The sequence below is a fragment of the Megalobrama amblycephala genome, linkage group LG8 (genome assembly GCF_018812025.1).
Source record: "Megalobrama amblycephala isolate DHTTF-2021 linkage group LG8, ASM1881202v1, whole genome shotgun sequence".
NCBI lineage: Eukaryota > Metazoa > Chordata > Actinopteri > Cypriniformes > Xenocyprididae > Megalobrama > Megalobrama amblycephala.
Genome location: NC_063051.1, coordinates 33,911,622 through 34,023,390, shown reverse-complemented (window position 1 = coordinate 34,023,390; position 111,769 = coordinate 33,911,622). Strand labels below are relative to the sequence as shown.

Genomic DNA, 111,769 nt, shown 5'->3' with positions numbered 1-111,769 from the left:
ATTCATCACAATGAGTAAAACCAAAGAATATAGTTCTGATGTGCAGCAAAAGATTGCTGAGCTTCCCAATGTAGAAAGTAGCTGTAAGAAAATAGCTAAAGCATTGAAAATCCCCATTTCCACTATCAGGGCAATAATTAAGAAGTTTCAATTAACTAAAGATGTTACAATTCTGCCTGGAAGAGGACGTGTGTCTAAATCGTCCTAATGCGCGGTGAGGAGGAGAGTTTGAGTGGACAAAGACTCTCCAAGGATCACAGCTGGAGAATTGCAGAGATTAGTTGAGTCTTGAGTCTCAGAAAGCGATAAAAAAAAAATATCAAACAGAACCTACATCCCCACAAGTTGTTCAGGAGGTTTTCAAGAAAAATCCTCTGCTCTCATCCAGAAACAATCTCCAGCATATTCAGTTGTCTTCTATGGTCAGATGAAACTAAAAAAAGAGCTTTTTGGCAGCAAACCCACCAGATGGGTTTGGTGCACACATGGATAAAAAGTACCCCATGCCCACGGTTAAATATACTGCTGGATCTTTAATGTTGTGGGCCTATTTTTGTGCTGGAGGTCCTGGACATCTTGTTCAGATACATGGCATCATGGATTCTACCAAATATCAATAGATAAAAAATCAAAACCTGACCGCTTCTGCTAGAAATCCTATAATGAGCCATGGTTGGATCTTCCATCAGGACAATGATCCAAAACAAACATCAAAACCAACACAAAAATGTGTCACTGAGCACAAAATGAAGCTTCTGCCATGGTCTTCCCAGTTCCCTGACCTGAACCCTAAAGAAAATGAGTGGAGTGAACTGAAGAGAAGAAGCACCAACATGGAGCTGGAATCTGAAGGTTCTGGAGAGATTCTGCATGAAGGAATGGTCTCTGATCTCTTGTCAGGTGTTCTCCAAACTCATCAGGCATTATAGAAGAAGAGTGAGAGCTGTTATCTTGGCAAAAGCAGGTTGCAAAAACTATTGAATAAAAGGGTGCCAATAATTGTGGCCAACATGTTTTGGATATAAACATTTATTTCATAATGTGACATTCCCCCCATTTTCAATTCTTTTTCTTCAATGAAAGGCTAGATTTTTGCTAAGTTTATGAATTAAAGCTCAAAAGGATAAACAATGCAGATTTATTCTTACAGTCATCTTTGATCATATTTACCAAGGGTGCCAATAATTCTGAGCACCACTGTATATATTGCCATTATTATGTAATCAAAATGAAAATTATTATTGCTGGTCTTCAATGATAATGTCAAGTTACTTTAATGTATTTGGACCAAAAAATTATAAGGATTTATGCTGATATCATCCAAAACCACACTTTGCCAGGGGTGTTTCCAAACTTTTGTAGGGCAGTGTAAAATAAGAAAATAATAAACTCACTAAAGCAAGCGTTTATACAACTAAAATTTTGGCTCAAATCATCCCTAGGAAAAAACCTATACCAAAATCTATTTAAAATACATTTATTTCATACTAAGTATACTTCAAAACCATTAACATATTTATTGACATATCACTTAAGACTTGCTGATATAAAATTATAATTAATCTTTATTTGGAGTATCTCTTTATTGCACAATGCACATGTCTTAATATTATGACTAAAAAGTGTTTTAATGTCATATTAATAAGAATAGTGTGATAACATCAGTCTTTAAATGCAAGATATTTAAAGTGTACTTGAAGTATACTTGCAATAGTTCCACTTTAGCACAATCAAATATACTTCAGTATATCTTTAGTTGGATCTCAGCACTGCTTCTGCACAATTAAAGTACAAAATTAGTTGTTTAGTATACTAAACAAATAATTGCAGAGTATTTTTATTAAGCACATAAACATGTAAAAAATATTTGTAGTATACTTAGCACAAAATATTAGTATATATTTTTTTCTAAAATAAACCCCTTGTGACAACTATAGCCCTGATCAGGTCATGTACCGTGTTATTGTAAAAGGTATAATGTGAAAACAGTGCAGTGTGATGAGAATCAAAAAACAAGTCAGAGTGTGTCATTCACTCCACTCTTATAATCAAGAGGATTACATCCCATGTACGTGTGTGTGTACGTGATACAGGATGTATTCAGTGTGGGATCATCATCTGTGTGCGAGTGGGTCAGCGGTAGAGAGAGAGAGAGGTGTTCTGTATCTTATGCAGTGGGTGAGGAATGATTAAATCTTAATCACCGAATGTGTGTGATAGTGAGAATGTGGCACTGATTGTGTTGTGTGTGATTATGTGTTATGAATCAATAGCTGAAAGACTAAAGGAGTTTTGTGACAGAATGACGTTTGAAAGAATATGAAAGGAGATAAATTCACTCATAGTCACATCCTGACTATCCAATCCCTCTCTTCTAATTTCCTCTCTCACATTCCTACACACTCTCTCTCCCCAGCTGACTCATTTGCTTGTGAGGGATTAAGCAGGATAGAGAGGGATTACGCTTCTTTTTTCCAAGAGGACTTTTCTGTGCTCTGTTATGGAATACTATCCATGTTATTCCTTCTGTTCATACCATCATTTCTGAGTAAGTTAAAACTGACCATCATCATGCAAACTAAACCCTCTTCAGTGTGCTCGTCAGTGTGTTAAATATTAAACTGGGATCTAAACTGAGAAGACGAACTGAACGTGAGGGAAAAGGGAGGTGAGTAAACAGGATTTGCTTCTAAGTCTCTCTGTCTGGATGTGGGTTTGTGGTTCTTGCCTTCTGGGCTTATCTATGAGGAAGCTCCCTGCGGGACAAATGTAGTAGGCTGTTTATTCACTGTAATCATTAAACCCTTCCTTGTGTGTATTCTTGGGATGTTCCATTTGGATTCAGCAATGCTGTGTGTAAATGTTATACATATCCTGCAGTCAAGAATCAGATTTGGCTATGCAAATGAACTCAAATACAGAAACACTGAGTTAAAACTACTTTTAAAAGGACAGTAACTTTCAGAAAGAAGAATATTTGAAAATACAGTTTTATGTCACACCCATTTAAGTCATAAAGTCTGAAATTAGGTGCACCTATATTGTTCTAAAGATCTGCAAACTAATATCCAGTGTCTTTACCTGCAGTGTTCATAACAAATCCTGTTAAGAAATATATGTCGCACTTCCATGTGTTCTTTGGGTTATTGTTTATGTAGCAGATGTGTTTTTATCCAAAGCCACTTAGGACCAGGACAGGTCCTTTGGAGTAACCTGTACTTAAGTATTTTGCTCAAGGTCAAAACTGTAACAAGGGCATTTATGGACCTCCTCCATTCTTGGATTTCTGGATTTCCATTTTGGAACCTATAGGACCTTTGGGTTATCGGCCCTTATGCAAATGTGTCATATACCGTTGACACTTTTATCCAGAGTAACATATAGTACACTAATGACAAGGACAGTCCCAATGGACCAAACTAGGATTAACTGCCTTGCACAAGAGCACAATGATGATCCATATTGAGTTTGAACCTACAAACTTTTGGATACCAGCCCTGATCTTTAAGCCACACCACCCTAAACAACCACCATTATTTCTCTGTAAAGGTTTTAAGTGCATAACTAACTCATTATGTGTCAGATATTAACCACTGAAGTAAGGTAAACCTGTAAACATGAATTTTATTTACTACAAAAAGTTATATACTGCATTTCTCAAAAGCAGTTTAAGTAGATCATAGAGACCATCGGTGCCAATGGTTCTATGGTATACTTAAGTTTACGTGTTTTTGTGAAACATGAAAGTTCTATTGAATTTACAATTCACTTGGATGTAACTGATCAGCAGTTGAACTTGAGTTCATGTGCTTTTTCTTGCAGTTGTATATGAGGAGGGTCAGTGCATCGTTCTGTTATTCCCTGAATCCCAAAACACTCCTGGATTGACAATGAGACCAGACGTGGAGACTGATCAACGGTCAGCTCCACTGGAGATGGGAGACAAAGGTAATAAGCTGCAATACAAGTAACTACTTAAATTTGTAAGCTGCCAACTTCAATTTTAGTTTTATCTAGCTGATTAGCAACATGCTAATATTATCCCTACTATAGCTGCTAAAGAAGCCATCCAGCATCATATGTAACTGGCATGTTTCCAACAAGCTTTAAGTTCTGGAGGTGTTTGCTTTGTATGTTCCAGGTCTGACACAGATCTTAGCATATGTGATTGCTGAGGTGAGGGGTTCTGTCAATAAAGATATAAATGGAGCTGAATTATTGCACAGTCTCCTCAACGCCCCCTGGTTGCAGTCCCTACTAAAGGTAGAGTCCATCCTATACACTTACAGAATTATAGTTATAGTTCAGGGTTCATCATCTATTTTTTTTCTTTGAAGGTGTATGAATGTCTACAGAGGCACATAAAGGGTCCAGCTAGGCCATATCTCTCCTATTCTTCTGGACTCTCACTACAGGTCAGCTCTACTTTCACTGTCCTTAATTTTCACCATTGTTTGGTCTGCTCATACCATGTGCTGTGTTTATACTTTCTTGATGGAGTTAAAATATTCAAAACATGACCTCTAAAGCTTTATCTCTTAGTGTGGCTCAGGATTTGCAAACATTGCAGATTGTACCAGTCGGAGTCCTGATCTTGTGGTCTTGGTCTTAAGATCTCTTGACTCCAGTCTGTGACTTTGGGGTTAGGTTTTAGCCTGAATCTTGGGCTTATGAGGCCTAGTGTTGGTCTGGGCCTTTGGGGTCTGGTATTGGTTTGGATCTAGGTCTTAGAGCAGGGGTGGCAATTCTGGCCCTCAAAGTCCACTGTCCATCTAATCTAACCAAAGTAATTAGAATTACTTGAAAATTAGAGGCAGGAGTGTTTGATTATGATTGGAGCTAAACTCTACAGGACAATGAATCTCAAGTGTCAGAGTTGCCATCCCTGTCTTATGACGCTTTTCCACTTCGTGGTACTACTCGGCTCGGTACGGCACGGCTCAGCTCACTTTATTTTCGGTTTGCTTTTCCACTGCAGTTTAGTTATAGACTGATCGTTATAGTTGCACCGCCTCTACTGCCGTAGATCCGTTCCTTGTCTACCAACGAGTCTGCACCTCGTCTACTGACCACAATACAGCCATTTCTTTTTTCAAGTTGTGTCCGAGGGTCGTTTAAAGCAAGTTGTTTTGCGAACAAATGATACTGTGGTGGCTGTTATTTAAATCTAGCGGGTTTGGTGTTTCGTGTTTCAAATCCAATGGCGCTCGTAGTGACAATTCTCTCTGACCAATCAGTGATCTACAGTGTTTACACATCACATTTAGTATTGGTACGGCTCGCTTGGAACTTCAACCACTATTTAAGCGAGTCATACCGTTCCGTACTGAGCCATCCTATGCAGTGGAAAAGCAGCATTAGAGGGTCTGTTAGAGGTTTTGGTTTTAAGGAGTCTGGTCTTGACTCCAACTTTTGTACTAATACATTTTGATTTCCTAATAAGTCATTACTCTTGTTTTGGCACTCTAGGTTCTGTCTGACTTGCTTGCAGTCCCAAACCCCTCAAATGAAGCTCGAGAACTGTATGCCCTCCTCAGTAAGCCCCACTTTCAGGTGAGCATTCTTTCTAAAGACACAATTATGTTTTTTAAACAATAAGCGGTTTAGACGGGCAAAGTCATTAGTGTTTTGGCCATCACTCTCTACTTATCAGAACCTTTTTGAAGTCCCAGGCCAGACATTTTCATAATGTTTTAGACCAGACTTTACGGACCGATAGATGTTGGTAGACATTGTTGTTATGTCTCTTTTAATTAGAAGTTTTTAAAGATGGACACTTTCAGTATTCAATTAGTTGTGTGGAATGTTTTGTCAATCTTAAAAATAATAGAAACCACATTTTTTGTTTTTTTTCAGGCTCTCCTCTCAGCTCATGACACAGTAAGTCTGAGGGACTATGAGCCAGATCTACCAGCACTGCCTAAAGACCTGCCTGAAGATGAGGAAGTCATGAGGATTGTTTGCTTAGTCAAAAACAATCAGCCTCTGGTGAGCATGACCAGAAAAAGGAGTGGCAGGCAAATCTAAGACTTGCTTTTACTGACCTGTCCTGTGATTTATTTTGGCTCTTTCAATGTACAATGCTGGAGCCTTTCTTTCAGATAAGCATGGCAAAAAGGTACAGCGATAAAGACTGCTAATGGTTTAAAAATGTCTTTCTTATGTTTCTTATATATTAGATTGTTCGTTACTTTATTTATTTTTAAATCTCACTAATAGCTGATCTTGTAAAGTTTTCTGTTTGGTAACTATGAGCTGTGTGTTGTCATGGATAGACCAGAACTGGAAGAAGGTTTCAAAGCCACTGGGAAACTTTAAGGCAAGCAACCCACTGTGGATTCTTCTCAGCTGGGGGACAGCTGGATGGAGGCTTAGATGCCAAGTTGGAAGGTCCCCGGGTGGGTGGTTCCATATCCACTGAGACTGTGTCCCCAAGTGTTGTTGCTCCCACCGCCGCACATCTCTGCAACACTTTTGGCAGTTGCCGACAGAGCAATGCATTATGGAAACAGAGCCTCAGCTGCTCCACCCCTTGTGTCTGTAGCTCAGTTGTGATTGGTAAGGACCAAAACTGTGGATTTGGAGATTCCCCTTACTACTTTCACCAAGATTTGCAACTTGTATGCTGAAAGCATTATCTAATTAGTGTTCTTTGTTTTCTTGCCTTCATCCATTTCACCATTCATTTCTCATTCTTTCTCTGAAGACAACTTGATTGAGGATTTAGACAGTGGGGAGGAGAGTGATGTTGGTAATTCTGTGCCACATACATTCTCCCAACCTTCCCCATGGATTTCCTCATCATCTTGCTGCTATCATCCTCCTCCAGAACCTTCGAGAACAACCCCTCATGCCCAAACTGCTCCCCCAAGCCCAATGCACTGTCATCGGGTAAGGGAGACCATCACATGCTCCCATACAAGGCTGGAAAAGGAGGAAGGTCTGGCTGAATTGCAGAGTACGTTGCAGCAGGCCACCAGCTGCATGGAGCGCAGTTCTGAAAACGTCCACCTGCTTGGTGAGAGGATGGCCGCTGCTACTGAACGCATATCTGAGAGTGTGCAGGAGAATTCTCAAGCTTTGACAATACTAACGCATGTAATAGAGAAGCTCCAGGAACTAGTATCCACAAGCAACACAACTTCAGTATCTCCACATTGCACTGAGACTACAAGAACAGTGGTTAATCGGATAGGTAGCAGATCGCTCAGTGTTCCCACCAGTCCAGCTATTGCCTCTTCCTCTCGCTTTTCTCATTGTCCTTCCTGCTCCTCCTCCTCCTCCTCTTACTCATCTGCTATCTCTCTGCTGGAGCAGCCAGTGCTATCAAAGCAGAGATCCTTTAATCCCAAAACAAAGCCATCGCTATCTTCTCAAAGGAGACAAGATGATGTAAAGCACTGGATGACCAATGGGTCCTTGACGTCCAGCCCTGCTCAAAACCACAAAGTGAACAGCAGCACATTTGGATGTTTCTTTAACCAGAAGAAGAAGAAAAACAAGAAAAAAGAATAAGGCTACCTTCACTTTTCCACGTTATGAACATCCTTTCAGATTCTGGCTGTCTCAAGCATGCAGGTCTTTCAAATATTTAATATGTGTGTATTCATCTAATATGTCATCACTCACGACCAGGCCTTGATGTTGCCATTTTCACATTAGTGCTTGGAAGTGATGCATTGGTTTGTTTTGTTTTTTTATTGGTCATTCTCATTGGGTTAACATCTTCATCATCTCCATGACTTTATCCCTTCTCATATCATAATTTCTCTTCTTAATTATTTGATTATTCTTTTGACTGTTTCTTCATTCCCTTCATGTAGCATTACAGTTCAGTTTGTCATTGAATAATGTTCCTGACATGCCACTCCCATCAGATGTAGCAATGATGTTTGATGAATGCATGTTTTGTGCTTCATACAAATTGAATGAAGCCTTGTAGAAATTTGCAGATTGATATCTGCTTTCATCTAACATATAGGGAGCAACAATCAGGAGAGATGACGTGACAGGGGAAATATACATTGCTCGGGTTATACATGGAGGACTGGCTGACCGCAGTGGTGAGGGTTCCCTGACTGTACTGTTTATTTCTGAATCTCTCTCCTCTAGTTGTGTCTCTGATGTGCCATACTCACATACTGTATACACTCGATATTTATATTACATGTCTCACAGAGTCTCCATTTTTGTTTATGTGCTTCCTGTTGAAGGTCTTTTGCATGCTGGAGATAGGCTCGTGGAGGTAAATGGTCAACCTGTGTTTGGACTGGAACCTGAACAGATCATACAAATTCTGGTTAGTACACACTATCACTCTTATGAGTATATGTTATAAGTTTTGTCCCCTCTTGCAGTTTAGCTAGTATAACTGATTCTGTCACAGCTCATAGCAGCTGGCCTTCTTGACACTCATCCTTTTAAACCTCAATCCCCTCCGGGTCACGGCACCAATGTGACCAGTCCTGCTCGGCCTACATCGAGCAGGGCTCAAACGGCAACAGTTGGCATGGGAGGCAAGCAGGCTAATAAGTGTCAGTTGCTAGTGTGTCTCTTGAGGCCAGGAGAGTGAGGTTCACCTGCACACCTCTTGCCAGCTGGCATCTGTTACACTGTCTTCACCAGCAAGACCAGCTTGACTAGCTTTACCAGCTTTTTCATTGAACTATTCAAGTCTACTGGCTAGACCAGCACAAAACCACTTTGGACCAGCAAGACATGTCCATTATATACAGTGGGTACGGAAAGTATTCAGACCCCCTTAAATTTTTCACTCTTTGTTATATTGCAGGCATTTGCTAAAATCATTTAAGTTAATTTTTTTCCTCATTAATGTACACACAGCACCCCATATTGACAGAAAAACACAGAATTGTTGAAATTTTTGCAGATTTATTAAAAAAGAAAAATTTAAATATCACATGGTTCTAAGTATTCAGACCCTTTGCTCAGTATTTAGTAGAAGCACCCTTTTGACCTAATACAGCCATGAGTCTTTTTGGGAAAGATGCAACAAGTTTTTCACACCTGGATTTGGGGATCCTCTGCCATTCCTCCTTGTAGATCCTCTCCAGTTCTGTCAGGTTGGAAGGTAAACGTTGGTGGACAGCCATTTTTAGGTCTCTCCAGAGATGCTCAATTGGGTTTAAGTCAGGGCTCTGGCTGGGCCTTTCAAGAACAGTCACGGAGTTGTTGTGAAGCCACTCCTTCGTTATTTTAGCTGTGTGCTTAGGGTCATTGTCTTGTTGGAAGGTAAACCTTCGGCCCAGTCTGAGGTCCTGAGCACTCTGGAGAAGGTTTTTGTCCAGGATATCCCTGTATTTGGTCGCATTCATCTTTCCCTCGATTGCAACCAGTCGTCCTGTCCCTGCGGCTGAAAAACACCCCCACAGCATGATGCTGCCACCACCATGCTTCACTGTTGGGACTGTATTGGACAGGTGATGAGCAGTGCCTGGTTTTCTCCACACATACCGCTTAGAATTGAGGCCAAAAAGTTCTATCTTGGTCTCATCAGACCAGAGAATCTTATTTCTCACCATCTTGGAGTCCTTCAGGTGTTTTTTAACAAACTCCATGCAGGCTTTCATGTGTCTTGCACTGAGGAGAGGCTTCCGTCGGGCCACTCTGCCATAATGCCCCGACTGGTGGAGGGCTGCAGTGATGGTTGACTTTCTACAACTTTCTCCCATCTCCCGACTGCATCTCTGGAGCTCAGCCACAGTGATCTTTGGGTTCTTCTTTACCTCTCTCACCAAGGCTCTTCTCCCCCGATAGGTCAGTTTGGCCGGACGGTCAGCTCTAGGAAGGGTTCTGGTCGTCCCAAACGTCTTCCATTTAAGGATTATGGAGGCCACTGTGCTCTTAGGAACCTTAAGTGCAGCAGAAATTTTTTTGTAACCTTGGCCAGATCTGTGCCTTGCCACAATTCTGTTTCTGAGCTCTTCAGGCAGTTCCTTTGACCTCATGATTCTCATTTGCTCTGACATGCACTGTGAGCTGTAAGGTCTTATATAGATAGGGTGCTGTGTGTACATTAATGAGGAAAAAAAATTAACTTAAATGATTTTAGCAAATGGCTGCAATATAACAAAGAGTGAAAAATTTAAGGGGGTCTGAATACTTTCTGTACCCACTGTATATCCATAATTTTATAAGACTTTGCCTTGGTTGCTAAAGTAGAATAAATTACTCTACTTATCTCAAACCAGTGATCTACTTTACCAAAACACAAAGCTATTCTCATTTAATTTAAAGGGAAATAAAAGAATACTATGCTAAATCAATATTCTTGAATATTTTGTGTCTTCATTTCCTGCCACAGGCTCACTCCCATGGAACCATAATGTTTAAGGTGGTTCCCATCACTGACAGGCCAGTCAACAACCAAACCATGGTGAGCAAATAAACTTCAACTTGATTAGTCTATAGCAGAAATAGAATGGAATACCTGATGAGCTAATCATTATTTAAAGGTGCCCAAGAACGTTCTTTCACAAGATGTAATATAAGTCTAAGGTGTCTCCTGAATGTGTCTGTGAAGTTTCAGCTCAAAATACCCCATAGATTTTTTTAAATTAATTTTTTTAACTGCCTATTTTGGGGCATCATTAACAATGCACTGATTTACACTCGGCGCTGCCCCCTTAAATCGCGTGCTCCCTGCCACACCAGCTGTCGACTATATTACAGCGCATTTACAAAGTTCACACAGCTAATATAACCCTCAAATGGATCTTTACAAGATGTTCGTCATGCATGCTGCATGCATGCTTCGAATTATGTGAGTAAAGTATTTATTTGGATGTTAAAGTTTTATTCTGAGTGAATTTGAGGCTGTCCTCCGTGGCTAACGGCTAATGCTACGCTGTTGGAGAGATTTATAAAGAATGAAGTTGTGTTTATGAATTATACAGACTGCAAGTGTTTAAAAAATGAAAATAGCGACGGCTCTTGTCTCCGTGAATACAGTAAGAAACGATGGTAACTTTAACCACATTTAACAGTACATTAGCAACATGTTAACGAAACTTTTAGAAAGACAATTTAGAAATATCAGTAAAAATATGATATCATGGATCATGTCAGTTATTATCACTTCATCTGCCATTTTTCGCTGTTGTTCTTGCTTACCTAGTCTGATGATTCGGTTGTGTGCAGCTCCAGACGTTAACTGGCTGCCCTTGTCTAATGCCTTTTATAATGTTGGGAACATCATGGGCTGGCATTATGCAAATATTGGGGCGTACACCCCGACTGTTACGTAACAGTCGGTGTTATGTTGAGATTCGCCTGTTCTTCGGAGGTCTTTTAAACAAATGAGATTTATATAAGAAGGAGGAAACAATGGGGTTTGAGACTCACTGTATGTCTTTTCCATGTACTGAACTCTTGTTATTTAACTATGCCAAGGTAAATTCAATTTTTGAATCAAGGGCACCTTTAAAAAAAAAAAAAATCAAGCATCCAGTTGCTTGGAATCGTTATATAGATCTGTGTCTATATATGTGCTTGACATTTGCTCTCTTTTCACAAGCTGTATGTGCGAGCCATGGTGGACTACAATCCCCAGTTGGACCCTTCCATTCCCTGCGCAGATGCCGGCATGGTGTTCAGGAAGGGAGATATATTAGAGATAGTGGATCAGTCAGACACCCTTTGGTGGCAGGCTGTAAAACTACCTAGCATCTCTGCCTGCGCTGGCCTCATTCCTTCCACAAGCTTGCTGAAAAGGTCAGTTCTAAATAGTCGGGGTTAAAGGTCTGCGACAGAATAATTACAGTTCTGCATAGGCTATGATGTGATGAGATTTGGCAGCTGACTTGAATGTGATTTGAGATTATGCTGATAATCACTGCTGTCCCCAATTTTAAAACCAAAATGTGATTGTGTGTGTGTGTGTGTGTGTGTGTGTGTGTGTGGGTGTGTTTGTAGGAAGCAGAAAGAGTTTTGGTGGTCTCAGCCTTATCAACCTCACACTTGTGTCAAAACCTGTGAGTAAACTGTATAAATGCTGTTATTCTTTAATATGTGCATTTATTCAGTATGTGTTTAATTCAACTGTTATGTATTGGTTATATTTTGTTTCCATGCTAACCTGCAGTGAGTACAGTGGATGAAGGTGAGCATTTAGTCAAGAGTCTAGCAATACACAACCCTGTTCTTGAATTTGACTTTGTTTCAGAACTCATATTAACAGGTTACAGTATTCACACTTCCCACCTGAATATATAGTGGACATACAAGTTTAGAAGAAGTGTGGGTGCAGAAAATATGGTGAAAATGCACTATTTCTATTATAATTATTATAATAATTTCTAACATTATATACAGCTGTACTGCTTAATATTTACCTCATGGTTTCCACAAAAATATTAAGCAGCACAACTGTATATAATGTTAGATATTATTATCAGTTCTACTTTTTTTTGCAGAATTCTATGATATATAGAAAGTTTAAAAAACAAAATTTATTTGAAATTTTGAGGTTTTATTTCCATTCCGTATAGATTAATTACTCTTGGATGTAAATGTGGTCTTCCTCATGTGAATTAGAAAACTATTTTATGTCCATTTTTAATGGAAAATGTAGTATCCTGAAAAAAATCACTGTTTTCTGTATAGGGTCGCAGTTCAGTTGTGTATTAGAAACTGAAAACAGACTAGTTACACTATTGCTTTGCTCACACACTGCAGTGTGAAACAGACCTTAGACTCATCGCTGATCTTTCTTTTTGCCTCTTTTCCCCCCCAGAGGATGACCTGATTGCCATAGATGAAAAATGTGTTGAAGCAGGTCAGTTTTCTTGTTTGATTTTAATGAGTATTAAAATCTTATCTATATAATGCTTGTTATACTCACACCTGTGTGTTTGTGTTCCCTGTGCGCAGATGAGGAGGCGTTTGAATCTGGTAGGTAAGTCCTGAACATTTCAGGAGAAAAATGTACTGAATTCAGGTTTAGGGTCGATGTTTAACAGTACTGACCCCCAACCTAAACTATTTCTATGACTATAGCAATATTATGTTAATGGTGTTATGGTGTTAAAGATGAAGTGTGCCACAAAATGTTATTGAGTGCATCTTTAAATACTATAAAATGTTGCCTTTTGATAACTTGTGTTGCTGTTTCCTTCATGATGATTCATAAGAAGAGCTAAAAGATGGTGAGTGTGCATATATCACTATAGAAATCATAAAGTTTAATATTAATTGACATTGCTTGTGCTGATTTTATTTTTTTAAGTCACTGAATTTGTTAAAATATGCATAAACTGTGTCTTGTGATGTGTTTCAGAGGAGAGCGAATTCAACACGAACATTGAGGGGATTTATCTGAGTGAGTGTCTCTCAGATATTACAAGATTTACTGGTTTATATTTGCTACAGCAGATTAGATGGTTCACAGCATCACAAACACTGATCAGATGAAGGCAATTTTGGTTGATTTATCTACGAGTTGGTTGTAGATACTAATGATTTAAAGGCACGATATGTACGATTTTTAAATTAATATATCCAAAAACCACTAGAACAGTTTATATATTTTGTTGACTTGTATACTTAAATTATCCCAGATGTTTCCAAGAATGTTTAAATCCAGAGAAATAAGCTATTTTATCCAGGACATGGACTATGTCCATGTGTCGCCTATCAATGACATCATACCTGCGTTACCCTCGGTTTTGTTTTATTTTGTAGAAACCACGGACACACTAAAGATGCTTTAATATATAATGTTTTATTAGACAAGGGAACAACTGTTTATAGAAAGAAAACTAATCATTGTTATATAGCTCAACACATGTAGTCTTAGCTAACAGTAATACAACATTCTCTCCATCATAGAATGTGTTTTAAAATTAATGGCATGCCATTTAACAACACAAGCATCCAGCATTTATTAAAATGATATTGTAATATCGATCTAGCTTACTGCAGTGTGCAACAAGTGTCTCATATCAGCTGCCAAGTGAATGCACAGAGTAACGTTATAACATCATTTTCAGCACTCAGATGTGTCTAATATGATAAACAGCGCTGCGTTACCCCCTCATACGCTTGACCGGAAGAAGCGGAAGCGGTGACTGTGTCATAATAAAAGTTCTGCTGCTCTCGAGCCGTGTGTCGCGCTCGTCTCTCATTACCAACCGCTCCAGCAGCCTTGTTCAGCTCTCACAGCACTCTGTCCTGCTCTGCTTCATACTACAGTAACGTTAATAATCTCATCCACGAACATGATTTCTGCCCCACTGAATTCTTTTCCACCGGCTGTGAGGTAAAGATGACATCTCCCATGATTCCGCGCACAATCTCGGCGTCATCAAGCTACGCCTTTGTTTTGAATAGGCGACCTCTAGTGGCGAAAAACTACATATTGTACAGATTGTTTTTCATATTGACCATTTAGGTGGTTGGGGATGACAAAACTCATTTTGGAGTGTTATTTTAATTATTTGTTGTAAAATCACTCTTAGATTACATGCATTGATTATATTAGTTTAGTAAAAAAAAAAAAACACATACCATATATTCATTAATTGTTCCTAATTTTGTAGTATCATATGACTGTTTGCATTTTTAATGTGCTATTATACTTTGTACATCTTATCTTGTCAGCTGGTTTTCGACGAAGTCTGCGTCTCTGTCGTCGTCGGCGAGGTCAGGCTTTTGGGACGTCCCAGTCCTGCACCATGCGCTGCCCCACAAGCTGTTACAGTTCTCTGGCCAACCCTTATGAGGAGGTGGTGCGGTACCAGCACCATCCGGGGCACACACACCGCCTCATAGCACTGCTGGGTGAGTGGGCTAAAATCAGCCAGCAAAATACACATATATGTACTACAGGTCAAAATTTTAAAATAAGGGTTTTTTTTGTTTTTTTTTTATGTTTTTGAAAGAAGTCTCTTGTGGTCACCAAGGCTGCATTTATTTGATCAAAAATACAGTAAAAACAGTAATACTGTGAAACTTTCTTCTTATTATAATGTTGAAGACATTATTTTTGTGGAAACCATGATACACTACCATTCAAAAATTTACGGTAAGTTAGATTACCTTTTATTCAGCAAGGATGCATTAAAAAATGTATCACGGTTTCCACATAATTTATATATATATTTAAATAGAAAACAGTTATGTTAAATTGTAATAATATTTCACAATATTACTGTTTTGTTGATCAAATAAATGCAGCTTTGGTGAGCATTACAGACTTCTTTCAGAAACATTAAAAAATCTTAACGACCCCAAATTTTTGACCGTTAGAATAGTGTTGATCTTGTACTAGCTCCATTCCTGCTCACACATTATAATGTATGATATGCCATCAGGTCCGTCTGGTGTCGGGGTGAATGAATTACGCAGGAGGCTAATTGAGATCAATCCAAAGGTCTACCAAGGAGCTGTTCCTCGTGAGTTTCATACTCCAAATTTTACTTTAATGTGAAACAACTGTACTGATATTGAAGATATGTAACTTTTATTTCCACTCAGATACCACACGGCCACCCAAATGCCATGAGGAATCTGGCAGAGAATATCACTTTATCAGCCGAGAGCAGTTTGACACCATGGTCTGCAATCACAGGTGCTCTAAATATACTAGTCTGTGCATGAACAGATAATGTTTCCTGATGTACTTTTTTTGGGGGGGGATTTTATAATCTAAAAAAATGTTTTTCTTAATGCTAAATAGGTCAGTGATAATTTTTTCCTCTTTGTTTCTCAGATTTATTGAGTTTGGGGAGTTGAGAGGTCATCTCTATGGCACTAGTGTGGATGCGATTAAAGATGTTTTGGCAAGTGGGAAGATCTGTGTGATTGACATTGAGCCACATGTGAGTTTCTCCTGGCAATATATATTTATCTGTTGTTGTTATTAGTTGCATTAATGTGTATTGATAATATTTAATGTTAGGAATGTGAACAAACCCTTAAAGTTGGCATGAACTGGGATTTGTGATAGTGTTGTCTTCCTTATTGTGATGTATATCCGAGTGAAACGGCTTCTTGAACAAGAAAAAATGTAGGGCGGGACTTAATTTTGTCCATTGGGAATTGATTGGAGGGTTGCAGTTTGCTATTACTGTGATGTCATGTGAGTGACAGGTTGTCCCGCCCTCGCACCAGTAAACGCGTCATCAGAGAAGAGATGTCGCTGCAAGTGGGAGGGGAAGTTGTTTTGATTTATTAAAGATTAAAAGTGCACATAAATTAAAAAAATTATGATCTGCATGGATAAATCATTTTTAATAAATACTGCAAAATTCCATTAAAAAAAACAACAACAAAACAAAACAAAATAAGAATTGTCCATTTTGATTTCATGGTGACTAACCCTAAATATTAAACATAGATTTGTTTACTAATATTTTTCAATTATCTGTTATTTTTATATTTTCAGTTTTCATTTTAATGTTAAATTTTTAGTAATTACGTTGTACTTGACATTTTTATATATGTTTTTTTATTTCAGCGTTAGTTCATTACTGGTTAGTAATATTAGTGTTTCAACTTAAACTTATTTCAGTTAGTTGCCTAGGCAACATTTTTCATCTAATATTTATGTTTTATTTTATTTCAGCTTTATTTCAAGTTACAAAAATGCTTTAATAGTTTTAGTTTTAGTTTATTTAATGATAATAAGTGTGATATAATCTTTCTAAACAATAAGATTTATGATTTTCACCTAGTAGATGATAAACCAGGTAAAGAAAATATAACAGCTGATAACGGAATACTTCCCAGTTGTAACATTGAAACAAGAATTTTCTGTAATGCTGCTTTGAATTAATAAATATTGTGAAAAGCGCTATACAAATGAACTTGAATTGAACTGAATTGAATCTGGAGACCAGAGTATCACACTGCTGGTGGATTCTTTTGAAATAGGCCAGCAACCACCCAGAACACACTAACAGGCCTGGCATCATGACAAGTTTTGCATGGGCAAACCACTCACAATCCTCCAAAGAACAATTCATAAAATTAATGAAGCAATAATTGTTGTCTATTCTGAATTATAACTTGTTCTGACGATTGACTTTGCTTGCTGTGTTCTTGACCTTCAGGCATTAGAGTCAGTGAGGACGGCAGAGCTGAGGGCGTATGTCATCTTTATAAAGCCTCCAACTGTTGAGCAGATGAAACGCACACGGATGAACTTTCATATCATCACAAATTACTACATCAGCCGACCCTTTAAGGTGAGCTTGCATCTTTACCTGTGTTCACTTTTCAGTTTATGTTTACTGTCTTTAAAGTATCGCCATTGTTCTCTATATTTTCTCTCTCTTGAGACAGGATGAAGATTTTCAGGAGATCGAGGATGCTGGACGCAAGATGGAACAGCATTACTGTCAGTTCTTCGATCATGTGATTGTAAACGACGGTCTGCAGGCCGCATGTGTGCAGCTGCTGACTGCAGTGAGAAGAGCTCAGGATGAACCACAGTGGGTACCGACCGCATGGATCAGATCAACGAACCAGTCTTAATATGAAGAGACGTCACGCGAAGAGCTCAGGGATACTGTAGGAGTGCAGATGGGCATGGATGTGCAAATAAACTTCCTTTTTCACCTTTTATGGTGGGAATAATGTGTTTTGTCTGTGAAAATGTTAGTCTTGATATAAAATAAAATGTTCACATTTTTTCAGGTGTCATTTTGTTTGCACTTGTGAAAAAAAATTATAAAACCTAAACCTTTATTAATGTCAATGTCACTTTATTTATATAGCACAATTAAAACAACACTTGTTGACCAATGTGCTTTGCTTTACATCATTTGTAAAATAACACATCACACCACAATAAGACATGTCAAACAGTCAGTGAATGGTTAAAAGCCATGAAAAACAAGTTTTAAAGGGATAGTTCACCCAGAAATGAAAATGATCCTATGATTTACTCACCCTCAAGCCATCCTAGGTGTATAGGTGTACTATCTTCTTTCAGACGAACACAATCAGAGATATATTTAAAAATATCCTGGCTCTACCAAGCTTTATAATGGTAGTGAATGGAGGGCGTGTTTTGAAGCCCAAAAAAATGCATCCATCCATCATAAATATAATCCATACAGCTCCGGGGGGTTAATAAAGACCTTCTGAAGTGAAGCAATGGGTTTTTGTAAGAAAAATATCCATATTTAAAAGTATAATAACTAGCTTCCACCAAATTATCATGGGATAATTTTCATTTTTGGGTGAACTAACCCATTTAAGCTGTGATTTAAAGTGGAACTCAGTAAGATTTGCGAAGCTCCCGCTACAGGTTCCTTCAGTGAATCACACTGTCGTAAATACTCCAAGCACAGCTCTGGACTACAATGACTAACGCTCACCAACGCAGTAGTTTTGCAAATACAGAACAAGAAATCTCGATGGAGGTGGATAATTTTCGAAATTGTCTTATAAAGTCATAATATATACATTGTTTTTGAATTACCGTAAAGCATTTTGTCACTCTCGCTTGAACATGAACATGAGGCGAGATTGTGTCGGGTCGGCGCAGCTCAACTTGCAAGTGCTGTTTTCTGGCATAGACAGAGGGGGTTAGTGCTCGCCTCAAACACACCACTACAAGTCAATTAACCATCGTAAGGACGTAGAAAACTATTTATGAAGGTAAAAAAAGTTACTTAGTTCTGCTTTAAATTCATATAAAGTAGTGGCAGCCCTAATATAATTAGGCACAGCTACAGCTTCCCAAAAGAAATATTAAGTATTATTAATATTAAATATTTTTTGAGAACTCTTAATCCACTTCAAACTGTACTTGACTTTGAAGATTTCCAGGTCTGGAGTGACGAGGAGAAATGAGAAGAACTGAACTAACATCACTTGAGTTGACATGCGTTAATGGGACACTGGCATTTTCATCAGAAATTTGAAAACTTGAAAATCGATAGTTGATCGTTTATTCATCGTTATGTTGTTCTAAACTTTTATGCATTTCTTTCTTCTGCGGAACACAAGATATTTTGAAGAACGTTGGGAACCAAACATCATTGGAGGCCATTGACGTCCATTGTATGGACCAAAAAAACTGAATCATTTATAAAAAATATATTCTGTATTTATGTACAGCTGAAGAAAGAAAGTCATACAGTTTTGGAATGACATGAGGGTGAGAAAATGATCACAGAATTTTTATTTTTGGGTCAACTATCCCTTTAAGGCTTTCCATAAAAATCTATCCACAAGGACTGTTGGTTTCATACCACTGATATATTAAAGCTGCTGTCCGCGTTTTTTGGCCCTCTAGCGGTTAATTAACAGAACTGCACGCGTCTTGCGGAGGAACATTCTAGCCGGAGCTACTTTTCTCGGTGTATGTCTCATAGACTGTAAAAAAAGGTATGTCTATGGCGTGTCACGCAGTTACTGTGATACTCTGCGGTGAGTCCTACCAGTCTACTGAAATAGTCCGAATATAAACACTTATTATAAGTGTACCATAAGTGTACCATAATGATTCAGGATAAGAAAAAAACACGGTTTGGAAAATGGATTCATGTTGTATATTCTCATTATATAATTTTTGTAAATCTTTAACACAAAAAAGTTGCGGACTGCAGCTTTAAATTAACATTTTGTAAATTCATATTTACTTAATTGAACGTTTTACTCATTTCAGTTTGCTCAAATTCTGTATTTTGGATTTTACAACAAACATTTTATGACTTTTTATTTATTTTAAACATAACACATTAAAATAATTGATCATATTTCTATTTCGAGAAAAACATTAAAAGTGTTTCTATTGTTAAATTGCAGTGTGATTTTGGCAGCGAGTAACAGCATCTGCCCCATAGACTGTAAAAAAAAAAACATCTGCCCTTATATACATATAATTACGGTCTGAATTGTCGCGCGCCTCTAGTACAGATAGTACGTCAGGGAAATGAGACACGCCCACTCGTCTCCAACATCAACAATAGTCAACGTGCAAAACAAAATCAGATCACAAACGACATGAAAATTCAAAGATAATTTTTACTCATTAATTAAATCGATAAAGCTTATATTATTCAACTCCTAAGAATGGATACGGAAGCAAAGGTTTGTTACTTGCTTGAATGAGAATCCTCGTGTTCTGTACTGTAGTTTGTTGGCAAGTAGTTGCTCACAGACGTGGATTAAATATATTAATGTAATTACATAGGTTCCCAGCACAAGGAGAAGAGATCTCCCTCCAATTCCTCAAGGACAGAGGGTAGGTCTGGGATATTCATTACATTTCCTATATCTTTATGTTTCTTTGAGCTGTATTCATCATACTTACCATTCCAATTGATTTGACTGAATACAAGCTTCACACTGACGAGCAGAACAGTTGTAAAGGTAAACTTTCTGACCCCCGGTTTCACAGACGAGGCTTAAGCTAGTCCTAGACTAAAATGCACGTTTGAGCTGTTTTAACTGAAAGGAATTTCAACTGACATATCTTAAAATATGTCATTGCCATTGTTTTGTCTCAAGATGCACACCAGTAATGTTTTTTTCTAGTGCATGTTTATAATAGATACTTAAATACCCTAATTGAGCTCAGGTCTAATCCTAGTTTAGTCTAAGCCCTGTCTGTGAAACCCAGCCTGAGAGTTACAGGCTTTTGCTCCCCCTGTAGGTTTGTAAATGTAGAGAACTAGGCTTTCGGAGCTTATCCACTACAATTTGTTAAAGGTGCCCTAGATTCAAAAATTGAATTTACCTCGGCATAGTTGAATAACAAGAGTTCAGTACATGGAAATGACATACAGTGAGTCTCAAACTCCATTGTTTCCTCCTTCTTATATAAATCTCATTTGTTTAAAAGACCTCAGAAGAACAGGCGAATCTCAACATAACACTGACTGTTACGTAACAGTCGGGATCATTAATATGTACGCCCCCAATATTTGCATATGCCAGCCCATGTTCCCAACATTATGAAAGGCATTAGACAAGGGCAGCCAGTATAAACGTCTGGATGTGCACAGCTGAATCATCAGACTAGGTAAGCAAGCAAGTACAATAGTGAAAAATGGCAGATGGAGCAATAATAACTGACATGATCCATGATATCATGATATTTTTAGTGATATTTGTAAATTGTCTTTCTAAATGTTTCGTTAGCATGTTGCTAATGTACTGTTAAATGTGGTTAAAGTTACCATCGTTTCTTACTGTATTCACGGAGACAAGAGCCGTCGCTATTTTCATTTTTAAAACACAATTCATAAACACAACTTCATTCTTTATAAATCTCTCCAAAAGTGTAGCATTAGCCGTTAGCCACGGAGCACTATCAAACTCATTCAGAATCAAATGTAAACATCCAATTAAATACTCTACTTACGTGATTAGACATGTTGCATGACAAACACTTTGTAAAGATCCATTTTGAGGGTTATATTAGCAGTGTGAACTTTGTTTATAGCTGTTTAAGGCAAGCACGAGCTCCGTGGGCGGAGAGCACGAGATTTAAAGGGGCCGCGCTGCATAAATCGGCACGTTTATAATGATGCCCCAAAATAGGCAGATAAAAAAAAACTATGGGGTATTTTGAGCTGAAACTTCACAGACACATTCAGGGGACACCTAAGACTTATATTACATCTTTTGAAAACATGTTCTTGGGCACCTTTAAACTTCTGTTAAATTATGCTACACAGTCTGGAATAAAGTAATACCAAATAAATGAATTAATAAATCAAATCAGTACTGAGGTAATTTAGATAGGCTAGGCTACATTAGATCTGAGGAGATAAATCTTCTTTTGCTTTATTAGCATGGTAAAATGTGAATCTCACAAAAATGCCTGTATCATATTTGACCCCTAAAACCAAAAGAAAATTGATTTTTGGTCATTTAGGGGTCATACTCACTCCTCTCAGTCAAAAGTGGCCAAACACCTCAATATAACTTTTCAGTAAATTATTTCACATTTTGTATTTTGAGGGAATTTTATGGTACTAAGTAAGATTTATAATTTATTTATAATATAATAATTATGATAAATTTGTTTCCCTAATTGTTTACAATTAATTAATCAATTTTTATTCAAATATTTTTTTTTATTATGATTATTTTACATTTATATACGTTTTTTTTCTGCATTGTGGCTAATTTGTAGATTGTACCTCCAAAAAAGTCTCTGTATTTTCATATTTCTATGGCAGTCATTTTTGACTGCAAGGAATACAAATGTGACTATTTTTTTTAGCCATTTAACCTTTTCGAATCATCTCTACAATTTTTTGTGTGTATGTTAACTTGGTGAGTGTTACAAAAGTCACCAAGTGTTCCGATGAGGTAAAAAATAAAAAAAATAAAAATTATATATATTTTTTTTTGGTTAAAAAGTGACCAAAGAGCACCAGATGGTTAAGATTACTGTTCTGTATTTTAATATATTTTAAAATGTAATTTATTCCTGTGATGACAAAGCTGAATTTACTGAATTAGCTGAATTTTAATCAGCATCAGTACTCCAGTCTTCAGTGTCACATGATCCTTCAGAAATCATACTAATATGCTTATTTGCTGCTCAAGAAACATCACTTATTATTATCAGTGTTGATAATGAAGTAAGAAACGTAAATGTTTTAGTTAACTACTGTGTGTTTATGTCAGAAGGTTGAGTAACACTGTTTGATCCTTCCTTACATAATCCCGCTGCTTGGCAGATGCTCTTCTCAGATTTAGACTCGCAATAATCCTTTTTTGTAAGTGCGCCGAGATGTGTGTTTGTACATGCGCAAATGTCCACATTTCTTCTGTTCACCCTGTACTCTTGAGTGGAATGGCGAAAAAGACGATGGTAAGCTTGATTAGACACGATACACAAATGTAGAGCCCTCAACAGGTTCAGCGTATGATGCTTGAGTTTGACCGGAAGTGCTTTTTTGCTAATCTAATATTACCTTTTAACATTATAGCGGGGACCACGAGCACTGCCATCTATGCCAAGGTAAGATCACCTAGCAGATTAGATGTTTACATTGAAATTTATAAAGGAAAATCACATGCTGAGTGTCTTATTTTCTTCCTCTTTCTTCATTATGCCTTCAAACATAGTCAAGACACAGCAGGTGAGTGTTTCTCTTTGAAACTTCTTTCACATTTGAGATCTCTTGGCAATAAGTGCCATTCTTCCTATGTATTTGTGTAGGTGATAGTGTTTAAAGGTTTATGATATGTCTGTTTGATTTGTCTATAAGTTTCTAGTTATGTGTTCGTATATGTATTCAGTTAAGTGATGTTTATTAGTCAATTAACATTATAATCAGTATATAATGAAGCTCTTCTGTTGTCCTACACAGAGGAGATGCCTGCTCCAAAGAGTAGGAAAAAGAAGGCCAAGAGAGATGTGGAGAGTGTGGATGAACCTGACGGTGAGTTTAGGTGATATAAACTACACATATGATTGAGGACAGTGGGGCTTGTTATCAGTGGTGGATCCAGAGCCTGACATCTGATTGGCCACCCCAAAATTTAATTTGCTACTTCCATTTCACCTCCTGTTGAAAGAAGCACTTATTTTAAGGTGCGGCAGCGCGTCACATTGCTAATGTATTAACGTTGAATATTACGAGAATATTAATGTTAGTTGCAAAACAGACGATTAAGAATAAAGGGGGTCGCACAGGCGCAGAGCTTTTCAAAATCCTGTCGTGTCACAGAGCACCACTCACATAGTTTTCCATTAAATTATATAATTTGTCTCAAATTGTTGTTAATATATCTACATAGGGTTGCAAAATTCCGGGAATTTTCAAAGCTGGAAACTTTCCATGGGAATTAACGGGAATATATGGGAATTAACGGGAATTAATGGGAATAAACAGGGAATTTGCAAAATTACAGGTTAGCCTATGACAGGGTACTTAAATGTAGTTGAAAAGAACATCTTGCAGCATAATTTTGGTTAAAACAACCATATTTAATGCAATTTTAGTTGAATTTTTACCCTGACATTCACACAGCACACTACTTACTGCAGGGCTATTGAGGCCACACCCCCTGCATGCACTGCATTCTCCCAGTCCATAACATGCACATTTGATCGAAAATACAGAAAAAAGCAGTAATATTGTGAAACAAAACTACAATTTTTAAAATAATGGCTTTCTATTTTGCTATACATAAAAATGTATTATATAATTTATTTCTGTGATGCAAGGCTGAATTTTCAGCATCATTTCTCCAGTCTTCAGTGTCACATGATCCTTCAGAAATCATTCTAATATGCTAATTTGATACTCCATTATCAATGTTGGAAACAGTTGTGCATAAAAATTTAAAGAACAGAATTTATTCAAAATAGAAATCTTTTTAACAATATACACTACCACTCAAAATTTGGTGTCAGTAATTTTTTTTTCTTTGTTTTTTTCAAAGAAATTAATACTTTTATTCAGCAAGGATGTGTGTAATTGTTAAATAAAAGTGATATTAAAGTGATATTGTTAGAAAAGATTTCTATTTTGAATAAATTCTATTCTTTTTAACTTTTTATTAATAAGTGAATCCTGAAAATAGTATTACAGGTTCCAAAAAATATTCAGCAGCACAACTGTTTCCAACAATGATAATAACTGAGTATCAAATCAGCATATTAGAATGATTTCTGAAGGATCACGTGACACTGAAATAAATAACACATAACATTTGTTGCAACAAAAATATATTTATTTTACATATTTGCTAAATTAGAATTAATTGAATGCGAAAAATAAATAACTGTTATTTTATGGTATGACCAAAGAAAATGTTTATATTTGTTTTTATATGATACTTTTTTATGTAAATATTATACATTTATATAAATTTCCCAAAATCTCCAATTAATTCCCATAAATTCCTGTTAAGTTTCCAAATTGGAATATTTCCAAAATTCCCCAGGTTAAGTTCCTGTGGAAAGTTTCCGGAAATTTACCGGAAACTTTCCGGGCCTTTGCAACCCTATATCTACATAATGACTTCACCCTAGGCTGGAAGAGTGTGTATAGACATTTTTCAATATTTTTCTGTCAGTGTATTTAATAAAGTCTGTGCTCGGAGAGATATAATATTGTCCTTTCTTTTTCCATTAGCGCAGTTTTTACAGTAAAACACATCTATGCCATTTTTTTCATTCTTGAAGTGAACTTTTGGCCTGTATGGTGATTAGAATCACCGTTTTGCACTGCCGCCTTGAACTTGAGAACACGACTCGTCTGGTGTGAGGCATATGACGCTTCATCCATAGCGCACACACAGAGAGCGTGCAAATATACTTCTCGCTCTTAAACGGACAAATACACATAAAATTATGGCAAAATAACAGTCTTGGTAGGTATAATAATAAACACAGTTGGGTATGTCTTAACTGAATGTAAACATCTGAGAAAGAAATCGGATGTGTGTCAATATATTGATAGCCTACCTGCTAGCATCTGTGTCATTAATGTTAATGTTAAAGAACAAAAAAAAAAAAAAAATCACTGTCACTCACATTAGATTACAGCAATAGCAAACCACAACCATCCAATCAATTCCTGATGGACAAAATGAATTTCCACCCTATATTTTTCTTGTTCAAGAAGCCGTTACACTCGGATATACAGTATGTCACAATAGGGAAGAAAAGTCTTTCGCAACTTCAGTTTCATGCCGACTTTAAACTATTGGATCAAAAGTGGATTAAAGTATGGTGTTGCCATACTTGTCCAGTCTAACCTGCTGTCGACACTAAATGACTTGCCTGAGGTAAATGTAATGCTACGTGGATATTATTCTCAAGCTGTTTTAATGATGTCCTTCCGCTGTTGAAACACTGGTTGAGAGATTACACGTAAACATATCTATGTGTAGATCATCTGTTCTTCTGCGCTTTTTCCTTTTGTAGCGGTTAGCAAACAGCGTTGCATTACCGCACACACCCCCTTCTGGATTGGAGTGTGAATCTTCTGTGACTGACTGTATTCGTCATCTGACTGTATGCACCGAACCGTGACATCTGTACCATGACGGTTCGGGATGAACACATGTACCGTTACACCCCTAGCTGCTGCACATTGCAAACCAGCCAAACTTGACTACTTGGTATCACCTGTAGAAGCATTGTGAGCATTTGTGATGAGTTTGTTTCACCCTTGAACTTTGTAGATGGTGGAATGGAAATGGGAGGACTTACCAGTCGCAGACAATCCGAATGTCAGGAACCTTTGACCCCGGAGCCTCTGGACAATCCACCACAAAGGAGGAAAAAGAAGAAGAAAGCACAAGCCATTGGTAAAAACACTGTTCATTTGGATGCCCTGTTCAATTCAACTGATCTGATTCCTGTAGAGGTGTGATTTTATTAAAGGGTTAGTTCACCAAAAAATGAAAATTCTGTCATTATTAACTCACCTTCATGCATCTTCCGAACACAAATGCCACTTTGAATCCACAGAAAGTTAGAAAAATACATTTTTTTTGTGAATATATTTCACATATTTTGTGAATAAACACATAATTATGTTTTTTTGCACACAAAGCATTTGCGTCGCTTCATAAAATTGAAGTTAAACCACTGGAGTCACATAGATCACTTTATTAATGTCTTTACTACCTTTTTGGGGCTTGAAAGTGGTAGTTGCATAGCTGTCAATGGAGGGACAGAAAGCTCTCAGATTTTATTAAAAAGATCTTCATTCGTGTTCTGAAGATGAACGAAAGTCTTATGGGTTTGGAATGACATGAGGGTGAGTAATTAATGACAGAATTTTTATTTTGGGGTGAACTAACCCTTTAACATAGACATCCATACAATAATGCTGATTTGTTCTGACTGATCAGATGTGGAGGGAGATCAGGCAGACCTGGTGTCAAATGGAGATATGATGGATCAGAACACTGATGAAGAGGTGACACGCAGACCAAAAAAGAGGAAGTTAGTCATTTTCTTATCTTAAACCATTTGATTATTGAAAATTAAGAAGGTTCTTAATATGTTATATTTATTTTGCCATTGAATTAACACTTATATTTCTTCAGAGTAAAACCTAAAGTAACAGAAACACAGTCCAACAATGAACTGGACGTAGAGGATGATGATATCATCACAGACCCCCAGGCGCCTGTTCCCCAGCATTCCTTGTTCTCCGCTCCCCAAGGTCCGAGCCAGCCTGTGGGGAAGGTGTTTGTGGAAAGAAGCCGTAAGTTTCAAGCAAGATTGTGTATATGGTGCAGGTTTATGAATTCGCAAGTTGCAACTTTTCACATCTAAACTTGCAAGTTGAAATTGTTTGCATCCAAGTTGCTTTTTACATCATGAAATGAAGGTTAAAGGGTTAGTTCACCCAAAAATGAAAATTCTGTCATTAATGACTCACCCTCATGTCGTTCCAAACCCGTAAGACCTTCGTTCTTCTTCGGAACACAGTTTAAGATATTTTAGATTTAGTCCGAGAGCTTTCTGTCCCTCCATTGAAAATGTATGTACGGTAGAGTGTCCATGTTAAGAAAGGTAATAAAAACATCATTAAAGTAGTCCATGTGACATCAGTGGGTCAGTTAGAAGTTGTTGAAGCATCGAAAATACATTTTGGTCCAAAAATAACAAAAACTACGACTTTATTCAGCATTGTCTTCTCTTCCGGGTCTGTGTATATCCGCTTTCAATCCACAGTGACGCTGCTTCTTCTTCTTCTACGGCGACTGGCATCCAGCTTATTGGTGCATTACCGCCCCCTTCTGCTCCGGACAGTGACGCTGATGCGCCCGAGCTTCGTTTACAGTCTGAGGGAGACACACACTGTATTCAAGCTATTCTACATTTTTTGTATTTTGGTATTGCTATATTTTTTAAAATGGTGCCTAGGTGTGTATGTCGTGGATGTCCTAATCGCGTCACTGTCTGGAGCAGAAGGGGGAGGTAACGCATCAATAAGCTGGATGCCAACCGCCGTAAAACAGGAAAGAAGAAGAAGAAGCAGCGTCACTGTGGATTGAAAGCGGATATACACAGACCCGGAAGAGAAGACAATGCTGAATAAAGTCGTAGTTTTTGTTATTTTTGGACCAAAATGTGTTTTCGATACTTCAAAAACTTCTAACTGACCCACTGATGTCACCAGGACTACTTTGATGATGTTTTTATTACCTTTCTGGACATGGACAGTCTACCGTAGATACATTTTCAATGGAGGGACAGAAAGCTCTCGGAATATCTTAAACTGTGTTCTAAAATATCTAAAATATCTTAAACTGTGTTCCGAAGATGAACGGAGGTCTTACGGGTTTGGAACGACATGAGGATGAGTCATTAATGACATATTTTTCATTTTTGGGTGAACTAACCCATTAAGTGTAAGCAGTGACCATGTTTCTTTGGTGGCAGGTCGTTTTCAAGCAGCTGAGCGAGTGGACCAGTGGAAGGCCAGTGGCCCGACGGAGCAGAGCTTTATGGACATCCGTTCAATGTGGACCACTAGAGATGTCTCCATAAGAGTACACAGTGGCTTCAGGTGTCCTTTCCACATTTAGTTTTAAATGACGTTATTTTTTCAATCCGTTCAGATCTGTACAACTGATTTTGACTCCAACTTAAAATGTTTAGGTCATTCTATGCCTAAGGTGCCTTTTTGACTAAAAATAGTCAAGTCACCTTTACTTATCTTTATTTTATTCTTCATGCTGTTGACTGTTCTTACTACACAGAGTGATTGGCCTGTTTTCTCATGGCTTCCTGGCTGGTTATGCTGTGTGGAATATCATTGTGGTCTATGTGTTGGCTGGGGAACAGTTGAGCTCTCTTTCCAACCTCCTGCAGCAGTATCATACCCTGGCCTATCCCGCACAGTCCCTCCTCTACCTGCTGCTGGCTCTCAGCACCGTCTCTGCCTTCGACAGGTGAATCACCAAACCTAAATGCCCATTCACTTGGACCAACACAAACAAAAGTACAGCCAACACTGTAGTCACAAGTAGCTGTCAGAGCCCTTGAGATTAAATTAGTGTTTGTTCTCTCTCCTCATAGGTTGAATCTGGCCAAAGCCACTGCTGCCATGCGGAGTTTGCTAACCCTGAGTCCTGTGGCACTTGCTTCCCTCTGTAAGTTTATCACATTTCCTTCTGTGTTTCTCTTTATGTACTTGGTCAGGGTAGTGCCATATTTATTTTTTGACAGGAATGAAAATGAGGGTGTGAGGGATAGAATACAGATTGTTCAGCTGTCAAAATGTCTTTATGAAAAAACTTTTTGAAAGTTACATCCCTCACAGCTTTGTTTTTATCTGTGGTAAATTCAATATGGCACCTACCCTAACTAAGGTCTCTAGCCATACACGTAAACAGCAATGTTTTATTGTATACTTTTTCTTTTTTCAGTGTACTTTTGTGCGCTCATTTTATTGTTAAGCCAGCAGATGACAAGTGATCGCATCAATCTCTATAATCAGTACTCCAGCGATAATGTCACACTTTGGTAAGACCCCTCAAATTAGAGCATGCTGGGTAAATACTCTACAGTAATAAAAGTGGAGTGGTTGTTGTGTCTCCTCTCAGGCAGCCGGGCTCAGAGCACAGCTTCCTTCATCCCTGGATCATAGTGAATCTGGTCGTCACTTTGCTGGTCGGGCTGGCCTGGGTTCTCATGTCAACAAGTCCAGATATCGACCGCACAGAAGGTAAATGCTACAGGATGTTGAAGTTCAGAGAGCAGTCTTCTGCTTACCTGTGGCTATGTTTGGAAAATGAATACAGGTGTACTGCAAAAATGCAGTATGCATGTAAAACAGAGCACTAACATTTATATGCTACTGTCATCACGTAACCATATTAAGTTATGCATTTAATTCAGCGACACTTATTTCAGAATAACAAAAAAGTTCCATTCAAAACATTTGGGATCAGATTTTTTTTAAAGAAATTACTTTTATTCAGCAAAGATGCATTAAATTATCAAATGTAACAGTAAATACATTTTATAATGTTACAAAAGATCTTTTATTTCAAATATATGCTGCTTTTTTGACATTTCTATTCATTAAATCCTGAAAAATGGCCTCACAACCAGGGCTTAGATTAAGCCAGGATTAGTCCTTAGTTTAATTAGGACATTTAAGTAGCTTTTATAAACGTGCCTTAGAAAACATTACTGGTGTGCGTCTTGAGACAAAACAATGGCACTGACACAATTTAAGATATGTCAGTGCAAGTTGCTTTCAGCTAAAACAGCTCAAACATGCATTTTAGTCTGGGACTAGACTTAAACCTTGTCTGTGTAACCGGGGGTAAGTCTATTAAGTCCATTCAATCTTAAGTAGGGAAAAAAGTATCATGGCTTAGTATCAAGTAGCACAATGTTTTTGAACATTCATACTAATAATAAATGTTTCTTGGGTACCAAATCAGCATATTAGAATGATTTCTGAAGGATCATGTGACACTGAAGACTGGAGTAATGATGCTGAAAATTCAGCTTTACCATCACAGGAATAAATTACATTTAATAATAAAATAAAAGACATTCATTTTAATAAATATATATATATATATATATATATATATATATTTTTTTTTTAATTTCTATATATATTTTTTTATTTATTTTTTAAACTGTATCTTCAAATAAATGCAGCATTGGTGAGTATAAAAAATATCTTTTATGCACACCAATGCTGCATTTATTTGAAGATACAGTAAAAACAGTATTTCCATAGTAAAAACACTATTATTAAAATGTAAAATGAATGCATTCTATTATTTTAAAATGTTATTTATTCCTGTGATTGGCTGCAAAGCTGATTTTTCTGCAGACATTACTCTGAGAGTTTGTTTAATGACACCATTTTCAACTAAAAACTGAAAACTTATGCGTTTTGGCCATTCATTTACACGACAACAGCATTTTAGGGGCCTGAAGATGCAAACTTTTGAAAATGATTAGTTCACCTCCCGAGACTTTGGGTCTGAGCCGTTTATTCTTTTGTCACATGACTTGACAGCCGTACTGGATACAGAAATTAGTTAATTCCCAAACTTGCTTACAAACACAGGTAGCCATTTTTTTTACTGTTATAGTTTTGCGATATGTTTCTGGTCTCAAATTGTAGCTTTTTATTTCTTACAATTTATACATTTGTGAATTTCTGTCATGATGGTTATTTTCTATAACACTGAATGTGGTAATAAAGAGTTGGTTACTTTAAACTTTATCCTTATTAAAGGGAAAAATCATTCTGATTATAACTTTGTGATCTAAACTGAAATTCTAAAATTTCATGTATAATTAATACATATTATATGCATGTTGTTTGCCCTCAGAGTTTTTAATGTCAATGGAAATGGAACATCCAAAAGCAGAAGAGAAGGACATCACTGCCTAAGGCACCTGAAGTAGTTTTTTTTTCTACTATATTTTGATACATGGTCATTGTATATATTATAAATGCTTGCCCATTTTAAGGTCTCAGCAATAAAAAGTTTTAGATAATCCATTCTGTGTGATTGATATGAGTGAAAAAAAAAAAAAAAGCCCACATTATTTTGTCATTTTATTAACATCACACTGGAACGGGCGGAGGGCGAAGTCTGGTCCGCTGCATTATAACAGCCACCATGAGCCCACAGACACCAAACGCAGTGAGAGCTCCTGCCGCCCATAATCCATAATCCAATATCTGTGGGACTAGAAGAGGTAAACACTTCCAGGTTAAAGCTAGTTTGGATGGGCTGTTCACTGTATGAATGTTAAATAACACAGTGCTTTCATACCTTCCTTATCCACAAGATTGTCAGAAACTGGCAAATGAGATACAATTATGACCTCCCCACTCGAAACGACAACCTTTTCCTCGGAATCATTCAAGTATTCTGAAACAGCCCTTCCTAAAGAAAAGATTTAAAAAAAAAAAAAAAAAAAAAAAAAAAAAGTTTTATATTTTGCTAAACACCACAACATCTAGAAACTTTTATGTAGCTGTACTCACTTGTCTTGGTGCTACATTATCTATTATTTTATATAATAAGTAATAATAATATTTTTATTATTATTATTATTATTATTAATTATTATTATTATTATTATTATTATTATAATTATAAGTGATAATTTAAAACCTTAATGTTTTTTTTTAATTATTATTAATAAAATAAAATGTTTAACAGAAATTATCATCTTTATCGTCATCATCATCATCATCTTTATTATATTTAATAAACATTTACCATTATTAATATTAATATTATAAAAGTTATTAAATATTAATGATAATTATTATTATAATAATAATAATAATAATAATAATAATAATTAGTATTATTATTATTATTATTATTATTATTATTATTATTATTATTATTGTTTAAAACTTATAATAGTTTAACATTATTATTATTAATGTTTTTAAATTATTAATGCCTAAATTAAAATGTTTTTAACTTTATTAAAAACATTTTAATTTATTAATATAATAATAATAATAATAATAATAATAATAATAATAATAATAATAATATTATTATTATTATTATTATTATTATTATTATTAATATTATTATTATTATTATTATTAATAAATTAAAATGTTTTAATAGTAAGTTTTAACTTATTAATAATATATTTTTTTAAATAAGCGTTTTAAACAATTATCATTAATATTTAAAACATTTTAAAGTTATAATAATTAATAATAATAATAATAATAATAATAATAATTATTATTATTATTATTATTATTATTATTATTATTATTGTTTAAAACTTATAATAGTTTAACATTATTATTATTAATGTTTTTAAATTATTAATGCCTAAATTAAAATGTTTTTAACTTTATTAAAAACATTTTAATTTATTAATATAATAATAATAATAATAATAATAATAATAATAATAATATTATTATTATTATTATTAATAAATTAAAATGTTTTAATAGTAAGTTAACTTATTAATAATATATTTTTTTAAATAAGCGTTTTAAACAATTATCATTAATATTTAAAACATTTTAAAGTTATAATTATTATTATTATTATTTTTATTATTATTATTATTATTATTATTAATAATAATAATAATAATAATGTTTAAAACTATATAATAATAATTATAATTAATAATAATAATAATAATAATAATAATGTTTAAAACTATATAATAATAATAATAATAATAATAATAATTATTATTATTATTATTATTATTATTATTATTATTATTATTATTAATAATAATAATAATAATGTTTAAAACTATATAATAATAATTATAATTAATAATAATAATAATAATAATAATAATAATGTTTAAAACTATATAATAATAATAATAATAATAATAATAATAATGATTATTATTATTATTATTATTATTATTATTATTACTACTACTACAATACACAACATTCCCCTTGGCGTTTTGAAGTGAGTTCGACTTCGTTTTTGACTGAGGGAGTAAGTCTACTCCTATGAACATTTCAGGCAGATCCAGAGACCACAATGCAACATGATTGTGACGTAACAGCAACTCACAGTGCCGGCACTTAAATTTACCCACAAGTGATCAAGGGCTTAGGGTGTTCCATTTAAACCCATTGCAAGAGTTCTGCCAGTAGTGGGCACATCCGAGTGAACAAGATGGAGAGAAGTCAGCAAGAAAAGTGCATAAAAACATTGGACTTAAATGCAGCCCTAGAATCTTCCATGCAGCAGTACTCACTTGTTCTGCTGCCACAGCTGGGCTCACATGGCTCAGTGGGAGAGGGGTGGCAAACAGATGTAGTGCAGTGAATGAAAATCTGTTGAAGAGAGGGCAGAGGACAATAAGAGAAGAGCTACAAGATGATGTGGTGGACAAGACTGTACATACCCTTTCCTGCAAAGGCTCAAGAGAGGACTGATCTACAAAGGTGAACATCTTCACCACAAAGCGTTTGTAATGAGACGGGTACTGCAGCCCTGAGGGTCCAACAGGAAGCGGAGTGGTCAGATAATGGTCATCCTTATATGGACAGCTATAAGTAAAAAAAAAAAAAAAAAAAAAAATGGAACACTTCAAACAGTCATTAAGTTTTTTTGGCACTGAGGTATGTGGCAAGCTTAGAAGTTGACACATTTTGCACTAAACGCCCAATCCTTATTAACTTATTTAGGTGATAAATTAGAGAAGTGGAACAGCTATGAAATAATTTACCCATCAAGCACTAGGTCCCACTGAGGCAGGCTCAAGGGTTCAGGAGTAGAAGTGGCCCAGCAGTGGTCCAGGACCAGGATTATGTTTGGATCAGTCCTCTCCAGAATCCGCACCTCCACATATACAGGCTCTCTCAACACTTTTGTAACAGGATAGTCCGCCTCGGAGTAGTATGAAGTGTACATATCCTCTTAAATACATAAGGAGTTTACTGAATTAATTAATTGCACTCTACAGTGATATTAATTTGATATAAACCTGGTATTGAATGAATGTCATATTACTGATATTCAATAATTACTGTTCTCTGAACTTTCTATTAAATTTTAAAAGAAAAATCCTTTAGGTTTTCACAAAAATATCAAGCAGAACAACAGTTAACATTGGTAAATCAGAAATGATTCTTGAGCAGCAAATCAGCATATTAGAATGATTTCTTGAAGGATCATGTGACACTGAAGACTGGAGTAATGATGCTGAAAATAAATGACATTAAAATGAATGCAGCCTTGATGAGCCTAAGAGACCTCTTTCAAAAACATACATCTTACCAAACCCATACTTTTGAATGATAGCGTGTATAGAAATTGCTGTTACTTTTGTATCATGTTTTTATACTTTAATTTCTATAACTTTAGAGAAATCAATAATCTAATCTTTCTATTTTGGGGGGATTTTGCTTGTCTGACCAGTAACATTTCAAGATGACTTGGTAAAATATTATATACTGAAATAAAAATCATAAAACTCATCGAGTTTACAAAGCAAGCCACATTTGAAAAACCTGACGCTTATTGGTTGTGCTGTAAAATAGTAGTTTCAGGATTCTGCTTACCATCAGAGCATCCTTTAGTGGTGCACTGTCCCTTGGCGAGCCTGAGCTCCACTCTGAGTGGGCCCTGCTGAGAGACGGGGGGAGGAGGAGGAACCGTGTTCACCTCCGCCACCAGCGCCTCAACTGCTGTTCCCGAATACCTGCACTGGAACTCCAGCCTGGAAGACACAGACAGGAAATACTCGGCCCCTTTCCACTGAAGAGTTCAACACAAACCAGACCACCAAGGTGAATTCCAAAAGTGCGCATGACGAGACGAGCCCCCCCCCTCACTCATAAGCACTGTCTCTCGTAATTGATCCACGAGGTCCAATGCCCACTTCATACGCAGATGACATCATGTTCTCATAAATAACAAAACCATTTTCTTCCTGGAGGAAATAAAGGAGGACAGATAACAGTAAACATAGGGTGGAACTAAAACAATGACTTATAACATACTCAAAGACTCTCTCACCGTTCACACCCACCTTCATTCTGGTGCCACAGGAGCTGACAGCAAACTGATAGATGGCAAAGGTGGCAGTAGTGCCGACAGGCGCGCAAAGGCCACTGGGATCGTTTTCCAGCATGTGGACGGAGTCTAAACTGATGCGTGGCAGGGTGGCATCTCGAGCCACCACCAACACAAACTGCCCATCCCTCGTGCACTGCAGAGTAACTGGAACAAACGGGAGAAAAAAAAAAGGGCGGTGTAATTTTGCACACGACAGACAAACCTATAGCAAAGTCACTGGAAAATCCATGGATGACAACTCAAAATCATGATTTAATCAATGTAGATGGTTTATATGATAAAATATGGTATTTAAACTTTTTTTTTTTTTTTTTTTTTTGCATAAAAATGCTAGCTGTCAAATTCATTTTCACTATATACACTAGAATGACTATACAAATTGACTATATTTGCTACTGCTCGAATGCTTGGATTTTTTTTTTTAAATGTTTTTCAAAGAAGTTGCTTATGCTCACCAAGGCTGCATTTACTATTTGATCTAAAATACAGTAAAACAACATTAATATTGTGAAATATTATTACAATTCAAGATAACCATTTTCTATTTTATTATATTTTAAAATGCAATTTATTCATGCAATGCCAAAGCTGACATTTTAGCAGCCATTTTTTGTAAAATTATAACTGTAGCTTTTTTTTATCAGTTTAATGCATCAATGCTGAATAAAATTACTTTTTCTTCTTACCGCACACTTTTGAATGGTAGTGTTTCCAAAAAACGGCAAAACTATTTTGAACATTGATAATAAGAAATGTTTCTTGAGCAGCAAATCAGCATATTAGAATGATTTCTGAAGGATCATGTGACACTGAAGACTGGAGTAATGATGCTGAAAATTCAGCTTTGCATCACAAGAATAAAAATTAAATTTTAAAATATACATTCAAATAGGATTTTTTTTTTTTTTTTAAATTAGGCAACACTTTACAGTAAGGTTCATTAGTTAAGATTAGTTAACATGAACTAATAATGAACTGCACTTATACAGCATTTATTAATCTGTTAATGTTAATTTCAACATTTACTAATACATTATTAAAATCAAGAGTTGTATTTGTTAAAGTGTTTGTAAAAAATAATGTTTATTAGTATATAAATTATTACTCACCCTCATGTCATTCTACACCCGTAAGACCTTTGTTCATCTTCGGAACACAAATTAAGATATTTTTGATTAAAGTCTCCATGAACCGGAAGTTGCAAACGACTTTTCTCCAGTGTTGTGACGCATTTCCAAGTGAAAGGGAATATTGAATAGAGGGCAGGGTTTTACTTTAGTGCTCCTCCTCTCCATATCTCGCTCATAGCAGACTAACGGTTGGAGGAGAGTGGTTTAAGCATTTTCAACCCAAGCCGTCAAACTGACGTCATCAGAGAAGGAACGCCATTCCAGACCGGAAGTAACTTTTGAGATTTTGATTAAAGATTACCACGACAAGCAATTTTTTTCTGTGAATTAACTTGCAAGGATTAATGTTCAACACAAGACTAGTAACATGCACTAACAAAGTAAACGGGGTCAATTTTGATTTCATGACGACTTTAAATCCGATGGCTCAGCGAGGCCTGCATAGACAGCAATGGTACTTCCTCTCTTAAGATCCATAAAGGTACTAAAAACATTTAAATCAGTTCACGTGAGTACAGTGGTTCTACCTTAATATTATAAAGTGATGAGAATATATATATATATATTTTTTTATATTTTTTGTGTGCCAAAAAACCAAAATAACGACTTTATTCAACAATATCTAATGATGAAAACACTGCTTCATGAAGCTTCGGAGCTTTACAAATCGAATCAGTGGTTCGTAGCACCAAAGTCATGTGGTTTCAGCAGTTTGGTACGCGATCCAAATCACTGATTCGACTCAAAAGATTCATAACGCTCCGAAGCAGTGTTTTGAAATTGCCCCTCACTAGATATTGTTAAAAAGTCGTTATATTGATTTTTTGCCTCACAAAAAATATTCTCGTTGCTTTATAATATTAATATTGAACCACTGTACTCACATGAACTGATTTAAATATGTTTTTAGTACCTTTATGGATCTTGAGAGAGGAATTACCATTACTGGCTATGCAGGCCTCACGGAGCCATGGCATTTAATCAAAAATATCTTAATTTGTGTTCTAAAGATGAACGAATGTCTTATGGGTGTGGAACGACATGAGGGTGAGTAATTAATGACAGAATTTTCATTTTTGGGTGAACTAACCTTTTAACATTAGTTAATGCACTGTGAAGTAACATGAACAATATGTACAGCTGTATTTTTATGACTAACTAACATTAACAAAGTTTAACAAATACAGTAATAAATGTATTGCTCATGGTTACTTCATGTGACATTATCTAACCATAATGAACCTTATTGTAAAGTCTTGCCTAAAATTATAATATATCACAATATTACAATTTTTATTGTATTATCAAAAAAACAAAACAAAAAAAAAATTTATATATATATATAATATATATATATATATATATATATCTTACAAAATACCAGCTAGGGTTACGCTATTACTGTAGTACAATTATGGTAATGCTCATAAAAACATAAAAAGTACCATGGTACCATGGTACTCATTGGACTATGACATCCTATAAAGTAGCTACTATGTAATCTGGTCACATCTAAATGTTTGACACTAAAACACAGTCGTCCATTTTCACGGTGTCATGCAGGACTCACCTGCCTTGGCATAATAACAGCCCTGTGCATCATAACAGCAGCTGATGTCCTCACATTCAGCTGGAGTGATGTCAGGCTCTCCACACTCAACGCGCTCCTGCTGCTCCACCACACAGCGCTGAGACCCAGAGGAGGAGCTCATCTCCTGCTGAGGATTGAACATCTCCTGCTGGGGAAATTCCTTCAGAACTGGTGAGGATGATAAACCACCGGCCTGATATTGGGGCATCTGCCAGGGAAACTGTGAATCCTGAGCATTGCTCAAACATACACTAAGCGTAAACGCAATTAATGCTGCAATTGTTAACATTTTTGCGGCTTACTTTCGCTAAGTATGTACTTTTTCCTGTGTGTCACATTTAAAGAGCTCATAACGACCCCAATTAACATTAGCTCCGCCCCTTTAATTAATAACAAACTCATGAGGTAAAGGTAAGCGAGTTATTTTACAGTATAGCCACACATTTACAATTTTAATTAATAATGTTTTATATTAACTTAGTAAAAAAAAAAAAATCAAAATATCCATAAAAACAACTCATCCTCTCTGCGATTGATTGTTTTAGCCTTGTTTACAGGATGTGTAGTTGAGTGCCGATCTACAGGGGCGCAGGTTTCTGTTGGTCACTGTAGACGTGGATTGTTAGCTACTAGTTCACTGAATAGACTAATTACATTTATGACAAACCGTTGACATTTCTGAAACGCAAATATGTTGGATTTTGCTATATTTGCAGTGACATTTGTCATTATCCTCATCGGTGCCGTCCTGTATTTGTACCCGGTGAATGTTTTTAATATTATCTGACCAGCCTTGCAAAACTGTTGTGTATATATGTTTAAATCGCTATTAAATATGTTTAGTTTCAATTCTGACCTACTGCCTCCAGAAGGTCGTCATTGGACTAACTTACTCTTAAATGTACTTATTTTTGAGATAATAATATGCCTTTCTAAGTCTCGGAAAAAAGTTGGATATGTGTGAAAAAAGTCAATATCTATGTTATGTGTTGTTGTTTTAATGCTAGTCATCTAGACGAGCTTCTGGTGTACCTGGACTAAACCCCACAGAGGAGAAGTAAGTACATTAAGACACTCTCTTTCTCTGTCTCTTTACTTTCAGTCTCTATTCTCTAGTCAGTTTTTCCAACAAACATCTGTCTTCACTTTTCCAGAGATGGGAATCTGCAAGACATAGTGAACAAAGGAAGCCTGCACGAGTTCCTGGTGGGTCTCCATGAAGAGTTTGGGTCTGTGGCATCTTTCTGGTTCGGTGGGAGACCAGTGGTCAGCCTGGGCGCTGTGGACCAACTGAGACAACACATCAACCCTAACTGGACCAGTGAGTGGGCTTTTTAAAAAAAAAAAAAAAAAAAAAAAAAAAAAAGTTTTACATGTATAAATAAAGCTCGGAATTGAATGAAATTCACATATTTGATCATAAAATGATATATGATTTATATACTACTTTCTTTATTTCATAATATACACTTCTGTTTAAAATGTTGGGTACGTTTTTTACAAAATGTTTTTGAAAGAAGTGTCTTATGCTCACTAAGGCTGCATTTATTTGATCAAAAGTATAGTAAAACAGTAATATTGTGAAAATATTATTTAAATTTTTAAAGAACTGTTTTCTATTTTAATATATATTCAAATGTAATTTATTCCTGTGATGTTAAAGCTGAATTTCAGCGTCACATGATCCTTCAGAAATCATATGCTATTTAATGCTCAATTAACATTTCATATTATTATTATCAATGCTGAAAACAGTTGTGCTGTTTATATAAAAGTCATTTTTCAGGACTCTTAGAATAGAAAGTGATATGAAATGGAAATCTTTTGTAACATCAGAAATGTCTTTGCTGTAATTTTTTATCAGTTTAATAAAAGTATAAATTTCTTTAAAAAAAAACTTTCTGACCCCAAACTTTTGAACATAGTGTATAAAGTAGCATTCATTGCCATACCAAATGTTGTGGCATTCCCTTTTTATACTTTACGAAAAAAAAAAACAAGTCATTTTTATGCAAATTATTACGCATGCTTTATCTAACAGATATGATTGTACCCTTTCCTCAGCGGATTCCTTTGAGACAATGCTCAAGTCGTTGCTTGGTTACCAGTCAGGTTCAGGAGTGGGAGTGACTGAGTCGATGATACGAAAAAAAGTATATGAGGGAGCTATCAATAAAACCCTGGAAAACAACTTCCCTCTGTTGCTTCAGGTCTGTGGAGGAGTTTATATATCACATTTTTTCACTATTAGGACCAACAGCAACAAAGTTCTCTTTATTGCATTAATCTGACCCATTGATATTTACCTTACACCAAGATTCTTGAATCATTTCTGATATTAAACTGATTTTTTTTCATACAATGAACAATACTGAATATAAAGATTATATAAGAAAGTTATTTCTATTTTTTGTTTATGGGCATGTTTTTCCTCTTTTTTTCAGCTGGTGGAGGAGCTGGTTGATAAGTGGGCATCTTATCCTAAATCGCAGCACACGCCACTTTGTGCTCATCTGCTTGGATTGGCTATGAAGGCTGTCACTCAGCTTGCCATGGGGAGTCGCTTTCGGGATGATGCTGAGGTCATTCGGTTTCGTAAGAACCATGAAGCGGTGAGCGTTCATCAGTAGTTATATTTAGTATCATGCGTATCAAAATTACATTTTAAATGGATAGAAATGTGATATTTTACACGTAAATGTATACAATTTGAATAGATCTGGTCAGAGATCGGTAAAGGTTATTTGGATGGATCCCTGGAGAAGAGTTCCAGCAGAAAGGCCCATTATGAGAGTGGTAAGAAGGCAGCTTTTAGAAAGTTCTGACTTTATTTTTGATATTTCAGTGTCAGTTGATCACGTGGGTTTTGTTATTTTCAGCTCTGGCTGAGATGGAGTCAGTGTTGAAATATGTGGCAAAGCAGAGAACTGGACAAGGATCTAGTCAATCATCTTTTGTTAACTATTTACTACAGGCCAATCTGACTGAGCGGCAGGTGACAACTCCACACATTTTTAAATTGAGATACTGACTTATAAATATTTACATATTTATGCATACATTTTTAACAAGCATTATTACATGTGTTTTGCTGTGTTCAGGTGATGGAAGATGGTATGGTTTTTACTCTAGCTGGCTGTGTCATCACTGCTAACTGTGAGTTTCAATTTCTGTAGTTATTGTAGTACTATTTATATACTATTTAATTTATTTATATTTTGAATCAGTTTAATTTTATTTTACTTTTTAAACATTTTGCTTTGCTTTTGTCATTTTTCTTTTTCTTTTTTTAAATTACTATTTAGGTTTAATTAATTTTTAGTTCAGTTTTTTAGTTCAGTTTTTTATTTATTTCCATGTTAGTAATTTTAGTGCTTCATCCTAAAACTTATTTTAATTTGTTTTTGTTTAGGTTTTTTATCTTATATTTTATATAATTTCAGCTTTATTTCAGTTAACTAAAAAGTTTTAGTTTTACTTAATGATAATAACCCAGTGTAGCTCTTCTGTTTCACTTCCACGATTGCATTTGTTATTCTCAGCTGTATTTCATGCCGGTTCTCTTTTGTATCATTTCCCAGTGTGCATCTGGGCAGTTCACTTCCTGTCAGTCTCAGAAGCAGTGCAGGATCGGCTCTATCATGAACTTGTTGAAGTGCTCGGAGAAGAGCCGGTTTCCTTAGAGAAGATTCCACAGCTTAGGTGAGTCCCAGTCATGACTTCTGACATTATTTATTCATTCAGCAGATATTAAATCATGATGACTGTAAGTGATTAATCTTAATCTCACTAACCCCCAGTTTCACAGACAAGGCTTAAGATATTCCCAGACTAAAATGTTTGAGCTCTTTTAACTGAAAGCAACTTGCTTTCAGCTTTTGCTTGTTTTGTCTCAAGATGCACACCAGTAATGTTTTCGAAGTCACGTTTATAAAAGCTACTTAAATGTCCTAATTAAACTAAAATACCTAATCCTGGCTTAATCTAAACACTGTCTGTGAAACCAGGCCTATAAGTTTTAATTTTATTGGACAAAAAAGAGCTGTTTTGGACAAAAGAGATGGGGTTTATCATTTTTCTTTTTCTCTCTACATATACCACCAATGGGTATATGTGCAGCAATTTTGTGATTTCAATAAAACACCTTGCACTGTAAACTGGAAATCATTATCATTATTATTATTATTATTATTATTTTATTTTTATTTTTTTACCTTGGAGAGAGAAGAAATAAATGTGTGTGTGTGTGTGTGTGTGTGTGTGTGTGTGTGTATATATATATATATATATATATATATATATGTATATATATGTATGTGTACTGTATATATGTGTGTGTGTATATATAAAGAGAGTCAGTCAGTGGGCACCTGCTTAGGTGGTGAACAAGGATAATTTAGAACTTGTGAAGAAACAGAACAGTGACTGGTCTTAAAATAACGAAACAGGTGGGACATTGGCAGCTCAAATTCAGAGGACAGCTTAGCATAACTGCAAAATGTTATCTAATGATTATCTGACCAGAAATATGACTTTAAGTTGGGTAACCACAGCCCACCAAGTTTACAGTTTTGAAGTAGCACTTTACCATTTCACAGAAAAGGAGTAACTATTTGGCAAAAACAAGGGAATGCATTGAATAATAATAATAATATATATATATATATATAAACCCGATTCCAAAAAAGTTGGGACACTGTACAAATTGTGAATAAAAACAGAATGCAATGATGTGGAAGTTTCAAATTTCAATATTTTATTCAGAATACAACATAGATGACATATCAAATGTTTAAAGTGAGAAAATGTATCATTTTAAGGGAAAAATAAGTTGATTTTAAATTTCATGGCATCAACACATCTCAAAAAAGTTGGCCATGTTTACCACTGTGTGGCATCCCCTCTTCTTTTTATAACAGTCTGCAAACGTCTGGGGACTGAGGAGACAAGTTGCTCAAGTTTAGGAATAGGAATGTTGTCCCATTCTTGTCTAATACAGGCTTCTAGTTGCTCAGCTGTCTTAGGTCTTCTTTGTCGCATCTTCCTCTTTATGATGCGCCAAATGTTTTCTATGGGTGAAAGATCTGGACTGCAGGCTGGCCATTTCAGTACCCGTATCCTCCTTCTACGCAGCCATGATGTTGTAATTGATGCAGTATGTGGTCTGGCTTTGTCATGTTGGAAAATGCAAGGTCTTCCCTGAAAGAGACAACGTCTGGATGGGAGCATATGTTGTTCTAGAACTTGGATATACCTTTCAGCATTGATGGTGCCTTTCCAGATGTGTAAGCTGCCCATGCCACACGCACTCATGCAACCCCATACCATCAGAGATGCAGGCTTCTGAACTGAGCGCTGATAACAACTTGGGTTGTCCTTGTCCTCTTTAGTCTAAGGGCCCGAAGATCACGGGCATCCAGTATGGTTTACCGGCCTTGACCCATACGCACAGAGATTGTTCCAGATTCTCTGAATCTTTGGATGATATTATGCACTGTAGATGATGATAACTTCAAACTCTTTGCAATTTTTCTCTGATAAACTCCTTTCTGATATTGCTCCACTATTTTTTGCCACAGCATTGGGGGAATTGGTGATCCTCTGCCCATCTTGACTTCTGAGAGACACTGCCACTCTGAGAGGCTCTTTTTATACCCAATCATGTTGTCAGTTGACCTAATAAGTTGCAAATTGGTCCTCCAGCTGTTCCTTATATGTATATTTTAACTTTTCTGGCCTCTTATTGCTACCTACCTGTAGCTCTCATGAAATCCCAAATGAGCCAATATTTGGCATGACATTTCAAAATGTCTCACTTTCAACATTTGATATGTTATCTATATTCTATTGTGAATAAAATATAAGTTTATGAGATTTGTAAATTATTGCATTCCTTTTTTATTCACAATTTGTACAGTGTCCCAACTTTTTTGGAATCAGGTTTGTAAGATATATTTCATGATGCTATTTTTATTTCTGTTAATGATAAGGAAAGATTGTGTCAACAAGTCAGATTTAGTTTATTTAGTTTAGTTTAGATTTAGAATTAGGGGAAGAATTGGCAAAAGAAAAAAAAAATGGCAAGGTATTGTAACATTAATCCCAGGAGACTAATTCGAGAGCTACTCAGTTTAAATGGAACATAAGACGTTTAAGGATGCAGAGCCAGCACATTAAAGGGATAGTTAACCCAAATATTCTGTCATTTATTACCCCTCAAGTTGTTCCAAACATGTATAAAAAGGAAGATATTTGGAACTACACTACTAAAATGTCTCCTTTTGAAATTCTGATGGGTAGGCCTTTCCCGACACCATGGGTCAAAGGCCGTGCTGGCGTTTGCAAATCAGCATATTAGAATGATTTCTGAAGGATCATGTGACACTGAAGACTGGAGTAACGATGCTGAAAGTTCAGCTTTGCATCACAGGAATAAATTACTTTGTCAAATATATTTAAATAGTACACAGTTATTTTCAATTGTAATAATATTTCACAATATTACTGTTTTTTACTGTATTTTTAATTAAATAAATGTAGCCTTGGTGAGCAGACGAAACTTCTTTTAAAAACATTAAAAATCTTAGTGGTTCCAAACTTTTGGACTGTACTGTACATAGGTCAAACAACAATCTCCAGGATGGCTTGAGCATCCAATCATACGACTTAAGAGTCAAACCTTACCATGTATGGCATTTCAAGAAATATGATAACAAATAAGAAATGTATGTGTGTAAATGTCTGTGTGTCTTCATCTTCTGGTTGCATGTGAGAGTGTCAGTGTGTCCAAGGATTACTACTTCTTGTTTTGTCTAGGTAGGTACATGATGTGCACAATGGAAAAAGCCCAAGACACAAAGAAAGTCAAAAAGTGAAGCCCAAGAAATAAGAAATTATTTAACTGTAACCAAGCAGATCTCGCCCCCCATTGTTTGCCATAGTATTTTTTTTTCCTACTATGGCAGTCAATGGGGGAAGAGATCTGCTTGTTTACAAACATTCTTCCAAATATCTTCCTATCCCTTTTAAGAGGGTAACTCTTGCTCTTTAATTTTATAGGCAAAAGATCCACATTTATTCAACATAGATATTGATTGTATTCGAAACATATAACATTTCCCCACAGATACTGCCAGCAGGTGCTGAATGAAACCGTCCGTACTGCCAAACTGACACCCATGGCTGCCAGATTACAGGAGGTGGAGGGGAAGGTGGACCAACATGTCATTCCCAAAGAAGTAAGAACCGGCCTTTCTCATTACCAGGCCCACAAAAAAACTAAAAAAAAAAAAAAAAAATCAGGATTTAAAGGGACAGTTCACCCAATAATGAAAATTCTGTCATCATTTACTCACCCTCAAGTTGTTCCAAACCTGTATTAATTTATTTCTTCTGCTGAAAACAAAAGAAGATATTTGAAGAATATGAGTAACCAAACAGTTGATGGACCCCACTGACTTCCATAGTATGGAAAAATAATCCTATGGAAGTCAATGCGGCCCATCAATTGTTCAATATCTTCTTTTGTGTTCAGCAGAAGAAAGAAATGCATACATGTTTGGGGTGAGGGTGAGTAAATGATGACAGAAAGTTCATTTTTGGGTGAACTGTCCCTTTAAGTGCCAGTCATTCACAAACTTCTACACACCCACTGCCCCTTGCAATGTTAATTTACTAAATGTTTTGGCAAAATTCTGTGATGTTTGTAGACGTTGGTTATCTATGCCCTGGGTGTCGTCCTTCAAGATGCAGATACTTGGTCACTTCCATACAGGTAGGGGTGTTTGTGTATTTTCATCCTGTATAAGGCTGTATAAGGTTCATGGTTTGCTGGTATTCTTATCAGTTTGACTTCCTTGACAGGTTTAATCCAGACAGATTTGCAGATGAGTCCGTAATGAAGAGCTTCTCGCTGCTTGGGTTTTCAGGGAATCAGGCCTGCCCTGAACTAAGGTACAAAGAAACACAAATATTATCTTAAGTAAATGGCTATGAAAGAGATCACCAAAAAATCAAAGATTTTTTACTCACCCTTGTGTCCTTCCAAACCTGTATGACTTTTTTTTTCTGTGGAACACAAAAGAAGATATTTGGCAGAATGTTCAGGCTGCTATATTTCATATAGGAAAAGTGAATGGGAACTGGGTCTGTCAAGCTCAAAAAATGACAAACAAGCCCCCCATAAAAGTATTGTCCAGTGTTTCTCAACCTTTATGACTCCAAGGCCATTGTCCATAATTCATTTGGACAGTGGAGACAATGTTCAAAGGCTGTTAGCTTATGACAAATTTGTTTGTTTTCATGTTTTATTTGTGCAAACTAGTGTGAATTTATTAAAATAATGAATTGATCTGTGCATGCATTTATGTATTCATTATATGCGTCACATTTAAGATCATGTCTCAAATGTATGCAAAAGTGTAGCTATGTGAAATCACAATATAAGGCACACGTTTTATCTGTAATTTAATGTAAAATATCTGTCATTTATGCATGTGCTGTGCATTTGTACTACCAAATAGGCACCAATTTTGTGTTATTTGGTAAAGTACAATACAATTTACAAATTAAAATTACATTTAAATGCATAAAATAACTGATTTTACATCCTGACTGTGATGGGGACTTGAGCGGTCACAAGGAGAATCACACCACGCATCCGTTTAAAGGTCGTTCCAAAAGAAGTTTAATACTTTAAAGGCTTTAAAGACTGGAATTACTGATGATTCGTTTCAGGGATTTCAGAATTGGTTCTTTCTTTTGGAAGACAATAACTCCATTTATCAAGCACCTTTTTTTATGCACACTATGTACATGAAAGGTAATATCCAAAAAAGCATAATAGGGGCACTTTAAATATATATATTTTTTTTTAGATAATTAATTAAAATACGAAGTATAATATCAGTTTATATCATTATTATTAGCTGTTTATTTTAAAGCTGGTTTTGTCTTATTTTAAAACAAGTTATGTTATCTTGCAGCCCCCTTTGAAGTGTGCTGAGGCCCCCTAGTGGTCCCCGGCCCCATATAGGGCACTCTGCTAAATATCTTTTTCATTGTTCTGTCAAAGAAAAAAAAAATTCATTCAAATGTCACATAGTTCACTTCTCTTCCTTTCTTTAGATTTGCATATACTGTGGCCGCAGTGCTGCTCAGCACTCTGGTGCGCAGATTGAGACTGCACAGGGTGGAAGGGCAGGTGGTTGAGGCCAGGTATGAGCTGGTGACCACACCCAAAGATGACACCTGGATCACAGTCAGCAAGAGGAACTGAAGGACTCATATCTCACATCCCTGACAGCCTCTTCTGGGAAATGTGAATTATACATGGACAATAGTGTGTGCTCCACATTGTGTGGGTCAGAAATTGATAAGATCAATGCGATGTCATCTAGAAACGGTCCAGGTTATTAAAACTATATGTCATTGTTTTTAGAGCTTCATTCCTTCAAAATGCCACAGACAACAACATTCCATAAACTATGAACAATGTTTAAATCCAATCTTTTAACTGAATCCTTTAAATTCTAATAAAAATGAAAAAAGAGATCTATCTAATCTATCTATCTATCTATCTATCTATCTATCTATCTATCTATCTATCTATCTATCTATCTATCTATCTATCTATCTATCTATCTATCTATCTATCTATCTATCTATCTATCTATCTATCTATCTATCTATCTATCTATCCTTGGCCAAATGATGAAAACCATTATTCTCATGCATAGAGCATCATAAGAATACAACAAAAAAAGTGACGAATAGAAAGAAACATATAGGGGAGGAGGAAAGAGAATGTGTGAATGTGAAAGAGAGAGAGGGGTAAAGTGATGGTGTTTTCCTCCTGCATGTATCATTGAGGGAGAGGGAGTGTGATGGTGGTGTTTTCCTCCTGCATGCATCAGTAAGATGTGAAGATGGCGGAGCTGCAGATGCTGTTGGAAGAGGAGATTCCTGCTGGTCGAGGAGCTCTGCTGGACAGCTACGCCAACCTAGAGAGAGTCGCCGAGTATTGCGAGAGCAACTACATACAGGTGACATTACAAAACCCTGGAAAATACTCAAAAACACGGCCAGATACAGGCAGAGAAATGACACGAGAGATGAATGATCCGACTGCTTGTGTTGTCGAGTGACAATGCAGTCGAGCAGACTGAAATCACCACATACTTATTACTGCTTTGTAATTCATAATGGTTTATAATGCACATTATCAACACTTAACACACTTTATATGCGTTTTATTGTCCGTTTCAGTGTTTTTGTACAGAAATGGGGCCTCAAACGCTGAGCTAGTAAGCTAACGCGCTAGCCGAAGGGAAACCAATGTGTAAACCCCATTGTTTACTCTCTTTTTACATTTACTATGAGTTTATCACGTTTATATGCTTGATTAAAACAGTGTGGTATGATTTAAAGTGGTGTATTCATGAGCCAGTGTTTGTGAAAACCTTAATCAAAGCAGCGCAGTGTTTTTGAAGTTAGCTCGGCTGCTAACGCCGAGGGCTTATGGGCAGTGTTTTTATCCGATAAATGGACTATTGCTGTGGTTATCGATTAATATTAAGAGTTTTAGCTAGTTTTTCATTATTAGGGTGTTGTTTTGGTTAGTTTGATGTCTAAAGGTAGGGTATGTGTAAGTGATAAGTACTAGTTTTCCGTTTTGGTATTTTACTATCGCGTTTAAGCATTGGAATTTTCGAAATCGAAAAAAATTTACTATGGTCCAGTTCGCTAACTGTGGAATCTGCTTCATTTCTATAAGTTTTTTAAATCTGTTTAGGCTACTGCTTGACAATAAATACCATTTATTTCTTGGTTATGTTGGTCTAACCATGGTAACGCAGTGCTTACTATAATATTACACAAATACCATAAACTATAGCTACTCTGCAAGAACTATGGCAAATACAGTTTTAGCAGCTAGCATGTTTGATGATTCACACTGGAAACTGTGAAGTGCTTCTGGAACAAAAATGAATGACTAAATTCATGTTATTTTCAGCATTCCTGGGGGATCCACAGAAGTGGGTGTGTAAGGATCTGCACTTCTCTGTTTAGAGAGCATCAGAAATCAAACTCTGACATTTATTGCTCCAAAAATACAGTGCATGTCACATGGACCCCGGCAGATCAGTGACTGGATGTCACTGGATATGAGTTTGTTCTTTGAGGATGCTGATTCCAGTACTTTTGAGTCGTGATGCGTTCCTGATAAATATTGCATACCTGAGACTAGCGTTTGCTGGCCTGTTAATGCGCAAAACCATAGGGTTAGTGTTTAAGAGTGAGAGCTGATAGTTGGAAATAGGTTTTGCTTTGTGATTTGACCCAGGGGGATCTCAGTTCATATTGTACCTGATTCAGGCCCGTAGGAGTTGTGCAGAGCACACAGTGATGCTCTCTGAGTCTGAATGCATTTTGTAAAGACATTCTGTTGGTTGTGATAAATCATTGTGTTTCTCTTACTTCATAGCTTTGTCATAGCAGGTTCAGAAATACCATAAATAGCTTCATGTGACCGAGCTTAGATTTCTTTCCATAGCAGTGTGTAGCTCGGGTTGATATGAGTCTCGCTTGCATGTGGTCTGCAGTCTGGTTTTAGTTTGGTATGTAACCCAATATTTTTCACAACCTCAATTCATACATATTGCATACAGATATGCAAGTGGATTCAGAGAGGTTCTTATTGTTGTCATGATGTTTTTTGCCACAAATAATAATCATGTTTGTTGTTTGCTTTGGGAAAGCCAGATTAATGGATAATTGTTGCATTATTTATACAGGTGTCACAGAATATATTTTTTTTGCATCTGATAGTAAAGTCAGTGAGTTCTCTGGATTTCTGATGTTTTATTGAACAAAACGGAGGGCTGATGTTTTCCTCAAAGCGTTGATGACCAAAGAAGGTTTTCATCTCGAGCTGACTTCAATGACTGTTCTTCCATAGTTTATCTTCTCATTATCATGTCATTCAGACTCTATGATTGTCTTTCTTCAGTGCAACATCAAATGGCCAAATGTCAATACAATGAACATAAAAGCAAGATAAAAGTAGTCCACACAATTCATGCACAGTTTTTCGTAAGTGTGAAGAACAAACCAACATTTAAAACATTATTCCCTGAAAATCTGAGCTGGATCTCAGGAATCTCTTTCATTTGTGTTCATTTAAAAATAATGTACCTTTTTACGCCAGATATGTCATTATTATTGACGCCAAAGTGACATTGTAATAAAGCTGTCGTATGGCTTCCGAAGAAGTGCGCAATTCCTGTAGAATACATTTATGACGCCTTTTTGAAGCCTGGCACTGGCAGTATATAAACCACCATACTCGGTTGTTGTATAGAAAAGAGCTGTTCAGACAATCTGCTTAACATCTCCTTTTGTGTTTTACAGAAGACTGAAAATAATACAAATGGGGTCAACTATTCCTGAAATGGCTACTTCTAGTTTGCTCATGCAGAGGAGTTTAACAGCTTGATATGTTGGTGAATTACTATGTTAGTTGGTTTTGAAGTGATTACGTGAATTTGCTTTGGCATTTTTGCTGTCAGGCGTGTTTCTCACACACTACCCTCCTCCCCCACTATCCTCACTCACCGTACCGTTCATCATTGGGCCTTCCCATATATTTGACAGCATCACCATGGTTACGCTGGAAGGGAATGAATGATGGCTGTGGGCAGCCAATGAGGCAGTGATCCGTGACGTTTTTTTCAAGCTTTGCTCTGATTGGTTGCTGCAGTGTCTGTTTAGTTTTTTCGTATATGGGAAATTAATCATGAAGGGATGTAGGGTTGTGCGATATTGATAAATGATATCTCAGTATTTTTGGGGATTTTGTTGATTGCGTGTTTTTGTGCTGATACCGTGACTGGACCCAGAGCTTTTCATATTCTTCATATTCTGTGCAGTGGTTAGTTCACCGCATTGACTAAATTAAATAAAATTAAATTAAATTAAATTTTCCATTTTTGCCCTAAATTGATTTCCATGGGCATTTTTAAATGTGTATTTCGAACCTGATTAGATGTATGATAAATAAATATTAATGTTTTTATGTGTGAAATATGAAATAATAAAAAAGTTAAATGATATTTAAAATAGGGCCCAAAGTTTCATATCATACACCCGGCGCAATGCAACACCAGGCAAGTGTTTTTTGCTAGTTTCAGCCTGATGCAGTTATCATTTTCATGTCCAGTGCCCACGTTGTTAGCAAATGCACTTGTACTCATCTGTTCACCCATGGGTGTGCTAGTCTGAAAATGAGGTTTGTTCATGCACATTGTTGGCATGTTGCTATTTTGAGGCAGCTGAAACCGACTCCATTGACCGTATTTTTTGTTATGTAAAGAGCGCGTTGTTAATATGCGCCTATAGGCGGGTGCACAATGTGCGTAAACATGCCAAATATTAAAAATTAAAGAATTACAATGTAAAAGATTATTATTATTGAGTACATAAAGATAAAAATGCCTGCATTTCATAATGGATAGTCATTGCATGTATCAGAATTACCTATATGCAGTAATGATGAGCGAAATTGGCTAATTATTTGACCAATCGTGGCAATACACACTTGTATTTAAGCTGTCTCGTTAGGTTGAGGTTGTCTATATTCTGCCATGTAAATGGCGAATCCACCATGGTGCAAGCGCACCTGGCTTTTGAAGGGAATGGGAGAGATAACACTCTGATTTGGTTTATTGTATGTTATGACCAAAACCATCCCATGACTCATTAAGAGACTAGGTATAACCCTTTTGGACCATGTGCCTGGCACGCCAATCATTTTTTCCATTGTTAAACTAGCAAAAGTGGATTTGGACTCACTCTAAGTGCACCTGTGTCATGAAGAGTAAATGAACACCAGTAAACTACAGTCCATTTAGACACATCCTATATGAGATTAATCAGATATCCTAGATGCACAACATCGATGTAAAATTTCAACTTTTTTTCTGCAAATCAAATGCAAGTGAACTTGAAGGTGCGCTCTTCAACGTGCTTTAACACTAGCAACTAAAGCACATAGATTTCACAAAATTCTAATACAATGGTGTCCTCATTATAAAGTTATGTATATGGTAGATTGGCTGAATGTGTACCTCCTGTTGTGAATGTACCCTTGCCGTAACAACAACGCTGAAACACGGGCAACTGAAGCACAAACAACTTACAACATTCTCGTACAATAGTGTTCTCATTATAAAGTTATGTACAGTACAGTCCAAAAGTTTGGAACCACTAAGATTTTTAATGTTTTTAAAAGAAGTTTCGTCTGCTCACCAAGGCTACATTTATTTAATTAAAAATACAGTAAAAAACAGTAACATTGTGAAATATTATTACAATTTAAAATAACTGTTTTCTATTTGAATATATTTCACAAAGTAATTTATTCCTGTGATGGCAAAGCTGAATTTTCAGCATCGTTACTCCAGTCTTCAGAAAGTTCAAAAGAACAGTGTTTATCTGAAATCTAATCTTTTGTAACATTATAAATGTCTTTACTGCCACTTTTGATTGATTTAATGCATCCTTGCTGAATAAAAGTATTCATTTCTTTAATTTCTAAAAATAAAAATTCTTACTGACCCCAAACTTTTGAACGGTAGTGTATAATGCTACAGAAGCTTTGTATTTCAGATAAATGCTGTTCTTTTGAACTTTCTATTCATCAAGGAATCCTGAAAAAAAAAAAAAGTACACAACTGTTTTCAACATTGAAAATAATCATAAATGTTTATTGAGCAGCAAATCAGCATATTAGAATGATTTCTGAAGGATCATGTGACACTGAAGACTGGAGTAACGATGCTGAAAATTCAGCTTTGCATCACAGGAATAAATTACTTTGTCAAATATATTTAAATAGTACACAGTTATTTTAAATTGTAATAATATTTCACAATATTACTGTTTTTTACTGTATTTTTAATTAAAGAAATGTAGCCTTGGTGAGCAGACGAAACTTCTTTTAAAAACATTAAAAATCTTAGTGGTTCCAAACTTTTGGACTGTACTGTATATGGTAGATTGGCTCCACCCATCTTGCACTTAAATGTATTTTCATGATCAAAGTGATTCCGGGCATCACTGGACGCTTTCAAATCCATAGTTTCACTTAATTTCACTAGTCTGGATGGCATGCTGTAACGCTAACCAATCAGACCTCAGGTACCACCCAAAAAAATGCCACAATAACCAATCAGAAAAAAGAAATCTAGTCACTGCGATCATCGTTTTCATGATCGATCATCAATGTCATGTCCAAGTAGGACTCGAGTACTCATGCACATCCATAATGGCCATATCTTGAGTTTTGGGGGCATTGTAATAGGTTACATCACAAAGTGAAAACATGCACTCTCAAAGCATGTTTTTGTCAGCTCGCACATTGTTAAAACAACAATTATGACGTTATCAAATTCCATAGAAAAATGGGGAGCGAAAACATATTGCACACCCCTAAAGGGGAGTGAAAACGAGGGAGTAGAAATTAGGCCACGAGGCAATATCATGTTCTCTTTCACCTCTATCCATCCTTCTGTGCTCAGATTAACTCTCTCTCCTCCTTTTCTCTCCATCTAGTCTCCAGATAAGCACAGAGCTCTAGAAGAAACCAAAAGCTACACTACTCAGTCTTTGGCCAGTGTAGCCTATCTGATCAACACTCTTGCCAACAATGTGCTCCAGATGCTGGATATACAGGCGTCCCAGCTACGCCGTATGGAGTCGTCCATCAACCACATCTCACAGGTAATTCCTACTGCTATAGAAACATCTAGTATTGTGGGTACATTGCATTTGGTGTTTCTACATTTAGTTCATTTTCTAAGGCAAGCATTACTCTTGCTCATATGTAAAGTAACAGGTTTATTCAAATCAAAAAGCCTTAAACTTTGGCACATAGCAGTACTTTTATATTAATCAAATTAGATTGTATTTTTTAAGGTCAATTGACTTTGGAAATCTCTTCTACAGACTGCTTGTCATTCATGTTTTATTTTGATGCTCTTTTTGATTTAAACATGATTTTGATTTCATTCACAAACCTGTAATTTGTTGTGTTTCTATGTACATTGCTGTATACATTAAATCACACTACACCGTTCCTCCACAGACGGTGGACATCCATAAAGAAAAGGTGGCCAGGCGAGAGATTGGCATTCTCACTACCAATAAGAACACTTCCCGCACGCACAAGATCATCGCACCAGCCAATCCCGAGAGGCCTGTACGCTACATCCGTAAACCCATTGACTACAGTCTGCTGGATGACGTAGGCCACGGCGTAAAGGTAGGGATGAAGCCAGTCTCTGTATGTTTGCATTTGTAAGAGCGCTGACTAGGGTGGAATTAGTATTAAAGTGAATATAATTAAAACTGAATATTTTATTTGGGGTGGTGGGTATAGAGATATATAAAAATTGAATGAATATGAATAAGTCCTGCTTCATATAGAGGCAAATTCAAAGCTGTAATTTTCAAGTTATCATTTTTATATTTTACATTTAAAGCAATTGTTATTGCGTTTGAAAAATATGTTTGTAAAATGTGAAAATGTCTAAGTTCATATGAGATAAAAGTTGTTTTCTTTTACATCCCCCTGTTATTGAATACTTTGGCTTGTGGTATAAATTATTCATGGCTGACTGCGAAAAGCTTGATTCTACATCTTCATGCTGTTAGGTGGCAGTATACTTTCAAATCAACTGCTATATCAGCCTGCACAACATAAACAAAAATACCTTTTAAACATGGTAATATTGGCATATTGTGCATCCTTATTAATATGAATGTATTTTCTCTCTGTGGTGCTTAAAGGGTTAGTTCACCCAAAAATGAAATTTCTGTCATTAATTACTCACCCTCATGTCGTTCCAAACCTGTAAGACCTTCGTTCATCTTCGGAACACAAATTAAGATATTTTTGGATGAAATCTGCGAGGTTTCTAAAGTGAAAACAAGGTCCAGAAAAGTAGTAAAGAGATCGTATCGCAAAAACAAAACAAAAATGACTTTATTCAACAATTTCTTCCCTTCCCTGTCAGTCTCCTATGCTGTTTACATTGTAAACACAGTGCAGCGCTTCCGGGTTCTACTTCAGAACGCCGACTCATTATTGGCCGGCTCACGCATGTGTTGTGCTGATCACGTGAACTACGTTGGCCAATACTGAGCCGGCATTCTGACATAGAACCCAGAAGCGCTGCACTGTGTTTACTACGTCAACGGCGTAGGACGCTGACAGGGAAGAGAAGAAATTGTTGAATAAAGTCGTCATTTTTGTTTTGTTTTTGCGCACAAAAAGTATTCTCGTCGCTTCATAACATTAAGATTGAACCACTGTAGTCACGTGGACTATTTTAACAAATCCTTTACTACTTTTCTGGACCTTGAATGTGGTAATTATGTTGCTTTCTCTTGAAAACCTCTCAGATTTCATCAAAAATGTCTTAATTTGTGTTGAGGTCTTATGGGTGTGGAATGACATGAGGGTGAGTAATTCATGACAGAAATGTTATTTTTGGGTGAACTAACCCTTTAACTAGCTGCTCTGTGTGTGTGTGTTTGCATGTGTGTGAGTTTTTCTTTACTCTTCACACTAACGGTTTGTATTTTTTTACTCCTCACCTCTCTTAATGCCTTCATTTCTGAATGTAGTGGTTACTAAGGTTTAAGGTAAGGGTTCAGTCGGGTTTTGGTTTATGTGTGTTTTGTGTATGTGGTATAATGTCCATGTCTATATATTTTTTTCCAACCCAGATTAATGATATTTGACACTTGCCCCACAGGTCAACGCCCAGAATATGAAAGCAGGTACAACTCCACGCACAGCTGCGCCGACTCAGAAACCACCCAGCCCTCCTGGCCCAGGCAAAGGAACACTAGGGTAAGTTAGATAGAGGACCTGCTTTTTTCTTTGACTCTCTTTATGACGCGTATAAAATTTAAGTAATAAATTGTATTGTTGTGAAACACCAGGACCATAAGATATTTATGAGATATTTACCCAGACTTAAATTTCATAGTTCTCTACAGATGTAGTTTTATTGATTGGGAGAACAGAAATCTTCTGGACTGGAGGTGAAACTCGCTGTGGTTCATTAATATAAAAAAGGAGCTTCTGTTTGTCAAACTGTTTTTCTGTAAAAGACTTTTTGATTTTTATAGAAAGAACAGAGGCAGTCCTTAAAGGGGGATCAAATTTTCCTTGATCTTTCCTAGATTAAAAGAGCTCATTGTACTATGAAAACAGTCTGAAACTTTCAGAACTCCAAACTTATGCTCCAGTCCACAAAGATCATTTGTTAAAACTAATACAGTGTCCTAACCGATGCAGTATGATTCCACCAACAATTTATCTATCAATACTGAACATTTATATGTCAGTGATGGCAATTTGGTAAGGTAATATAAGTACAATAGCCACTATTATTCCTAAACGCCTGTAGAACTAATAATAAGAGTAAAATGTGGGAAGTTCCTACATATCTTGTGCTGTTATATTAAAGGTGCCACTCAGTCATTTTTTTCCTCATTAAAAAGTTTTACACAAAAAGTTAATCAAATTGAATAGCCCTGTCAGTGGAAAAATAAAATTGTTTTTATTTTACAAGCGGTGGGTCACCTAATTGTACCAGTTGAAATGCTTTTTTTCTTTATCTTGGTAACTCCCTTTTCTCTCACAGAATCATTTATTTGTGAATAGCACGCATAACTGAAAATATTTGCTTGTGCTTAATTCTGCATCTGTGCTGACACAGAAGTTGACATTGAAAGTCATTGAGTAAAATTACTGAGTGCATCTTTAATAAGGTCTCTAAGCATTTCAGTCTGACTTGTTTTTGCATCATATTTCAGTGCAAATGACTTGCATTATAAGAGGACATTTAGGAGCAAAATAATATGATAAAATGTATATTATATGACCCCTTTAAATGATGAGATTCTGTTGTGCACAAGTGTTGATATGGTGTTTGAAAAGGAAATTCACTTTCTCTCCATCTCTTATCTAATCTCTATTCCTGACAGCCAGGCTCACACACATCTACGACTGTGTGTGTTGTAGTTAACCGTTTTGGCTTGTTCTCTGTTCAGGGACTGAAACACTAATGCGTTCTGGATCTGTGTGTTTCAGTCTTTGTGCCTTTTTCTGCCACTGCAGGTCACTGTGGAGAACAAAATGTCATGTTGTGTTTGTGATGTGTTATTATTATTTCATGTCATGAGTTTTTACAGCTGATGTTTGTTACTGTTAAACCTCAACTGTGTTCTTCCCGCTCATGCCCATGTCCACGGCCCCTAACCCCTCACTATCACCATGGCAACACAACGGCCAACCACAAGCAGTTCAGACAACCTTCTGTAATACATCACAACAGGCTCCTTTAAATATCTTCCCGTCACATAATAAGTTTCCTGCTAGGGATGGGCAGTATGACGATATATATATATACTATGCAGCAGTATAAATGTGTCACTGATAGAGTTTCCCCATACCGTGGAAGAAACTAGATTTTCCCTACGCACCTGACTTAAGTTAAAGCGGGTGTCCCAGACACCTATGAATTTATACTCCACTAAGCGTACTTCAATACCTGTTCGAGTCGGCTGACGTCTCGGCCTGTTTGGGTACTATCACCAGGTAATAAGCTCTTTAGTGCTTCTCCACTAAACACTATCACTTGAGTATAGAAGTAAGATCTCTAGTGCCTAGTCTGCAGCGCTGCTCAATAACCAGAGACTCCAGTTGGAGTCAACCGGGAGAGTTCTCATCAATCTCAGAGAATCTCTCCCCAATCAAAGAATACAGCAGGTTTTATAGGATTTCAGGTACATCTCACAGTCAGTATATCATGATCTATTACTCGTAATCATCCGTCTTAATGTGATTGGTTCAGATTTAAGAAAAACAACTTAGTTCCTCTGCCATGCTTACTGGCGGAGTAAATTTAGCTTAGAACATCTGAATCACAGGATCATCAAAAAAATATCACTGGGTTAATAGTTCACTGATTACTCAATAGGTCAAAAAATTTTCATAGACTATTGTTTTATCCCTAGAAGGATGCTGTCTAGCCAGCACAGCAGAATTTTTCCACTTGTTACAACACACAGTCCTAGTGACTATTTCTCTTTTTCAAAGTTAGCTTGTTAGGCCTGTAGGAGAAAAGAAATGTTAGTTAAAAAATTCCATCACAGGCTCATCTGCCTTTCTGTACATAGTATGCTTTATTAGTATGGTGTTAACTGAGTTTGGCCTTTTAATACCACTGTCTTAGTACATTAAGCCACGTTAAGCATTTAAGAATGTCCCCTATTAGAGGGTTTGTGTTAAAAAAACATTTCAATGGATATATTGAATTTTTTCGTTGACGCACCTAAAATGTCTCAATGTTTTCGACCATCAAAATGAATTACATTCATGTCGTGCAGCTTTGTCAACATGAACTCAGTTTCGTCAGCACCCCAAAAATTGCCGCCTTTAATGCTGTGTTTGCAAATCTGCGCATGACAGCGTCGTCTCTGTATGTTACCAGCATATGCACACTTTGGTCAGAGTGGAATAGATGTCATTAAAGTGTTTACATGGCTGTTTATTGCGATCCAGAAATTACACCACATTTTACTACGATTATTTTTACTACGATTATGATCTTAATCGCATCAATTTGAAGTATTGTTTACGTGAAGTTTAATAGCAATATTGCCTGAATCTCATTATAATCACTTTATGAGGGTACATGTAAACATAGTCATTCATTAGCAGCCGAAAAGTGTAAAAAGTATTTGTTTCAGTCTACTTCTAATAAAGAATCTTTCATTTGTGAAGTGTTTAATTCACTAAATTGTCAGCTTACTATTTATTAAACTTTTTTTTTTTAGTTGAAATTCAAGCAAAAATAACTTCAGTGTCATTTATTCCATTAAAATATTTGTATTATTTGTAGGTTCAGAAATAAAATTACTCATACCTTGATCTATTTTGGTCATGCTGCCCATCCTAATTACTCCTGAGATCTACAAATAACTATAAATTAGACACGACTCATGAGGTTGGCTTTACGCTACTGTTGTGATATTCTAAATGGATTTTTACTATACAAGATGTGATACAATATCTCCCAGTATGTAATTATTGGGGTCTGTCATCAATGATGTTTGACTCCACCCCTTAGAGGATATTAAAATATTTTAACCCCGCCCCCCTCGGCAGGCGGCACTCCCCTTACCGGACGCTCGAGCCTGTGCGTCCACCCGTCGTCCCTAACGACTATGTGCCGAGTCCAACACGCAACACCGCACCACCCCTGCAGAGCCCGGCTAGAACTGCATCCGTTAATCAGAGGACCCGCACGTACAGGTACTCGCACACACACACACACACACATGCCTACTCCACACACGCAGCATTATCCCCTGGACAGGCTTAAAAAACAAACTTTGAAAAGGAAAAAAAGGTCCCTCGCACTTTCTCACCCTCTTCCGCATCCTCTTCCTTTCCTATCTGTCCTTCCTGTCGCTGTTGTTCTGTTTTTAAGCTGTCTTTGTTTGGTGTCTGTCGCAGTGTGACTCTCGGCCAAAGTAACAGTCACTCACTAACTTTCTCTTTTCTTCTCCTTTGCTTTCTCTCTCTCTCATACTTGGATCTTTTTTGGGTTCAAACAGCCATAGCCTACTTAAAGAAGAGCTCTTTCCTGCTCTTTCACTCACCGTCTTTTTCTATTTCAGTCTTTCTTACCCGTATCGCTTCATCTCTTTGCTGTTTGCATTCTCAGCGCTCTGATTTTGAGAGTCTCAGGGGACAAACAGAGAGCACATAATCACATTCTTACAGAACGCTTCCTCCTCTTCCTCTTCTCAGATTCTCTCCCACAATTCCTCAATCCATGACCATGCCAGATGTGTATGAAGAAATCTTTCTTTGTAGACTCTACACATTATTACACTACCGTTCAAGTTTTTTTTCATTTGAAAATGAAACTTTTATTCAGTAAGAATGCATTGAATTGATCAGAAGGGACAGTAAAGACATTTAAAATGTCACACGAGGTTTCTATTTCAAATAAATGCTGTTCTTTTGAACTTTCTATTCATCATATCATCCTATAAAAAAAGTATCACTGCCTTGGTGAGCATAAGAGACTTCTTTCAAAAACATTGACTAAACTTTTGAACGGTAGTATATATTCAATGCATTAATCAGAAATTGGACTAAAATTGATCGTCAAGGGAGAGTGATTTTGAAAACAGTAGTTTTTGCTTAATGGTTGACAGAGCAAAATTGTTGAAATTACATGAACACTTGCAATATTTAGTCAAAAATCCCTCAAATATTTAAAAACGGAGAATGCACAATATTACAAGGCTGTTGGTGAATTTAAACCTGATATAAGAAGGAAATTCGTATGTTATTTGGCATGAATGTCGGCTGATGCTGATAATCTGAATGGCCAAATAAAGGGATTTTAATCTGCTTGGTCGTTTAATCAGTCTACGACTTGCTATTAACTGATAATTTGACAATGCCCAAATATTGTCATAACATTGGCCAGACTTTTAAAACACTGTGCCACTAGTAATCAGCCAGTAATATGAAAATTGCCAAATATGGGGCTGTTGTTTTTCCTGACCATTTTGTAATCTGAAAATGGCCAAATACCAGCCAAACATCAGCCAGGCTGATTAAATAATTTTACTTATAGTTATCAGCCGATAATCTGAAAATAGCCTAAATATCGACTGATTAATTGGTCTGGTCAATGAAATCTTGATGATTCTGTGAAATGTGCTGAAATTATATTTCATGTGGATTTTTTTGGTGAGGGCAGAATGAAAAGTGCTAGACTGAGTGTGAGGCTGTTTTATGTTTGTTTATGTGTGCTATTTAAAGTCAACCTAAAATTGGCCCAGTTACTTTCTTAATGCTCACTCCTTCTTGTGAATGATTCATCGGTGCAAATGATTGTCGTTGTAAACTTAAATCAAAATATAATAACTTTAAAGGTGCAATAGGTGATTCTATACAGAAACATTTTTGTTATACCTCATATCCTGTTAGCAATCACTGTTAATTGGTCTAAATGTTTTTTTTATATAAATGTATATCGTCTGTGGAAGGCATAGGCCCATAAAATATTCATCCAATCATTATATGTGACCCGCTCTGTCGAAATGAGTCGGAAGTCGCAACGTTCTATTTTAAGATATGGGCTGATAATGTGGAAAAACAATGAAAAAATCGTTTTTTTTTTTTTAGCTAATTTCAAAGAACAGACTTTCAAAAATAATCTCCCAAAGTTTCGTAGTCCAGATAATTGAGTAAAGGTATTTAAATGGCTATTAAATTTGACATGGTTTTACTAAATTCGCTGGAAATGAACTTCTCAACTCCTCTCGTCACTTACGCTGCATTCACACGGGGCGCCGGCGTTAACGCTTCTCATTTACTTTGAATGGGTGACGGTATCCCCTGAAACGTCACTATCTCTGCTCTCCAAATATGGTGTTACACGTTGTATAGAACCAATCAAAAAGCTTAGAAATGTAAACACACTGACATAAACGCTGATTTTTATCAATAGGAAGCCCCATTTCGACTGACAGGCACGCGATTGGTCCAGCCATCCTCCTGTCAGACTAGCGCGTGCTAGTATCTCCGTTATGAATTTGTTACACTGTTATTGTCAACTAGCCTACACAAAGATATGATTGCATAGGCTAGCATTATTTGTTCTCTCTTTGCTTATCTCTGCCTCTCTCTCTCTCTCTCTCTCTCTCTCTCTCTCTCACACACACACACACACACACACACACACACACACACACACACCCTCTCTCAAGCAAAAATGTAGCACCTCTGTTCAATCTTTCTGATTTTAGTAAATCTTTGTAAAAGTGCCTTATAAAATATTAATTCAAATAAATACTTTAAAATAACTTGAACTTCAGCCTGGTTTAATAGCATTTATATATATATATAAAATATCTTTGGTCAAATTAAGCTGTAAAATAAATAGTTTATCCCTTTAAATGCAATGGATTTTGAAAGAGATCAACAAAAAAACGGGCAAAAAACTTTAAAAGCGATTTTCTCAGGTTTTCAATTGGAAAAAGAGGGCAGACGACCATAATTCAAATAGGTATATCTTTAAAACCATTCAAGATATGACTTTGACTAGGATATCATTTTAAAGCTTAAAATCTTTCCATTGATACCAAAATCTCAATTTTGAAATTTGGGTCATTGTGACTCATTTTGCTGGATCAGGTCACCTATTTGGTCCAAATGAAATAATACGATGTCCTACCTGCCTGTCAACGTATGTTTTACCCTCCCGCATCCTGTTCGCGCAGACATCACACGTCATCAGTGCGTTTCATGCTATGCAGAGTTTATACAGACAGACGTCAGTCACTGAGCACCGCAAACAAACAGCAGCCAGCTTTTACAGTTCCTACTGAATCAAAACAACAAGCTTATGCTGCATTCACTTCCGTAATTCACTACCATAATTAAGAGATGGCAACCTGTGACGTTCTAACCAGAGCCGTTTAGTCAGACTCGGAATTATGCGTTTCCATGTGAACAATATCAACACCGAAATTAATCTGCAGCAGTCAGGTACAAGCTCTCTAAGTTGCTTACATTCATTATTATTGTAATGTTATGTGCTTTGAGACATGAGCTAGTTTATCGCCATCTCTTGTGGCGCTTTGCTGAGAGTAGCTGTGGGTGTGCCTTGCCTTCGTGTGTTTTGAAGGAGGCGTTGGCTTTGGAACGGCAGTTTGCCGGGAGGTGGTTCATATGCTTTCAATGCTAGCAGGCTAATGTTAGCATTTCCCAGATCACCTACTGCACCTTTAAAATGACCTTTCTTTTTTGTTGACGTCATTTATGCCATTTGGTCTATTGAATAATGCATCCAAACAGTTATATAGCATTGTTTTAGCAAACTCCCATTCAGTCTGGCTCCATTCTGGTATGTAACAGCCAATTTTGAGGATCTAATCAGTTCTTAATGGACAAATATCAAGTCCCCCCCCCCCATTCTCTATCCTGTTTCACTCGGAAAAACGTCAAGTTACGGAACTAAAACTGTCAAATGGCAATTGACATTAACTTGCATGATGTGTCTTTTTGTGTGTTTCAGCAGTGGCAGCAGCGGTGGCAGTCATCCCAGCAGTCGCAGTAGCAGCAGAGAGAACAGTGGGAGTGGAAGTGTGGGCGTGCCCATTGCCGTGCCAACACCTGCCCCGCCCACGGCCTTTCCCGGTGAGATTTCCACTCTTTGCATAAGAGCCCCGATATACTTCAAGTGACATTGAAGTATGAACTGGCGTGATGTCATTTCAACAAAATCAGGCCAAAACGAAGTTTGTTGTGGGAGTACTAGAACACACAATTATAAATTGTAGCTGTAATTCTAATAGAAAGAAACACTGGCATTGTTTTTTATGTTTAATATTGTAAAGCTGTTTGCTTTAAAGCAACCTCTTGTATAAAGTGTTATAAAAGTAAATGTGACGTGACTTCATTAGAGTGCCGAATTACAGAGCTTGTGCACACATATCCACATCCCTGTTATCAGATGCTTTGTTATCTGCTGTTTTCTGACTGCTGTCATTTTTGTTGTTTATTTTATTATTGAGAGGAAAGTTTGCTGTGAGTATATCAAGGCCTTGAGTATTAGTAAATGAATCTGAGAACTGTCCAAGGTTCTGAAGGAAGTTTCTTTGCTGCATTGAAAGTGCTATTTCCTGTCCCATTATTAGCGATGATAACTTCTCTTTCTGTTCACTACTTTCTTCTCTTTTCACTTGCTGTTCCTATCCCTCTTCCCTGTGGCCCTTTTTCTCCTTTCGACATTTTTCCCTCTGTTCTGTCACTCGTGTTCTCTTCTCCCCTGGGCTTCCTGTCTCTGTGTGGCGTGTGGAGCTGCAGGTACAGCACCTGCCCCTCCCAACCCTCCGAAACCCCCTCCAAGCGTTACTATCCCTGCCCCTCCCGTACCTCCGCCACCTCCCACCCCAGAGCCAGTGCTCCCCGCCCCCGCCCCTGCCCCTGCTCTGCCAGCAGAGGGCCCTCCTGAGATACCACCACCCCCACAGCTGCCCCCCAACCTCCCTGTTAGCACCAACACCAACCCTGCTGCTGCAACTAGCACTCCCGCTCAAGGTGAGTCCCCTCACCCCCCGCCTGAAGTCCATCTCCACACTCGTTCATCTTTGAGTGACATGCGTGATTCACCCAGGACTCATCCCTCCTCCACCTCACCCAGGCTTCACCTGCATGGGCTTGGTTTGTTTTGGCTCACTGTGCATCTGTGCTCCAGTTCTTAGCGGAATTACATTCCCAGTGACGTCTCCATCACATCATTTGGTCCATTTCTGTTTTCTGTTTCCTGTTTCCTGTTTGTGCTTCTTAGAGACTGTTTGGGGGTTTTGGAACTATTTTCTTTCAATGATGAGATGTTTCATACCACATCAAAATGAGGAATTTATCATGGGCCAACATTTTTACATGGACAGATTGGCTGGAGGTTATATTGTTTTCTATAGCTGTGTTCCAGTATTTTAAGGCAGAGCATACGTTGACTTCTGTGATGCATCTTTTGGGCTAAAATCAGCATTACACAAGGCATGGAAAAGGGAACCCCAGAATGCATTGTGAGAAGCTTAGTAAAAATGAATCTAATATAGGCAACCAAGAGAAATGTTGTTTATAAATAGAGATGCACCATATTTAATGTTATTGGCCAATATTGGAGATTTTATTTTTATTTTTTTGGAAGTGGATATTAATTTGAGCTTATTCATTTTATATTACCTTTGGTGTCATCTAGCAGTCACTTGAAGCAGTATTATTGTTAACTAAAGCTAAAACCTTAAACATTTTAATTACTTGAAATAAAATAAACATTAAATGAAATTGAAAAATATATATTTAACTTATTTCAGCTAGTTTTTTAATATACATATTTTTAAAGATGACAAAACCACAACCAAAGTACTAAATCCCTAAAATGAAAATGAAAACAGAAAATATAAAATAAGATTCAAAATATTAACAAAAACTTGAATATAATATCAGTGATACGAAAATGACACTGACTTGAAGTGTTAGTCTATAAAACTAAATCTTTAACAAACCCTAATTTAGTAACATGTATGTATGTAAATTATCTTGTATTGTTTAAAGGTGCCCTCGAATGAAAAATTGAATTTATCTTGGCATAGTCAAATAACAAGAGTTCAGTACATGGAAATGACATACAGTGAGTCTCAAACTCCATTGTTTCCTCCTTCTTATATAAATCTCATTTGTTTAAAAGACCTCCGAAGAACAGGCGAATCTCAACATAACACCGACTGTTACAAAACAGTCGGAGTGTACGCCCCCAATATTTGCATATGCCAGCCCATGTTCCCAACATTATGAAAGGCATTAGACAAGGGCAGGCAGTAATGTCTGGATCTGCACAGGTGAATAAACAGACTAGGTAAGCAAGCAAGAACAATAGCGAAAAATGGCAGATGGAGCAATAATAACTGACATGATCCATGATATCATGATATTTTTAGTGATATTTGTAAATTGTCTTTCTAAATGTTTCGTTAGCATGTTGCTAATGTACTGTTAAATGTGGTTAAAGTTACCATCGTTTCTTACTGTATTCACGGAGACAAGAGCCGTCGCTATTTTATTTTTAAACACTTGTAGTCTGTATAATGCATAAACACAACTTTATTCTTTATAAATCTCTCCAACAGTGTAGCATTAGCCGTTAGCCACGGAGCACAGCCTCAAATTCATTCAGAATCAAATGTAAACAATATAACAGTATACAATACTCACATAATCCAATGTATGCATGCAGCATGCGTGACGGACACTTTGTAAAGATCCATTTGAGGGTTATATTAGCTGTGTAAACTTTGTTTATGCACTGTTCAAGGCAAGCGCAAGCTCCGTGGGTGTGGAGCATGAGAATTAAAGGGCCAGTAGCCCTGAATCGGCTCATTTATAATGATGCCCCCCCCCAAAAAAAATGAATTTAAAAAAATCTATGGGGTATTTTGAGCTGAAACTTCAGACACATTCAGGGGACACCTTAGACTTATATTACATCTTTTTTTTAAAAGTTCTAGGGCACCTTTAAAGCAAATGTTTTTAGATTTTATTTGAACAAAATACTATAGAACTTTAATACTGACCATAACATGGAAATAAGTATCATATCGGACAGATTTTTTTTTACATTTGTGCATCCTTAATTATAAATATACATGCATATATTTCATTTAATACTTAAAAGTATTGATAAAATAGTGTTCAGTCTGATTAAAATAGACCCAATTTAGAAATATAGATTCAGACACAAAGCCCTTCTTTATTTTGTGATTAATGAAGGCTGACTGTGTTATCACGCTTATTACGCAGCTACTTGCCAATTCAATAAATAGAGTGAGGCAGCTAACTAGAGTTTAATCAGAGCTTGTGTCTTCAGTTCATCCCATATACCGTTGACTGTACCATGGTCTACTTAATGTGTATTCCTTGCTGTTATTCAGTGATGTACCAACAAAATTGGTTTTATTATTTCTCATCTCTCTGTCTTCCAGGCAACGGTCCTCACTTTTACAGTATGAACCGGCCAATGACGCGGCACGCTACGCCCTCTGTGGGAGGTTCCCTGCCCTATCGCCGGCCGTCATCAGTTACTGGACAGCCCAACAACATGCCTCAGAACACAAATCCAAACATGATCCAAAACCAGCTCAATGGAGGGCCACACTACAACCTAAACCAAGGTAGAGAAAAGACATGCTCAAGCGTCCTCATATAATGGTAGAAAATAAATACAATAATTAGAAGAGGAGCTTGTTTGTATGTCATTTTGATCAGAGGATTCTGGCTTGATCTGATTGTTCTCTCTCTTTTCTTTCATTTGCCATCTCGTTTTCTCCTGTTTTCTTGTCAATTTCCTCTCTTTTCCTTCTCTTTGTTTCACCCACACTTTTTCACACTTCCCTTTCTTGCCTTTTTTCCCTTCTGTACCAAATCGTCCCTGTTGTTGGGGTGGGCAGCCCCTATGGCCCCTCCACCCCCCTCTATTCTCCAGATCACCCCCCAGCTACCACTCATGGGCTTTGTGGCTCGGGTTCAGGAGACCAGTAAGTTATCGGTTTGGGGGAAAAAATGTGTTTGTGGTAGATTCATGAATGTTTTTTTTGTGTGTTTTGACTGGTTTTGCATGCTCTTTAGACATCTGCATGCTTATTTTAGACATTACTGTTGTAAAAACTCCCTGCATGTCCTCACCAGCTGCGACGCAATAAGATTCCAGTGGCAAGAAGGCTAAAAAACACAACAAAATCAATCACAAATCACAGCCAATCAGAAAAGTGTGTGGGCAATATCGCACTCGAGATGAAATGAATGAGTACATTATCAAATTAATATAAATGTATCAATTCTAACTATTTAATATACGTAATTTGTGACTTTGTCATTGAATACACTTGTTTTTTCACACAGAGTTCACACAATTTGAACTAGTGTTGTCATGATACTAGAATTTCTAACTTCAGTTTTCGATACCAGGGGAAAACTGCCATATACTGCTATATAGATATTTTTTATTATTATCATAGTTTTTTGATAATTTGGGTTATTTTGTTGCAATAGCTTACACACAGCACAGCTTTATTTGAAACTTTGTACTAAATTTACAAAAGAGAGACAAGTAAACAGTCAGTAAAGTAAGAACAAATAAACAAATTGCAAATGATAGCACATATAAATACTACAGAATAAAGAGACAAATTAAATAAACACTGCTTTAAGTTTTTCAGGTGAGTCTAACAGTAGTATGCAGCTAAAAACACTACAGGAATTAAATAAAGTAATCAAATGTAAAATAAAATTGGACAGTCTTCATTGTAAAAATTAAATACCGATTAAAGCTACCAATAAAAGTTACACAAGTTATTCAATCAAGAGCAGAGAGTGATTTTCTTTGTCTTTTGTTCTTTGATTAACATGACAGAGAACAGCAAGTATATTAGGCTGCTGTCACTTTAAGAGCTAATGCACGGATCCAATATACTGTTACACAACATGCGTTTTCTTTCTCAACTATTTACATTCCAAAAATGACTGTTTATCTGAATACTCACCAAGATGGGCATTTTGACATAATTTTGTGTGAATTTGACCGTTTAAATGTGCAATGTGTAAATTTTAGGAGGCTCTATTGACAGAAATGCAATATAATATACATAACTATGATTTATGATTTATATGTATAAAGACCTTACATAATGAACCGTTATGTTTTTATTACATTTAAAATGAGCCATTTCTATCTACATACACCGCAGGTCCCCTTACATGTTAAGTCACCATTTTGTGCCGACATGTTTCTACAGTAGCCCTAAATGCACAAACTGCTCTACAGCACGCGTTTGCTTGTCTAGCTACTCTCTTCTGTCTCAGACGACAACATATTGTCCTGTCTTGGCCACCATAGCTTCTCTAAATTGCAATTCGCAACCTCACCAATAGATGCCGCTAAAATTTACACACTGTAAGTAAGCCACAAAAAAGAACTCTCTTTGGTACTCGCGAGCTGTTTGAGAGGCGGCTTTTATGTGCGTTCCACTTCTATAGATCAGTGGTGTGAGCGTGAAACGTGTAAAAATATTTACCGAAATTTATGCCCGGTAGCTCTAACGCTATTTAATCTGAATGAATGAATGAGATGAGTGAGTGAGAGGAGGCGGGTGTGTGTACGAGAGAGCAGCTGGTATCTGTGTATTGATGCTGAAGAAAAGGAGTACTGGAATCCATCATTTTTGACAACACTAGTTTAAACCTTCTTGTTTTCATTTAATTGTTTTTCAAGATCTTTGGTAACTTATCCATTGTCACTTTCATCATGGATATTAAAGTCACACACAGTGATATTCAAAATGAAATGAGACCCTTTTATAATCAGTGCCTGAGGTTATCTTTGTCATTGAACATATAGTTTGTATGTTCTTGTTCCCAGCAGTGATGCTGCAGAAATAGAAACCGTTTAAAAATAGAGTCCCCTGTTGCTCGTCACGTATTGCTGTCGCGGCTGGTTAGGACAAAATCTCTGATTAATATGGAAAAGATACCTTTTTTTACATGCTGCGGTGTCGCGTCTGGTTAGGACACAGTGTTAGGCCACGTACACACTGAAAAAAGCAACGAGACAGTGTTTTGTTTGGCTGTTGCTGTTTAACAGCATGTACTCTGCATATGAACCACTTCTTGGTTCATTTTAAGTCAGATATTTTTGCCTTTTTAAGTGATTCTATAAAACTGGCACATAAGAGTCAGGCTGATTTGTTTATTTTATCTCATAACCCTTTAATTCAGAATTAAAGGGTTAAAATATATAATTTCTGAGATGCCTTTGACCTTATTTGCTTACCCTTATTTAGCTGCAGTGTGTACATGGCCTTAGTGAAGTTCCCTTTTCAAAAAAATAAGCTTATTACAGCTGTCCTGAGGTCAGTGGTTATGTTTCCCTCCCTGAATGTAGTACTCCCTAATATCTTTACTAACACACTTTTCCTCCTTAACTTCCCCATCCGGCATGAGTCATGTCTCACATCAGCAAACAGACAAACAGAAGTTACCCAATTCCTTCAGAAATGGCTTTATAAACAAGATTATTTGTTCATCCCTTCAGTCTCAGACGCACCTCCTCCACCGCCCCCTGCAGAAGAGGTGGAGTTCGAGGAGGCAACCCCGCCCCCGCCTCCTCCAGAGGACTATGAGGATGAGGAGGGTGATGATGAGGAAGAGTCAGCAGTGGTGGAGTACAGTGACCCTTACGCTGAAGAAGACCCACCATGGGCCCCTCGCAGTTACCTGGAGAAAGGTGTGTTATTGTTTTTCTCATAGTGCACTTCAAACACTTGTTTGGCCATTTAGGAAAGCTTTTTCTATGTACAGTGCACGGCATAAATGAGTACACCCCCTCTGAAAGTCAGCAATTACTCAATTACTTAGAAGACATGTTAGGGTTCTTTAGAGATATAATGTTCCAGCAAGTCTGCTTAAAGGGTTAGTTCACCCAAAAATGAAAATTCTGTCATTTATTACTCACCCTCATGCCGTTTCACACCCGTAAGACCTTCGTTAATCTTCGGAACACAAATTAAGATGTTTTAGTTGAAATCCGATGGCTCCGTGAGGCCTTCATAGGGAGCAATGACACTTCCTCTCTCAAGATCCATAAAAGTACCAAAAAACATATTTAAATCGGTTCATGTGAGTACAGTGGTTCAATATTAATATTATAAAGCGACAAGAATATTTTGGTGCGCCAAAAAAACAAAACAAAATAACGACTTATTTAGTGATGGCCGATTTCAAAACACTGCTTCAGGAAGATTCGGAGCACAAATGAATCAGTGTGTCAAATCTGCTGTTCGGAGCGCCAAAGTCACGTGATTTCAGCCATTGGCAGTTTGACACGCGATCTGAATCATGATTCGACACACTGATTCATTTGTGCTCCGATGCTTCCTCACGGAGCCATCGGATTTCAAATAAAATATCTTAATTTGTGTTCCAAAGATTAATGAAGGTCTTACGGGTGTGGAACGGCATGAGGGTGAGTAATAAATGAGAGAATTTTCATTTTTGGGTGAACTAACCCTTTAATCAATTACCAAAGAAGCATGTCAAAATTATTTAGGAAAATAAGATTTTCTTATTAAGGTGATAAAATGTTGTGTAGCAAAAATGAGTACACCCTCCTAAAAGTTACTATATAAAACTAAATAAATTTTTTCTGGTGTAGGTTTAAGGCAGTGTTTGATCAACAGTTAAGTACGTTGAACCAAAACATTTAAAGAGAAGTAATTTCTTGACAATTAAAAGTGTTATATAGCCCACTGAATCATTCTCACACTTAATGCTGACAACAATGGAAGAGCATGAGAAATACCAAGCGAGTGTCTCAGAGCCAGCATGCCGCCTGCAGAAATGACATGCATGTTTGTTGTTCTCACTGGAACTACCTACTGTAGCCAAAGCACAATAAAGTCAGTTAGCCATTTCCAAAGCCCATATTTACAAAATATAGATTCTGGGAATCAATACTCTGGTCTCATGAGACCAAATCAGTCATTTTGGATCTAACAGCATCCAAAATGTTCTGGTGTTGCTAGAGGAGGAGTACACTGAGAAGTGTCTGGTTCCCACAGTAAAGTTCAGCAGTAGTAAAGCTCTTATATAGGGATGTATGAGTGCTGAAGGTGTGAGGGAGTTGTGCTTTATCAATGCTGTCATGAATTCCCACACCACTGGGTAATTTAATATACAAACTTGAAACAGAAGATGTTACCCTTTCCTCATTGGCTGCATTGTAGGGCATCTTTTCAACATGACAATGAGGATATGCATTCTCCCAAGGTGAAAAACCTTCTGTGGACATGTATTGCACTCAATCTTAACACTCTTGAGCACCTGCGGGGGATTCTATAGAGACGAGTTGAGCAAAACTCCCCATTAAAGATCAGGGGCCGTATTCAAAAAACATCTTAAGGATAAAAGTAGCTCCTAACTTGCCGATTTAGGAGAAACTCTTAAAAAAAAAAAAAAAAGATCAAATGATCGAATAGAGTAAAAAAATCTGTTATAAGTGTATTTGGCATGATGTCCAAGGGGATCGAGGGCTCCAAGCTTGGAATTTATTCAGCCCAGTTCTCCCCCTGATCAGCCGAGTGTGAGGAAAGGAGTGGCGGAGGGATGCAGAAAACTGTCGAGGTAACTAACTTTATATATATATATATATATACCTGTACCTCCATTCGAGCTGATTAGATAGACCGTGTGAACACGCTCCTCCCAAACTTTGCATCATTTGTCGCTTGAATTCTGTATTCTCTTGAGATGCAGACATGTAAGAGGCTGACAATTAGCTGAACATATACTAGTTTAATTAGGCTTTAATTATTTAATTAGGCTTAGCCTACATGTTATTTGAATATGGCAACATTTTTATTAAAATATCTTTATTTGAATAAGGCAACATTTGTATTTTACAACCTTTATTTTAATATGGAAACATGATACCTCATTCTACATGATATCTCATTTCTCTGATTAAATCACTGACAGAGACTCCTCTCCCATCTGCCAATCACTGTGGGCATAGTTAGTAAGAGTATTGACATCATCCAGAGCAACGAGGTCAACCCCGCCCTTACTCTTAGCTTAAGACTTCTCTCTGTTCCTTTAGTTAAAGTTGGTCTCAGCAGCTTTGTTGAATAGGTTTTAAAAGAAAACCCTTAACTAAGAACTTATCCTGCTATTTAGGAGAACTCTTAGTGCTAAGATAAATTGTTTTGTGAATATGGCCCCTGGGCATTTAAGGAGCTCATCATCCAGGAGTTAAACAGGACAGATGTGACAATTTGTCATGAACTTGTACACTCCGTGGCAAGAAGAGTCAGAGCAGTATATTCAAAATTATGGAGGGCATACTAAGTACTAGATTATTATACATTTGTTGAATTAAATATAGGGTGTACTCATTTCTGCAATCCTTAATTTAAACAAAATTGGCTTATTATTTTATGGCTATTAATGACATATTTCTTAGTTTTTATTCTGTATTTGTTTAATACATTTTAGTGTTGCCATCTTTCCATGAATTGAATTGGTGATCATAAAGAAAATACATCTTTTGTATTTGTTCAGAGGGGTGTACTCATTTATGCTGTGCACTTTAGGTAATAGGCTTATAAGTACAGTTCCTGTTGATTTGAACGGAAAAAGATGGAAATCTCCAACAATGTTGTCATGATTGCATTTCAATAATGTGTTTAGAATCAGCTAGAGTTGTCAAAAATACTGACCTTGGTACCACCTCGGTACTGAAATTTTGAAAATGTGATGCTTTGAGCGCCGTGGAGCGGATTCGTAAACACCTCTGATTGGCCATTGTGTTCACGGTTCATCGGATATGTCTGTGATTGGCTTCAGTGATCAACGCTTCAAAAACATTGTAAATAGTCATCAATGACGCTCTTCACCGAGCGCTTGCACAGATACACACGGGAGCATTTGAAAGCAGGCGTCTATGCTTTCAAAATGCTTTCAAAATCAAATGCTGCCGTGCGTTGATCCTTGTAGTCAATCACAGACATATCCGATGAGTGCGTGAACACAATGGCCAATCAGAAGTGTTTACGAATCCGCTCAACAGCGTTCAAAGCGTCACATTTTTAAAATTTCAGTACTCATTAGTACCGAAGTCGGTACTTTTGACAACTCTAAAAGAAGTCTGGCCAACATAATCATATATATATATATATATATATATATATATATATATATATATATATATATATATATATATATATATATATATATATATATATATATATATATATATATATATATATATATATATACAGGGAGTGCAGAATTATTAGGCAAGTTGATTTTCTGATCATATTTTTTTCCCAAGCACATTTTACCAATTCCAATCCACATCAATCTTAATAACTACTATTAATATTGTTTTTAATCATTTATAAGTGATATATAATTGTTCATGAAGGCTGGAAATGAAAAATGCCTTATATTCAGGTGTGCAGAATTATTAGGCAAGTTTTCTTTTACAGGCAAAATGAGCCAAAAAAGAGATTTAACTCAGACTGAAAAGTCAAAAATTATTAAATACTCATGAGAAGAACGCAATACTAATGCAATACTAGAAATTGCAAAGTTAAAGCATGACCAAGGGACAGCAAAATGCTCATTGGGTCAGCGGGGTCAGACAAAAACAGGTGGAAAAGAAAAGACACATGTTAACTGCAAAATAATTAAGAATTAAGGTGAAGAATTAAGTGTGAAACCATCAGGAACCCTTTAGTCTCCAGCGCCACCATTTTCCAGAGCTGCAACCTACCTGGAGTCTCCAGAAGTGCAAGGTCTCAGGATCTCAGAGACTTAGGTTAGCTAAAGAATCCTAAAAAATGACCTGCACTTGATAAGAATCACAAGCTGAAGTGTTATAAAATACATGAAGACTGGGTTTTAATAGGGCTTATAGACAGACAGCTTGAGAATGACTCCTGATGGACCAGCACCACATCCTCTTGTACCACTGTTTGAAGAATTTATCCAGAATCTGGCAGTAAGGTGTTTGAGTTCACTTTTAGTCCATCTCTTATCCTGAAATGTCTGTCTTGCAGAGATGGACTAAAAATGATCTTCCAAAACTTACTGCCAGATTTTGGAAGATAAATTCTTCAAACAGTGGTACAAGAGGATGTGGTGCTGGTCCTTCAGGAGTCACTCTCAAGCTGTCTGTTTATAAGCCCTATTAAAACCCAGTCTTCATGTATTTTATAACACTTCAGCTTGTGATTCTTATCAAGTGCGGGTCATTTTTTAGGATTCTTTAGCTAACCTAAGTCTCTGAGATCCTGAGACCTTGCACTTCTGGAGACTCCAGGTAGGTTGCAGTTCTGGAAAATGGTGGCGCTGGAGACTAAAGGGTTCCTGATGGTTTCACACATAATTCTTAATTATTTTGCAGTTAACGTCTTTTCTTTTCCACCTGTTTTTGTCTGACCCCGCTGACCCAATGAGCATTTTGCTGTCCCTTGGTCATGCTTTAACTTTGCAATTTCTAGTATTGCATTAGTATTGCGTCCTTCTCATGAGTATTTAATAATTTTTGACTTTTCAGTCTGAGTTAAATCTCTTTTTTGGCTCATTTTGCCTGTAAAAGAAAACTTGCCTAATAATTCTGCACACCTGAATATAAGGCATTTTTCATTTCCAGCCTTCATGAACAATTATATATCACTTATAAATGATTAAAAACAATATTAATAGTAGTTATTAAGATTGATGTGGATTGGAATTGGTAAAATGTGCTTGGGAAAAAAATATGATCAGAAAATCAACTTGCCTAATAATTCTGCACTCCCTGTATATATATAACTTGTTTAGCTAAACTTAAAGTAAAAACTACATTTTTTTCATGCTGCTTTTTCAAAGCTTGTATGTTTTATTGACAATGCATGGAAGTCAAATTCTGCTACATAAGAAAACATGCTTTGGTAAATCATGATTATGACCTTTTATATTATAATTATGATTCAAAAAGTAAAAATTTGCAATTTTTTTTCATAATTATTTGAAATAATTATGTGGTAAAATAACTTGACTTCATCTGGAAATGTATACTTTGTCATAATTGACATTTTATCTCATAATTTTGACTTTTTTTATGTCATAATAATGATTTTATTTAATAACAAACATGTTTTTTCCCCTTATGTGGCGGAAATGGGTTTACATTAAAACTGATATTTGCACTGTCATTAAAATTCTGGCCAATACCGATAAGTGATAATTATTTATTATATTATGGCCAATAACCAATAAATAATAAATACATTTTATAATATATAATGAAATAATAAAATAAAAACTATTTGGAAACAATCATTTAAAATATTACAAGTAAATAATAAATATAATATATAAATGAAATAATGTAATAAAAATGACTGAAATTAAAAACAAATGCCAATTGTTTTAAATATTAAATTGATTAAATACAGTATGAGCAACGGATACAGTGTTAGTACATTATTAGTGTTTTTAAACATCAAGTTTAAAAAAAATTACTATGTTTATTTGTTTAGTAGGGCAGATAAACATACAGAGTTAAATATCTAGTAAAGCATTAACAATACATTTTAAAAGTATCTTTAATATCTGCTTTAAAATGTAATAAAATATTTTTTTATGCATTAACCATTTCTAAATGGCAGTAAGATATGAAAGGTGCTGTACTCTGAATGGAATCAAGCGTTTCTAGCAACATCCTCAATCATACTCATCCCATGTACAGTATCTACAGTCTGCCGTAGTAATACTTAACACAAAAAAATAACCAGACATTCTGTTTCCCTTCTTTTTATCACGCTATTCCAATCAGTGGTGGCGATTTACGACTACACGCGTGACAAAGAAGACGAGCTCTCCTTCCAGGAGGGGGCAATCATTTACGTCATCAAGAAGAACGACGACGGCTGGTTCGAGGGTGTGATGAGCGGGACCACGGGCCTCTTCCCTGGGAACTACGTGGAGTCCATCATGCATTACGCTGACTGAGCCACCGGGTGGCGCCGCTGCTCCTCTGACCATCATCTTCCTCATTCAGACACAGAAACACAAATGAATTCAGCTACACTACGTCATGCACAGGCTTGTTGCAAACAAACAAACTTTGTTGGAGAGCTGCGGGGAAAACTAAGGCATCATGACCGGTGGTGCAGATTTTAACGGGAAAAAAACTGTTGAAATGTGTAAGATAAATACATTAGGACATTTATTCATCTCTTAATTTCAATCTCTTAGAAACATGTATCAGAAAAGTGTTGGTTTGCTTGACTTGTGTTGATAGTGATCGCTTTGCTTTCGCTCCTATCCGTCTCTACTCTGGAGGAATGGGTCTGACTAGTAGATGGACAGTTATCCTTTCATGTCATCATGAAACTGGAAGGCGGCCATCTTGGACGTGCATGTTCCTTTTACATCACCTCTTAACCGTGTGCTGTCCACTGACCAGCAAATGAGAGAAAAGCTTTTGCCAAGAATGACAGAACAGGGATTTTATGCATAACTGTTGTGCCAGGTCATATAGAGACGCATCGATACAGGTGGGCTTCTTTAGTTTTTAATTGTGTTGGGAGTTGAATTTTTTCTTTTTTCTTTTTAAACTGTTACATTTTGAGTGCAGTTCAGTTTGAAGTCTTTAGGAGGAGGACATACCAAAGGATTTCAGTGGCGTTTGGGATCACGAACGGGACCTACTACAACCTTAAAATACTTCTTTTTCACCATTCCTTTACATTCATTTCTTTCCAACCAGATTTTATTGCTTGAAATATTTGCAAGTATGTGTATTCTTTCTATGTATGATAAAAAGGAAAAAAAAAAAACACTATAAAATTGTTCAGGAAGTTTGTGCCATAAAGATATGTTCATAGATGGTCATATTTTTGGACGCGTGAGGTTGTTTCTTGAATCTCGGCACCGGATGTGGTGTTCTTCAGGAAGAAAATGTGTATTGTGATCTTTAACCTCCAATTCATCCCTCTGACCAACTGTGGACTTAAAGATACAAGACTATTCTATATATGTATGTTATATATTGATTTATATTATAGAAATACTATTGTGTTGGTGTATGACTGGTGTAGAGACAAGAGAACCCCACTTATCTGCAATAACAAAGGCACAGTTAGAAAGTCCTCAGTCGACGAGCTAGAGATTTTTAAAGCACAAGAGATAAACGTGATCTTAGGGAGACCTTACAAAATGTGAAGAACTGACTTTTTTTTTTGAATGAAGAGATATTAAACAGAAACCAGCCCAAATTTTCAAACATCCTCATACCCACATGCAGATAATGTGGAACAAACTGTACTAATGCACAGAGACTTTTTCTATCAAGTACTTTGATGTCTATATGTAAGTGTGTGAGTGCGTATGTGAGCGTGAAACAGATCGATTTCACTGTTTATGGATCATTGGTGACTGACTTGCTTGTCTGTGTGCAAATCTTTATTTTCAATGAAAGGTCTGTGGCGAGGGTGTGTGAATTGAGTTTTGCATGTTGATCATTTCTGTGATTTTCCTGCTGATGGAGAATAAACTGGATATATCTGGTCTACTTGCTCACGCTTCCTCTTGAGTTTCCTACTGGAGCGAATGTGGCCTAGACTTTGAGACAGTTCAGTTTTGGTTAACTGAAATGATCTTGAGCAGGGCTTCTCACGAGATCCACTATAATGCAGCATTTAGCTCAAACCTTGTTTAAATGAACCTACTGTAACTTTCAGTAAGACCTTGATTTTATTGTTAGGGTGTGTTGGAGTTAAAGGGTTATTTCTGTCATCAATTACTCACCCTCATGTCGTTCACACCCATAAGACCTTTGTTCATCTTCAGAACACAAATTAAGATGTTTTTGATAAAACCCGATGGCTCAGTGAGGCCTCCATTGACAGCAAGTTAATTTACACTTTCAATGCCCAGAAAGCTACTAAAGACGTATTTAAAACAGTTCATGTGACTACAGTGGTTCAACCTTAATGTTATGTAGCGACAAGAATACTTTTTGTGCGGCAAAAACACAAAATAGTGACTATTCAACAATTTCTAGTGACGGGTGATTTCAAAACACTGCTTCATGAAGCTTTACGAACCTTTGTTTCGAATCAGTGGTTCAGAGTGTGTATCAAACTGCCAAAGTCACGTGATTTCAGTAAACGAGGCTTCGTTACTCCATAAGCGTTTTGAAATTTCAATGGTTCACCACTAGGGGTGGGTGATGATTTTTGGTTGAACTAACCCTTGAAACTCTGCAAGAAGGTAGATTTGAGGGCCAGAGTTGAGGAGCAGTCTCCTCTAAGTAAGGTGAAATTTAATAGTTTTACTCTAAAGCACAAAGTATACTTCACTTTTTACACGTACGCGAGGGTCAGCGTACAGTGCTCGACGCCAATTTCATCATCAGAAGAGTACGCACACCGGATTTTTGTAACCGTGCGTACACGCAGGTCACACATGCGCATTTTATTTTTTTGCAGAAATTAGTTTAGCCACAAGGTGGCAACCGGGCCCTGGGGGTGTTGATTCACAAGGTAGTCAAAAGCCCGGAACACACCAAGCCGACGCCTACGAACTAGTGGCGATGAAAGCAGACTGCGGGGTTGGCTCACGTTGGCAGAATCTGGGTCCAAAGTTGCCCTGACACACCAAACCGACACTCTACGGCCAAGTAGCACGCCCGTTCTGTGCCTGCGTAAGAAGAAATGCCTTTCCGTGCCAGCAGATGGCAGTAGCTGAACAGCCAATCAGAATGATCATATGGCCCGACTGAAATTCCGTTACATGAAACTAGTTACTCTCCAACACTGGGGTGAAGAGGTTAGAAAGTACCCTCATTTGTACTACTCTAGCATGAAAGAACAAAAATATTTACATGGGTTGTAAGAGAGATTGCTCAAAACTGCGCATGTGTCGAATGCCTGTGTACGCGTACGAGTCAAGTGAAGTATGCTTTGCAAGGCTGTGCGTTCAACTACGCCCAGGTTTTTACATCATGTTTTAGGGTTTCCTATTAAGTGAAACAAGGAATTGTCTATTTCAGGGGTGGTGAACTCCGGTCCTGGAGACCACAATCCCATTCCAAACTTTGTCTTATGAAAATGTCATCAATTATCAAAAAGTGTTTAATATTCAGAGTATCTTAATGTAGTAAAATACTTTTATTGAATATGTAGGAAACAACTAGTCTCGCTGACACAGCTTACCCCAAAGCATCTCACACAATTTACATTTAATCATTTATGGTTAAACTTTAGCCAAATAATGAACAGTTTTGTACACTGACAGGTATTTTTTATACCTGCCAAGTTGAAATTTAGAAAGGTTTAAGAACTGCTTATATATATGTACATGATGGGCCCTATTTTAAATAAATGGTCACTTAACATAGCATAGACACTTGTAGTGAAAGAAAAAAACCTATGTGCTCATTTTTAGTAGGTACCATCAGCCAAAAAAGTAAAATAGATCACCCAAAATAAGACCTTTTGCTGGATACAAATTTTTATGCACATCGTCATTGTCCTTCGTACATGTGTGAGAAATCGTCTAGTTTTAAAATTATTACAATTTGAAAAATTGAGAGCTTTCCTTCCACCACTGAGTTTATACTCATCACCTCTAGATTTTCTTCCTTAGAAAAAGTAGAAATGAAGACGAGCAAAATGAGGTGTCAAATTTTTATTAGTATTAATTTTAACATTAAAACCTTTTTAGGGTTATGTGCAAAGTATAAATCATTCCAACTCATGTTGAACTGGTAGACATTTTAGTAGATTTAAACAATCTTAACATAATCCATCCATCAGTCTACTCCCAATACCTCAGCAATCCCTAAATGACATAAAAGCTACACGTTATTAGTCTGCATTTTGTTTTGGATATACGTTTTTAGGAAAACTGATGTTTAACACCCTCTAGGTTTGATCCTAATTTGTATTTCTCTACTACAGGACGTGTTTTAGCAGTGTATTAACTTACAGCAGAGCAGAGTCTTTCATTTTAAAATAAAAATCTAGACAAAAGTGCAACTAGTACAAAAATCAATTCTATGTGTATTCTTAAATGTAATTATTGGCCATATATCACAAATCTCTAGTCAAATATATTTTCCAGTATATTATCTGGTATCTGTGACAGTTCACAGTTTTAAATGCATACTAAATATTTAGTGCATCTTTTAAAGATTTCATTGTACATTTATCTTCTGTGAATCCTTCCCTCTCCCATGGTCAACTTGGTACTAGTTATTCTGTCATACATGATCCCACACACCCTGTTGGAGACTTTAAACTCCCCGATTAACAAAAACCCAGACACAAAAAACATTTACTAAGAGAGAGAGAGAGAGAGAGAGAAACTGGTCCGAATGCTTGCCTACACACAAATATTTCTACGCATAATATTGCTCTTTGCGTTCATTCACATTCTCTCTCTCTGTAATATTGATTGTTGCTATACAGAGAAACAAATCTGAGAGCGCCACACACTCCCATGCGCACGCACACACACACAAACAGGGGAAAACAGGAAGAGATTTAATGGAAGGAGAGGAGGGGTCAGAGTGGAATTCGTCAAAAGTGGTTTATCTTGTTACCCAGCTGTCTTCTCACCACTACGCCTCACAGATCAGCGTCTCCACCACAAACTTGTTCTCAAAGTGGAGGATCTTGTGGCAGTTGAGAGCCTCTCGCTTCTGGATACCTGTATAAAAAAAAAAAAAAAAAAAAAAAGGGGGGGGGGGGGTATGTGAATTTATGTGTCTGGTTTCAGAGCTAAATATCTGAAAATTCTGTGAACACATTCTAAAATATATATATATATATATATATATTAGTTTGGAGATGCAAGGATTTTTCATGTTTTTGAAAGAAGTTTCTGATTCTTCTCACCTAGGCTGCATTTAATTGATCAAAATACAGATAAATAGTAATATTCTGAAATATTATTACAATTTGAAAACTTTTCTCTGTTAATATATTTTAAAAAGTGATGTCCAGCCTAGGGAAATTGACATCTTAACACTTTTTTTTAAATATAATATTTAAATAGAGGGGCTGAAGCATATTACGTAGTTGTGCTTGGAGTCAATTGTTTTTTTTTTTGTGAAAATGCAATAAAACATGCCAAATTGTGCGGACATAATTTGTGGCCAGGCAAAGATTTCTGTCCCATTTCTGAGTGTAATTAGACTAAAAACCAATGGGGCGCTCGCCACAAGTATAGGTAGACAGTTTGTGGGTTTACCAAAAACGGTCTCTCTGCGCTCCAGTTTGTACGTATCTTTCCCTCTGCAGAGGCCGTAGATGAAGTAACCCAGCTGATCCACATGCTCTACCTTCCCGGTCACCATCATCTGTTCACGGACCAGGTAGGATTGCGGCAGGTATGTTCCAGCCTGCAAACACACAACCAAAATTACACTGTCACATGCTTGCAAAGCCTTGCCAGTTAATCAACTAGACAGCATTTCTGGTCATTGTTCAAATGTCTACGTAGGCAGCTCACTAAGTTGAGGCAGACCAAAGGCTACCTTGACGAAGCTCTGTTTCTGCCATTACCTCGATGTTCTCCAGGAGCTCCGCGAAGCTTTTAGGTGGCATCACAACAGAAGTGTTGAGAGGAATGACGTAGCATTTGTTCAGACGCAGATCCAGATAGGCTGTTAGTTTCTAAGAGCAAAGAAGGAAAACCAGCATGTTACTATTTTGGTAGTTTATTTTTTGGTTTTGGGAATCTAATGGGATATATGCCCAACGTGTCTCTCCTGGAATTGTGTGTGCACATATGGCTTCCTGAAGGAGAGAGGGAGACAAACATTGGCTCTCACCCTGTTGAAGTCATGAACGATGTCAGCAGGGTCACTGTCACTGAACTTGGGCACTGGGATGTTAATGAGCTCAACCCCTTCGTCCTTTAAAACCCTCACTCTCTCCTCAATCCTCTTAGATGCGGTTGGCGAATCCACCTCGGTGTCCTCTTGGCTGTCCCGCATCCTGTAATTTTCCTCACGGTAGTTCACCCCACAGAAATACATCTTCTCCTCCTGAAGACCATCATTATAATTAGACACATTCTTTTTAACATGATCAGCTAGACACACTTCATTCTCTGATTGTATCAGCATGTTTAAGAAAACTGAATTTAAGACATCAATGCTTTTTAAAGATGCTAAAGAGGATGTTTTGTTTTATACATTTTTGCAATATTACTTGAAACTGTCTTTACTAACTGATAAAAGACTATTTATTAGGTGCACTGAAAGTAATAATATTAATATACATAATCTGTGCACGAGGTAGGGCCTTAAAAACATCAGCCAATCGTTTACGCGATCATCGCGTAAACGATTGGCCCTCTGGCTTGTCAATCACTGCCATGACGTTCCTTGTGAGAGACGAGCGCAGCTGCACTCTCCAGTAACTTTCCACACTCCACAGGCGCCGCATGCAATGTTTTTGTCAGGAGAAACGAATAACAAGTGCAGATCATGAGTCACCTGCGGTGAGTCCGACATAATGAATCCAAAAAACACGACACAGCGAATGCCGATGGTAAACACTCGTGTTCCAATACTCGTGCACGCATTTTGGGAGGCGTTCCTTTCTTACGCATGCGCTCATTTCAAAAACTCAGTAACAGTCTTTGGATTCTCAGTCGACGAAAAAATCCTCTCTATCACCTTTAAGGTTTGCACTAATTTTGTAGGCAAAGATTTTAAAAAATATGATATAGTTAACTGAATAGTAAGGTTTTAACATCACATCAGTGCATTCTGAATGAATGCCCTCATTGACAAGGCTGGGTACAATAAAATGCAATTTCTGTCTCAGAGGAATAATAATCTGGACCAAATAGCAATTGTTACAATGTAGCTTAGAAACATTTAAAGGGTCAGTTCACCCCAAAATGAAAATTCTGTCATTAATTACTCACCCTCATGTCGTTCCACACCTGTGAGACTATCGCTCATCTTCAGAACACAAATTAAGATCTTTTTTAAGACATCTAAGAGATGTCTGTCTCTCCATTGACTGCATTGCAACTTGATCTTTGATGCATCAAAAAGTTCACAAAGACATCGTAAAACTAATCCATATGAATTGAGTGTTTTAGTCCAAATTTTCTGAAGAAACTCGATCACTGTATATGATAAACAGATTTCATTTTTTAAATGTTTGTTTAAATGTTTGTTCTTGTGCGTCATTCAGGTTCGGCTGAGCTTCGGTTTATGTTCCCTGATCAATGTTTATATGTGAGTAATAGCCTAAATTAAATCATCATAAAAAGCGATCTCTTAGATGTCATTAAAAAGATCTTCATATATGTTCTGAAGATGCACGAAAGTCTTACAGGTTTGGAACGACATGAGGGTGAGTAATTAATGATCATTTTGGGGTGAACTAACCCTTTAAAGGTATAATAAACTGCTGACAAAATGGGCTTTTATTAAACAAGACTACAAAAAAACAGTGAAAAAGGGCTGTGGCGTTTCCTTTTGCCAAAAACGTCCACACTCATAATGCACTTTTGATTTTGGCACCGCTCCTCTGTCAATCTGACTGCCCATGGGGATACATAAATGCAGACGTTCAATCAGTAGTTTTAACAAAAGCCCTGGAACTGTCAAATGTCTGCCGGCTGATGCAAAAATGACATGTTCGGGGTCATCCAGAGGACTTTTGCTCACAAATAAATGGTACTCTTTCTTCATGCAGGTAACAAAGAATAAGCACACATTGCTCATTTACATACTAATGACACGGTAACAATCGGCAAACTTATCCTTTAATGCAAAAACTAAAATACAGAAAAAGCCTAATTAGCATAATCAAGACGTGTTTAACTTCTATGAATCTGTTTGGACTTTATTGCCTTAGAGGGTTTATATTTTAATTCTGATTTCTCATGTGGTGCACCTGATGGAACTTGTTCTCTCACCTCTGTGAAGTAATACCTGTACAGGTAAGCTCCGCCCACAACCACACCAGAAAGAATAAGGGCCAGACCTAGACACATGCACCAGCACCAGGCCCTGGACTGCTGCCTGACACGCAGAATGTCCTCCACATCCTACACACACACAGGAAGAAAAATGTTATTTTTTTGCTAATAAGTAAAATTATGTTCCTTTAAGCAGTTGGTGACTTCAACAATACATGCTACATTTAGTTTTTAGTTAGCCTTGGTGTAAACATATTACATATAAATTATTTTTTTGATTATATATGGGCTCAGTTCACACACTATTTCATGACCCAATGTGTTCAGAAACTACTGCCGGGAACTGTGATTGTTTTTGTTCCCAAATGTTCACAATTTTCCCACAGAAATCCCCATAGATCCCGGTCACTACTACACCTGCATGTGTTTATCCGTTTTAAACGTGAGAGTTTTCTTCGATTTTAAGTGCAAGTGTGTTTAGCCTGGGTGTGGCTTTGTTCAAAACAACAGCACTGTGCACAACAGATACTGGGAAATTTCCAACCTCCCTCCAGAGACCAGAGACAGGAACAAACATTCTGCATGATGCAAATGAACAAAACAATAGCTGACAGTGACTGATGAACAAGGCTGAAAGTGAAAACAAATCGGACAGAATATGATGACAATTTGCCACAAAATCATTTTGGTCCTTGCTTGTTTTTTTGGTCATGTTTTTCACATAAAACATAATGAAAGCAAAACAAGATAAACGAGCTAAGCTTTCCTGGGTTTACAAAAGCTATCATATTGTAGACTCCAGAGAAATTATGAGCAACAAAAGTGGGTAACTTTCATCTGGAAACGTCTATAATTCAGACAAGTTTGTTTACAGGTGTGTCAAGTGATGCAGTCTGTGCTACTTTTCCCATGACAATGCTGCAATTTAAAGGAGTTTAGTCATCATTATCTCTCCTCTGGTTCAGTAAACACCAACCTCATGATCTTGCACATATTTTTTTTTTTTTTTGAGATTGGGTCTGTTTGAAAATGATTAGGGCTGAAACCACTAATCAATAATGAAAACAGTCAACTAACAAATTTTGTTATCGATCAGTCAGGTCTGTGGACATTGAACCTCCATCAGTGTCAGATACTTTATAAAGTAAATGATCACATCAAACAGACAGACAGAGTGAAACAGGAAAGGGAAAATGATATAAATAAACGAACAATTATTTTGATAATGTATTAATATATGATTATTTCTTCAATTAGATTGGATAAAAAAAAGGCTAGTTTAATCTTTATAACTCTTAAATTAAAAAAAAATAAATTGTTTGTTTATAGTATTTGTTGTTAAACAATTTAGTATATGTAATACTTTATATACTGATATATATATATATATATATATATATATATATATATATATATATATATATATATATAGTATATATATATATATATATATATATATATATATATATATATAGTAACACGTTTGCAGTGTCCTTGTTATACGTAACATACTTACCATAGTAACAATTATACATAATTACAAGCAACTAACCCAAAGTCAAACCCTATAGGCCTATACTGTTTGTAAACATTCGTGCGCGCGCACGTGGTTGCAGAAAACCCGGGAGTGATAACCAGTACGACTAATACGACGAAGCGGTTAAAGTAGTTAAGATTTAGAAACATTATAGAATATTTTGATTTGTTATTTTTTTAAATGTTGTCGGTACTCACAGCTTCACCCAGCGATAAGCACTGTTTTTCAAAAAAATTTACATTACCGTGTACAGCTTACGGATCCGTTTGCCATAGCACTGTAGTGGTTAAATGATGAAACAAATGGCCAAGCATTGGCCAAGATATATATTTACAACACCTCAAGAGTAACCAGGAGAAGCTAAAAGCGTATAAGTCTCTTGAGTCAACTTTGTTTTGTTTTTGTTTGTCATGAATAAAAGAATAAAAAGTATTTCGATATATATCACAATTCTGATTTTATTTCTCGAAATCAGTTTAATCTCACATTTCTTACAAAGAAAAACAATTGTGAGATATACTCGTTATTCTGTCTTTTCTGAATTGCAATTTATCCCGCAATTCTGACTTTTTTCCCCTCAGTGATAAACCACAATTGCGAGGAATAAAGTCCAATGGGAGTAATAAACCAAATGAAGAAAAAAGTCAGAATTGTGAAATTAAAATTGTATAGACTGTTTTAAAGTTATCTATGGAAATAATGGTTTAAATATTATTTCAATGCTGTAACTGCTATGTATGTATGTCCTCTGAACTGCATATGTGAATATTATGTAGACTTACTGTTTACATCAAATTCCTGCTTTAATAGTAGACTAATCCTTGCAGGTGTCATCAGTCCAGTCTGTGAAACGTCTCCGTTTAGCTTCAAAGGACGTTTCAACGATGGTTTTCTTAAAAATTAAGACTATATTTTTTGATTTCCGATTCCAACATCCAGAGGCACAACAAAACATTTTTCTCTTATTCTCTTATTTTCCTCCAATTGCTACCGCTATTTTTCTGCAACCACTATGCGCGCGCAGCTGCAAGTGACGTCACTGTGACGTCTGCTCCAAAGTGGTCTATAATAAGTACATGATAATTAATATTACCGGTACTCACTGTTGTTTGTGTGATTACACTGTACACCTTAACAACGAGTAACCTAATATTAGTCTATTATAAAAAGTATATATCAGATGACAAATACAATCAGTCACGGGTGATCCACACTCCAATCCAGAAGGGGGTGCACGGTAATGCAATGCTGCTTGCAAACCTCCACAACAGGAAAAAGAGCAGCGAATACGCAAATGACTTAAGCGCTTGAAAACAAAGTCCACTACGTAGAGCGCACATGTCGAATGAGTCTTTCTGTGCTCATGGACAAAGGAGAAAACTTTGAAAAGCTTGCGCACTCAACTGTGCAGGGAACGGAGCAGAATGTGGAAAATTAAGTATAGGAGGGTTGGGTTTAAGCTTTGAATGTTTAACTATAGTTTCAGAGGAGCAAATTGCAACACTCCTAATGCACAAGTTTTATTTTTCATCATTCTATATATTTTGTTATTTTTATAACACAAGATGCTGTAATTTGCACTACTGTCTGTTAAAATTAAAAACCTAGCACTGTGGATTTGTTCCTTTATCAGGTAATACTTTAGTTTAGGGTCCAATTCTCACTATAAACTAGCTGATTATTAGCATGCATATTACTAGGATATTGGCTGTTTATTAGTACTTGAAAAGTAGATATTAAAGGGTTAGTTCACCAAAAATGAAAATGATGTCATTTATTACTTACCCTCATGCCGTTCCACACCCGTAAGACCTTTGTTAATCTTCAGAACACAAATTAAGATATTTTAGTTGAAATCCAATGGCACCGTGAGGCCTCCATAGGGAGCAAAGACACTTCCTCTCTCAAGATCCATTAATGTACTAAAAACATTTAAATCGGTTCATGTGAGTACAGTGGCTCAATATTAATATTATAAAGCGACAAGAATATTTTTGAAGCGCCAAAAAACAAAACAAAATAACGACTTACATAGTGATGGCCGATTTCAAAACACTGCTTCAGGAAGCATCAGAGCACAATGAATCAGTGTATCGAATCTGCTGATTTCAGCCGTTGGCAGTTTGACACGTGATCGATACACTGATTCATTTGTGCTCCGAAGCTTCATGAAGCAGTGTTTTTAAATCGGCCATCACTAAATAAGTCATTATTTTGTTTTTTTGACACACCAAAAATATTCTCGTCACTTTATAATATTAATATTGAACCACTGCACTCACATGAACCGATTTAAATATGTTTTTAGTACCTTTATGGATCTTGAGAGAGGAAGTGTCCATTGCTCCCTATGGATGCCTCACGGAGCCATCGGATTTCAACTAAAATATCTTAATTTGTGTTCTGAAGATTAACGAAGGTTTTACGGGTGTGGAACGACATGAAGGTGAGTAATAAATGACAGAATTTTAATTTTTGGGTGAACTAACCCTTTAATGCCTTATTCTGCATGACCATATTCTACATCCCATAATCCTACCCAAAACCTAAACTTAACAACTACTTTCTAACTATTAATAAGCAGTAATTAGGGGTTTATTGAGGCCAAAGTCATAGTTAATATTTAGTTAATAGTGAGATAGAGAATTGGAACCTAAACTAAAGTGAGACCATTTTTCAAGTGTTTCCATACTTCAGCTTTTCATTTCAATAAAATACAAAAAAAAAAAAGTGGCTTTTATCTGATTGACTTTATCTAGAGACCCTAAATGGACATTTGCATTCCCCAAAGAAACTTTGTGTTCACTCACAAACTTTTTTGAGTTGTTTGTGAGCAACTCAAAGTTCTTGGGGGGGATGCAAAACATTTGTGACAGAAAGCAAAAGCACTGAAATATAATTTTTCCTCCCATCACATATTTTTTCCCCATCACCATGTCCCTTCAGGGGCTCTGTAATTATCAAAATAACAGTTACAAATATTTGCACTAGGGATGTCATGGTGAGGAAATTTTCAGACTGGTAATTAAACTTGCGTCAACACCGGTATTATGGATAACACCAGTTTCACGATTCACGATCACGTGTACTCTGTGTATAGGGAGCACATTTTACAAGGTAAGACGCTCAGGATCTGTTGCGCACCAAATCCTCTGCCATTGTCCTGTCAGTCATCTCACCTTACTCTTGTCATGTGATAAGTGAAATCTGACTCCTGCTGCGACTCTGCAGCTCGTGCTGTATATATGGAGCAGACCAGATGCTTTCAGTTTTAATTGTAGTGTCTGTTGTCTAACTGAACTAAATGGTTATTATTTCTGTAAAAAAAAGAGCTAAATAAGCCTAATTTGCACCAATCATAACTCAAAAAAAAAAAAAAATAATTAATAATGCTGTTTAAGCAAATATTTGAAGCTACATTCAAATGATTTTCTACTGAAAATAGTTTGACTTTGAAGTTAGGCATAATCTCTAGGACACCAATCCAAGCTTTAATTATCTGTGAAGGCAAAGCATCTGCACAACATGAAATGTAGCCAAAAACATGCAATGCAATGCTCAATGTTAAATTCACTGCTTGTTACATTTTTTTTTTTTAGATTTCAACTACATGCACAGATCTTATGGTCATGTGATGTTCTGTTTGCATGAATGCACTTCCTGAAACAAAAGGCTTCAGAGATTCACTCTTTCACGTTTACACACCTGTTTCGAACACACTCCGCCTCACCCTCGCACACACAGACACACACTGCAGATTACGGCTTAGCCTTAACAGAGACCGTCTTTGTTTAAATAACCAGAGCCTTCATGAGTTTTTCCAAGGGACTAAGATGGCTGTTTCTGGTAGTCGGCTCCAGCCACAAGTTCAGTGAGGCTTTGATCACCTGTGTGACAGGATTTCAGACCACACAGCACGATCTTTACAGATTATCTCACAATGAACTGATACCTTTTAACCGATTTAGATAAGCATTAGTGTCTCTGATTGCCAGAAATGTTTAAAGGTAAGGAGCCTTGCTCCATGGCATGCATGAAACCTCTGAATCTTTTACTTCTACCCTAAGACATATGCCTGCTAAAAGAGTCCATCTTAATAGCATTAGTGCAACCGAGATCAGGCTGCACCATTGGTCTGATCACAAAGGCAGTGTTACAGCAGACACAACACTGTCTTATGAATGATTCACGACCTCTTCTTCTTCTTCATTATCAACCCAATTCGCACACTAGGCGCTGACTCATCCTCAGTGGCAGATGATGATTGTATTTGAGGAGCAGAAACAGCCAGACGGTTCACGCATCTGAGTGGGAGCTGGTCTCACACTTATGAAAAGTCTCCCACAATAAGCTGGCTAAACATGCCTTTTCCTCTTCCTGGTTTTACTATGTTTACGGCTGCAGCAGGAAGTGCAAGGGACAAAACTAGACATGTTTACACATAAAAAATTACACTTATTTAAATGCAAATCTAATATTAAATGATTTTTTGTTTAATTTACAACATTGCAATGGCTGCACAGACATGCACTAGGCTACAAGATGAAGCATGAAAAAGTGCAGTGCATGATATTTTTTATATATATATATATATATATATATATATATATATATACACACACACACACACACACACACATACACATCTTTGCACATGCATTTCTTTTCAGAACACTACATGAGCATGTATCAGGCATCAAGAAGGAAAACCTCTTAAAGTTTAATGCAAGCATTGTGCGTATATATCCTGATGTGTGTGTTGAACTGTCGGCCATTTTCCTGTAAGCTCAAAGCTGTCTGACTCTCACTAACACACACACACACACACACACACACACACACACACACACACACACACACTCTCTCTGAAACAAGGCAGGAGATGGCTTCCCTCTACATACACAAAAACAAAACTGTCAGACAAAAATAATCGTATAATCCTCACAAAGCCCAGACAAACATTATACAGGCGTTTCAGTCACATCATCTAAATAACGTCTTATTTCGATTAAAACACAACTATTTTTGTCACTTGGTGTATTTTTTTTCTTTATGCACTCACTTAATGTTGACATATGTTTATCGATAAACTGTAACTGATCGCTACCACGCCAAATAAAGACGTTATAAAGAATCGTATAGCTAAAAACAACGTTGTTTTTAATCACTTTACGTTAGCCGGTTAGCGTTTGTGCTAACAAAACTCACCACATCCTGAGGGATCAAAGCTTCATCCTTCTCCTCCTTTTTTAAATCCTTCTGCCCGAGAGCGGAGTTGAAAGCGAGTTTCACCATATTTTGCAATTGTTTTTTTCGTCTATGCCTTTTTCATCGAACTATGGAGAGCTTGGCGAAACCGACGACCTCTCTGTACACTGTTCTGCCTCACAACTTGCTGTGGCGCATTTAGCTCCAGATTCAGGCTGTATGTACATCAGTCAACGGGAAGGGGGCGCTGTTTCCCCCAACTTTTAATATCCACAACATCTTTTGTTTTGTTTTTTAATAAAGTTGTATTAATAAATATTACATGAAAAACACGAAGTATAATATAATATAATATAATATAATATAATATAATATAATATAATATAATATAATATAATATAATATAATATAATAATTTAACAGGTATTGGTCATGGTTTCAAAAAAAAAAAAAAAGAAAAAAAACTGTCCAACCCAACATGATAAAACAACCAGGTAATATTTGAGTGCAGGTAATGTTTATGTGGAAAACAATATGTTACGAAATTCTTGCAGTAGGATTACACAGTAAAAGGGTGTTGTCTGGTGGGAGCGATTAGAGTTATGCCTGAGGAAGTTATGATGACATATAGGTAACACTTTACAATAAGATTACTACTATAGGTTAATTTATTAATATACATTGTTCATTGTTAATTCATATTTGTTTACAAAAAAACTTAACTATATACAACTTAATCTAACCAAAATTATTAAATGCTGTAAAAGTATTGCTCTTGTTAGTTTATGATATCTAATGCATTGACTAATGTTAACAAATTACACCTTATTGTAAACTGTTACCTAAATATTTTATTGTAACATCACCCATGACAAATGCTCTATAGACACTTTACCAGCATATACGAAATACATAAATATATGACTGATAAGCCTTAATAGCCCTGATATAATTTAGTACACGTGTGTTCAATAAAATCATTACTTGAAAGAGGCTATTGAGAGGCTGGATGAATATTCAGTAATGAAATATACGTAACAGTCAAGTATGTCCATCTTACTACTTGAGGTCAGGGAGCGAGCTCAAAATGAGCATGAACATGCCTAAGGTGAGTTCAGTTCACCTGATCCTGAATCAGATAAAGCCAGGGAGAGATAAGATTGATAACTTAATTACAGAAAATCCCTTTTAACTCTCTCTAAATGGCTGGAAGCCCTGCTGTCTCAGGTTGGCCAATGGCAAGAACAGCTGCTCTTCTGGGGGAAAATCGTCCCATCGCCTCCATGTCCAACCTGAGAAATAAATCTTTTAGTGTATTACTGCAGCAATATTCAAAATGTGCTTTCTTGGCATTTAGGAACTTTAAGATATAGTCAAATAATTAAAAATGAATCACTAATTCTTCTGTATTATCTTCGCTGATATAACAATACATTAAATCGATGTGTAATACTAAAACTAATTTACTCACTATTTACTCATAACATAGAAATCCAAGCACATTACATTGTTTTATACAATGCATGGCTATGTAAACATTGAGTAAATCTACAGTTAGGTTTGCTGAAAGTCATATGTAGCTATTCTGGCCAAAAAGCATGCATTTAGATAGTAGCATTTAGAGCCTAACCAACATGTAAAGTGTCCAAAAATTATTTGTTTGTAAAATGTTTTAAAATTTTTCATATTACACTGAATTGACTATCAATCCACCTGTCAAAATGTATGACTGTAACTGTCAGACATAATCATGAAGAAATGACCATTTTAAGGAGGGTGGTGATGGGAGTTACAGAGATTTTATATGCGTAGACCTACTTTTCATAATATTTTAGTTTTATGTCAAAGTGCCAATATTATGCTATTAAAGGTTCCTAATTTTCTCCTACAAAACATGCATACTCTGCTCTGACAGTCTGTTGTGACATTGGTCTATTGCGTACAGCACATGTCAGAAATGAAACACCCATGAAATGTTGTGTCAGAAATGTTGTAACACTCTTTTTGGGAGACAATAACTCCATTTGTCGTGCACTTTGATCTTTGAAACTTACAGACCTTTTACATTCACAAACAGCTTTATTAAATACTGCATGAAAGATAGTATCAGAAAAAGCATAATAGGGGCATTTAATGAATAGTTTGTCTAACATATCTAATGTTTTTAATAACCAAAACATGAGATTTGAGCCTTTAATACTTGTAAAAAGTCATGTTTTCAATATCTTATATTGTAGCTATATTCAAAAATATGTTAATATTTGCTCAAAACTGTTGTAATGGTGACTGCCAAGTTGGTGTGAGACAGGCAATAGTCTCACATGACAGATTTTTATCACTATCATGAATGATCTGTGGGTGGGCCATCTGGGGCTGAGACTACACAGGCTTTAACACATTCAAAGAAACAATTTACCTTCGTTTTTCTCTGGCTCCAGATTAACTGGTTCAGCTGAGAAAGACCTGTCCAGTTCTCCCTGCATGAGGATTGTGACATAATGGTAGTTTTCTTCCAGTTTGATGGAGTTGACGACGGATGCAAAGCGGATGTTCTTCAGATGGACACCAGCTTCCTCCATCACCTCTCTCTGGGCACACTCCTCAAAAGTTTCTCTAATAAGAGAAATTCATTTGCATGCAAGCCATGTGTATAAATGTATTTGCACACAAGAAAACAAAGTTAAAATGAATAAGCAGGAATTATAAAGCAACATAAATGTCTTTCTAATTTGATACTGTGATGTGTTTGCTTAAAATTAGTAAAGGGCCCACTGATGCATTTTTGAGACAGTAAACTCACCCGAACTCAATGTGACCTCCTGGTAATTGGTAGGTGCCTTTCCCAACTACGGTTTTTCTTTTTCCTAACAGGACACATCCTGGATTGGAGGAGTCTGTCACAAGAACCCCAAGTCCCACTCCAGGGCGTTTGAGGAAGGGTTTTCCATTTTGAACAGCCTCAGTCATTGTATTTAAACTGTGATGAAACACACTGTTATATAGCTGTAGTCCAAACTTTTTGTCCATTGAATCTCTATAAATTGTTTACTTAGAGTACCATCTGAGATTTAAACCAAGTTCTATCCTTTCCATTAAAAAAATAACAATAATGGTCAAACGTTTGAAATAATTAAAGGTTTAGTTCACCCAAAAATGAAAATTCTGTCATTTATTACTCACCCTCGTGCCGTAATAATATGTAATAAATTACAGAATTTTCATTTTTGGGTGAACTAACCCTTTAAGATTTTTTAAATTTTGTTGAAAGAAGTCTCTTATGCTCACCATAGCTGCATTTTTTTAAATCAAAATACTGTAAAAAAAACATTGCTATTGTGAAATATTGTTACAATTTATTCTGATTTCTGAAAGATCCTGTAACACTGAAGACTTCAGCTTTGCTGTCACAGGGATAACATTAAAAACATTTAAAAATATGAATTATTCCACACCTTTTTAGTGTAACCATTATCACAATTTTTTTTGTATTTTACAGAGTAACATTTGTTTTAGTCATCAAGATATCTTGAGAAAAGGATGGAAGAATGAATGTGTACAAATGACTTATGATGACTACACACAATTAAAATTATTGTTATTGTAGAATCTCATATTTATGCAATTATTGTTATGCAATTATTGTTCTATGTATGACTTTGATAAAAGTCATACATAGAACATGAGTGGATGAAAAAAATAATAGATCTGCTTAAGCATCATTTGTGAACAACACAGTTATATTTTTTAAATGAATCAGGTCAATAATTCAATAAGTTGTCAGGGTCAGAACACACAAAAAACACTCACTTGCTGCCATCTACTGGCGTAAGAATGTAAACTGCAGAAAGCGTCACTGATTCTATTTGGAGAGCGGATTCTTCTGGATGATGGAATTAATCAAAACTAGTGAGAGAGTGAAGAACATGTGTAATGCTGGGTATCGGCATGAGCATAATTAAGCAACAATGCTCTAGTGGAAAAACACCATAGTCTAAACTTACCTAGTAGAGAAGTCCGTAACAGATAGCATGTCTTTCACGACCTGGCTCGTGACGTTCGTGGTCTATGAGATTTACAAAAGGTAGCAAATCATCTTTATTCCCAAATGAAATCACACATTTATCACAAACGTTCAACACAAACTGATTTGAAACGCTTTGGCTCATGCGGAAGGAAATTACCCGCCGCTATTCTCGAATTGCGGTTGCGCAGTTGACGTACGTTCTAACGCAGGCGCGTCCAGTCAGTTGTTTTTCTGCTGCGCTGCTTGTACACAGAGCAACATGGCGACGTCCCTGATCTGTGGCCGGTTGTCCGCTGGACTGAGGAATTCCGGCTCCAGGACGACTTTAAGCTCGGCAGCTAAGGTCAGTTTTACGTACACACATCAGATAACTATATCCGATTGTCATTTGTAAAGTATCTTGCTTTTTTGGTCACTTTCAATGACACCAAATGGGCGATTCTCCTTTGACATTAGCCTTCAGGCTAACTGCCTGTCATTACTAGTAATGCTTAGGTTAGCAAGCCTATTCATTATCCTTTGAGTGGATGTTCTTTTGTAGTCTAACCAGATTCATGTTGAAATATTTTGATTTTAGTGTGTCTGTTTGATTATATGGTTATCATACACACTGTACATGTCATCTGGGTTTACTAGTTAACTTTGACCTACATGGACAGAGGGACAATCTGTTTGGTTTCAATTCAGTGTGTCTGATCAACTGTAGTGCCATCTGGTTAATAAATTAAACAACTGAACAATTCAGAACTGCAGTTGTGTCTGTTATAATGAACAAAATTCTAACTGTAAACCTTGTTGAATCATAAATTTGTCTTTCTGTTTGGTCATTGGAAGGTTGTACCCTTGAGTAAGACACCCAGGTAATTGATTCCATATATTTATTGTACTGCATTTGTCTTTGGACTACAGCAAATGATGAATTAGTAATTAATTAGCCCATTAATGATCTCTCTGTTGCTGGTGCAGACAGTCTTTCAATAGGTATTATGATCCCACATATCCACATGTTGCTGAAAGGCTCTTGACTTTATTTAGTTTTAAAGTTCTTTCCATAAAAACATGAATAATACATATAATTACTCATTGTAAGTAAAATGGTGTAGTTTATTGTTTTAAATTTAGACATCATAATATATTAGGAAGTAAGTGTGAGAGTCCTTAATGTGCAAAAATGACTGAAGACCATGCAGTTAAAATTATGGATATTGTTGAATATTGTACATAGAACTTGACAAAGTGGAGGAAAATTAACAGATCTACTTAATTGTCAATAATAATAATAATAATTATCTTTACAGTGCCTTTCCAAAACCCTTTTCAAAAATGAAACAGTTAGGCAAATGATTCAATAAAGATTCAATTCAATAAAAGACACTCACTTGCTGCCATCTACTGGCGTATCGTATGGATGTAAACTGCATCACTGTAAGAATCTTTTATCTGAGATTTTCCCTGGTCTTGTGAACATCGTTTAGCAATCCACAAAAGTAAGTGTTTGCAGTGTAAATATGACCATGACTTTGTAGCAGTAATATTTCTTGTTCAGTCCCTTGTTTTGCAGTGCAACAAGAATTTCTTTGTGGAGTTGGAATTAATTTGTATCTTTACATTCAATTACCAGGTGCTTGGTGGGACATCTGGTCTATTTGGTAACCATGGGAACCAGCCGTCCCCAATGCTGTCAGTGCAGCAGCAGAGAAACCTCTCCCTGCATGAGTACATGAGCATCGGGCTGCTGAAGGAGGCGGGCATCTCTGTGCCCGCGGGTATGGTGGCCAACACTCCTGACGAGGCTTATGCTGCTGCCAAGCAGATCGGTAAGAACAGCTGAACATATGCTGCTGGGCACTAATTGAGGAAAATTTATATTTATTCTTAAAGGGACTACATAACTGTAGTTATGGAATATGCTGACTTGTTTATATGTATATTCTCTGTTCATGTATTTTAGCGTGCCGATGTAACCGTTAGCTTACTTTCCGACCAACTGTTCTTTTACACAGGTCAGATTACGGTGTTTTGAACCTTATTACCCTATTTTAGGGTCTTGAAAGTACTATGTGTTTGTGTTTCAGCTGTTGTGCTGTTCTCACACACGCTGCAGTCTAAACATAGATTTGTGCCACCTCTGGAGAATGTGGCTGCCCTAACCTTTAATTTGACTGTCAGCATATAGGCAGCACCCGCACAGTCCCGTGATGGACAGGCAGTGCTGTTAGCCGGAATAAAGGAGGGTAGTGTGTCACAAGCATGGAGGAACTAGCTTTAGACTGAGAAACATGCACAACAGAGAGTGGGTTTATATGACCCGTCAGTCCCGATCTTGGTGTAATCTGTCTCAGAGCAGCATAAGCCTGGACTTTACTCTTGGAATACCAAATGAATATTTTTGGTAAATGCAACAAACTGAACATTCAGGGATGCAGAAAGTGTGAGTTTTTTATTTGCAAAATTGCAACATGGGCAAAGTTGGAAATATCCATAGTTTCACAATGTCAAATCAGTGGTTAAATGGTGTTTCGTGGGGCACTTCCTTTTTTCAGAGCTGCAACGTGGTACAAAGGATTAGTTCACTTCAGAACAAAAGTTTTTCTGATAATTTACTCACCCCCATGTCATCCAACATGTTTATGTCTTTCTTTCTTCATTTGAAAAGAAATTAAGGTTTTTGAGGAAAACATTCCAAGATTTTTCTCCATATAGTGGACTTCGACAGCTACAAACAGGTTGAAGGTCCAAATGTCAGTTTCAGTGCAGCTTCAAAGGGCTCTACACAATCCCAGATGAGGAATAAGGGTCTTATCTAGTGAAATAATCGATAATTTTCTGGGAAGAAAAAAAAAAAAAAAAATTGATATTTTTAACCACAAATGCTCGTCTTGCACTGCTCTGTGATGCGCCATGCATTATGTAATCACATTAGAAAGGTCACGCGTGTTGTAGGCGGAAGTACCACGGTAGGGCGAAAAACTACATCTTATTTTCTCTCCTTCACCTTCACAATCGTCCAACATCATTGTTTTACCTTTTTTTTTTTGTTAAGGGCGTTTGACTTAGTAGGGCCCTATAATTTCAGCAATCGCGGAATCCATTAATAAAAAAGGAATTTACTATATAACGCGGAATGTCACGGAATTTGTCAAATTTTTGATGAATGAATTAAAAGCAGGTCAGTACACTTAAATTGAATCGCGATATAGACTAGTGTCTGTGAATATTAAACCGCAAAAAGACTATTTAAACATGATGAATCCTGCATACCTGTGTGCCTCTGAAATGAATGATGCGGAAGCGCAGTTTCATTTACCTCACACCGTCTCACACACACTCGCGCGGGGGCGCACGCACACTGAAGCACATGCGACGCTCGCGATATTTTCGTCCTCTGTCGCCTCACTATATGAACGCACGAATTCATCTCCAGAGCTGCTCTGAAAGTCACTTCATCGGCATTTAACCGCTTCGTTTGAGAAAACTGCCGTCATAAACACAGAGAAACTCAAAGCTCTAGGCAAACCGTCAAAATAAAAGTTCGATTTAACTTGACAGAAACATATTACTGTTGTACAGTAGAATTTAGATAAATTAATTTAACAATAAATTATTAAAATATATTTTTAAACAACAATCTAGTGTTTCTTCCATGTTTTAATTTTAACAGTAAAGCTCTGTTGTGCAGCACATCGTTTGACAAAAAAAGTTTAATTTCATGATTAAAAGATAAATTAAAGGTGCTAAAGAGGTTCTTTTTGTCAACTGAGTTTTTGAAATGAGCGCATGGGTAAGAACAACCCCCCTCCTTCACAGCTCATTTAGAGGGAACGCCTCCCAAAACTCGTGCACGAGAGTGTTTAACACCGGCATTCACTGTGTTATTAAGCCGGGCACACATTTAACGACTAGCTAAAACATTCTGACTGAGCTGAACATACAGCGATTGTTTCCTGCTCCTGAAGCAGATTTATATACTTTCACATGGAATTTGAACACCGACTGTAATCGCAGACTGAAAGCAACTGGCTCTGACTGGACGCGTTTAAGCGCAATCAGTCATAAGTATCAATTTACATTCATAATCGGCCTTACAATCGTTAAGTGTGTGCGCGACTAGTGGATTAGTGGATAGAATTAGTGGATTCATTATGTCGGACTCACCGCAGGTAACTCATAATCTGCAGTTGTTACTCCTGTCTCCTGACAAAAACATTGCATGTGGCGCCTGTGGAGTGTGGAATGTTACTGGAGCGTGCAGCCACATGGATCGTCATGGCAGTGATTGACAAGCCAGAGGGCCAATCCGTGCACGTCTCTCACAAGGAACATAATGGCAGTGATTGACAAGCCAGAGGGCCAATAGTTTACGCGATGATCGTGTAAACAATTGGCTGATGTTTTTAAGGCCCTACCTCATGCACAGATGATGTATATTAATATTATTACTTTCAGTGCACCTAATAAATAGTCTTTTATCAGTTAGTAAAGACAGTTTCAAGTAATATTGCTAAAATGTATAAAACAAAACATCAATCCTCTTTAGCACCTTTAAATGGTATGCGTTCATTTGATTGCCAGAAAAATTTAAATACACAACAGAACTTCTGAAAAAAATTCATAAAAATATATTTAATTAATAAATATAGTTGTTTTTAAGAATTCAATTAATTAGACATGCTTTTTGATTATTAAAATGGAATTAAACCATTAAAATGGAATCCAGAAAACAGAATTTAGTAAAGAGGAAAGAATAAAACGTTTATCATAGGGCCCTAAAAAAATGTAATTGTTTTTGTTAAACTTTTATTAAATTGTTGGTAAATTGGACAAGATTCATTATTTCAATTAATTAGACATGCTTTTTGATTACTAAAATTTAATTTAACCATTAAAATGGAGTCAAAAAATAAATAAAACGGAAAAAAACGGAATCCAGAAAAATGAAAAAGGAAAAAACGGAATTTGGGAAAAAATAAAACGGAATTTGGGAAAAAATCAAACGGATTTCATAGGGCCCTAACTTAGTCTTGTTCGCTTTGTAGGCACTGGGTCGGTACTTCTGCCTACGTCACGCGTGACCTTTCCAAAGTGTTCGTTTCACCCAGAGCTGACATTTCTGTCATTATTTACTATCCCTGATGTTTTCTGAAACCCCTATAACAGATTTTCTTCTGCGGAACGATGTTCAACAGAATGTTCATGCCACTATTTTCCATACATTGAAAGCAAGCACCAAAAGCACCAGACAGCTGAAAAAATTATTTGATAAAAAGAGTAATATTGTGAAATATTACTACAATTAAAAGTAACTGTTTTCTATTCTATTTTAAAATGTAATTTATTCAGTGTCACATGATCCTTCAGAAATCATTTTGAGAAACATTTTCTTATTATTATCAACGCTAAAAACATTTTTGTGGACAATTTTTTTTTTTTTTTGTCAGGATTCTTTGATTCGAAAGTTCAAAAGAGCAGCATTTATTTGAAATCTAAATCTTTTTTAAGATTAGAAGTGTCTTTACTGTCACTTTTATCAATTTAATGCATCCTTCCTCAATAAAAGTATACATTTCTTTAAATAAAAACTTAATGAGGGCCTTAATCAAAATGAGAGTGACTAAATAATGATAGAACTTTAGTTTTAATTAATATCTTTGTATTAATAAAATATATAATTCTGTCTGTTTATTGAAAAGAGAGCTTGTAACGTTATGAATCCCAGTAGAAATTGTTTTAACTTCACCTGTTTTAAGCACCTTCTCGTTGGTGTCATAAGTCTCTTGTTTTCACCCTGGTTATGCGGTTTAAATCCTTGTAAATCAAAACTGTGACTTACGTCATGTTGCTTTGTGGCATTACATTCATCAAACAGTCAGGCCCAGTCTTGCATAAGCCTGTCCTGTGTGTGTCCAGAGACTGTAGGTAATTACAGTGTGACTCATTGGTTGAGGATGCAGCAGTTTTGTAGTGGATCTTTCATCTGTCAATTTAAATGATCTTTGTTTGTTTGCTAACGTCCTTTGAGCATGGCCATGTGTTTTGTCAAGGGTTTTTTTTCTCATTATTGTTTACTCTTTTCTCAGGCTCTAAAGACCTGGTGGTAAAAGCCCAAGTGTTGGCGGGTGGTCGAGGCAAAGGCACTTTTGAGGGAGGATTTAAGGGCGGAGTCAGAATCGTTTACTCGTGAGTGTTTGTGCCTACATTATTGTTCATTGCTTCATTACATTTCTGATTTCACCTCTTTGTCCTCTCACCCTCTTTGTGTCTGCAGGCCAGAGGAAGCGAGGGATATCTCCTCTAAGATGATTGGCAAAAAGCTGTTCACTAAGCAGACAGGAGAGGCAGGGCGGATCTGTAACCAGGTGTTTATCTGTGAGCGCAGATACCCACGCAGAGAGTATTATTTTGCCATCACCATGGAGAGGACTTTCCAGGTGAGAGGTCACACTATGTCATTATTACTATGTGGTTTATCTGTGTAATTGCTTTGCATATGAATTCTTTCAAGTATAAAGTCTTTTAATAAGAAGCATACAAAATTACATCACCACTTTACATGCACAACTTTGCAGATTGGCCAGTAGAGGGCAACTTTTACTGTGTCATGACCTGAAATGGCAGCACTTTATTGGTTTCACCTGCCCTTAAAATGATCACATGGGTTCTACTCAACCTCCTACAGGGTCCCGTGCTGATTGGCAGTTCACAGGGGGGCGTGAACATTGAGGATGTGGCTGCAGAGAATCCCGATGCCATTGTGAAAGAGCCTATTGATATCATGCAGGGTATTCAGATGGATCAGGCTATTAAGGTGAGGCACAATTGCAGAGTATGATATAGCTCTGCAAGACAGTACCCACACTGACTTACGCATGAAAAATCTTTTGTTCTCTTTTTCTCTCTGTCAGGTGGCTAAGAAGATGGGTTTCCCTGCTGCATTGATCAATGAAGCTGCAGAAAACATGTTGAAACTCTATGATGTGTTCATCAAGTATGATGCATCTATGGTGGAGATCAACCCAATGGTGGAGGATGCATCTGGCATTGGTACATTAAAGTAGACACTAGGGATGCCACAATTCTTAATATAATATTGAACCGTTCGGTACGACATCCACGGTTCAATACGCGCTTGTGAATTGCGGTTTTTTTGGTTTTACGTTTAAATAATTTATGTGCGTTTTATTTCTCTCCGAATTGACTGTTTGTGTGTGCCTGTAAGTCTACGAGTACTCCTCCCCGCGAGTAAATATTCAATCACTGTGCTCTAAAGTTAGGGGGCGCTGAACCATCATTCCACACTTTAACATGGCGAGCGGCGGGGAAGTGAGGCTACAGTACGAGGAAGCGCCGGCGTCTTTCAAATCCGTGGTGTGGAGACATTTCGGTTTTGCCGTTGAGTATAATCAAAGACTATAGAATAACACAAGACGCGTCACTCGTATTGTTTTGAATGGGAGAAAGTGAAACGCGCAATATGGTGGAATAAGTCCCGCCTTCTAAATAAGAGCCAATCGCTGACTGATAAAGTCATCGCGTCACTGCAGCGGCCGTTAGAAGCACCGGTTTCTATAGAAACAGCCAGACGAGTGTCTCCGAAATGAGGCACAAGAGACGCGCATTTAGGTCTGCGCATGCGCATTAGCTTGATCCAGCCTGAAAAGTACAGATTTTCCCTGCGTTCCATTCGGAAGGGCTCATCCCTATGCCCTAATCCCTTCAGAGGGTTTACCCTCCGGAGTGAGAGCTTCGAAGGGATGAAGGGTGTAGGGGTAAAAAAAACTGTTCTTTTGGAACGCACTTCAGCGTCATCTTAACGAGACAATCAAGGAGGATAAATTGTGCAAGCTGCGCCTTTTGTTTAACGTTATTATTTATTTATTTATTTATTTATTTTAGGTTTACCGCATGTAGGCTATATTGTATCTATGTATTTGAAACATTTGAATGGACTGATAAATGAGCTGTAAAGTATTTTTTTTTTAAGTACAATGTCATTTTGACCATAATAATGTACCAAATCTAACTCGTTTAAATATTACAGTAGTACAGAAAAATATTATACATACCTTTATAGTTAAAATCGAACTCCTAACCTCCTGTACCCATTCTGTGACGTCAAACAACTTCCCTGTGCAAAGGATCATGGGGGCCCGAAGTGTCCATCAGTTGTTCCCTTCGAAATCCTTCATTCTGAAGGGCCCTTTGAAGTGGCCAGTTTTGAGCACTTTGGTTTGGAACGACCCTTCAATATGGCGGCCATGATTATTTTCACTCCGAAGTGCCCTTCGGAGGGCGATATATCCCGTTTGGAACGCACCGTTTTTGTCATGATTCCAGCGTTTGAGAAAAAAAATAAAATAAAATGAGGCAGTTGTTGTCAGATTTTATTGGTGATTTCAAATATTAAATTTAATCGAAAGCTTGGTAAACAGCTTTGGAGAATTTGTTTGTACAGTTTGTACATGGGCTACCAACAGCTGTGAGATGTCAGTGTTAATTTTAAAATAAAAAATTATTTTATATTATACAATACACTAGAAACTAGTGGACTTTTCTTTGCTTTTAAATAAAATAAAGGAGTATTGCAATAAATCGTTTTTACTTTTTCTACTAACCTCTTACTGTTCCTATTGCCTAAGCATAGAATAACAAACTGAACCGAACCGAACCGAAAACCGTGGTTAAAAAACCGAGGTATGTATTGAACCGTGGGCTAACTGTATTGTTGCATCCCTAGTAGACACCCTGCACTTTAGACTATTATGTACACATTAAACAACCCAATCCTAGGGTTGCACAATATATCAGGGGGAAAAAACGATATCTCGTAATGACTTGCTGCCTTTGTATTTAAATAATTATTTGAGCTGTGGGTTTCAAAATGAAATGCAACACTGTGCAACTTGTACAGCTCTGGGTACGGTATTTGTTTCAGAATCTCAGAGTGTCTCTTGGGTCATTTTCTACACAAGCGTATATCGCTCTTCCCTCTGAAATACAGAAATCTGCCAAGCTTAATGTTTGAAAATGAAGAAATTTAAGAAAGTAATTATTGTTAATAATAGTAATTTTACAGTTGTATTAAAGGTAGGATTGGCAATTTCAGAGAGGCTAGCAATAGCAAGCTAGCTTTGAAAACATTAGATCCCACCCTCCCTTCAGCGCATCTCCAAAGCCACGCCTCCTTCAAAACACATGAACGCGTGTAGCCAGAGCAGAGTCCGCAAAGCGTCACGAGAGACGCTGTTAAAATACGTCATTTCTCAAAACACATAACATTACAACAATTAATGTAAACAGCTTACAAAGCTCTTACTTGTACCACCTGACTGCTGCAGATTCATTTCGGCATAGATAGTGTTGACATAGAAACGCATAAATCTGAGTCTGAGGATGTGAACAGCTTAGGTTAGAGCATCACGGGTTGCCATCTTGTAATTACGTTTACGACATGGCGTGTACGCAGCATAAGCTCATTGTTTTGGTTCAGGAGGAACTGTAAAAGATGGCTGCTCTTTGTTTGTGGCACCTGGTGACTGCCTGTCTACAACTCTGCATAGAGACAGAGCAACACGTGTCATAATCTGAAAACCACGCCCACGGGGCTTTGACATTGTAATGCTTAAAGCTGCCTCCTTGTCATTTCTGACTTATAACAAAAAACAGAACAATGTCTAAAAGCTGCTATGTGACAGGGTGTACAGCAAACAAGCTAAAAAACTCAGAACTAAGTTTTTGTAAGCTGTCAACCCAAAAAACAAACAAACAAGCATTTAAGGACACAAAAGTGGATACAGGCAATTGAGAAAGAGTGCAACGTGCATATTACTCTGAGAACTATGCCCACTGGAGGGGAACGTAATTGCTGACAGGATATGCTAAAAATAAAAATAAAAACATTCATTATTTTTAACCAAAAAATGACAAAAAAGGTTTACTGCCAAAATGTTTACTTCACACGTAGGCATACTGAGTGTCAGGATCCCACAATTTGCGATTCTTCTTGCTGATGTCTCACGTCTTACTGCCTGTATCCACTTTTGTCTCATTAAAGGCTGGCTTTTACTGTTCGGCATCTTATAAAAACTTAGTTCTGGGTTTTTTAGCTTGTTTGCTGTACATCCTGTCACACAGCAGCTTTTAGGTATTGTTCTGTCTTTTGTTAGAAGCAAGAAATGACAAGGAGGCAGCTTCACGCAATACAAAGTCAATGGAGAGAGTTTGATTGTTCCCCCCCCCGGTGGGGCGTGGGGGATGTGAAGAGAGTTTCAACCTGTATAGCAAAAAGTGTTTATAAAAAATGGCCTAGCCTGCCTTTAAGCCTGTAAAATAAAATTAGGTAACACTTTATTTTACAGTGTCCTTGTTACACGTCACATGAAGCATAACTATAAATGATGCATAATTACATGCAACTAACCCTAAACCACACCCTAATCTTAACCCTAACCCTATAGTAAGTACATGTAGTTCATTAATATCACTAGTACTATTTAATAGTACTTAAATGTGTAAAATCACTGAAACAAGGACACCTTAAAATACTTTTCACAGTACATTAGTATTACAATATATTTCTTATATTGTTAAATAATCACAATAAAATTCATAATTATTATTTTATAGACATTGAATGGGTCAAAAACAGTGATAATGTGGCCTATGAAAACTGAAGTGGAAGGAGATTTAAATAAAAAATTCTCACTTTATGGATTCTGAAAAAGGCTTGAGTGTGAAAGAGCACACCTAACTTTTTAAAATGATTATGAATTATTATGAATAACTCACTTTGAAGCCATTAATCTAGTCATCTGGTGGCAATTCCTCTGTTTCGTATCATAATATAGTATATCACAGAAAAGCAATGCTATATTGTACAGCCCTACCCATCACTGTAATGCTCCATAACCAGGCCCACAGGTTCATGCAAATCTTCTTCTGTGCTTTGCAGTGATGTGTATGGATGCTAAGATCAACTTTGACTCAAATGCTGCCTATAGACAGAAGAAAGTGTTCGACATGCGAGACTGGAGTCAGGAGGACGCCAGAGACCGACAGGCAGCCAAAGCAGACCTCAACTACATCGGCTTAGACGGGACTATTGGCTGCCTGGGTCAGTACAAAAACCCTCGACCCTCCGTTACAGAAAAATACATTCTATTATATGTGTGTGTGTAATATATTATAGGTTTATATTAAATTCTGCACTTTTAGTAAACTTTTCTTTTGTGGTTTGTACCCATTTTACTAGTTTTTTAGATTAAATATGATGTCATATTTGTTTAGTCAATGGGGCTGGACTCGCTATGGCAACCATGGACATTATTAAACTGCATGGTGGAACACCCGCTAACTTCCTGGATGTTGGAGGCGGAGCCACTGCACAGCAGGTGACGGAGGCCTTCAAGCTCATCACTTCTGATAAAAAGGTAATGTCATGGTCAAGGGAGGCAGTGCTGCGTTGCATTTTTCTTCTTTCTTTTTTTCTTATGCCCACTCTCTTATTAGTGGAGCAAGTCTCACTGTTATTGTCACTGAATGAGATATATATATTTTGTGGAGGAAGACAGTCATGCTAAAAACAGAGAAAAAAAGTGCATATACTTACTAGGGACACAAGCTATATTTAGGGTCCAAATTATCATAGATATTTGGGTGGTAACCACATAAGAACACCTTAAAAACTACTTGCAACCACATATCATCAGCACCTCTCATGTTTTCTTCAGGAAAAAGTCAAAATCTAGTTTGCCTACAGTAAATGTTGTTTTCTTTCTAACAGGTCCAAGCTATTTTGGTGAACATCTTTGGTGGCATCATGCGGTGTGATGTCATTGCACAGGGCATTATCATGGCCGTCACTGACTTAGACCTGAAAATCCCCATCGTAGTGCGGTTACAAGGTGAGAGAGACCGAACTTAACACTATGATTATGATTGATGGTGCGGATGACTTTGATCAATGGAGAGGTGGAGGGAAGGTTTCAAACCCATTAAAAATATTTTTCAGCTCCCATACTTTATTTAAAAGAGTGCTGACCTGAAAAATTGAATCATGTTATCATTATACCCATAAGAACAAGCACTTCAAGTAGGTTTGATTAGAAAATCACATGAATGGGAAACAAAGGCTTATCAGAGCAAGCAGTTTACTCTCTAGACTCTTTCTATCAGGATTCTCATGGTCATGGAAAACCTGGAAATATTCCAGACTTGAAAAACTGGAAATGGCAAATGGAAAATACTGGTACTAAATATTGATTTTTCTAGTTGCACATGACTTAAAAATGTTTCATTGGTTAGATGTTGCTCTTCTATAAAGCAAAACTTGATTTCAAGACATTGTGATATCTATCTAAGTTTCTTCATTTTAATAAATCAGATGAGCTGGTTTACAAATAGGTCTGAATGATTAATTACAGAAGCAGTCAGAATTTAAATACTTATTAAAAATCCATATCCATTAACCACAGATGACTGGAAAGGGCATGGAAAAGTCTTAATACACTTTTTGACCAATGAATTTATCTCTGTTAATAAAAGACTGCAAAAAACAAACAAACAAGAAGACCTAGAAGGTCTGAGAGAGGAAACATTGACAGAAGGGTGACAGAAAGAAAAAAGTCTGGAAAGGGATATTTGTGCAGGTGGCTCATGTTTTCTGTCCTTCATCTCACTCTCATCACGCTTGTCTGATCTCCAGGAACAAGAGTGGACGATGCCAAGGCTCTGATCGCTGCCAGCCCTCTGAAGATCCTGGCCTGTGATGATCTGGACGAGGCGGCCAAAATGGTGCGTTACTCTCGTTTATGCATGCATATGGGCAAATCGAAACTGACAAGGAGTGGAAATATTGAGAAGAATCTGCACATCATGGTTCAGGAATCAAATTGATAGTCCAAGTCGTTCACCCAAAAAATAAAAAATCTGTCACTATTTAGTCACCCTTCTTCAGGCATTTCAAAGTTGCTTATTCTTGGGTGATGGGACAAAAACGAATGTAAAAATGACAACATTTACACTTTGAAATTGATTTTATTAGAGAACTGTAAAAATGCACACATGCAAGAAAAAATGGTAACACTTATAAATAAGGTTCAATTTGTTGATACATTAGGTTTCATGAACTAACATTGACTGCTTACATGTGCACCAATAATATGATTCTTTCTAATAATCAAAGTAAGGTCTAAATTGCAAGATTTTTGCATGGCACAAGCACCTTTACACAATTTTCATTATTCTGATTATTCACTAAGAATTATGGTTATTTCTACCATCATTATTCACATACCCCAATGCACAGATGATAAACTCACATACAGTAGGTGTTCCACACTCTTTCAGCACATGGATTAGTTCCCCGGTGCTTTGGTATCCGGCCTCAGTCATTTAATCGGTGATGTGTCTAAAATGTCTCAATTTCAATATTTATGAACATCAAAATACTGCATTATATTCATGTGGCGCAACATTGTCAACAGCAAACCCAAAAATGCACATGCACACTTTGGTCAGTGTGGAATAGATAAAAGTGTTTACATGCCCATTTATTGCGATTAAAATCGGCATATGCCATGTTTTACTACGATTTACTACTTGATCTTATTAATTTGATCAAAGTATTGTGTTTGCATGAGGTAAAGTTTAATCGCAATACTGCCTGAATCTTATTATAATCGCATTATGAGGGTGCATGTAAACGTAGTCAATGAAAAATATTTGTACAGCTTTTATTCATCTTGGGTAATATCATCCAGAAACAATCTCCAGTATATTAAGTTGTCAGACATGATTGGAACTTCAAATGGGACCAGCTTCTATGGTCAGATGAAACTTTAAAAAAAAGAGCTTTTTGGCAGCAAACTCACCAGATGGGTTTGGTGCACACATGGATAAAAAGTACCCCATGCCCATGGTTAAATATACTGCTGGATCTTTAATGTTGTGGGCCTATTTTTCTGCTGGAAGTCCTGGACATCTTGTTCAGATATATGGTATCATGGATTCTACCAAATATCAACAGATAAAAAACCAAATCAAAACCTGACCGCTTCTGCTAGAAATCCTATAATGGGCCATGGTTGGATCTTCCATCAGGACAATGATCCAAAACAAACATCAAAACCAACACAAAAATGTGTCACTGAGCACAGCTTTTATTAATCTTGGTTAAAATTAATTTACATTTAACATTTCAAGTTATAAATCTATAATATGTATTTCAAGTGTAAATTTTGAATTTAATATATTATGAATGAACAAAAAATCAAATAAATTAATGTAGATTAATAAATACTGTATTAATGTAGTGCACTTCAGAATTCAAATTTCCTGATAATTTACTCACCCCCATGTCATCCAAGATGTTCGAAAAGATATTAAGGTTTTTGAGGAAAACATTCCAGGATTTTCTTCATATAGTGGACTTCACTGGGGTTCAGCGGGTTGAAGGTCCAAATTCAGTGCAGCTTCAAAGAGCTCCACACGATCCCAGATGAGGAATAAGGGTCTTGCGAAATAGTCTAAAATAGTCATTTTCTAAAAAAATAAATAAAAATAATAATACAAATTTATACACTTTTTAACCAAAAATACTCATCTTGTACTGCTCTGCGATGCGGCACACATTACATAATCCTATCGGAAAGGTCACGCATGACATAGGCGGAAATACCGCGGTAGGGGAAAAAATATTCTCATCTCCATCTCATTTTCTCCTCCAACTTCAAAATCGTCCGACATCAGTGTTTTACCTTTTTTTGTAAAGGGCGTTTGACTTAGTCTTTGCATGTTCACTTTGTAGAGGCTGGATCTGAACTTCCACCTACGTCTCTCGTAACCTTTCCAACGTGATTAAGTAATGCGTGGCACATCGCAGAGCAGTGCAAGACTTTTTTTTCTTTCTTTTTTTTAAATAACCGATAATTTCGCTAGATAAGACCCTTATTCTTCGGCTGGGATCGTGTGGAGCCCTTTGAAGCTGCACTGAAACTGACATTTGGACCTTCAACCCGTTGAACCCCGGTGAAGTCCACTATATGGAGAAAAATCCTGTAATGTAATTTCTTTTCGACTGAAGAAAGAAAGACATAAACATCTTGGATGACATGGGGGTGAATAAATTACAAGGAAACTTTATTTCTAGAACTAATCCTTTAAATCACGGTGCATAATGCATTAACTAAATTGCACCTTACTGTGTTGTCTAAAAAAGTGAAAGTGTACAAAAAGAAGAATGAAAGCAAATGTTGCAGTCTGTACAACTTTGCATCGAGTAAATAGAATCTACACAAATCTCATTACAAAGAATGATTTCAGCTACAAGCAATTTGTCTTTCCGCTGTGAATGCGCAACCACAGCATGACCTGACATTTATGACAGCCAAGCAGAACATATTTGAGATTTTTAATGTACCATTATGTAAAGCTTTTTTTGCCACGGCATGAATTATCAAAATGAGAAAAAGCTTTTTATTGCTTTTTGCTCTGTAGTAGGACCCTGTGTTATAATTAGGAGGAGTTTTATTGTGAAACCTTTACCATATCTTTCTCTTTTTCTCTAGGTTGTGAAGCTTTCTGAAATTGTATCATTGGCCAAAGAGGCCCAGGTTGATGTCAAGTTCCAGCTGCCCATCTAACAGAACACACTCACATGCCACCTCACTATTCAAAGCATCTTATATGAACTGAATCTAAGCCCAGCACCTGAGCTTGTCTCGTCTCAGACCTCCAGTAAAGTTCTCCACAATCCCACGTCCTGCTCAAGCTTCTGTCAGCTCTCGTTTCTGTCTGTCTGTGGTTCCCCGTTCCTTCTGTTTCATCAGTGCTTTCAGATTGTAAAAGCACATTTTGTTTCATCCGATCAACCTCATCCAGTGCAGAGCCCATCAAATCAGTCCAATCACATACTGTTAAGGTTTTTTTGGTTCCATTGGTTTAGATCGGGTCAGTGTTACTGCCTACTGCTGTTTGTTTTGTCAATGTTATTGTTTGCTTGATTTCTTAAGTGGAGGAAGTATTTATGTGGGACTGTATTTATACTGTTGAAATGTACATGGAGAGCCGACTCTCTTCTCTTGATATAGAATGTCTCTGACACACTGGTCCTGTTGCCACATATAAACTCACACACAGTATCATTAAAAGAAAATTCCACCCCCTCTTTCTTCCTCCCTCTCTCCCCTCGCCTTCTTCTGTTTTCCGGCGGGAGTGAGTGTCGATGTAGGATGTCATCTATGGTCTCCTGAAGAGAAATGCACCATTTCCCTTTTAAGCAAACGCACAAGCACTCACAGGGAATATGTGTGTTATTGGTGTTCTCTCAGTCTGACATGGAGCAACCGGTACAGCGGATGCAGAAAACAATAAAAATTCTCGAGCGTCTCGGAGGATGATGTTTGATTCTTCTCAAAGGCTCTGTCGCTGTCTATTTTTGAAATGTAGAACAGGTACTTTTTCTTCCCTTGACTCATCTTTCATGTTAGAGTGGGTCCTGTAGTGAGAATTCAACTTTCTGTGAAGGAAATGTATGGATGTGGCAGCTTGCAGTTTGAGGTCTGTAATACCTCAACTATCCATTCCCATTCATCTCAATGGCAGTTGCTCAGCT

General features: G+C 36.8%; 8 protein-coding genes across 25 annotated transcripts; 5 read left to right on the top strand and 3 right to left on the bottom strand.

The window, feature by feature from the left end:
* Positions 1-1,971: 1,971 nt before the first annotated feature.
* mpp4b (MAGUK p55 scaffold protein 4b) lies at positions 1,972-17,891 on the top strand. 3 transcript variants are annotated; one of them, XM_048200806.1, is made up of 22 exons: positions 1,972-2,668; positions 3,823-3,948; positions 4,142-4,263; positions 4,338-4,415; positions 5,470-5,553; positions 5,857-5,988; positions 7,982-8,063; positions 8,214-8,299; positions 10,325-10,396; positions 11,537-11,733; positions 11,935-11,993; positions 12,104-12,121; positions 12,755-12,796; positions 12,892-12,912; positions 13,155-13,166; positions 13,298-13,339; positions 14,620-14,799; positions 15,333-15,413; positions 15,496-15,589; positions 15,731-15,839; positions 17,073-17,207; positions 17,305-17,891. In XM_048200806.1, exons 2-22 carry the CDS (start codon positions 3,891-3,893, stop codon positions 17,494-17,496), a joined length of 1,896 nt encoding a protein of 631 aa, XP_048056763.1. In that variant the 5' UTR covers positions 1,972-2,668; positions 3,823-3,890; the 3' UTR covers positions 17,497-17,891. The 3 variants fall into 3 exon arrangements, with proteins under 3 accessions (XP_048056763.1, XP_048056761.1, XP_048056762.1); XM_048200804.1 differs by having other exon boundaries at positions 1,973-2,668; positions 13,152-13,166; XM_048200805.1 differs by lacking the exon at positions 1,972-2,668 and having other exon boundaries at positions 3,767-3,948; positions 13,152-13,166.
* Positions 17,892-19,890: 1,999 nt separating this feature from the next.
* tmem237b (transmembrane protein 237b) lies at positions 19,891-31,449 on the top strand. The gene is made up of 14 exons (XM_048200803.1): positions 19,891-20,064; positions 20,168-20,218; positions 22,923-22,954; positions 23,062-23,075; positions 23,307-23,378; positions 26,134-26,259; positions 26,809-26,902; positions 27,007-27,167; positions 28,352-28,478; positions 28,672-28,863; positions 28,991-29,064; positions 29,341-29,437; positions 29,518-29,639; positions 31,279-31,449. The coding sequence occupies exons 1-14, from the start codon at positions 20,047-20,049 to the stop codon at positions 31,338-31,340; spliced, it is 1,242 nt and encodes a 413-aa protein (XP_048056760.1). The 5' UTR covers positions 19,891-20,046; the 3' UTR covers positions 31,341-31,449.
* Positions 31,450-31,495: 46 nt separating this feature from the next.
* On the bottom strand, positions 31,496-38,614 carry zp2l2 (zona pellucida glycoprotein 2, like 2). 2 transcript variants are annotated; one of them, XM_048200799.1, is made up of 9 exons: positions 38,203-38,614; positions 35,456-35,646; positions 35,259-35,356; positions 34,986-35,143; positions 34,151-34,340; positions 33,827-33,971; positions 33,677-33,755; positions 31,729-31,842; positions 31,496-31,658 (listed from the first exon to the last, which is right to left on the bottom strand). In XM_048200799.1, exons 1-9 carry the CDS (start codon positions 38,510-38,512, stop codon positions 31,504-31,506), a joined length of 1,440 nt encoding a protein of 479 aa, XP_048056756.1. In that variant the 5' UTR covers positions 38,513-38,614; the 3' UTR covers positions 31,496-31,503. The 2 variants fall into 2 exon arrangements, with proteins under 2 accessions (XP_048056756.1, XP_048056758.1); XM_048200801.1 differs by having other exon boundaries at positions 31,496-31,642; positions 38,203-38,611.
* A 150-nt stretch (positions 38,615-38,764) lies between these two features.
* Positions 38,765-47,775, top strand: LOC125274402 (cytochrome P450 20A1). Its single transcript, XM_048200802.1, has 13 exons — positions 38,765-38,986; positions 39,231-39,280; positions 39,378-39,544; positions 40,288-40,433; positions 40,668-40,835; positions 40,941-41,019; positions 41,103-41,218; positions 41,325-41,379; positions 41,805-41,925; positions 45,350-45,461; positions 45,933-45,997; positions 46,087-46,176; positions 47,350-47,775. The coding sequence occupies exons 1-13, from the start codon at positions 38,915-38,917 to the stop codon at positions 47,498-47,500; spliced, it is 1,392 nt and encodes a 463-aa protein (XP_048056759.1). The 5' UTR covers positions 38,765-38,914; the 3' UTR covers positions 47,501-47,775.
* A 198-nt stretch (positions 47,776-47,973) lies between these two features.
* On the top strand, positions 47,974-78,004 carry abi2b (abl-interactor 2b). 13 transcript variants are annotated; one of them, XM_048200786.1, is made up of 12 exons: positions 47,991-48,266; positions 53,836-54,003; positions 54,368-54,544; positions 55,912-55,929; positions 56,043-56,140; positions 59,468-59,614; positions 63,405-63,526; positions 64,196-64,429; positions 66,877-67,065; positions 67,342-67,428; positions 69,981-70,172; positions 76,269-78,004. In XM_048200786.1, the coding sequence occupies exons 1-12, from the start codon at positions 48,150-48,152 to the stop codon at positions 76,442-76,444; spliced, it is 1,725 nt and encodes a 574-aa protein (XP_048056743.1). In that variant the 5' UTR covers positions 47,991-48,149; the 3' UTR covers positions 76,445-78,004. The 13 variants fall into 13 exon arrangements, with proteins under 13 accessions (XP_048056746.1, XP_048056747.1, XP_048056743.1 ...); XM_048200789.1 differs by lacking the exon at positions 59,468-59,614 and having other exon boundaries at positions 47,974-48,266; XM_048200787.1 differs by lacking the exon at positions 55,912-55,929 and having other exon boundaries at positions 48,001-48,266.
* Positions 78,005-80,113: 2,109 nt separating this feature from the next.
* itm2ba (integral membrane protein 2Ba) lies at positions 80,114-91,346 on the bottom strand. The gene is made up of 6 exons (XM_048200781.1): positions 91,137-91,346; positions 84,389-84,520; positions 82,278-82,493; positions 82,009-82,119; positions 81,695-81,845; positions 80,114-81,151 (listed from the first exon to the last, which is right to left on the bottom strand). The coding sequence occupies exons 1-6, from the start codon at positions 91,221-91,223 to the stop codon at positions 81,063-81,065; spliced, it is 786 nt and encodes a 261-aa protein (XP_048056738.1). The 5' UTR covers positions 91,224-91,346; the 3' UTR covers positions 80,114-81,062.
* Positions 91,347-91,636: 290 nt separating this feature from the next.
* nudt15 (nudix (nucleoside diphosphate linked moiety X)-type motif 15) lies at positions 91,637-96,554 on the bottom strand. Of its 3 annotated transcripts, none has more exons than XM_048200783.1 (5): positions 95,138-95,326; positions 94,944-95,016; positions 93,937-94,113; positions 93,553-93,749; positions 91,637-92,428 (listed from the first exon to the last, which is right to left on the bottom strand). In XM_048200783.1, the coding sequence occupies exons 3-5, from the start codon at positions 94,101-94,103 to the stop codon at positions 92,325-92,327; spliced, it is 468 nt and encodes a 155-aa protein (XP_048056740.1). In that variant the 5' UTR covers positions 94,104-94,113; positions 94,944-95,016; positions 95,138-95,326; the 3' UTR covers positions 91,637-92,324. The 3 variants fall into 3 exon arrangements, with proteins under 3 accessions (XP_048056740.1, XP_048056739.1, XP_048056741.1); XM_048200782.1 differs by having other exon boundaries at positions 94,944-95,039; positions 95,138-95,325; XM_048200784.1 differs by lacking the exons at positions 94,944-95,016; positions 95,138-95,326 and adding an exon at positions 96,540-96,554.
* Positions 95,347-111,543, top strand: sucla2 (succinate-CoA ligase ADP-forming subunit beta). The gene is made up of 11 exons (XM_048200780.1): positions 95,347-95,503; positions 96,782-96,977; positions 101,238-101,337; positions 101,426-101,588; positions 101,837-101,965; positions 102,063-102,201; positions 106,109-106,270; positions 106,444-106,586; positions 106,940-107,060; positions 107,861-107,949; positions 110,724-111,543. The coding sequence occupies exons 1-11, from the start codon at positions 95,420-95,422 to the stop codon at positions 110,796-110,798; spliced, it is 1,401 nt and encodes a 466-aa protein (XP_048056737.1). The 5' UTR covers positions 95,347-95,419; the 3' UTR covers positions 110,799-111,543.
* The last annotated feature ends 226 nt before the right edge of the window (positions 111,544-111,769 follow it).

Excerpts from the sequence above, each read along its gene's own strand:
- zp2l2 (XM_048200799.1), bottom strand. The coding sequence starts at position 38,512 with ATGTTAACAATTGCAGCATTAATTGCGTTTACGCTTAGTGTATGTTTG. Across the intron at positions 35,357-35,455 it reads CCTGTGGCACCAGAATGAAG|GAAGAAAATGGTTTTGTTAT; the intron begins GTGGGTGTGAAC and ends TATTTCCTCCAG. Across the intron at positions 31,843-33,676 it reads CAGCTGTGGCAGCAGAACAA|GAAGGGCTGTTTCAGAATAC; the intron begins GTGAGTACTGCT and ends TCTTTTCTTTAG.
- abi2b (XM_048200786.1), top strand. The coding sequence starts at position 48,150 with ATGGCGGAGCTGCAGATGCTGTTGGAAGAGGAGATTCCTGCTGGTCGA. Across the intron at positions 54,004-54,367 it reads CCATCAACCACATCTCACAG|ACGGTGGACATCCATAAAGA; the intron begins GTAATTCCTACT and ends GTTCCTCCACAG. Across the intron at positions 59,615-63,404 it reads CAGAGGACCCGCACGTACAG|CAGTGGCAGCAGCGGTGGCA; the intron begins GTACTCGCACAC and ends TGTGTGTTTCAG.
- tmem237b (XM_048200803.1), top strand. Across the intron at positions 26,260-26,808 it reads GAAGAAAGCACAAGCCATTG|ATGTGGAGGGAGATCAGGCA; the intron begins GTAAAAACACTG and ends CTGACTGATCAG. Across the intron at positions 27,168-28,351 it reads GGTGTTTGTGGAAAGAAGCC|GTCGTTTTCAAGCAGCTGAG; the intron begins GTAAGTTTCAAG and ends CTTTGGTGGCAG.
- LOC125274402 (XM_048200802.1), top strand. The coding sequence starts at position 38,915 with ATGTTGGATTTTGCTATATTTGCAGTGACATTTGTCATTATCCTCATC. Across the intron at positions 39,545-40,287 it reads CATCAACCCTAACTGGACCA|CGGATTCCTTTGAGACAATG; the intron begins GTGAGTGGGCTT and ends CCCTTTCCTCAG. Across the intron at positions 40,434-40,667 it reads ACTTCCCTCTGTTGCTTCAG|CTGGTGGAGGAGCTGGTTGA; the intron begins GTCTGTGGAGGA and ends TCTTTTTTTCAG.
- nudt15 (XM_048200784.1), bottom strand. The coding sequence starts at position 94,103 with ATGACTGAGGCTGTTCAAAATGGAAAACCCTTCCTCAAACGCCCTGGA. Across the intron at positions 93,750-93,936 it reads GGAGGTCACATTGAGTTCGG|AGAAACTTTTGAGGAGTGTG; the intron begins GTGAGTTTACTG and ends TTCTCTTATTAG. Across the intron at positions 92,429-93,552 it reads GGAGCCAGAGAAAAACGAAG|GTTGGACATGGAGGCGATGG; the intron begins GTAAATTGTTTC and ends TTTATTTCTCAG.
- itm2ba (XM_048200781.1), bottom strand. The coding sequence starts at position 91,223 with ATGGTGAAACTCGCTTTCAACTCCGCTCTCGGGCAGAAGGATTTAAAA. Across the intron at positions 84,521-91,136 it reads CTTTGATCCCTCAGGATGTG|GATGTGGAGGACATTCTGCG; the intron begins GTGAGTTTTGTT and ends GTGTGTGTGTAG. Across the intron at positions 82,494-84,388 it reads ACAGGTATTACTTCACAGAG|GAGGAGAAGATGTATTTCTG; the intron begins GTGAGAGAACAA and ends GATGGTCTTCAG.
- mpp4b (XM_048200804.1), top strand. The coding sequence starts at position 3,891 with ATGAGACCAGACGTGGAGACTGATCAACGGTCAGCTCCACTGGAGATG. Across the intron at positions 12,797-12,891 it reads TGAAAAATGTGTTGAAGCAG|ATGAGGAGGCGTTTGAATCT; the intron begins GTCAGTTTTCTT and ends CCCTGTGCGCAG. Across the intron at positions 13,340-14,619 it reads CATTGAGGGGATTTATCTGA|CTGGTTTTCGACGAAGTCTG; the intron begins GTGAGTGTCTCT and ends TTATCTTGTCAG.
- sucla2 (XM_048200780.1), top strand. The coding sequence starts at position 95,420 with ATGGCGACGTCCCTGATCTGTGGCCGGTTGTCCGCTGGACTGAGGAAT. Across the intron at positions 101,966-102,062 it reads AGATGGATCAGGCTATTAAG|GTGGCTAAGAAGATGGGTTT; the intron begins GTGAGGCACAAT and ends TCTCTCTGTCAG. Across the intron at positions 106,271-106,443 it reads CGGGACTATTGGCTGCCTGG|TCAATGGGGCTGGACTCGCT; the intron begins GTCAGTACAAAA and ends ATATTTGTTTAG.